Source organism: Neolamprologus brichardi, chromosome 22, assembly GCF_056152115.1.
Source record: "Neolamprologus brichardi isolate AB-2024 chromosome 22, ASM5615211v1, whole genome shotgun sequence".
Classification (NCBI taxonomy): domain Eukaryota; kingdom Metazoa; phylum Chordata; class Actinopteri; order Cichliformes; family Cichlidae; genus Neolamprologus; species Neolamprologus brichardi.
In genome coordinates, this window is record NC_142124.1 from 9,261,653 (window position 1) to 9,365,128 (window position 103,476).

General features: G+C 39.2%; 8 protein-coding genes and 1 pseudogene across 9 annotated transcripts in view; 5 read left to right on the plus strand and 4 right to left on the minus strand.

Moving 5' to 3' along the window:
* LOC148096684 (XK-related protein 8-like) overlaps positions 1-1,791 on the plus strand; it is a 3,459-nt gene extending 1,668 nt beyond the window's left edge. Inside the window, exon 3 of the mRNA XM_087835079.1 lies at positions 1,059-1,791. Within this exon, the coding sequence (XP_087691205.1) occupies positions 1,059-1,747 (689 nt within the window). The 3' untranslated portion in view covers positions 1,748-1,791. The remainder of the gene's footprint in view (positions 1-1,058) is intronic.
* A 2,980-nt stretch (positions 1,792-4,771) lies between these two features.
* LOC102789873 (interferon-induced very large GTPase 1-like) lies at positions 4,772-19,979 on the minus strand. Its single transcript, XM_087834802.1, has 7 exons — positions 19,949-19,979; positions 17,595-17,701; positions 11,028-11,103; positions 10,861-10,895; positions 9,616-10,749; positions 8,405-8,487; positions 4,772-8,338 (listed from the first exon to the last, which is right to left on the minus strand). The coding sequence occupies exons 1-7, from the start codon at positions 19,977-19,979 to the stop codon at positions 4,900-4,902; spliced, it is 4,905 nt and encodes a 1,634-aa protein (XP_087690928.1). The 3' UTR covers positions 4,772-4,899.
* A 14,659-nt stretch (positions 19,980-34,638) lies between these two features.
* LOC148096685 (XK-related protein 8-like) lies at positions 34,639-58,376 on the plus strand. Its single transcript, XM_087834658.1, has 2 exons — positions 34,639-34,825; positions 57,518-58,376. The coding sequence occupies exons 1-2, from the start codon at positions 34,651-34,653 to the stop codon at positions 58,207-58,209; spliced, it is 867 nt and encodes a 288-aa protein (XP_087690784.1). The 5' UTR covers positions 34,639-34,650; the 3' UTR covers positions 58,210-58,376.
* On the plus strand, positions 38,459-56,681 carry LOC148096686 (sterile alpha motif domain-containing protein 3-like). Of its 2 annotated transcripts, XM_087834659.1 has the most exons (10): positions 38,459-38,738; positions 39,684-39,879; positions 42,315-42,473; positions 42,632-42,719; positions 42,915-43,070; positions 43,543-43,738; positions 53,077-53,090; positions 53,355-53,526; positions 53,655-53,734; positions 53,839-56,681. In XM_087834659.1, the coding sequence occupies exons 1-10, from the start codon at positions 38,459-38,461 to the stop codon at positions 54,133-54,135; spliced, it is 1,638 nt and encodes a 545-aa protein (XP_087690785.1). In that variant the 3' UTR covers positions 54,136-56,681. The 2 variants fall into 2 exon arrangements, with proteins under 2 accessions (XP_087690785.1, XP_087690786.1); XM_087834660.1 differs by lacking the exon at positions 42,915-43,070 and having other exon boundaries at positions 53,839-56,679.
* On the plus strand, positions 43,793-47,727 carry LOC148096687 (uncharacterized). Its single transcript, XM_087834657.1, has 3 exons — positions 43,793-45,957; positions 46,534-46,623; positions 46,794-47,727. The coding sequence occupies exons 1-3, from the start codon at positions 45,879-45,881 to the stop codon at positions 46,970-46,972; spliced, it is 348 nt and encodes a 115-aa protein (XP_087690783.1). The 5' UTR covers positions 43,793-45,878; the 3' UTR covers positions 46,973-47,727.
* A 2,455-nt stretch (positions 58,377-60,831) lies between the features above and the next one.
* On the minus strand, positions 60,832-71,117 carry LOC102790452 (interferon-induced very large GTPase 1-like). The gene is made up of 3 exons (XM_087834912.1): positions 70,982-71,117; positions 65,983-66,020; positions 60,832-65,867 (listed from the first exon to the last, which is right to left on the minus strand). Exons 2-3 carry the CDS (start codon positions 66,001-66,003, stop codon positions 61,161-61,163), a joined length of 4,728 nt encoding a protein of 1,575 aa, XP_087691038.1. The 5' UTR covers positions 66,004-66,020; positions 70,982-71,117; the 3' UTR covers positions 60,832-61,160.
* Positions 71,118-72,124: 1,007 nt separating this feature from the next.
* Positions 72,125-73,750, plus strand: LOC148096688 (phytanoyl-CoA dioxygenase, peroxisomal pseudogene; annotated as a pseudogene).
* An 828-nt stretch (positions 73,751-74,578) lies between these two features.
* On the minus strand, positions 74,579-79,699 carry LOC148096689 (protein phosphatase EYA3-like). Its single transcript, XM_087835223.1, has 4 exons — positions 79,590-79,699; positions 79,217-79,338; positions 79,005-79,105; positions 74,579-78,251 (listed from the first exon to the last, which is right to left on the minus strand). The coding sequence occupies exons 1-4, from the start codon at positions 79,688-79,690 to the stop codon at positions 78,171-78,173; spliced, it is 405 nt and encodes a 134-aa protein (XP_087691349.1). The 5' UTR covers positions 79,691-79,699; the 3' UTR covers positions 74,579-78,170.
* A 2,957-nt stretch (positions 79,700-82,656) lies between these two features.
* On the minus strand, positions 82,657-100,973 carry LOC102789111 (interferon-induced very large GTPase 1-like). Its single transcript, XM_087835342.1, has 5 exons — positions 100,946-100,973; positions 98,410-98,516; positions 88,092-88,179; positions 87,929-87,963; positions 82,657-87,795 (listed from the first exon to the last, which is right to left on the minus strand). Exons 1-5 carry the CDS (start codon positions 100,971-100,973, stop codon positions 83,119-83,121), a joined length of 4,935 nt encoding a protein of 1,644 aa, XP_087691468.1. The 3' UTR covers positions 82,657-83,118.
* Between the last annotated feature and the right edge of the window lie 2,503 nt (positions 100,974-103,476).

Here is a 103,476-nt window from a genome sequence, read left to right on the forward strand (position 1 = left end):
TGATGAGATGCCCACAACCGAGATGACAGACCTTGCCCACCGTACATACAATACACAAATATCACCTTGGGGAGACAGGTCAGGCTAGGTAGCAAAAGGAAAAACAGCGAACTGTGTAACACAAAAGGGTAATCCAGGAGAAAAAGAACGCCTTAAAAAAATTAGTATGTTGCATGTACTTAATTCAATAGTGCACATTGGTTGCACACAATTGTTTTGCTTTGGCAGAAACTTAAACAACTTAATTAAATCAACACAACTTATTCATATTTAATAAGCCTCCTTTCTTCAAATTACAAGTTAGACTTTTTTAATGTAACAACCACCCAATTTACTTTTTTCGGTATACCAAAAACAGTAGATGCGGCTGCTCGACTTGACTGAGATGATGCTTCCTGAAACCACGATCCAAAGCGTGAACTGAAATCCTGTGCAGTGTTGCAGGATTTAACATATTAGCTATATTATTGACTTACTTCACTCGAACATGATATGAACAATTTAATCATGTAGTTTCTACACTATATAGTTACACTTAACTTTAAAGCATGAGGCACTTGTGTTAAATACATGCAAGCTGCTTATGTAAATTCAAGAGCTGGCCAATCCCTTTTTTTCAGTGTAGATGATGAGGAACACTGAGGAACATTTTTCTGAAATTGTTCACTTACTCGTCCAGCCTTCTTTTGCCTCCATGAGACGTGTTGCTGCCATCAAGTTCAAAATTGCTTCAATTTTTGTGTGAAATCTGGTCATCAAAGTTTGGAAAGTGAAATTGCAGCAGAGAATTAAAATCATCTTTGCTGGAGCTCACATGAGATGTGAATAGAAGAGAAATAAATATACTAACCTGCTATAATTGGTTGATGTGAAAATGTTAAATGCCAAATGATCGCTGTTTCTGTGAAAACAAACATCATGCAGTCTAAATAATAAAATACTGAATGACAAAAAATGTTTGAAAATATTTGGGGTTGCTTTTTGAACTCATAAATTACTTGGATCTTCTAACAAAGAATCAACGTTTGTTCTAACTCTGCCCCTCGCTCTCTCCTCAGTGTTGAAGGCCATCGGCTCGACTTTGTCCATCGCCTCCTTTTTGACCACCTACGATCACTCAATGCGCACCTTCCTGCCACAGAAGGAAAAACACCACATGATCTCGTTAGTTTTCTACTTCATCTGGAACCTGGTTCTCATCTCTTCTCGCATCGCTGCTCTCGCTCTTTTCGCCTCCGTGCTGCCCTGCTTCATCTTCGCCCACTTCATCTGCTCTTGGCTGGTTTTATTCTTCTTTGCTTGGCGATCCAAGACCAACTTCATGGATAGTCCTTGTGGAGAATGGCTTTACAGAACCACTGTTGGCCTCATTTGGTATTTCAACTGGTTTAGTGTGGCCAAGGGGATGAGGATCAGGTCCGTGCTCTATCACGCGTATATCCTCATTGATATTTGCATCCTCTGTGGTTTGTGGTGCTGGAAGATGAGCACAGATCCTCCTGATTTTGTGACACACCCTTTAACCACGGCTGCCTGTGTTGTTGCAGTTTACGTCCTTGGTCTGTTATTTAAAGTTATTTATTATACGTTCTTCCATCCAAACCTTGATAACGATAAGCTGAAAGGGGCCACCATCACAGAGGAGCAACCTGAAGATGAAGAGCGATCTCATTCAGTTCCTACACGTCCCCTTAAGGCCACTGACAATAAAAGAATGAGGAAGCTGGCCGAGAACTTCTTCTGCTGACCTGCATCATTTGACATCCACAGGACGTGGAGATTAGAAAGAGACTGAGTCACGTAGGTCACAAGGCTGTGTGGGAGTGAGGAGTCTGACCTGCTGCTTGATTAACCACAGATACAATATCTTATGATGTTACTCAGGTTTATCTGGGGATAAATTTACAGAAAACACTTTTCTCTGTATTAACTTGTGCTTTCCTCTAATGAAGCATTTAAAATGCCTCACTTGTTACATGCTTGTATGAAATAGTGATGGGTTGACAAAGAGATGAGTTTGCTAATGCTAATGAATGGGTCTGCCTCCCTAAAATATATGACAGTATTAAACCAGTATGAAAATCATGTTTACAAAAGATTTTAAATGGTCATTTCAAAGCTAGAACGTTGAATGGCCTTTCAACATTTGTGTGTGTGCTTTTTAAATTCCCATTTCTATACCATTTTGTGAGCATCTTTTTCTTACGTAATAGTGGTGATGCAAGAGGTGTGAAATAGGTATAAAGGTATTAACAAGGTATCGACAACGAAGCAGCAAAAATACAGAAAGTGAAAGAAATCAAACATATAAACATTGATAAAACATTTCTGGTTGTAGGTGTTAACATGCAATTTAACACATCTTAACTATGTAACCTTATACTGTATTTGAGGGTTGAAGTTGTCCGTGTGTGAACGTGCACACGTGCATGTGTCTTTGGAGGAGTGTGCAAATGCATAAATATACAAAGAACTCAGAAAATGTTGGCCAGCATTCTTAGTTTCACGTATTTTTGTATTTTGTTCCTTATTTGACTTCCCCTTGTGACTTTTACCCCCTATGTGCCCCTCTGTGTGTATCTGTGAGCCCTCGTTTCCCCTCGTGTTTTATTCCACGTTTTCCCCAGCCCGTTGTGTCTGTGCTCTCCCCATGCTCCCTCTCTCCTCCTGTCTGCGCCTCTGTGTACTTCCTGTTTTACTTTGACAGTCTCCCGTCAGTATGCGTCATGTTGTGTTGCTCCTGCCCTGTCTCGTTATGATTATCTGTGTCAGCTGTGTTCCCCGTGTGCTCCCACCTCCCTCGTTAAACCTCTGTGTATTTATGTCCGTGTCTCCCTCTGTTCAGTGTCGCGTTCTCTGTCGCGTCTCCCTCATTCATGGCCGTGTGTTTCTCTGTGTGCTAGTGTATTGCTTCCCAGTGTAGTGTCTTATCAGTTTGTTTTGCCGTTTCCCTCCATCAATAAAGCTGTATTTTGAGTTCATTCCTGCCTCTGTGAGCTTGTGTTTGACTCCACTTCCTGCCTGCCACACAGCCAAATCATGACAGCTTAGTGTGGAAAAGAAAAAAAATTTCCTCCTTTTTTGTGGTCACTGTGTTTACATTATATATTAATGTGTCAGTACTGTGTTCCTGTAAAAGAAGCAAAATGTGCACAGGTTTTAGTTTGTGGATGTTTGGGATCAGGGCAGAAGTTTCAGAGGGTCAGGATGAGAAGGTCACAGAGGAATCACCGACCTTCCAGTGAGCTGCCTGAAGCATATTAAAGGGTCCAGCCTGTGCTGTGCAGGCTGCTCCTGGGATTTGTACACAGTTTAACTGCTTATTCACATTTCACAATGTGATGTAACAAAGCAAGTACTTTGACATTTTTACTGCAACCATATTTCAATATTTTCCAGCCGGCCATTTGTGCTGTTGCAGCTGTATGATGAGCCCGAGCTGTGCAAGCTCAAAGGGATTTTGAACACATTGTGTTAAGGTTAAACAGTGAGTTTCAAGCACATCTCTCTGGCTTCTAGTTAGAGATCAGATCCTGTGAGACACTCACAGAGGGAGTTTTTTTAGTTAACTGTTTCAGTTAATGCAGCTCCAATATGAATTACCGGTGACAGCCACTAAAAAACCCATTAACACAAACTTACAGCAAGCACATGATAATCCATTGTAGTCTGTAAACGCTGAGCCGGCCTTGTATCAGCACAACCACTGCTACCAATTTCACACTTAAATTGCTGAGTACTACGCCATCTAGTGGTAAGTACTCTGTAATTTATGGTACAGGTACAGCCTGAGAGAATGCCTGAGTTTGTGAGCCTGAGCTCAGGCCTAATGCACTGACTTAACTTATTTACAAACAACTCTCCTCACACATTTGCTGATCCACCATGACAGAAGTGTAGCAAAGTTACACATGAAAACAAAGTAACTGAAACTTATTTTCCAAATTTACAAATCTGATCACACAAACAGCCAGTTGACTTAGTTTAGCAGAGAGCTGTCAGGTTTGTTTCATCTATTTTTTATCAGTTGTTGATTAATTTGTTGCTGCTCCATATCAGTGCAATTTATGAAATATAAGGTTAGCAGATTTTGACAATTAGATGGACTATTCTGCATTCAATGTCGTACACAATGGAAAAAAAATCAAGCAATTCGAAGAAATGTAGCATAAACTATTTTATTATTTAAGACATAGAAAGCAAAAAGGTGTTCAAACTGTTGACAGTTGTAATTTTTCACTTGACTAAACACGCTAAACATTTGCAAATGCTAACAAAGAATAAAAAAAATCATTCCAGTGCTGAGACAAAAAAAGAGCTGAGATGAAATAAAAGTTGAGTTAAACAAAATTCAGTGTGGATATAACAGGTTTAGATGAAATTAGCATAAGACAGTCAAACAGATCTCAAATCATATATCTGTGAGAATAAACTTTAACTTAACATTGAATCTAAAACTAAATTGCAAAAGACGATGTTTTTGTTGTGGTTTCAGATGTAATGTTTGAAATTAATGATCAAAGAGTGTTAACACTTGTTTGACAGCAGTTTTTAGATTTAGTTTCCTTACATTTTTTGACTATTTGATAAACAAAAAATCTTTGTTATAAACAGGTAAATGATATGCTAATTGATAAAATTAGGTTAAAAATGTATTTATCTGGAAAACGCTCTGAAAGCCTAGATGGACGAAACATTGAGAATATGACTTTTGTTTTTCACTTGCTATTTTTTGTGAATTAACTTACAGTCACTCATATCATTTTCTTCATGTTAATAATTTATAGAATTTCCTTTTTCTCACTCAGACAAAAGTCAGACCGTCACAGCTGGATTCACGAGTTATTGGGTGAAAACAAGTATCGTCATTTTCAGCAGATTTGCAGTTTCTTTGGCTCATTAGAACATTTCATCTAGACTTTTAATGGCTTCTTCTTTAGATATATCTTTCCATAGACTTGGAATAGCTCCACTGCCCTCAAACTTTTTCCCATAGTGATTTTCCAGTTGTGTTTTAAATTGACAAACAAACCATTTCCAATATGCCAGGTTAGACCCATCAGGGATGATTCTCCAGGTATTAAACGGTGGACCAGCAGTTTTGTACTGTTTGTAGGGAATGGCTTTCTCTGAGTCAGAGCTAGGGTAAAAACCTCCTTCACTTGCAACATTTGTTGTGCAGAAACCGACGATGAGGATTTCAGTTTGTCTATAGTGATATCCATGTATCGCACCAGGTCGATGAAAAGGAGTGCTGTGGTCATGAGGACTGTGATCTTTCATGGTGTTGGTACAAACAGCTGCACAGAATGGACACTTTACCCAGCAGCAGTTACACAGCTGATCAATGAGGATTTCTTCAGGCTTCTGCCTGGATTCCTTCAGCTTATCCAGGGAGAGGCTGCTCATCTTCTCAGTGATGGATGTAAATCCTTTTTCTATCTCTTCTTTGAGAAAGTGAAAATCTTTTATGTCGCTGAAGTTTTCAGAACAAATGTTGTCAAATGTCAGCTCATCCTTTAGAACATTAGAAAATTCATTCAGCCACATATTTATGTCTCCTCTCTGATTTTGGACCTTTTGTGTTGCAGTAAATAAAGCCTGACTCACAGTCTTTTTGATGTCATCAACAATTTTCTCGAGTATATTCACAGCTTCATCTTTGTGACTCATGTAGATGTATTTCTGCACTTCTGCTTTAATGAAAGCTTCTGTTTGTTTCCTTGGATTAGTGATGTAGGTGATGAAATCATCAAAGTTTTCTTCTTCTTCTTTCTTTCCTTCTTCTTTTTCAGCGAGTGCCTTCAACACATGTTTCTCCAAGTTCAGTCTGTTCCCACTGAATGCTGGGAAATTACACCTCATCCTTCCAGCGAGATCAATGGCAGTCTTGTTACAAACAGCCTCAAAAGTGGAAATTTTCAGCTTCTCACAGATTAGCTCTCCAAGCACAACAGCAGATGAGTTTTCTTTACAAAAGCTTCTAAAAACTGTGTAATATTGTGTTTTCTTGCTTTCTAAATAGGCCTTTGCATCATTGTTCTTTACAAATTTCTTCTGAGACTCAAAAAGCCAACTTTCTGCTCTGTAGAACACAGACAGCAAGAGATCAACACTAAACTCCTTCCTCAAGGTGTATTTCTTCTCTGACAGAAATTTCTGCAATTCTGTTGTTACATGATTGGCCACTTCATACAAATAAGTTGTTGAGTAGCCTCTTGTAACTACAGGTTTGCTTCTGATTGCATCAATTGAGTCTTTTTCAGCTTTGTCAATGAGCGATCTGATCTGTTGTTGTTCTTCATGGGAGAAAGGGCGTCTTGAAATGTGTTTCTGTATAAAACTAATCAACTGATTACTACTTGTCATCATATAAACTGAATAATCACCAACGTCTGATATTTTCTTGTATCTCTCACTTTTTTTACATTCATCTATGAGAGTCCATTCAAAACGAAGTTCTTGAAGGATAGTTAACTGATCTTTTTCCAAGTTAATTTCTTCAACAGGTTTTGTATCTGCTGTTAAGTCAGTAACCCAGCCACTCCAAACGGAGCTGAACTGTCGTTGAAGCTCTTCTTCATCTTTGGCCTTATCCTTCAGCTGCTGAGCGAGCTCTTTGCTCTTCTGTAGCAGTTTGTTCTCAAACTCTGATTTCTTGTCATCCATCATTTTACAACCTTTCTTCTGCTGGATAATGCCATCCAGTTTTATTTTTACTCTGTTCACTTGTTCATCATAAAATTCTTTCATTTTGATTTCAAATCGTCCTTTCCACTGAGCCAAGATCTCTCTGTCTTTGTCATCCTCAAAGTACTTTATCATTTCTTTTCTGACTCCATCATATGTTTTACTTGTTTCTTTAAAAAGATAAGACTGATCAACCTCATCAAGTTTTCCATTTTCAATTCTGTAATGAAGTTGGTTTTCAATGGTCAACATGTTGCTCCTCAGGGTCCAGGTCCAGTTCCCATACTGGACTTCCAGTTGTCTGTACACTGCAATTTCAAGTGTGTTTTTGAAGCTGAAAACAAAACTTTCATTCAGCAGTGCAGTCCACAGGCCCTGGATGTTTGTTTTGAACTGTGAGAGAGTGATCCCAGCAGACTTTGAAGCTTTAGAGAGGATGGTGTTCTTCACTTCCTGGATGCTCTCACTGTAACCTGGATTTGGAGGAGCCATGGGTGGACTGCCCTCCCACAGCTGGGCACAGTATTTCACATCTTTCTGAACATCAAATTCAATGACATCACTGAAGCGCTCTGCATTACAAACTTCCTCTTTGGCTGCTAGTTTGGCCATCTGGTCTAGTTTTTCCTGCAGGCGTCTCTTTCCATCCATGTTTCTCTCTGCTGCTGCAACATCTGTGACATTCTGGTGAACAAACACACAACTGGGAGAAAGTTGAACTTCCTTCATCCTCATGAAAGCCTGAACAACAATCTGCAGGATGTCCTGCATATCAGACGGATTCTCTCCAAAGATGTTGATCAGTGTCAGGTTTCCCAGACCAACAACAAGTGTTGCCAGTTCATTGTCATGATGAAGAGTGTTGTTACCTTCTAACTCAAGAGCACGCAGTCCTTCAGTGTCCACCACTACAACATAGTCAAACTTCAAGTCTTTCTTCATCTCCTCTGATACTTTGAGCAGCTGCATGAAGGCACCTTTGGTGCACCTGCCAGCACTCACTGCAAACTGCAGCCCAAACATGGTGTTCAGCATTGTTGATTTTCCACTGCTTTGTAGGCCCAAAACTGACAACACAAAAACTCTCTGGTCCCCCAGTTTCTTGATGACTTCTTCTAAAAGACTGGAGATCCATGTTAAAGGCACCTGACCTGCATCACCATCCATCAGCTCCATCGGGTGTCCTGATATCATCAGCTGTGCAGCCAGCTCAGGGTATTTAGACCAGTCAGTGTGTCTGCTCTGTCTTTGTGTTGTTTTATGGGCTTCATAGATCTGTCCCATTTCTCTGCAGATGTGCTCCAAACCAAAAGTTACAGACTGAAGTTTCTTTGCTATGTCATCAAGTTCAGTTTGTTTTCTTAATAACAGATCTGATTTGTCCTGTTTGTTCTTCAAAGCCAAGACCTCAGACCACTTTTCATCATAACTTTGTAGAATTGAAGAAAGACCACCGGTGGAGAGGGCATCTATGAAGATCTGAGTCCATTTCAGGAAATACTCTCTGTCTGTTGGTGGCAATGATGAGAGACTTCCAGTGAACAGCTCCACCAGTTTACTGCAGGAAGCAGCACATTGTTCCTGACGTATGTTCATCAGTTTATTTTCCCTTTCACTTTTCTCCTTTTCAATGTCTCCTCTGAGATGAAACAGTTCTCTGTGTATTTTGCTCCACTGATGCCACAGTTGGCCTTGACATGGGAGAAATTCATCTTTGATCTTTGAGACATCGATGTTGTACTTTTTAAGCAGATTGGTTATTTCTATAGCAGCAAATTTCCCTCTTTGACAGGCTGGGTCAGTTTCATCCACTCTGATTCCTGGGTCAGTTTCATCCACTTTGATTCCTGGGTCAGTTTCATCCACTTTGATTCCTGGGTCAGTTTCATCCACTTTGATTTCTGGGTCAGTTTCATCCACTTTGATTCCTGGGTCAGTTTCATCCACTTTGATTCCTGGGTCAATTTCATCCACTTTGATTCCTGGGTCAGTTTCATCCACTTTGATTCCTGGGTCAGTTTCATCCACTTTGATTTCTGGGTCAGTTTCATCCACTTTGATTCCTGGGTCAGTTTCATCCACTTTGATTCCTGGGTCAGTTTCATCCACTTTGATTCCTGGGTCAGTTTCATCCACTTTGATTCCTGGGTCAGTTTCATCCACTTTGATTCCTGGGTCAGTTTCATCCACTTTGATTCCTGGGTCAGTTTCATCCACTTTGATTTCTGGGTCAGTTTCATCCACTTTGATTCCTGGGTCAGTTTCATCCACTTTGATTCCTGGGTCAATTTCATCCACTTTGATTCCTGGGTCAGTTTCATCCACTTTGATTCCTGGGTCAGTTTCATCCACTTTGATTCCTGGGTCAGTTTCATCCACTTTGATTCCTGGGTCAGTTTCATCCACTTTGATTCCTGGGTCAGTTTCATCCACTTTGATTCCTGGGTCAGTTTCATCCACTTTGATTCCTGGGTCAGTTCCATCCACTTTGATTCCTGGGTCAGTTTCATCCACTTTGATTCCTGGGTCAGTTTCATCCACTTTGATTCCTGGGTCAGTTTTATCCACTTTGATTTCTGGGTCAGTTTCATCCACTTTGATTCCTTGGTCAGTTTCATCCACTTTGATTTCTGGGTCAGTTTCATCCACTTTGATTTCTGGGTCAGTTTCATCCACTTTGATTCCTGGGTCAGTTTCATCCACTTTGATTCCTGGGTCAGTTTCATCCACTTTGATTCCTGGGTCAGTTTTATCCACTTTGATTCCTGGGTCAGTTTTATCCACTTTGATTCCTGGGTCAGTTTCATCCACTTTGATTCCTGGGTCAGTTTCATCCACTTTGATTCCTGGGTCAGTTTTATCCACTTTGATTCCTGGGTCAGTTTCATCCACTTTGATTCCTGGGTCAGTTTTATCCACTTTGATTCCTGGGTCAATTTCATCCACTTTTATTCCAGAGATCTCAGCCATGGTTTCAAGCTGGAAGGATGGTTTCAAGCTGGACAAAATGTCTCTAATTATCTTTTTAAGTTGTTCAGATACATCTGAGTGGTTTTTTTCGCTGAGTCCCATTATGTACTTTCCCTTTTTTGTCTCCACAGCATCACGACTGTCATCAACAATCAAACAAATGAGAGGCTTCTTGGCATTCAAATGAGATAACATTAAAGATTGAATTTCTTTATTTCTTGTCAGAGATGCCACAAGAAAAACATTGACTGAAGATTCTTCAATCAGTATGTCATGTTGTTTTTTATTCAACAGAGCATCACCATGGAGATTACTCAAGGCAATGCAGTCATTGAAGTCATCAGTTGGTTTTCCAGCAGGGCAGTACCAGGCAATCTCTGCCACACCATCCATCAAATGACGAGACTTGGTGCTTCCTGGGCAGTTTCTGTGGAAGAAGGTGTCGTGACGGTTGTTGATCAAAGTGTTGATCAGCTGAGATTTAGACACTGACAAAGAACCCAGACGGAAAAATGACACCAAGGGTGTTTCAGCTTTGTAGACTGGAACATTCTTCATGGTGACAATGTTGGGGTTATCTTTGATTTGAGTTACCTTCCAGGTTTTTGTTATTTCTCTGAAAGTCCACAGAGGAAACTGAATCTCGTTTGTGACTAGGTCAGGAACAAGCAATGGTAAGGCATACTGACACTGAGAGAGCTTTGTAACCATCATCTGTTTCAGGAAGCTGTCTGCGCAGTGAAATACTGCCATCTGAACGTCCATTGGATGCACACGATCCTTCTCTTTCTTATTTGTGTCTACAGTGGTGTTCAACAAATCCTCTAGATCACTCTCATCTATCTCAGTGTCGTCAGCTACTGACATAGATGACTTCGTGTCGTCAGATGACTTAGGACTGTATGGTCTTACAGGAATATATCTGGCCCTGTAGTCCAACATTATCAGCCTATGGAGAAAAGTGTGAGCTAGATCTTTCTCAGATGTTACATGGTCCATCTGTTTCCCAGGTGGAAGTATTTGAAGAAAATCTGCTGGTGACAACTTCTGTTTAACTTTGTCTTGAAGATGAAGTCTGTCAAGCAGTGTCTGTATTAACAAATAACAAAGAGGTACTACAAGTAATCAAATTACATTGTAATATGGCAGAACTGAGTAAATACTCATTTTGATCTTTTGAATAAAAGTTTATTCTCCTACCTTCTTGTTTCCACTTATGTAATCATCTGTGGTTTCTGCAGGATTGCATGAACCAGATTCAAATGCATTATACACAGTGCATGTTGCTGCAAATCCTTTCAAAGTTATGAAGTCAGCAGTTTATATATTTTTTGCTGTTTGTGTTATTGTATAATGAAAAATGTTACCGTTGTCATTGGTTTTGGATGAGTCATAAGATTTATCTCCTGGTTTTCTCTTCTGGTGTTCACCTACTGGACCACTCTGAGAAGTAAAAACATTACCCTGAAATTTAGCTTATCAGGTTAATACCATTGACATATATAACAACAGAATGAAAAGGTCTTGCTTTGTAGTCAAAGGAGCTTGCAAAGAAAAGCGTCTGGACTTCTTTAAGTTGCTTGAAGACGTTTCACCTCTCACCCGAGAAACTTCTTCAGTTCTAAGGTCAAATGGTGGGGAGTCCCAGATTTAAACCTAGCAGGAGTGTCCCCCCACAGAGGGACAAAAGGACCCCCTGATGATCCTCTAATCGCCTGAGCCAAGGTGTGAAACTGGGTGTGGGTCCCAATCAGCCAGGGTTTCGGGTGAGCTCATTGTGAAACCTGGCCCCACCTTATCATGTGATTTCCTGAGGTCAGATGGCCCAGGATGTGAGTGGGCGTTAAGGCGTCTGGGGAGGGAACTCAAAACTGGATTATAGATGGCAGACAGTTGGTGTCGTAAACCACCGCCTCTGTTCAAAGATGGTTCGCTCACAGTGGACATAGATGGCTTCTTTCACTCCTCTTTCAAACCATCTGTCCTCTCTGTCCAAAATGTGAACATTGGCATCCTCGAAAGAGTGTCCTTTATCCTTTAGATAAAGTCACCAGCAGTCCATCTGCATCTTAAGTTTAAGCTGTTATTATAATCAAGTGATCTGAGGGACTGCTAAACTTCTGCTTCCCTGCTCCTTATTTTCAGACTTCATAAATGCAAGAGTGTGTGAAGGAAATCTTATAAACCCTTACATGCTGTTCATATTTGAACCATAACTGACCTGAACCATCACATGGTGGTTTTTGTCAATTTTGACCCAGGCCAATATTCCCCCATCCTACATGTCTATACAGAATTTTGAACTACAGACTTATTTACAGTGTATAAATAGACAATGGATGATTAACCTTGATAACATTTCAAGAAGCAATGCTTGAGTAATGTTTGTTTTTAGAGAAACAAACAAGTTATTAAACGTGACATGTTTTACCTCAGACAAACAGCCATAATAATTTTTTTAATATTTTCATGAGGAATATCATGGAACTGAATGCAAACTCCTTCCTCACTGCTTTTTTATTTAAAAAAAATCCTTATAATTGACATTTATAGTTATCAATATTAGGTCAACATAAATTAACGCTTAGAACATAAAACACAAAAAAAAAATCCTTAAGGCAAAAAAAAAAAAAAACCCTTTAGCTGTCAGTTAGTTTTAGCTCATTAACCTCAGAGTAAACCGATTTGTTTATTATTTGTTTATTTTAGATTAATTTGTAACATTGCAGGTGCAAATGTAATTATATTTATGTAGTGCTGCAAGTTCATTATTCATGCACAATTTAGAATAATCAATTAACCTACTGTCATGGGAGGAGCACACAGCTTTAGTAATGCAATGCAAAATAATATTTTACTATTCTCATGAGAAAAAAATGCTTGTATTAGAAACAGAACAAAAGTAAACAAATCATTAGGAGCTGTCTATGCTGCCTCACCACAAGAACAGAAAATAAACAACCTGAGAAATCTTAAAGTGTAATTAAAATAAATAATTAACAAGAGAAAATAATTTCTGATGCAAGGGCTGCGTTTGAGGAACTTCGAACATGTTGATAAATCTGGAAAATTCCTTGCTGACCAGTTAAAGCTAAATAAAGAAAAAACAACTCTTCTATATCAAGGATTTGACTGGAAACATTACACATGATCCACAACAAATAAACAAATCTTTTAAAGACTTTTATGAAGCTTTATACTCAACATAGATTAATCGACCTAATGCTGCCACTGAAGAATTTCTTATATAAATCTACCAAAACTACATGATGAACACATTGTGGCTCTGGATTCACCTATTTCAGTGTCTGAATTCCATGAAGCCCAACAGCATCTCCCAAATAATAAAGCGCTAGGTCCAGATGGTTTTCCTGCAGAGTTTTATAATCAATTTTGGCCCACTTTTTTTAGAATAGTAACTCAAATTCAGAAGGATGAAACTTGATCTCTACTCATGTAACATGTGTCCTTCAATGTGCATATTAAACAAATATGTGGGACTGCTTTCTGTGATTTTCACAATATCTCTAAAATTAGAAACATCCTGTCTCAGCGTTATCCTAAAAAAAAGAAGTTCATGCATTTATTACTTCTAAGCTGAACTAATGTGATTTATTATTAGATTATTATCAGGCTGTCCTAAAAACTCCCCGAAAGCCTGCAATTTATACAAAATGCTCCAGCAAGAGTACTGACAGGGACTAGAAAAAGAGAGAATACTTCTCCTATATTGTTTTTTCTTTGTTGGGTCCCTGTTAAATCAAGAATCAAATTGTAATTGATTGACTCTACAATTGTAATCAAATTGTAGAGTCTACCTTACAATATAAAAAGCCATGAGGCAACTGTTGTTGTGATTTGGGGCTTTATACATTTAAAACCCAACAGTTAACCTGACTTACAAAGATTGTGGATACATCAATTAAAATCTGTCTATAGTGTTTAAACAACTTAAAACTTTTCTGTTCTCTGATTGATATATGTAGTTATAATTGTACACGACTCAGGGATTGAGAGTAAACACTGCTTCCTTAATTATTATTTTTGAGTAAATGTTTTTTCTGAGCTCCCTTTTAAATGATTATGTACAAAAATGTGTTAACGACACACTTGAAAAAGTGTGCCAGCTTTGGATGGAAAACTGATGTTTTTTCAACAGCAGCCTCACAGTCAAGTGTGTTTTTTTATCTTAATATTTTAGTTCTCATTAGCAACTTTTCTGTTCCTAAATGACTTCTATCAACAATGATTAAAAATAATACGCAGATTCAAAGTTAGCTAGATATTGCATATTGAGTGTAGGCTACTGATGAAATGCTGAATTTTTACTAAAACATTTTCCTTCCGAGGCTGAAGTTTAAATTCACAGACTGCAAATAATTTCCAGATGGGTGGACTGAAAGATGTATTTTAGAGTTTCTGTGAGCCCAATTAAATATTTGTAGGTTAGATGAAAGGTGTTTTTTTGATCACACCACTTCTGTGTTTTCTCGATTTACAAAAGAGGAAGTCTAATGTCCTCTATTCATTTGCTCACAAGGCTGAAAAATATATTTCAGCTTTGTGATACAGATAGTGCTGCAAAGGTTCAGTGCTCAGTCTTAAAAATTTTGATAGGACAACATTTAAACATAGATTGCACACAAATTGGGAAATTCCTCTTTAAAGATAAGATTTGTCCGTTAAATCACTTATTTGTATTCATGTTTGATGTTCTGTGTTCTTTGTAGGTTTGTGTGGAGTTCCACCAAGTCACAGACATCAACCTACAGAGCCAGTTGTATGCTGAACTTGACAGAAACACACCGTGACCTATGACCCTATACCGACAGAAGGCTGCACGCACTGTGAAGATATTGGAGTTACTGTGGAATATCCTGAATGCTTATGATCTTCAGGTGAATGATGATATAAAAAAAATTTGTTACCACAAAGTTAAAAACTTTCAATGATAATCACTCAAGTTTGCTTGCTTTAAGACTTGTGTCCATAGGCAACTGTTTTTTATACAGATAGCTCAGAAAACTAATTCAGAAATGTAACTTTGTCCAAAAAATCTTCATGAGGCTTGATGATGGCAAACCACTGAAACCCTGGACTGTTAGTAAGCACTTTGTTTAAAGCACTTTGAGTTAACTTCTGTATTTGGGTCGATACAGCTGAATCAGTTCACCTCAATTTCTTATACTTGCATTGTTTGCTTATTTAAAAGCGAATAAATAACTTACTATGCTCACTTTCTGGTGCTCTTGTCCATGTTAGTGATTTTATAAAGATATTTATGTGATGCTTCTTACATGTCCATAAATATTTTAATAAAAAAGGTTGAAGTACCGTATAAGTTCTAGTTCTGAGTAGTCTAAACGTAAATACTTATCTTTTAATTGATCAATAGTCACATTATTTGAGTTACGATTGTAATATATTTACATTCTGTTGCATCAAAATATAAAATTGTAAAGAACATCTGAACATTAAAATAAAATTATGTCACTTTTAAGTAAAGTTGAATTATTAAAACATAAAAATACGTTTTAAACTTTTAAATTAACAGTGAATAAAATTGTATAGAACCTGCATACTTAAAAGAGATGATTTGGTTGACTTAAATTTTCTGAGGTAATCAGTTTCCAAATAAGTTTTAAGTTTAGTCAGCTTAGTCAGGTTTACAGGGAAATGAGACTGAATTGAAATCATGAACTCTACCATTTTTAGTCTTAAACCAGACAAACATCCTACACTCTCATTCAGATACCAGCCAGTCTGACTTATAAATTTAGACCTAAAATAATTTGCAATGCCCTTGTTAGAAGATTAGAAAAATCACTTCATTCATAATACATCCTGACCAAACAGGTCGGTGTATGTATTAAATATCAGCTTAAATATTGTCATACTACACAAATAATATAATACTGTAAAAAGAAAAATATGTTTGGCACAACAGTGCATTCAGATCATAATTGTGATTGCAAAAGCTGTTACACAGCAGAAGATTAAAAAAAAAAAAAAAAAAAGAACACAAATTTAATAAATGCAATACAAATGAAAGAAATACTATATACTTATATGGTCCTCGGTTTTCCAAATACAAGAAAGCATGTTTTTGGGAGAAAAATTGGAGCAATGGTAAGCTAATTTGTTGTAGAGAAAAACAATTGTTGAAACCTACTACTAGAAAAAAAATGTATTCTGAGCATTTATGAATAGAGTGAAAAATCACTCCATTCATAATACATGTTGACCAAAAAGATTTTATTAAGGGTATTAATACACGCAGACCAATAAATATAATAGATTATTGCTCCATCAACAAATTACAAACTACAGTGTTGTCTTTAGATGCAGAGAACGTATTTGACTGGGTAAACTGGAAATAGGTATTAGCAGTTCTACACAAACTTGGATTTCGTTAATTCTTCATAAATTGGATGAAAACACTGTACAGCTCTCCAAATTCGTGCGTTAGGACAAATTATCTGACGTCCCAAAGCCTCAACCTACAGAAGGGTAAGACAGGGCTGCCCACTTTTCAACTTGTTTTTGTTATTTTCATTGAACCACTAGCAGCAGCAATCCGACAAAATATAAATATTAAAGGAATTCAAACTGAAAATACAGATAATACGATAAGCCTGTGATGTATTACTCTTCCTTAGGAACTCACAAACCTCACTAACAAAGATGATAAGACTTACAGATAAGTTGTCATGCATGTCAAACTACTCCATCAACTCGAGTAAAACACCAGTTCTGCCCCTGATTTGTAATTTTCAGAAAACCTCCACCACTCTGCTAAAGTCAGGGAACATCAGATATCTAGGTATGTTTTTCCGCCAGGCTCTCAGACCTGGTACAGTTGAATCATATTCAAAGACTAAAACTTAATTAAGAATTAAGCATCATAACTGCGTGAAAAACCTTAACATAAACACCTCTCTGACAGCGTGATGGGAATTTAAAAAAAGAATGAAATCTTTAGTTATTCAATGTAATCTAACACCCATTTGGAATAATCCAGATATTTGTCACAAAAAGAAAATAGTAAATTTTCAATCATGGCATGAGAGAAGGATAAATAACGTGTTATACAAGATGGAAACTTTATTTAATTTTTATGAACTAGAATCAGCAACACTAAATTTCTTGAATATCAATAACTGAAATCCATCCAACAGGAAACATTTAATCCCAATCAGCTGAATCTATAAATACCTACTTTGTAACAGAACGTGAGTCTTGTTTCCCTTTTCTGCTCCCATGTTCCTCTCCTTGTGTTTCATTACATGTTTACCTTGTCTTTCATACCCCCTTTTCCCCCAGCCCCTCGTGTATGTCTCTCTCTCTCTCTCGTCTTCTCTCGCTCTCTGGGTTCCTCCCTCGCTCTCCCTTGCCCCCTTAGTCGTGTCTGTGTTTTGTCCTCCTTGCGTGTTCCCATGTTCCTCTATTTGTGATCCATCCTGTCTCCCCAGTCTATCATGTGTTTCATGTCTGCGTGTTCCATGTCCTATTGTTACAGTATACATCTCACTATGTTTCTGTTTTATTTTGATAATCTGGCGTTCTATGTTCAGTGTGTTTAAGTTTGCTTCCTCTGTCTCGTCATGCCTAATTTGTCTCAGCTGTGTCCCCCATGTGTTTCCTGTTGCCTCGTCATTCCTTGTATATTTAAACCCTCTGTTTCCCTTTGTCCACTGTTGCGTTCTCCCTTATTCCCCCGCCATGTGTTCTGCCTGTCTACCTGTTTAGTTTCATGTGTATGTCCAGTTTAGCTAATTTTTGTATTTTACAGTGTTCAGCAATAAAGCTACCTTCTGATTTTATTCTTGCCTCCGTGAGTCTGCATTTAGGTCCTATCCTGCCTGCTTCAGGGGAAGCAGCCCCAAAATTGTTATAAAAAAATGTATAAGTTATTATTTAAAATTAATCCCTACCCGCTGGACACTCCTGCCACTCTCTGGGATGCCCATACTTGTTGGTTCTGACGCCCGTGGTTGGATGTTCTGGTGTTTTCTTTGACCCGGGGGGGCACTGTCAGGTGCTAAAAACAGAAAATAATTATTTTACAATACAATCAAAGCCTTTGTTTATTTCATCTCCAATTTTCTCCTGGTAAACAAGCTTATATAGGCATTGTAATTGGCCGTTGCCTGCCTGGTTATTGCACTAGAATGATGCCAGCTGTGACTGGGTGGTATTGTAAATGCTCAATCGTACACAGCTGTGCACCATGTTTTCCTGGTGTTTGAGCTGTCAGATGTGGTAACCAGCGTGCAGTGGAAGTTGTTTAATTGATACCAGTGAGGGATTCTGTCACTTTAAATAGCCATTTATTATGTATATGGTTATAGCTGTGTGTGTGAAAATGTGCTGCTAGGCTGGTGGTGAGGATGCTGTGTTCGGCAATCTGCTTGAGACACACCAGATAAGCATGTATGGAATACATTTTTTGTTAATTAATTTTCTTTTCATGTGATTGATTGTAGTGATGATTCCTTTTGCATGCATTGCATTGTGTAAAAAGTGGTGGACTAATTGTTTCCTCCAGTCACAGGTGCACATGTCTGGGCCTTACCACTGATTTTAAAGCTTTTAGTATTCATATGAATTTATGGATGGTATATAAAAAACATTATACTAAAAGTATTTTGAAAGTTAAATAAATTATAGATAATTTGGGGGGTAAAGCTTTGTCTCAGCTACTTTTCTTTGACCAAGCATGTTCCTTAGAATTTGGAGAAGAGAACTGATAATTGAATGTGAGGGCGGGGCTACACCATGGTCACACATGGTCAGTGCATTTTGGACCCTTGGTTTAAAGTTTCTTTTAATTCATTATTGTTTTTGGTTGCGGACATTTTTTGCACAAGTTTTATTACTCTTTAATTTTAGTTTCCTATTTTTCTATCAGGCCCCATCTTATCATAATGACCTCATACCCACATAGCAAAATTTGTATGGCCTGGATCTGGCCCATGTGTGGGCCAGCACAAGGCCAGTTGCAGACACACTGATGGCCCTGTGCTGGCCCAGAACAGTTTCAGTTCTGGCCCCAGATGTCAGCCTAATGTGTACCTTAATCAAGCCATGTAATAACAACATGTGCCGGAACATAATAGTGCAAAAGTAACATGACGAATCTCTGTTCAGACAGTAAATGGACTGATTCTTATATAGCCCTTTTCTACTCCCAGATTACTCAAAGTGCTCTATGCAACATGTCACATTCACCCAGTCACACACTGTCTCTAAACGTAGTGCCAGATGTGGCATGCCATAACATAAACAGTGCCACCTACGCCAGGCCTGGGCTATATCTGGATGACATACTATGCCAGAAGTCAGCTAGCAGTGCCAGCTTGACACCAGATCCGGGCCAGACCTGGCTATGTGGGATGGTACATTATTTTATTTGGGTTTCCTAGAGTATTTAAAAGTAAAATCAGAGGGAGAGCCTTCAGCTTTCAGGCCCCTCTTCTGTGGAACCAGCCTCCCGTTTGAATTTGGGAGACTGACACTATCCATATTTTTAAAATTAGGCTTTTAAAAGTTTTCTTCCTGTAAAAATTGAGTTCTTCCTTCTCACTGTCGCCAAAGCACTTGCTCATATGGGATCATATGATTGTTCGGTTTTTCTCTGCATGTATTATTGTACAGTTTAGCTTACAATAAAAAGCGCCTTGAGGCGACTGTGATTTGGCGCTTTATAAATAAATTGCATTGAAAATTGAAATGTAGACAAAAGAAAACTGTTTTAAATTCTCTTTTGCTGCATGTGCCCTACATAACAGATTCCAACTGAGTACATTCTTTAGAATTAGAATGTTATTTTTATTTTAAAATTTGTGTGAAAAATATATTACTAATTCGGTGTCCAGCTTAGCAGCCTGAGGTGAGTGGCTTTTACTTTTATATTTTTACATGTTATTAAAATTGAATTAAAAGAATAGTTTATATTATTTCACTTTAAATCTAAAAAATATTCTTATTAAAGCCTTAAAAGAAATATGGTCTATTACACCTTATAGCCCCCTTTAGACTCACCCCGACTTCTGTAGGTAACACACCCGCCTAACTAATTCGCTTTTATTATTAGTATTAACTGAAAGAGATTGAAATGAAATGAGATTGAGATGAAAACTAATCAAGCTGTTTACAGCTGACTTTTAAAAACCTCCTGTTGTGCATTGCAGCAGAGAGAAAATGGGAACAGAAAATGTTTACATCACAGCAACAGCAACACCAACCCCAACAGGAAATGACAGAGCTCTCGTTTCCTTCGCCTCACCTTGCAATGAAGTCTCATCACGGACATCCATCTCAGTGACTTCTTATCTTTTCAGGAAATCTGTGAATCATACATCCAAGTAGTCAATCAAAGATGAAAATAAAATAAATGAAATAGATTTATGTTTCTGTCTGCACCAGATGGAGAAAAATAACTGCACATCTTGTCACTGGTGCTGAAATTTGCTGAGATCTGAAGACAGTAAAAACCTTACAATTCACATAATTTTCATCCTCTTCAGGCTAAAGTGTTTCATCTCAAAGATTCTGACTATGAAAAATGTTACACTGATTTACAGTGACCCTTCTCCCACCCAGTTCATCTTTACATACTGATATGTAAAATGGACAGATTTTACAAGGTATTCTCTCTCTTTTGCATAAACTCACCTTCTGAGCTCTGGTTTCTGTAGATGCAGCTGCCTACTTATAAATCCTACCAGACACTGTTCTTTATATACAGTGAGATCAGAAACATTGGACGCTAATTTTGCCCCTCACAAACTCCTCCCACTTGCTTTCAACCAATGGGAGATGTTATGAGAGATATAAGGAGTTTAGGGTCCATAAACGTGCCTTAATGATTAAAAGGAATAATCGTGAGCTTCACCTTATGATTGTAAGGTGAAGCTCACCTTACAATCATAAGGTGATTATGATTGTAAGGTAATGTGGTAATTACACATTACCATGTAATGGTAATGTGACACCATTACATGGTGTCACATGACACCATGTCATGTGACAAAGTCACATGGTGTCATGTGACTTTGTCACATGAAACCATGTGACTTTGTGGTGAAGAAATGACTAAGCAGGTCACGGCAGATGTAAATAAAAGTGAATTATTCTTTCACTTTTTCTTTCGATGTCACACATATAAAAGTCATGCAGCAATCCAAGGTCATTATACTTCTCATGTCATATTCTGTTTGTTGAGAGTAGTTAGGAGAGATTTATGAGTCAGATACCCAGGGCACAGAGATGAAGCAGGTTTAATCAGAAACAGTTTATTACTAGGCCAGGGAGCACAAATAAAAACACCCTTAAAATGTACGTAATAAAATGTTGTCAATCTACTAAAACTAAATAAAAAAAAATTTCTAAAACCCGTAAAACTACCATTTTCTACATTTACTAAAAAACCCTGCTATAATTATGCCACATGTTCATTATGGGTCCATCAGCAGGCCAGGAATTCCTTCTTTAGAGCAAAGTCCAGGCCAGCCTCGTCTTCGGCAGACAAGGAAGAGCCTCCCACCTTCTTGTCCTTCCACTGGCACATCACATCCCAGCCCAGCTTGCGTTCTGAACCCGAACCCATCATGCGAGCACCGCCACAGCTCCCCTTGCATCGGTGTCCTGTAAAATAACAAATAGGGGCCAGAAAAATGGTCCCAGAAGCGGCCCTGGCTCATGGCCATGGCGACCCTCCCCCAACCCAGCTACACCCCGTAAACAACAGTAGAGACAGCGACAGTAAACCTCTGCCCTGCTGCCAATCACACGCGTTGTCTCCTACTGTTGCTGTTCCATGAGGTCAGGACTGGGTCGCCGTATCACGCTGGCCATCTAGCATTAACTTTCCAGTCTGGGGCTTCTCTCCTTCAGTGCGCAGCTAGCCTGCTTTTAAAAGGTCTTTACACAGCTGATAGGCCACCTCTGGACACACCCATGCCTTAGCAGGTGGTCCCTATCAGCTAATTTGTCCCAGCCAGCAGCCAGTCCACAGTGGATTAAAAACTATGTCACATAAAACACTAAAAACCATGCAATAGAAACAGAAAAAAAAACATGCAAATAAAACAACACTCATAAATAAACACTAAAATTCAGAATAAAAACAATATACAAGATAAATACAAATTTCCACTGTGTGACACATGTAAGTGTCTAATAGTGTCATGGTCCTGAGCCTGACGACTCGGTGTTTTGTGTTTCTTTATGTTATTCTATGTTCTTGTTTATTCTGTTATCTCATTTGTTAAGGTTTGCCATTTGTTAGGGATTTGTTGCTGGTTCGTCTGCGTTATCTCCCTCCGTCATCTGTGTTCATTCCCTGCTTCAGTCTGTGTCATCTACCCACGTCTCCCTGCTTCGCCATTTCAGGTCTGTGTTTTGTTAGCTTTCTCCAGTTTAGGTTTTGCTTGGTTCCTTTCCACATCTTTGCCTTTTCTGTTTGGATTTGTCCTCAATAAAAGCCCACTCACATCACTAATGCCTGCATCTTGGGTCCCTTTAATAAATTCCACACGGCTCGCCCCGCCGGCCTTGACAGTATGAACCAGCCACAATGGACCCAGCAGCATTTGAATTTCCCGAGGAGCTCCAGGAGGATATTATTTACTCTGTGGACAGATTAATTAACTTATGGCTGGAGCACGAGGGGAAAGAATTTCACCAAGCCATAGCTAATCGGCTACAGCGCTTAGTTTCTGGTCTCCCCTGGTTGTTCAGCTCACTTCACCCGCTTGCACAGAATTTTGTTCTGAACGAACTTCGTCTTCACCCCCGGGCTGCTGCTACCCACCCAGGCACTATTACATCGCTGCCTGGCCCAACGGAGGATGTTCTGCCTGGCCCGTCAGCCCAAACTTCGAAAGGGAAACGGCGCTCATGCCGTTGACACCCCTCGCCACAGTCGGACCTCGGGATTTCAGAGCGGCTGGCTGTGGTGATTAGAAAGGACAATATTATTGGTTTGAACTGTGGGACTGTTTACGTTGTGTTCTGTACGGCAAAGGACAATAACTGCTTATCACTTGTTCAGTCTCCTGCCCAGCAGCCTTCAGCTTAGTTAGCTGCCCAGCAGTCTTTAGCTTAGTCTCCAGTGTCACCTGCTCAGCTGCCACTAGCTCAATCTTCAGTGTCCCAGCTACCTGTAGCTCAGTCTACAGTTCCGTCAGCCACTCAGCCATCCATCATCTATATGCAGGGTTAAAATCTCATTCCCACCCAGGGTGTTTCTCGCAACGTAGCTGTTTTAGGGGCAGTTATTCACTGCAGGGCCTCCCCAGAGGCTAGGTCTCATTGCCCAGCTGATTCTGGATCCTTGAAGGTTAAGCAGCCCCCTAAGAACTGCACCGTGTCAGCGGTGCCTGGGCAGAGCCAGTGCCCTGCACAGCTTCAGTTACCTTTGTCCCTGCCAGAGGCCTGCTGGTTCTGATCTGTCCCTGCCAGAGGTCCCTGCACCTGCTGGTTCTGTTCTGTACCTACCTACCTCAGCTGGAGGGTCCAAGGGGCAGCTTCAGCCTTCTGTCTCCGCTGGAGGGTCTGAGGGGCCACTTCAGCAGCCTGCCTCTGTTGGAGGGCCCCGTTCAGCAGCCTGCTTCCGGTGGAGGGTCCCGGTGGAGGAACCCGTCCGGCCATCACTGTTGCCTGCAGCACCATCACTTACGGTTTCCTCACCGTCCCCTGCAGTGCTTCCAGCAACTGCTACAACTCCGCTGCCAGCAGTGCCACCACCTGCTCCATTGCCTGTGGCTTCCACACCCTCACCTGCAGCATCACCACCCGCCTCTGCCTCGCCGGGTCCAGCCTCTACCTCTCCGTGTCCAGTCTCTGCCTCGCCTCAGCCTGGACTACCTCGCCTTTGCCGGCCAATTTCCAGGCCTCTAGCTGCACTTCATCACCATTGAGGGTGGCACCCTGAACGAGGTCTCATCTGACACCACGGTCTTCCACGTGGCTGGCCTCCGGACCAGCTCTGTCGCCACTGCCTTCTGCGTGGTTGGCCCATCAGGACCGGGGCCCAGTACAGCAGCGCCGCCTGGCTCCACAGAGCCCGGGACAGCCCACCCAACCCCACCACAGAGAAAATTGCACCCACCCCGTCAAGAATTGGGCAAGAATTTCAGGTAGAGACAGACCCTAAAAGACTGGCAGCTGTAATTGCAGCAAAAGGTGGTTCTACAAAGTATTGACTCAGGGGGCTGAATAATTACGCACACCCCACTTTGCAGTTATTTATTTGTAAAAAATGTTTGGAATCATGTATGATTTTCGTTCCACTTCTCACGTGTACACCACTTTGTATTGGTCTTTCACGTGGAATTCCAATAAAATTGATTCATGTTTGTGGCTGTAATGTGACAAAATGTGGGAAAGTTCAAGGGGACCGAATACTTTTGCAAGCCACTGTAAATGAGAGCTCATCTAATCTAAGAAGAATCATGTAAGCATGAACACATTAAAATGGTGGAAGACCTAAATGTTCCTTCCCTACATGTTTAAGATGAAACGGTGTTTGATATCTAGGTAACATATTTCTGTCTCACAAGTAAGATGTAATTACTCAGTTAAAAGTACAAAGTATTTTGTAAAGTTGATTAATGTGAAATTTTGGAGTTATTACAGCTTGGTAGGCAAAAACTGGCCAGCAACAGCCTACTTTGGTAAATGGCCTGTATTTGTGTAGCGCTTTACTTGTCCCTAAAGACCCCAAAGCGCTTTAGACATTCAGTCATCCACCCATTCACACACACTTTCACACACTGGTGATGGCAAGCTACATTGTAGCCACAGCCGCCCTGGGGCGCACTGACAAAGGCGAGGCTGCCGGACACAGGCGCCACCAGGTCCTCTGACCACCACCAGTAGGCAATGGGTGAAGTGTCTTGCCCAAGGACACAACGACCGAAACTGTCGGTCTGATTACAAGACGAACTGCCAACTGTTGAACCACGAGCGCCCCTACTTTGTAGTGGGCAGTGTGTGAGTGATGTTATCAGTAAGCCAACAACTTTCTCCGAAGTTACATGTTTCCTTCAATGAAACAACACACATTTTTTTCTACATTTCAGTTATACATTAGTACTGCACTCCATTAAATTTGATCCCCTTTCCCATACTGTCTTTCCCCACCACCACCCCTAACAACTTGTCTCCCCTCCCTTAGCCTGGGCCACCTGGTCCTTTCTTGTTTAAAGGGATTTTCTCCTTCCCGCTGTCACCAAGTGTTGCTCACAGAGGATCATCTGAATTTTGTGGTACTCACTCTAACATTGTAGAGTTAACTAGGGTTACCTTCCAATATAGAGTGATCCAAGGTCATTCTTATTGTGAAATAGCACATGTAAATTAAACTGAATCATTCTTTCACTTTTGCTTTCAATATCACACATTTGAAAGTCGTATGCATGCAGCGATCCAAAGGTAGTTTTACCTCTTATCACATGTCCTATTTGTTTAGAGCAGTTGGGAGACGTTTGTGAGGAGCAGACGTGGCATCTGCTGTAGATATCTGATGGTTATAAAGTTTTGCAATACTTTTGCAATAATATTGTTAGTGTTAAACAACTTCTCCGTCTTTTAAGCATTTGATATCAACATAAAACAGGGCTGGACTGGGACAAGAAATCGGCCCGGGTATTTTGACTAGAGACCGGCCCACCAGGCATTATAGGAAAAGCCATAAAGCCTTTGAATGAAAACAACAACAACAACTTAAACCTACACCATTCTCCCTATTGTGGATTCTAAACAGTACATAGCGGAAACAAAAACTGCTTGGTTGAGTTAACCTCCTGAACTATCTACAACAAATGGTAGAAACCTGAAATTAAGACCAAGAACACTATAGGTGAGACATGATCATTAATTAATATTAAAATTAATAAATGACAGATTTAGGGATATTTTCATAAACTCTTTATTTACCAAAACAATACAAAACAGCATGGTAGCACAATATTTTTTTTTTTAACACAGCAACCTTTAAAAATGAAAGGAGACAGAGAAAGAAAGGTGAGAAAGAAGAATAAGAATAACACTTAATTGAGTTTTTGATTGGCATTTTACACACAGTACTGGTACAGTATCTAGAAAATATGGGAAAATACTGGCATCATATAGAGTACTTACTTCTGAAGAAATTATATGGGACCCTGAAAAACAGGAAACAAGTGAAAGGACTAGAGATGGACCGATCTGATATTAGTATCGGTATCAGTCCGATACTGACCTAAATTACTGGATGATATCGGAGAGAAATAAAAAATGTAATCCGATCCATTAAATATCAAAAAAGCACCTCACAAAACTTGTGACATGGCATAACTCGGCTCATAACCGTAGCACGTTGGAGCAGTGTGCATCACGTGATAGAGCGGCAGCAGCATGCCAGACCTGTGGAGGTCTGGTTGAGTATATGGAGCTACCAAACCGGCATTTCATCTCAGAGAAAGTTATTCCACAGAGAAGTAAAGCAAGTGTGTAAGTTCATCTCTGAATGTTTGTAAAGCATTCCAGCATTAAGCTTAACAACCGATATATGGAGCGTCTGGCTCTTCTCTTTCTCCCTCCCTCTCCTGCTGCTACTTCAATCGTGAAACTGCTTAATGATCAGCTGATCGGCTTTTCTGTCCGAGTCCGTCTCTCTTGTTTGTTTTTGGCCCACTTCGCGCCAGAAAGAGGAAACCAGCGGCTGAACAACAGCAGCACGTTTAAGCTTGATAAGCTGTTGTTAGAATTTATTTAATATTACTTTCAACACCAGGATCCTTTTCTACGTAGCTCACGGCTGGTAACTGTGCAGGGGCGGATCTAGCAAAGTTTAGCCAGGGGGGCCTGAACAGGGAAAAGGGGGGCACAAAGACATACTTTTCTTTCTTATTCTCATTTAAAATGTCTAGCTTTTAATAAATAATTATCTGAATCTTACACCCAAAGTTTTAATCTGATGTAAGATGTATAGAAGTCCATGACTGTATATAGTAACTGTTAAGTCTAATATACCCTAGTAAGCTATAGTACTTTTTCCTTTGGGAAGATACCATCTGTGCAGTCTGTAGTTCTGTTGAAGAAAGATGTTGAATCTATTTAATTATTCTTGAAAAATAACTGATTTCTGTGCATTTTTTTCACCCTGCATCAAATTAAAGTTGATTACGTTGATTACGCATCATGAGGTGGGGGGTGGTTCCCTATTTTTTGCTGGGAGTTTGCAACCCTATTAGTTAGATTGCTTACTCTTTAACCCTTTAAAGCAGGTCGGAGCGGGCATGCTCCGTTTTGTGCAACTATTTTTAAATCCCGGTAGCACTGCAACCACGTAAGCTAGCGCAATAATTTTTTTTGCATATGAAACCGGAGGAGTTGTACTTACATCGTATACCATCAGCTTGTTCTAAGTCACAGTTTCCTTTCACATATAGCTTTGCAAAAACTGCATAAAAAGCACTTGCAGCAACAAAAACATAATATTCCAGAAACACGGTTCGCCGATCCGATCAGCTGTTTGTAACACTTCCCACGTCCATCAGCGCGAACTATCGCATGTCCGCCATGTCCTGCCCGAAACCGGAAGTGGCGTCATTTTGCGGAAATGTAGTTTTTTTTAGTTTTTTACCATCAGGGCCTTATGAGCCTATTTTTTAAAAGTTATGTTTGACTTTATGACTTTCTGTGTCGTTTCTGGGATGCTTAGGACTCATATTGCACTGCTGGAAATAGTTTATTTTGATGCATATGCTGCTTTTTTGCAAATTTGCATTATAATATTTATTTTCCTTTTTTCCTGCAGTATATAAAAATTGGTGTATTTCAAAAATAAAACTATGAAGACACTTAAAATAAATTTCCTGTGGTGGGAAACTATGTTGTGCAACTTTTTTGTATTTACAGTTTTGAGGGATAAGCCTCTTAAATTTCTCTAACTAGAAATATATGTTAAAAAAAACAAAAACGATTTTACATTTTTATTATTTAATTTTATTGCACTTTTTTGCAATTTATGTAATTACTATGCACTTAATGCAGACATATTATTAAAATTTGGGCTATAATGGTTGTATTGATGTATATCAACTTGAAATGCTCCCAAAAATGGCACTACAACATGCAAAAATATAATATAAGCTCTGGCGGACTTGGTTCTATGGTAGGTCTTAAAGGGTTAAAATACCAGAATAGGGAGGATGGAGTAGGTTTAAGTTTATTAGATTGATCAGTATTGCTGACCTATGAAATATTTTTGGTGCAGTGTATTTTTTGCATACAGGTATAACAGAATAGCTTTAACCTGTGACCACAATGACCATGTCAGAGTCCAATGACATGAGAATGTCCTTTTCAGTGGCCATCAGCATAAATATCTCCAGCTTGTTTGCACACAGGCTGCTTCGGAGTCTGCTTTTAATGAACTTGAGTGTAGAGAATGTTCTTTCACAGGCAACCTGAGTGAGGGAGAGGGTCAGCAGGACTTGTATGCCAGCCCAAGGAGACAATAGGCATCAGACAGCATGTTGAACCACCTGAGTATTTGATAGCAGCACAGTGGGCAATTTTTGCAAGGACCACAGCTTTTGGTCACAATTTCACTTTCTTCGTCCCATTCTTCAGATCTGTCCTTTGCTGTTTTCGTCCTGTAGTCATCTACATGTGATGTCTTAAGCCTTTTCCACTGTTCAGAAATAATTTCAGTTCTGACTGAAGGTTATTAACTGTAGCCCTGCTGTCAAATTTAAGTAGACGGGTGCTGAGGTTTTGAAAGGCATTACTTGGAAGAGAAACTGTTCTGACCTGGCTAAACTTCCTGGGGTCCAACCATGCCAAATCAAGAAGAGGGCCATGTATGACAAATCGTCTGTGGATTGCTTCCATAACTGTGTCCAGGATGATGTTGTGCACTTTCACCTCATATGATTTCTCAGCATTGATTTGTAACTCATCCTCAGGCATCTCTCCAGCCACGCCTTTTCTCTTCTTGGCTCTCTTTTCAGGTGTGTTCACACCGAACGCGATAGACGCGAACAGAGCGTCAGGTTTACATGTAAAGTCAATGGAAAAGTATGGCAAGCCATTAGTGCCAAAAATTGCCACTTTTCTAACCCGTTTGGTTAAGAAATGTCGTAAAAAAACGCAGTCAATTATTCAAAACGCCAAAAAAAAGGGCGTTCTGTTCCGACAAACGCCACTTTTTATGTCACTCGGATGGTGCGTTCAGGGCGCCATCCGAGTGACGTAAAAAGTCGCAATTTTTAGCACTAATGGCTTGCCATATTAACACAGTTTCAAGCTTCAAGAGACACTCTTTAAAGCCTCGTGCATTGGCACGAACAGCTGGCTTTTCTTTTTCCCTCTTTTCAGTGGCTTCCAGCGTCAGCACTACATCAACAGCAGTAAGTTCAAAATAACGAGGAGCTAAGGTGCAGACTTTTTTGCAGCTATAGGGCAGACATGTAGTATTGAAATAGATCAAGTGACGGTTTAGTAGAGGAGAAGCAAGCGGATTATAAGATAGGTGATATGCTTGTAATGCTTTAGATCTGCAGATGCTTAGCCCTGCATATGTCCTTTTCCGGAAATGAATAAATAAAAGAATGATTGAAAAGCTTTGACCACACTGAGTCGCGTTTTCTCTATCCAGTAAAAGAATAAAAAGAACATGATTCAATGCCAGCTTATTATCCCAGCAGGCTACCTGATCATAGGCAGGGCGTAGGTGTTGATAGCCCAGATATTGTTCTTACCATTCAGCTGACTCCTCGGGACTTGCCTGACCCTCTGCAGGTACTTGGTGGTTGCTGCTTTCCTAGCGGCCACTTCGTGGTTCCCATTTGTCTGTGGGATTCCCAGGTACCTGTAGCTGTCCTTCATGTCTGCAATGTTGCCTTCTGGTAGTTTGATCCCCTCAGTTCTGACTACCTTCCCTCTCTTTGTTACCATCCATTTCTCCAGTCCAAATGTCCTTGCTGTATATCCTGGTGGTGTGGATCAGTGAATCGATGTTTCGTTCACTCTTGGCATACAGCTTGATGTCATCCATGTACAGGAGGTGGCTCACAACTGCTCCATTCCGTAGTCGGTATCCGTAGCCAGTCTTGTTAATGATCTCACTGAGGGGGTTCAGGCCTATGCAGAACAGTAGTGGGGACAGAGCATCTGCTTGGTAGATCCCTCAATTGATGGCGACCTGTGTTATTGGCTTGAAGTTGGCCTCTTGTGTTGTACGCCACATCTCCATTGAGGTCCTGGCCTCACAGGCCTTCTTGTAATCAATCCAGGCAGTGCACAGGTTGGTCATTCTTGCTTTGCAGTCTCGGGCAACTGCTCTGTCTACCAGTAGCTGGTGTTTCACTCCTCTGGTATTCCTGCCAATTCCTTTCTGTGCTCTGCTCATGTATTGAGCCATGAGCCTGTTCATCTTACACACTATGATGCCTAACAGGAGCGTCCTTGTAGTACTGAGGCAGGTTATTGGCCAGTAGTTGGATGGGAACTAATAAATATGAACCCACACCAAATCTATGCCATCCTGGAAATAACTGTCAAACAATACTTGAGAGTATTTATATAGTATTGCATTTAAGCCAATGTTTTGTTTAAAAAGTGTATTTTAATATGGCATAATCAACAGATTACTCAATTACTAAAATAACCGAGAGCTGCAGCCCTAGTTGTTAGTCTGACTGGTCTCCTTGACCCTTGCTCAGGCTGGGATAAAAATAATGTCTGGCTTCAAATTAACGAACTACACTGCTTCTGATGGATCTGTGACCAGAGCTTCAGAGGGGTTGTGTAGGTTTTGGAAAGACTTGGCAATAAAGTCTGAAATAGTAATAGACACTTTGCAGTAAGCTGAGGGAATCTGTCTCTCTGTCTGTCTCCTTGTACAGCTAATCAGTCTTTCTCCAAAGCCTTGTTGTGGCTGCTCTGCCATCTGTTATCCAAGCACTATTAGCATTATTAATCCCTCTCTGTGAGAGGACTGCTGCTTGCTGAATCAGTGTGGTTGTTTACACCTGAGTTTACTGAGTGTCTCGGTAAGCTGCTGCCTGATTGTTATAATGGATTTTCATTTTTTACTGATTGTTGTACTGTAGAGGCTGGTGAGAAACAATATTTCAGTTCAGTCATGACAATAAACCTTTTTGAATCTTGAATTATGTACTAGCACACCATGTAGATGAATTATTTCTCTGTAAGAGCGTCACACACATATCTGTTTCCAAGATAATGATGGAAGAAGTGTATAAATGAAACTCATGGGCACTTGCACAGACGTTCACTGTGTATACTATTGCTTCCTGTGTGTCTCACTTCATAAGGGAAACTTTCTAACAAATAGATACTGGCATATAGCAGCATGTCTTTTATCCTGTCTTCCTTCTCTCACCCCAACCGGTCGCAGCAGATGGCCCCGCCCCTCCCTGAGCCTGGTTCTGTCGGAGGTTTCTTCCTGTTAAAGGGAGTTTTTCCTTCCCACTGTCGCCAAAGTGCTTGCTCATAGGGGGTCATATGATTGTTGGGCTTTTCTCTGTATCTATGAAGCGCCTTGAGGTGACATTTGTTGTGATTTGGCGCTATATAAATAAAATTGAATTGAATATAGGATTGTTTGGAATCCATGTTTGGAAGAGGGAAAACTATTATTTCATCTCTTGCTTTAGCCTTGATCATTGCAATTGCAGATTTTAGATTGTGTGGTTTCTGTATTATTTATTCATATGCAACAGAAACTCTAAAAAGATGGAAACTGTGACACCTGATAATCAGGTTCATTGGCATTTTTTTTCCATTTCTGCAGGAACAAGAAACAAAAACAACAGTCAATTTACTTAAGTCCTGAAACCTTTTAAATAAATGTTGTCACTCAGCCTGGGTATTTGTAATCCACCACATTAACATCCTGTCCCAGGATAGACGCGTCCTCTTCTTTCTTAAGTAATAAGTAGTAAGTTTAGACCTCCATTGAACCCGAGTAACAAAAAGATTCAAGTAACTATTTGAAAGAGTGTTTTACATTCATGCCACAGTTGTTAAGTTTTATTTTATTTAGTTTTATTTTGTGAAATTGAAGTCTGTTGATGGTGGCAGCAGCGTAAGCAACATATTCCAGATATTTTAATTTTCCTCAGGAGCATTTTGCAGTTTCACCCAGAGGATCCTAAGTTATTTCAGGACCAGGTTACATATATCCAGTTGTACCTTGGGGTCTTTTCCCAACTGGGTGTCCCCTGAAAACCTCAAAGAGGAGGGGCTTTGGATATAGAATGAAGAGAAGGGCAAGGAGGGTGGGAGAAATGAAGCAAAAGAATGATGGGTAACCAAAGTAAGTGAAGAGAAGGATGGAGGAAAGATAAAAGGGAGGTGGGGAGAGTAGAGCGGTGAAGGGAAGATGAATGAAATAAGTAATGTGTAGAGAGAAGAGGGGTGGAGGTGATATTTATTTATCATGGAATTAAAAGGGAACCTGGCCGCGAAACTGATCTTCAGTCAATGATTCAACTTGTAAAACTGAATCTGAAGTTCTGAAAATCTGCACTTCAATCAGTAGATGTTGCTGGAATGAAAATCCACTGTGTTGGTGTAAAGAAGCAAAACTAGAAAAACTGCATCTTTGTCCGAAGAATTATGGGCCAAACTGTAGTATTTATTTTAAACTTCAGGTAAGCATTTCTTGGGCCTGTGTGGACACAAGTGAGCAATGGCTGGTACAGTTATATTAATCTTGTAATAGAGAAACCAAAAAGACTACTTCCCATTCTCATTAGAAAGCCGACTACACCGGAATCTAACTTTAAGGTTATATTTAATCTAAATATTTCTACTACTATAATCTACTGTCTTCTGGTCTATATTTGCAGATACATTTCTTTTTAATTTTCCCCCATTTTGAATGAAATAAAACACACAAACTTGAGTCTGAAACCTTTAAAATGTATTTACATTATATTGTCTTACACAGGAAAACCTCACAGGGCTGTTGGGAGCAAATAGTGATTACTGTCATTAAATAATTAGCATTGATTATTATGATAGTGTTGAGTTTCAGGCTCTCTATGTGACCGCAAACAGCCTCACATGTCAGAAAATGAGATGAAATATATATAAAATAAACAGCTTTTGAATAACAGCAATATTTGGCATAAAAAAAAGAAAATCTAAGATTATAGTCCCTTAAACATTTCATGGTCATTATGTACGGCCATGATAATATACTTCAAAACAGACGTGACATGCAGACAAAGTAAAGAAATAAACATTCAATAAGCTGAACAGATGCAAAGGTCTCAGTTTTCTGTTTGAGGACTGCTCGCTCTCCCTTGGATTCACTAAGGTAGTAACTGAACGACAGAACGAGCACGCTTTGTTCCAGCTGCTTTCACCTTCTGACCTGCCATAAAAAATAAAAATACCAAACATCGGGGATTGTGATTGTCTAAGCGATGCTAAATGTTTCACAGCAAAAGAAAAAAAAATTCTCCTCGTCTAAAGGAGGAAAACATCTGAACGCCAAACTTTAAATTTCTTTAAACACTGAGCCGCAGTGCATGTGGAGTTTTCTACCAGACCTTTCAGTTGCAGTGCAGACAGAACAATCAAGTCAAAAAAGTCAAACTCAGTAACAAAAGAAAATCTCGACAGTACTTAAAAAGTATTGAGATAAAAATAAAGTAAAATAACACTTTGGATAATAACAATGCAGAGATGCATGTATCAAACATAAAAAGATATTTCCCTTTGAGATTAAGCAGACAGATGATGGTTAAAGGCACAATATAAATATGCACACGGGACACAAACAAAACGACACACAAATACACATTCTTAACGGTCAAGCTGCATGTGTGTGAAAATCTTCTTCAGGCTCAGTTATTGTTCAGTCTTAATCTCATTCAGACTGGGGAAGGTCCATCCCTCTGCGCTCCTCGCCGTCTACATAACAAAACAAACCCCTCGAAATACAGTTAATGAGCAAAGTAGAAGTTTATTGCACTGTCATTCTTTATTTTTGATTCCCTCCTATATGATTTAGAAAGACTTTGGGTTGTTGTGAGGCTGAGTGACGATAACTCAAAGTAACTGAGGAGGTGTGTAAAGCCATTTCTCGTTTACTTCTTTTTTTCCCCTTTATTATAATAATATCTGGGTCTTAGACTGCCTTCTGTACCACTTTCTGACATTCACAGAGAAAATTAAGACTGCATCTAATTATTAATCATCTTCCTAATTAGTAATTTGATGCACATCATATCTACAACTCCAATAAGACCAACAGAGCCTCAAAAAGCCAAAAATATTCAGCTGCAAGTTTTCTGGTACTTTGAAAAACAATGAAAAAATACTTTTATGAAAAAAAGAAAAAAAAAAAGAAGAAAGAAAATCAACAAACAACAACAACGACAATGAAAGAAAAACTACACTCCAGAATATTTTATGCTTTCATCTGAAAGTCAGCAAGTTTCCCAGATTATAAGAATAACTCACTGTGATGATCTCTGAAGAACAAAGTCTCATGATTGAGGACTTTGATTAATCCATGTGTGAGAAACTCAGCCATCAAGTTTACACATGAACCCTGGACTATGTCCTCCCTGCACACCAGGAAGTAATCTGCTTCAGATGTGTTCTCATTTGTGGGAATATGTTCGGTTGAAGTTTGCGTGCAGAAGTACACACCTGTAGTAACATTAAATCATCTACAAATTATTCTGTTTAATTTCCTCTTGATTTTAGGTTTCTGTTTATAGACCCATGAATCATACATTCAATTTCTTTTCAGTATATAAGTCACATCAATTGCTGACTTACTTTTTTACTACTTAAGTTCTGTAGATTTTTCTTTAATATAATTGGGTAAAGCTTGTTTTGTTTGGACGTTTGTTGCTCCTTTTCTGCTTCGAGATCTTTTCAGTTCAGCGTGTCTGGCGGGGGGATTTGTTGTAACTAGTTCTTCTGGTTCTCAGGTATGCAGGAGTCATGGAGAAGTCTGTGCAAAGCTTATACAGAAAGCGCGCTGACGCTGAGAGTGTGGCCAAGTTTCTGAGACAGGATCTCCGAATTTTGCGCTTCATAGAGACGTTTTCAGAGAGCGCCCCGCAGCTCGCTCTCATGCTCACCATCATTCTGGACAGATGTCGGCTGGATCCTGTTACTCAGCTTTTGATCACGTATACTTGGATCACTTAGGTGTAGCTTTTCATTGAAAGTAGAATTACGAATAAAACCACATTCAAAGTTTTCTCATCTGTTTATAACCTGAATTCCAGAAGGGTTGGGACGCTGTATAAATTGTAAATAAAAACAAATTCCAGTGATCTGCAAATTAATAAACACTTATTTTATTTACAACAGAACATAGAAAATATATCAGTCTATCATCAAGCTAATTTTGAGCCTGATAGCAGCACCATGTGTCAATAAAGTTGGAACAGGGTCAAATTTCCCACTGTGTATTTTCCCCTTTTCTTCTAACAACAGACTGTAAATGTCTGGGAACTGAGGAGACCAGCTGCTGGACATTTGGGAGAGGAACACTGTCTCATTCTTGCCTGATGTAGGATTTTAGCTGATCAACAGTTCTGAGTCATATTTTTTGTTTCATGATGCTTTCATGATCCAAATGTTTTCAGTTGGTGAGAGATTGTGACTGAACAGTTATCAGACTGTACAGTTATCAGTTATCTTATTTTCAACTTTAATTTATATATTTTATCTTATTCTTTCCCAGTTAAATTACCCTTCATTCTAATTTGTGTTGTACAGTTATCTCATTCTTAACTTAATTTTTTATATTTTATTTTATTTTATTCCTTCCTGGTTAAATTTACCCCTTTTTTATTTTCATATTTATTTATTTATTTCCTATCTTATTCATAGCCTTTTTTTTTTTTTTTTTTTTTTTTTTTAAGGTCACGAGCAGTTGTCCAAGCATTTCACTGCATATCGTACTGTGTATGACTGTGTATGTGACAAATAAAAAAATTTGATTTGATTTGAAGGCAGACCAGGTCACCCAGACTCTATCGTGAAGTCTTTATGATACACGGAGTATGCAGTTCAGCCTTGTCTTGCTGTGTTGTTCAGTTTGTTTCTAAGGCTCTCTCTACATAAAGGTCTGTATGTGTTGTTCTAAAAACTTTCAGCATTGATGGTGCCTTTCCAGATGTGCAAACTGCCAATTCAACAGGTGGTTCAATAGGCAGCCACCATTTGGTGAGAGATGAGATGATGAGATAGCCTTTATTTGTCAGTTGCAGTTGCTCACAACCGAGATAACAGACCTTGCCGACCGTACATACAATACACAAATATCACCTTGAGGAGACAGGTCAGGCTCAGTGAACTGTGTAACACAAAAGGGTAATCCAGGAGAAAAAGAATGCCTTGAAAAAAATGAGTATGTTGCATGTACTTAATTAGGGATGGGTATTGATAAGATTTTCACGATTCCGATTCCATTTTCGATTCTGTTTAATGATTCTCTTATCGATTCTTTTTTTTTAAAAAAAAGGAGAACACTAAGGTCGATTAGCTTAGAACTTTGTTTTATATCTTCTCTTTGAACAAGATAGAAATTTAGGAGTAGCATGGCCTTACAAACCCAACAGTGAGATCTTAAGAGATCCAGCCTATGGCTCTTCAATGGGGTGTCACAGGGTCCCCGGGGAAAAAAATTGTAAATGTAAAATAATCAAATAAATATTCTTCTGTAGCAATAACAAAGTATAAAATAAATTATTCTGTAGCAATTACACAAGAATATCCAGTAATGTCCCTGCCTACAATTAAACACATTCACTTACCAAAAATCGGGGGCCTTTTACCACAAACTTAGTCACTGCTCGGTGACATTTGTCTATCCAGGCCTGAAAGGAGACGCTACCGGTAGACTGCAGCGACAACTGCCAGCGAGCGCCAGCCAGACTCTGTCTGTCTCTCTCATCATGGTCACCTAAATGCACAGTAATGGCAGGTTTTGTAATAAGGCAGATCGCGCCAACATTAATATGCACTGTTAGTTGATTATTTACCTGCCGTATTAACGGGAGAGGACGTGCAAACGTTACCGCTGCTGCTGGGTTGAGATTCACGAGTCCGGAGCGGAATTAAAAACACGACATTCATTTAAGGTTATCGCGTGTTTTGTGAGCAAATTCTTTTGCATATTCGTAGTGTTTCCTCCCTTAAATGAAATATCTACTGTGCAAGTATTGCAAGTTGCCCTGTTGTCATCCGTTCTCGTAAAGTATAACCAAACATTTTAGCGTTTGAGCCGCCATGTTTCCTGCCAGGTAAATGACGCTCCGCAACGTGGTGACGTCATTCGGGGCGACTGGAATCGATAAGGGAATCGTTTGCAAAAATGGCAAACAATTCCAAGGAATTGAAACAGTGGGAACCGGTTCTCAACAAGAACCGGTTTTCGATACCCATCCCTATACTTAATTCAATAGTGCACATTGGTTGCACACAATTGTTTTGCTTTGGCAGAAACTTAAACAACTTAGTTAAATCAACACAACTTATTCATATTCAATAAGCCTGCTCATTTTGTGTTGATAAAACATGATGAAACATGTTTAGATGAAGTAAGTTGAGCCTTGTAATCTGGAACTGCTCAATGACTTTTACCCCAATACTACTTGATCACTTCATATCACATAACAACAAAGTCTAGAGTCCGGTTTACATAAAAATTAAATGGACTTACAACAACTATCCAATCCTGTTCCGGGTTCTGGGGGGGCTGGGGCATAACCCCAAAGTGATAGGTTAAGAGGCAGGGTACACCCTGGACAGCTGACCAGTCTATCACATAGAGACCAACAACCATTTACACTCACATTCAGGAGCAATTTGGAATCACCAATTAACCTAACTCTAATTGTGTTACTGTTAACTGTGGGTGGATTTGAACCACATACACGTGGTGTGTGTGTAGCTGTCTGCCTCTTATAACTCCAGTGGTTTTCCTGCAGTTTTTGACAACTCATGTGATCTTGTTAATTTCATGAGTCCAGAAACTAACCACTCTTACTAGATTGTAACAGGTCATCTCACCAGGAACAAATTAAGTTGCTGAATTTCATACAGATCCTACATGATTTAATTACTTTCACCAGAGAAACATGAAATTATTTTCTTCAAATTACAAGTTAGACTTTTTTAATGTAACAACCACCCAATTTACTTTTTTTGGTATACCAAAAAAAGTAGAGGCGGCTGCTCGACTTGACTGAGATGATGCCTTCCTGAAACCACGATCCAAAGCGTGAACTGAAATCCTGTGCAGTGTCGCAGGATTTAACATATTACACAGTCAGAAATAGGGGTACGGAAGGGGTACATTACTGTGCCCCAAGGTACAAAAATGACATTAATACAGTCTAAGGACAAATATTGGACCTCGGGGTAACTATCTGTACCTTTTTTAGCATCTGAAAGGTACATACATGTTCCTTAATTGTGAAAAGTACTTATTTGTACCCATTCTTTCAAAAGATAAAGTACAGGTTGATTAAGCTCTTTTTGATTAGAGGTTTTTTTTTTTAAAATTCTTTTTGACAGTAATTTATTTGCAACTGTATTGATTTAAGCATATATTTTAGTGTTTTTATTTTATTTTTTATTATTTTCATTGCTGTTGTTGTTTTTGTATTCCCTGAACCCCCTTATTTTTAAGCTGCTTTAAGAACAATGAATTTATTTGAAAGAAAAAAAAAGTAAAAATGCATTTAAACATTTTTTTAAGAGAGTGTTTTTTTTTTAAAGTATAACTATTTGGATGAATTGCAAAAAAGCACCCTTATTGAACTCGGAGTGCGAGTTGAGCCCATCCTCACAACATCAAACAAAAAGTAGAAGAAGAAACTCAACGAATAGCTGGTGGATTCTAGAACTTTCTGTAAATGCAGCAGGTGCCATTTTGTTTTATCAACGGACGGAGATGGATTACGAACTTGCAAGTCCTGGTGTGCTATGTTCACTTTCAACCGAGGAACTCTTAACAAAAATACAAGAGTGGGGCTTAGATGTCACCGAAGCTGAAGCTCAGCGTTTCAGAGGTAAGTTTTATTTAAAGAAAAATGTAGCGTAATTACTAATTATTGGTTTAGTCTAGCTTAACGTATATTAGCAATTTAGCTAGTTTCGGCACTCTCTTAGCTCAAATTATGTCTTTTTACAAACGTTTTTACAAACGTTTCATGTGTAAAGTTGAGGTCACAGTTCTGAAAAATGAAAAATGTGTACACATAGTATTTGTATAAGTTTGAACTTATATATGTGGTTCGGCCACAGTCTATGGGTTCGGTAACCCCTGCGCAGCGGAACGGCGCGAAATTTGATTCCCTGGTAGCTGAATGCAGTTTACCGTTAGTGTATTAATGCTTTAATAAAATCACGTTTTTACATCCATTCCAAGGCCATCAACACACATGGGCGGCTGAATATAACGTTTAAAGGAAATATCTTGACGCCGCACTTGTTTAAAATATAACAAGGGTGTCGCAGCTGGGGTTTGATAGTCGCGTTTTAAGCAATGTGGGAACTTTTTCAGCATGTAATCTGAGTTTGTAATACGGTCCTGCGGGTGTTATCGCTATAAGTAATCGGTCTGAAAGAACAGACGGCAGAAACTGTCGGAAATCTGGAGAAAGGAGTCACCTTAGTAGTGAATATTAACAAATTACAGCATTCTAGTCTTTTTTTTTTCTTCCAAACTTGAAAGGGCACAAAAGCATGCTCAGACTCTGCTCTCCTGTGTTCAGTAGTCCCAAACAAACATCTAAATTTAAAAATGAAAACTTTTATATATTGAGAGGATTCACTCTAAAAATTTGGTTTATTTTATTTAATTTACTGATTTTTTTAATGAATATTTCTTTGAACTGAAAGAAGTTGTACAAAAGGTTTTAATGTGTGTGATATACGGTTTTTACCCATGTAAAAATGTGGTGATAAATATCCTTACATGGAATTTAGAGTTTGTACTACCATTTATCTTGCAGACAATGAGGTTGATGGTGACACAGTTGACTGTGGTCTTACTGAGACTATGGTTGCATACCTTTTCCAAGGATCCTTCAAAAAGCAGGTTAAATTCAACCAATTTGTGTCAAGGATGAAGGAATCTTCAGTGACGCTGACTCTACAGACTGTCTCTCCAGAAGACTGGCAACCATCTACTTCGTCAACTTCAATAAGGTATTTTCTTATTTATAATGAAGTTAGTATGTCTGAAGTAGGGCTGGGCGATATGACCCAAAATTCATATCTCGATATTTTTTACCTGGACGCCGATATAAGATATATATCTCGATTTTTTTTTAAAGCCATAAAGTAAGAACAAAAAGAGAGTTCTTAGTCAAAGCTGCGTCCCAGATGTCACACAGGCACTTTTATTAACATAGAGCATAGATGTACATAAAATTTACTCAGAAATAAATTATGAGCATTTATTAAATAATCACGCTCCATAAATAAAAGAAAACAATGTTGTTTTTGTGCATAACAAAAAGCTCACAATTGTGCAGTCAAAATGTAAACTAAAAGACGCAGAGCATAGTAACAAAGACAGATTTCACAGCTGCTCTGTTCCCAACTTCTACTGTGTGACTGACAGCATTGAGTTTTAAATCCTCTTCGTAACCACGTCTCTTAACAGGTGCCATTTATGGTCCTTATACACAGTAGGGTAATATTACGTTGAAGCACAGTACGTATCACTCCGCGAGGCTCCTCGGTAGCCGTAATGCTCTGACAATCCATCAACCGGTGCAGCACCGTAGCTTAGCAAAGTCGTACTAAAACATTTTTTGACAGATTGCTGAGCGCTAGTGATGGGTCGTTCGCGAACGAAATGGCTCTTAGAGCCGGGTCTTTGAAGTGAACGACGCGAGCCGGCTCCTTATTGGGAGCCGTGAGGTTTTTTTTTTCCTTTCTCTCACCCTCTCTCTCGCCCTTTTTTCCGCTAAACTCCGCACGCGGCCTGTACTTTGCGCTGGGCAGAGGGGGGAGGGGCATTAGTAACACTTGCAGTAGCACAGGAACAGAGCCAGAGAGAAAGAGAGCCAGGGACAACAATGTCACATTAGAAAGGTATAGTAATCATCCACTAGTTTCAGTTGCAGATGATAAAGGATTCAGAAATCATGCAGGCCCATATGACAGAGAATGTGCATCTTCTTTTTGTTTTAATATTTTAATTTATATTTAATTGTGTTGTGGTTTGCAGTGTTTTGTGTTGTTTCACGTTAAATTTGTTTAAAAGGAAAAAGATGAAAATTTAAATAGTTAAAAGTTTAAAATGTAAATAGTTGTTTTTTGTATTATATGATTTATTTATTACATTTTATGTGGAGTGAATAAATAAAGTATATTTACGGTGGACCTTAGAGACAAAGCACGTACAAACTCCAAAACACGTACAAACTCCAAAACGCATAAAAACTCCAAAACACGTAAAAACTCAGAAGCACGTACAAACTCCAAAACACGTACAAATGACAACAGAAGTGCTCCAGGTTTCTAGGGCGCAGTGTTGAGCTTTTGTTACCTAGTGGCTACACAAGCCAGGAAGTATCAACAACCGGATTTGGTGTGTGGTAGTAACAGGTAAATGAACTTTTTTTTTTAATTATTTGAATAAATATGAGTGCTTGTCTGTAAATACACAAATGTTTTCAATTGTGTAATTTAAGTGATCTGGGTAGCTCTGTTTTGGAAGTTCAGTAAACGCTAGAAATGTGTTTTGGAGTTTGTACGTGCTTTTTGGAGTTTGTATATGCTTTAGAGTTTGTACGTGCTTTGTCTCTAGGGGCCATATATAAACATATATAAATAAAACCACTTTTTTTACATTAGTAATTCCTTTTCTGCATAATTTTATATTATTGTTAATGATTAAATAATTAAAGCAACAAAACAACCTGAAGAGCCGGTTCGGAGCCAAAAGAGCCGGCTCTTTTTAGTGAGCCGAGCCGAAAGAGCCGGATCTCTAAAAAGAGCCGGAAATCCCATCACTACTGAGCGCTGTGTACCACATAAAATCTGTTCGCGGCCATCAAGCACAACCAGAAGTCATACACAAGGCGCGCTGTCAACTTTTGAGAAAATGAAAGGATTTTAGGCTGTGCAGCGCCTCTGGGCTGCATGGCGTTAGCGTGGTTAGCTCGTTAGCGTGGTTAGCTAGCTAACACGTTGACGGCGTCCAGCCCCACGCACGGGGCGATGCGCAGTAACTCGTTAACGGAGATTTGCCATGTCCATCTTGTCGCTTCCTGCAGGTGAAGCGATGGGGGAGGAGGGGGAGTTGTGTTCAGTGAAGGAGAGGCGAGGCCGAGTAATGTTGCGTAAAGACAAAAGTGGACGAAAGAGAGGCAAACTTGCGGCTCCACAAGTAACATAGACTATATCGATATAAAGGATATTGCCACATCTTATATCTCGTATAAAAAATATATCGATATTTTTTAAAAACTCGATATATCGCCCAGCTCTAGTCTGAAGCATACATGTTGGCCGTTATGCACTTTTAGGATTTAGTTAATATGATCATTGTTTCTACCATATGTATTGTTACTGTAGTGGTTTATACTTCAATTCATGCAATAAAAAGAAACACTTAACTGTTTTCACAGCAATGAAAATACTTTGAGACTGCCAGCCTCTTTTGAAATTCCAAGATTTCCCAAAAATCTGCAACTAAAACTGGACAACAAAGAACCGTGCCATAAAAATCCAAGGGACAGACACACAATAATCAGAGTTCTATATGAAGCTGTGGCACAGTATACTATGTAAGTTAATCAGGGCAATATTAGCTTGTTGCTTTAGAAAAAGCTGAATCTGTCATATTGAAAATAAACGCTACATTACTAAGAAACAATAACTGACACTTGATAAAGTTTGTTTGTCAGCAGTTGCTCTAACACTTATGTTTCTTCTGATATTACAGGTATCCCACAAACTCTGAATATGTGCAAGCTGTGAAGACGCTGGTAATGAAGTATCCTTTCCTCAAGGATCGTGAGGGAAATGGTTATGTAAGTTAAATTTAAAATTTGCATAAGGTTCCTTCAAGATTACAAAGTAAAAGTGAAGCTTTTTTCGATCTTGTTTTGTTAGTAAGACAATCTGTAGCCTCTCAGTAGGTTTGTATGAAGTATGTTTACTGATTCTTTGTTGGGTGTATTTTGTGTAGATTGTTTTTACAGTAACTTATGTTTCTGTTCAACAAGCACACATGGCATATGTCTTTGAGACGTAAATTCAAATCAGAGCGGGCACCACTAGTCGACAGTGAGGCAGTGAGGCGTTGTAAGGAGAAGTTTGGTTCTGCGAGGAGAGGGCAGCCTAATAAATGTCAACGAACAAGTCAGAGAAATGTTTGTCAGGTTGGTGTGAGGGACATCTTGAGCTATAAAATGTTCTTGCATCTGTTATTACATCTAAAACTAAGGATTAGGGATGCAACTGTACCCCTTTTTTCAAACCGAAACAATACCAATACTTGGATTAGAGCACTTGCTAATACAAAGTACCAGTGCTAATACTTCTACCTCACAAAAAATTATTAATTGGAAGGCGCTAAAAGAGGGTGAACTAGATTTAAAAAAAAAAACAAAAAAAAAAAAAACATTTTAAATATGACTCCAAAACTAAAATTTCAAGTTAACAATTAAGATTTTATGTGAAATTATTTCAGAGTTTCCATATTTTAAATATTGGTTCATGGTATCGGTTAACTTTAACCGATACGAGTTCTTTGTGATGCACAGATCGTGTCAGCTCTAATTGTATATTTAGTCTTATGTTGGGTTTCTAATCTGTTTTGACTTTCTCTTCTCACTCTTGCTTTCTTTCAAGGGACCATGCGTCCAAGGAGAGGATTTATTATCCATAGACGCCCACTTAAAGGTCTTACAGTGCCAATATCAGAAGATGCAACCAGATACCATGGTGGTTCATAACCGTATGCAGCAAACGTTTGCTTGGCGGCAAAAAGAAATTGCAGATGGTATGCCTGTGGAGGATGTGTTGAAGAAGTACCCCTTCTTACGGTGTGTTGATACCGAACGCGATGGACGCGAATAGAGCGTCAGGTTTACATGTAAAGTCAATGGAAAAGCACGATGACGCGCGATTGTGGGTCCCGCGAAAATTCGGAAGCAGATTTGCGTCGCGAAAACACCAAAACGCGTGAAACGCGCGTCAGTGTAGCGCGTCTGGCGCGTTTGACTCGCGAATAAAACCACGCGCGTGAGTTTTTGTGTTGCATTTTGTGCATACGCGCGTTTCGCGTCTACCGCTCGAGTTGGAAAAAGCTGAACTCCAGCGTCAAATCGCGCCGCGACAACCAATCAGGAGCCTGGTGACGTGGCTCTGACCTAGGTCAAAGGGGCAGATCCAGCCAAAGCCCTTCATTCTTCATTCAGTATTAGTGATGGGATTTCCGGCTCTTTTTAGAGATCCGGCTCTTTCGGCTCGGCTCACTAAAAAGAGCCGGCTCTTTCGGCTCCGAACCGGCTCTTCAGGTTGTTTTGTTGCTTTAATTATTTAATCATTAACAATAATATAAAATTATGCAGAAAAGGAATTACTAATGTAAAAAAAAGTGGTTTTATTTATATATGTTTATATATGGCCCCTAGAGACAAAGCACGTACAAACTCTAAAGCATATACAAACTCCAAAACACATTTCTAGTGTTAACTGAACTTCCAAAACAGAGCTACCCAGATCATTTAAATTACACAATTGAAAGCATGTGCGTATTGTTTGTGTATTTATAGACAAGCACTCATATTTATTCAAATAATTTAAAAAAAAATTCATTTACCTGTTACTACCACACACCAAATCCGGTTGTTGATACTTCCTGGCTTGTGTAGCCACTAGGTAACAAATGCTCAACACTGCGCCCTAGCATCCTGGAGCACTTCTGTTGTCTTTTGTACGTGCTTCTGGGTTTTTACGTGTTTTGGAGTTTGTACGTGCTTCTGGGTTTTTACGTGTTTTGGAGTTTGTACGTGCTTCTGGGTTTTTACGTGTTTTGGAGTTTGTACGTACTTCTGAGTTTTTACGTGTTTTGGAGTTTGTACATGCTTCGGGGTTTGTAAGTGCGTCTGAGTTTTTACGAGTTTTGGAGTTTTTACGTGTTTTGGAGTTTGTACATGTTTTGGAGTATGTACTCCTTTGTCTCTAAGGGCCACCATAAATATACTTTATTTATTCACTCCACATAAAATGTAATAAATAAATCATATAATACAAAGAACAACTATTTACATTTTAAACTTTTAACTATTTAAATTTTCAGCTTTTTCCTTTTAAACAAATTTAACGTGAAACAACACAAAACACTGCAAACCACAACACAATTAAATATAAATTAAAATATTAAAACAAAAAGAAGATGCACATTCTCTGTCATATGGGCCTGCATGATTTCTGAATCCTTTATCATCTGCAACTAAAAATAGTGGATGATTACTATACCTTTCTAATGTGACGTTGTTGTCCCTCACTCTCTTTCTCTCTGGCTCTGTTCCTGTGCTACTGCGAGTGTAACTAACGCCCCTCCCCCCTCTGCCCAGCGCAAAGTACAGGCCGCGCATGCGGAGTTTAGCCGAAAAAAGGGCGAGAGAGAGGGTGAGAGAAAGAAAAAAAAAACCTCACGGCTCCCAATAAGGAGCCGGCTCGCGTCGTTCACTTCAAAGAGCCGGCTCTAAGAGCCATTTCGTTCGCGAACGACCCATCACTATTCAGTATGGAGGAAAAGCTTATCAGTGCCGTGGCTAATCATCCGGAGCTATATGATGCTAGCTACTACTTTTACCGAGACAGGAATAAAAAGGACCTAGCTTGGAGACACATAAGTGAGGAGATCGGGCAACCTGGTAAGTTCATTCCTTCTTTTTAATTTTCAGACTGACCCGATGAACCCGCGCAAAAGCTAGCAAGCCCGCCTACTGTCCCGCTATTTTCCCACTGATGTACAAATACCTTTCCGCTAACAAGATAATGCGTTTATTCAGAGGACATCTGCAGGAGAAAGTGGAAGAGCCTCAGGGACACTTATAATAAGGAGAAGAAGGCAGAGAAGGAGAAGAGGAGTGGGTCTGCAGCAGGATCGGGGAGAAAATGGAAGTTCTTCGCGGTCATGGGGTTTCTTCCTCACCCCGCGGGAGACTAGCGGAAATATGGTGCGGACCGTGGAGAACTTCTCCCCCGAGGACCAGGGACAGCCCGGAGAGGCAGCAGGGGAGTGTCAGTCAGAAGGTATGTTTACATTGAGTTAATGTAGGCAGTTAATTTATGCGTGTTGTCATACAGGAATATATTTTGTTTATTAATAAACAGTATACAGTAGTCCCGCTGTTCATCCGTCACTGCCTCGCCTTTTCGTTGATTTTTTTTATTGCACCGTACAGCTTTCAACGATGCACATTGCATTCTGCAGCCCAAATGACAAATCTCCTCCATGTCGTGTCTCCTGCGCTTGCTAAACTTATCATGTTTGGTTTTGATAACCATCACGTCCAATAGAAAAAAACAGCACAAAAACACTCATAACTATGACCCTCATTCGGAAATACACACCTGCACCGGGAGCAAAAAAGGCGCACAAAAGTGGCGCCTCAGACGGAGAAAAAGCGCGGCATAATACTTTTACGTTTTAAAATCGACAAAGGTTTTCACTTTGAGAATCAACTTGTGAGAACTGTGACTACTGTTCATGTGCTGCAATAAATGAGAGACCACTGTATATAATAATAAGTATATAAGTATATAATAATATAATATTCTCTATGACTATTGTCTTCAACCTGTTAACATTTAATATTGTCTTCATAGAGTCAAGTAATCATGCAGCAGAGTCCTCAACTGTCTCTTCTCCTGGCTCTCCAGTCCCTGGTCCCTCAGCTCCTGCTGCTGCACCCACAGGTATGAACATCAAGCACTGACAGCTTTTTACTTGCTTGAATTCCCTTGTGATCACCTTTACTAAATATCTACAACCAATCTGTTTATATCATGTTTTTTTCAATTTTGAAAATGAAAATCTAGTAGCAGCCTTCTCATTACTTTGTGTTGTTTTGTGCTGTGTTTTACAGGCCCACAGAGGAGGACAGTTCGAAGGCGGGCGAGGGACGGGTCCCAGGACGGTCCATCGGCGGTGGAGCTGGCCATCCTGGAGTCCCTAAAGAGGCCACGCCCGTCTCCAACTGAACATTTCCTCCTCGGCCTTGTTCCTGTTCTGGAGAGCATGAGGCTCAGACACGAGAATTCGTGAAATTTCAAATTTATAAATTAGTTTTTGAAAACAGCACAGCTGTGTTAAATTTGGAAACATTGGACCCTAATGATCAGTAGTTTTCTGATGAGGCAGCAGCTCTCCAGGGCAGAAACAATGTTCTTATTTTTCTCCTCCTTCTCCCTGAGGCTCTTCCACTCCAAGCTGGGTCCTTTTTATTCCTGTCTCTCTGTAAATAGTTAAATTTCATATATTTATGATAAATGTTTTTGTTAATGAATTTATATTTTTTCAAATAAACATTTATAATGAGAAAATGTCTCTGTTCTACTACACAGCAAATATTGGCACCCGACTTGACACAAGTAGAATTTATTTCATATTATACTAATGACAAAATATACTAATACAGTGGGATGCAAAAGTTTGGGCAACATTGTGAAAAGTAATTATTTTCTTGTACAAATCATTGGTTGTCACAATAAAAATAGTCAAATATATCATATAGGAGACACACACAGTGATATTTGAGAAGTGAAATGCAGTTTACAGAAAGTGTGCAATAAGTGTTTAAATCAAGCAGGTGCATAAATTGGCGACACAAAAAAAGAGAAATGAAATAAATATTTAGTGTATATCAATGTGTGTGTCTCCTATATGATATATTTAACTGACATTTTTCATTGTAACAGCGATTCATACAGGAAAATAATGACTATTAATAAGGTTGCCCAAACTTTTGCACCACACTGTATATAGGAACATAGTGAAGACAAGTTACTTAAGAGAGTAAAAAGAGGTTAGTTTATTTTGGAGTAGACCTCCATTTATTAAGAAAAATTTAAAAAGACAGGAACACTCTTTAGAGGTTTGTGGGTGGCTCTTAAAAGAGCCGTTGTGGGGAAGTCACTCGGACTTCAAACAGGCTACTCCTTTGGTTGCCAAGACACAGCTCCCTCCGCCGAGAAGTGGGCCATGAATTTCTCCCTCACCAGGACAGCGTCTCTGGAGGAGTTGTTTGCTGGCAAGGAACCTGGACAAAATTGTTTAAAATGAGTATTATGTGTACTGCAGTTACAAAATACATTATTGAAATTCCAAAATTACAAATTGCAAAACATAAATCTTACATAAAACATTTTGTAATTATAAGGATAATTACATGATATATATTAGATATAATCTAAAACAGTCTGCGGGGATTATATACAAATATTCAACTATCCCAGAATTAAACCAGGTCTAAATAAAAAGGAGTGAGTATCACTACAAAGGTTAACTCAGTGGTCCTAATGCTACAGTTTGATATCAGCAAACACCGAGCCCATACATTGATATGACACCACAGACATGCTATCATTCAAACACTGATAACAGCATAAATCGAATTAAATCGGGACTTGATGAGACCTTCTGAGTATCACTAGAAATACTATAAACAGTCGTCTCCGTACCACAGTTTGATATCAGTAAACACCGAGAGCATTCACTGTTAGCATAGCACATCCATGTTAGCAGTGTATAAATGGATGGTTTAGCATGTATTAGCACAGGTATCAATAAAGGACTACCGTATTAAATACTTTTACTAACCTCAGGCAGATGGACAGGCGCTCTGCAGGTGGGATTGAGCGCCTGTAATTGGTGTCTAGGCGGGCGATTCTGGGACCGACCCGGGGAAGCAGGTCCTCAAACTGGCCGAGTGAAAGACGGTGATGTCGCTGGAATCGGCCGTCATCCAGGCGCAGCTCCTGGAGCAAATGGTGAAACTCACCAAACTGCTCATGCCTCTGGAGGACCTGATGGACCCAGGTACGGCGAGGGCGTCTTTTACACCGCTGCTCTGCTCTCCACAGTACATAGAGAAGGGAGACTCTCTCTTCAGGCGCTATCTCGACAGCTGCCATCTTGCAAAGATACCGGTCTGGCACAACTTCCTCCCACATCCCTCCCACATTTCCGGTTCACGCGCGTCAAAATATGATATTTTGACACGCGATGGATTTTTCTTGGACACGCGTTGAGGCGCGAATGTGCACGCGTCAAATTAGGGGCGTTTGGGGCGTTTTTGTTCGCGTCCATCGCGTTCGGTGTGAACACACCGTAAGTCCTCACAGAGTCTGTAAGACAGCTTTCTTCTGATTGGTTGCCCCTCAAAAACAGATGATTTGAGCAGCAGGTGGGAGGATTGCTGTGGATACTGCAAATTCTGGTATTGATACTATACGGAGTAAATACGAGGCCAGTATTGCCAATACTAATGATATTTAGTATTACTTTTCTCAAGTAATCGGATTACTGTAATCCGATTACTTTTTCTCAAGTAATCGGATTACAGTAATCCGATTACTTTTTCTCAAGTAATCGGATTACTTTTCTCAAGTAATCGGATTACAGTAATCTGATTACTTTTTCTCAAGTAATCGGATTACAGTAATCTGATTACTTTTTCTCAAGTAATCGGATTACAGTAATCCGATTACTTTTTCTCAAGTAATCGGATTACAGTAATCCAAGTATAAGGATTACAGTAATCTGATTACTTTTTCTCAAGTAATCGGATTACAGTAATCTGATTACTTTTTCTCAAGTAATCGGATTACAGTAATCCGATTACTTTTTCTCAAGTAATCGGATTACAGTAATCCGATTACTTTTTCTCAAGTAATCAGATTACAGTAATCCGATTACTTTTTCTCAAGTAATCGGATTACAGTAATCCAAGTAATAGGATTACAGTAATCCGATTACTTTTTCTCAAGTAATCGGATTACAGTAATCCGATTACTTTTTCAAGTAACGAGTAAAGTAAGGGATTACTATTGCAAAAACGGTAATTAGATTACTGTTACTTTCCCGTAGGAACGCTGCGTTACTGCGTTACTAAAACCGTGATTTTTTTTGCGAGAATGTCTCATGACAGTGACGTAAGCGAGTGTGACGTTCGTGACAACAGCTGTGTGCAGATCAACAATGGATCATGCAGAGAGAGTATGAGCGTGCAGCGTTTAAAGCGTGGAAGTACTGACCTTACTTTGAGTTTGATTCCATAAAAAGTGACAAAAACATTAGTGTCCGTTGTGCGTGGGTAGAAAACTTCTTTTTACAGCGAAAAAAACCCCTAAACTTCCGAGCAAACACCGAGTAGCTACGACGTAATGGGAAATTCACAGAGAAACTAGCGGATTCTTCCACCGACGGCTGCACACCTGCACCAGGGTAAACCTCCGCCTACCCCACTCCTGCTTTACAGGTGAAAATAGAGCAACAGGACCGCTAGTCTTTGACTTTATTTATTTTCTGCTGTGTTTTACTTGCATCTATTTGAAAGACTGAGTGTAAACACACAAAATATTTTATTTTATGTGCTGGAATGTGCAGAAAATAGGTTTAAATGTTAAACTAATTTCTTCCAGTCAGAGAATGTTGCAGATAATTAAATTTTTGCTTGATGCATAAAGTTAAAAGATTAAAACTAATAAAACAAGTTTTAAAAAGATACTTTTCCATTTGATTACATTTTGTATGATGATTATGTAGAAAAAGTAGAATTGGGCTGAAAGATCTATCACTTTATCACCTATTCAGGTTGTAAATCCTGTTTTTAAAAAGTAACTAAGTAATTAATTACCTTTGAAAATAAGTAATCAGTAAAGTAACGGGATTACTTTTTTGGGGAAGTAATCAGTAATTAGTTACTGATTACTTTTTTCAAGTAACTTGACCAACACTGGTCATGCACTGACAGCTTTTTACTTGCTTGAATTCCCTTGTGATCACCTTTACTAAATATCTACAACCAATCTGTTTATATCATGTTTTTTTCAATTTTGAAAATGAAAATCTAGTAGCAGCCTTCTCATTACTTTGTGTTGTTTTGTGCTGTGTTTTACAGGCCCACAGAGGAGGACAGTTCGAAGGCGGGCGAGGGACGGGTCCCAGGACGGTCCATCGGCGGTGGAGCTGGCCATCCTGGAGTCCCTAAAGAGGCCACGCCCGTCTCCAACTGAACATTTCCTCCTCGGCCTTGTTCCTGTTCTGGAGAGCATGAGGCTCAGACACGAGAATTCGTGAAATTTCAAATTTATAAATTAGTTTTTGAAAACAGCACAGCTGTGTTAAATTTGGAAACATTGGACCCTAATGATCAGTAGTTTTCTGATGAGGCAGCAGCTCTCCAGGGCAGAAACAATGTTCTTATTTTTCTCCTCCTTCTCCCTGAGGCTCTTCCACTCCAAGCTGGGTCCTTTTTATTCCTGTCTCTCTGTAAATAGTTAAATTTCATATATTTATGATAAATGTTTTTGTTAATGAATTTATATTTTTTCAAATAAACATTTATAATGAGAAAATGTCTCTGTTCTACTACACAGCAAATATTGGCACCCGACTTGACACAAGTAGAATTTATTTCATATTATACTAATGACAAAACATACTAATACAGTGGGATGCAAAAGTTTGGGCAACATTGTGAAAAGTAATTATTTTCTTGTACAAATCATTGGTTGTCACAATAAAAATAGTCAAATATATCATATAGGAGACACACACAGTGATATTTGAGAAGTGAAATGCAGTTTACAGAAAGTGTGCAATAAGTGTTTAAATCAAGCAGGTGCATAAATTGGCGACACAAAAAAAGAGAAATGAAATAAATATTTAGTGTATATCAATGTGTGTGTCTCCTATATGATATATTTAACTGACATTTTTCATTGTAACAGCGATTCATACAGGAAAATAATGACTATTAATAAGGTTGCCCAAACTTTTGCACCACACTGTATATAGGAACATAGTGAAGACAAGTTACTTAAGAGAGTAAAAAGAGGTTAGTTTATTTTGGAGTAGACCTCCATTTATTAAGAAAAATTTAAAAAGACAGGAACACTCTTTAGAGGTTTGTGGGTGGCTCTTAAAAGAGCCGTTGTGGGGAAGTCACTCGGACTTCAAACAGGCTACTCCTTTGGTTGCCAAGACACAGCTCCCTCCGCCGAGAAGTGGGCCATGAATTTCTCCCTCACCAGGACAGCGTCTCTGGAGGAGTTGTTTGCTGGCAAGGAACCTGGACAAAATTGTTTAAAATGAGTATTATGTGTACTGCAGTTACAAAATACATTATTGAAATTCCAAAATTACAAATTGCAAAACATAAATCTTACATAAAATCTTTTGTAATTATAAGGATAATTACATGATATATATTAGATATAATCTAAAACAGTCTGCGGGGATTATATACAAATATTCAACTATCCCAGAATTAAACCAGGTCTAAATAAAAAGGAGTGAGTATCACTACAAAGGTTAACTCAGTGGTCCTAATGCTACAGTTTGATATCAGCAAACACCGAGCCCATACATTGATATGACACCACAGACATGCTATCATTCAAACACTGATAACAGCATAAATCGAATTAAATCGGGACTTGATGAGACCTTCTGAGTATCACTAGAAATATTATAAACAGTCGTCTCCGTACCACAGTTTGCTATCAGTAAACACCGAGAGCATTCGCTGTTAGCATAGCACATCCATGTTAGCAGTGTATAAATGGATGGTTTAGCATGTATTAGCACAGGTATCAATAAAGGACTACCGTATTAAATACTTTTACTAACCTCAGGCAGATGGACAGGCGCTCTGCAGGTGGGATTGAGCGCCTGTAATTGGTGTCTAGGCGGGCGATTCTGGGACCGACCCGGGGAAGCAGGTCCTCAAACTGGCCGAGTGAAAGACGGTGATGTCGCTGGAATCGGCCGTCATCCAGGCGCAGCTCCTGGAGCAAATGGTGAAACTCACCAAACTGCTCATGCCTCTGGAGGACCTGATGGACCCAGGTACGGCGAGGGCGTCTTTTACGCCGCTGCTCTGCTCTCCACAGTACATAGAGAAGGGAGACTCTCTCTTCAGGCGCTAACTCGACAGCTGCCATCTTGCAAAGATACCGGTCTGGCACAACTTCCTCCCACATCCCTCCCACATTTCCGGTTCACGCGCGTCAAAATATGATATTTTGACGCGCGATGGATTTTTCTTGGACACGCGTTGAGGCGCGAATGTGCACGCGTCAAATTAGGGGCGTTTGGGGCGTTTTTGTTCGCGTCCATCGCGTTCGGTGTGAACACACCGTTAGGGATGCCTACTGGTGTAAGTCAGAAAGCTGAATTGAACTTGGAAATAGCTGTCACATTTAACATGTTTATAGTAGTAAATTTTATTTGCCCTTGACCTTGCTTTCTTCATCTGTCCCTCTGTCCTTTTTTTGTATGTTCATGTAACTTCTTACAGTATTGTTGTTAAATTCTATAAAAAAAATAATTATGCAGCACCATACATAATTAATATCAACTTTAGATTATTTCATTTTCATACACTGTTATTTTGTACTGAAAATGAATTTTTTATTTGTAGCTGTGCAACGAACTCGGGTGGATCCAACCAACAACGGGTAATGTAAGCCAGCGATTTCGTGAAGGGCTATCATGTGTTGCAGCAAAGGTGATTGACCTTACACGAGGGAAAACCCCACTCTACCAGCTCTACCTTGACGCAAGAGAGGAGGCTCTCACTGATGACCTACCAGGTATTTGCTTTTTTTTTTTTTTAACTTCAAGGCTTCCATTTTATATAATTTTTATAGGTAACTGGAAATGCCAGATAAAATGCATGGGTGATCTTGTGGGTTTTTTTTTTTGTTTTTGTTTTTGGCAGATCTTGACACAAGGGCTGCACTTTTATTCCTGCCATACGTCTTCAAGGAGAAACTGGATCTCTTTGTCATACTTGGAGAGGTGTGTGTATTAAAATATTTAGTCTATATAAAAGGAAAACAAATGTATCTTTTGTTAAGAGACTAAGATATTGCGTTCCTCTACCTTCTCTTTTGACTTCAAAGGTTCATCCTAAAACCCCCTATCCAACTGTTCAGCTACTTCATGAAGACTGGAAACCAGTGTTCTCCAGAAGCGCTCCAAACATTGTGAAGTTGGATGGCAGTGAAGTGTGCAGAAGCTCGTGTATTTTTGAAGGAATCATCTCTTCTTTCTGCTTGTATTTTGTCTTCAACCTTGCTTATCCAAAACATCTGAAGAACACCCTGATTTTTCTCCAAAAGTACATTGTGAAAATAGATGAGGGTGAGGACCGGCCTCTGCCAATCACAGTCACCAGACAAATAAATCTTCTGTATTGACCACCATGCCTCAGCCATATCAGTGCTCCAAATGTGGCAGAAGAACCTTTAGTTTGACAAAGCTTATTCAGCACATAGGACTTATTCATTCCCATGATGCCAATTTTTATATAACTTGTGGACTCAGTGACTGCTGTTCTTCCTTCAAAAAATATGAATCTTTCAGACGACATGTGTATAGGAAACACAGAGAACAGATGTTGTGTCCCCATAAAGACTTAGATGAAAATGAGCAGGAGGTAGTCAGTCCACACCCAAATGAATTTGCAAATGACATAACTGAAAATATTGAAACCCCTCCATCCTGGGATGAATTTTTGATAAATTTCAGAGACAATCTTTTCAAGTTCATTCTTAAGTGCAGAGAGAAAAATTCTTTACCAGTCTCTGTTCAGGAAGAAATTGTGGAAGACGTAAATTTTCTGATGTGTTTTTTCAAGGAGAACTACGATGCTTTTATAGCATATCATTTAGAGAAAATGGGTCTTGACGTGTCTTTGTGTCCAGAGCTTAAAAATGTCCTGCATTCAAATGAATTCTTTGAGAAGGCTTCAACAGCTATTCGATCTCCTTATTTGGTCAAAGAACATTGCAAATCAAAGCTCAACATGACAGAGCCTGTTCATTGCAAATTAAGAGACTCTGTGGGTCATACAGTTGGCTCGTATTCATATGTGTCTGTTGATAAGGTGCTAAAAAATTATCTTTCTCATGAAGACATACAAGATCACATTTTTTCAAGTGGCAATTCGGAAACTGATGAATTTCTAACAGATTACTCTGATGGAGAAATCTTCAGACATCATCAATTCTTCAAGGATAACCCAAATGCACTGCGACTCCATTTTTATGAGGATGAATTTGAAGTGCTTAATCCCCTAGGATCTAAACGATCCAAACACAAACTTAGTGCATTTTATTACACTGTAGGCAATTTGGACAAAAGGTACACTTCTCAGCAGAGACACATTCATCTAGCATTATTGGTACGCTATTCTTTCGTTAAGCGGTGTGGTTGGCATGTTATCCTTAAACCATTGCTTGATGATTTGGAAAAACTTTCCTCTGATGGCTTTACTTTTACCATTGATAAAACTGAACACACTATTCATGCTGCTCTTGCAACTTTATCTTGTGATAATTTGTCAGCTCACATGATTGGTGGTTTTTCTATGTCATTTAACACTGGTAGAATTTGTCGGTATTGCATGGCTTCTTATGAAGATATGAAACAATCCTTTGAGGAAGAAAGCTTTGTTTTAAGAACATCAGAGGTTCACCAGTATCATCTTGCACGAATCCAAGAATTTCCAGATGATAAAACAATATATGGTGTAAATAGTTCATGTCCTTTTGACAGACTGAGTTATTTCAGTGTTACGCAAGCTTTACCACCTGATGTAATGCATGATCTGTTGGAAGGTGTAGTTCCTCTAGTTATGAAACTAGTGATTTGTAAAGCCCACACTGAGAAGCATATTACAATTAGAGAGATCAATGAAGAATTGCAAAAAATGCCCATTGGTCAGAATGACAAAACAAACAAACCAGTACAGTTATCAGAGAGACTTCAGAGTGTTGGTATTGTTGGATCAGCATCTCAAAAGTGGTGCCTGTTCAGATTGCTGCCATTTCTGATGGCAGACCGTGTGCCACCTAATTGTAAATATTGGCATGTTTTTCTTCTATGTCGTGAAATAACAGAGATTGTAATGGCTAAAAAAGTGCGAAAAGAGAATATTTTATTGTTGAAGTTGCTTGTCCATGAGTTTCTCACAAAACTGAAAAGTGTATTTGGGGATGTAATTACACCAAAGTGTCATTATTTAATCCACTATGCAAGACTGATTGAAATGTTCGGCCCTCTACGTTTGTTATGGTGTATGAGATTTGAAAGTAAGCACCAGTATTTCAAAACGTTGTCCCGCAATTGTAGAAATTTTATGAACATTGCTACAACTTTGAGCAACAGACATCAGTTCAGACAGTGCTGGGAGTTTTCTAACAAAAGTTTACTTGGTGAATTTGAAAATGTTTTTGGAAAAAGTGTGACTACACCATTTTTGTCATTACCACTGGAACTGCAACAAGCACTGACAGTCTATTGTGGCTTTTCTGAAGTTGATAGTGCTAAGAAAGCTTTCCAGCGTGTGTCAGAAGTAATTGTGAACAGTGTCAAATACTGTGTAAGAGATGTGTTTGTCATTGATGTACTGCATTCAGAGAAGATTCCTCTGTTCTGGCAAATTAAGTACATATTTAATATTGACACAATGTGGGTCTTTTGTGGAAAAATTCTCATTCCTCTGTTATATGACAACCATTTTCATTCATACAGTGTTAGAGTTGATAGTGAATGGACGTTGCTAAAACCTGGACAGGAAATTGATGTTGCAGCTTATGACACATACTCTGTTGATAACAGTTTGTATGTAACAGTTAAGCAATGTATTTAAGAAGGTAATAAATGTGACAAGTATTTTTGACTTTGTATCTTCAATTTTTCAAATCTTGAGAGGAAAAATATAGGAAATCTGTGTGTAGATACTGAACCTTTAGAAAGACATTTTTGTACTCCTTTTAAGGGTTCTTTTTTGTACTTTATACTAAGGGTACAACTTTGCCCTTTAAAGTACAGGCTTGACGTGTAAAAGGTACAAATTACAAGGGTACAAATCAGTACCCACAGTTTAGGGTACAGAATGGTACCTTAGAGGGTACCACCCCAGTGACAAGCCATTGTACCCCTATAGGTACATTTCTGTACTTTAATTTCTGAGTGTGTAGCTATATCATTGACTTACTTCCCTCGAACATGATATGAACAATTTAATCATGTAGTTTCTACACTATATAGTTACACTTAACTTTAAAGCATGAGACACTTGTGTTAAATACATGCAAGCTGCTTATGTAAATCCAAAGCTGGCCAATTCCTTTTTTTCAGTGTAGATGATGAGGAACACTGAGGAACATGTTTCTGAAATTGTTCACTTACTCGTCCAGCCTTCTTTGCCTCCATGAGACGTGTTGCTGCCATCAAATTCAAAATTGCTTCAATTTTTGTGTGAAATCTGGTCATCAAAGTTTGGAAAGTGAAATTGCAGCAGACAATTAAAAGCATCTTTGCTGGAGCTCACACTGAGATGTGAATAGAAGAGAAATAAATATACTAACCTATTATAATTGGTTGATGTGAAAATGTTAAATGCCAAATGATCGCTGTTTCTGTGAAAACAAACATCATACAGTCTAAATAATAAAATACTGAATGACAAAAAATGTTTGAAAATATTTGGGGTTGCTTTTTGAACTCATAAATTACTTGGATCTTCTAACAAAGAATCAACGTTTGTTCTAACTCTGCCCCTCGCTCTCTCCTCAGTGTTGAAGGCCATCGGCTCGACTTTGTCCATCGCCTCCTTTTTGACCACCTACGATCACTCAATGCGCACCTTCCTGCCACAGAAGGAAAAACACCACATGATTTCATTAGTTTTCTACTTCATCTGGAACCTGGTTCTCATCTCTTCTCGCATCGCTGCTCTCGCTCTTTTCGCCTCCGTGCTGCCCTGCTTCATCTTCACCCACTTCATCTGCTCTTGGCTGGTTTTATTCTTCTTCGCTTGGCGATCCAAGACTAACTTCATGGATGATCCTCGTGGAGAATGGCTTTACAGAACCACTGTTGGCCTCATTTGGTATTTTAACTGGTTTAGTGTGGCCAAGGGGATGAGGATCAGGTCCGTGCTCTATCACGCGTATATCCTTATTGATATTTGCATCCTCTGTGGTTTGTGGTGCTGGAAGATGAGCACAGATCCTCCTGATTTTGTGACACACCCTTTAACCACGGCTGCCTGTGTTGTTGCAGTTTACGTCCTTGGTCTGTTATTTAAAGTTATTTATTATACCTTCTTCCATCCAAACCTTGATAAAGATAAGCTGAAAGGGGCCACCATCACAGAGGAGCAACCTGAAGATGAAGAGCGATCTCATTCAGTCCCTACACGTCCCCTTAAGGCCACTGACAATAAAAGAATGAGGAAGCTGGCCGAGAACTTCTTCTGCTGACCTGCATCATTTGACATCCACAGGACGTGGAGATTAGAAAGAGACTGAGTCATGTAGGTCACAAGGCTGTGTGGGACTGAGGACTCTGACCTGCTGCTTGATTAACCACAGATACAATATCTTATGATGTTACTCAGGTTTATCTGGGGATAAATTTACAGAAAACACTTTTCTCTGTATTAACTTGTGCTTTCCTCTAATGAAGCATTTAAAAATGCCTCATTTGTTACATGCTTGTATGAAATAGTGATGGGTTGACAAAGAGATGAGTTTGCTAATGCTAATGAATGGGTCTGCCTCCCTAAAATATATGACAGTATTAAACCAGCATAAAAATCATGTTTACAAAAGATTTTAAAAGGTCATTTCAAAGCTAGAACGTTGAATGGCCTTTCAACATTTGTGTGTGTGCTTTTTAAATTCCCATTTCTACCATTTTGTGAGCATCTTTTTCTTAGTGGTGATGTAGGAGGTGTGAAATAGGTATAAAGGTATTAACGAGGTATCGACAACGAAGCAGCAAAAATACAGAAAATGAAAGAAATCAAACATATAAACATTGATAAAACATTTCTGGTTGTAGGTGTTAATATGTAATTGGCTACATAACCTTATACTGTATTTGAGGGTTGAAGTTGTCCGTGTGTGAATGTGCACACGTGCATGTGTCTTTGGAGGAGTGTGCAAATGCATAAATATACAGAGAACTCAGAAAATCTCAGATCTTTCTGCTGCTTAGTGTGGAAAAAGTAAGGAAACAACTAATTAAGTAAACATAATCAGCTCATACTATAACATCCATATGCTGGTCTCATGTGTTTGTTTTCCCTTTTAATTCTCTCATTTCCCTTTTCTCATTTTCCTCCTTTTTGTGGTCACTGTGTTTACATTATATATTAATGTGTCAGTACTGTGTTCCTGTAAAAGAAGCAAAATGTGCACAGGTTTTAGTCTGTGGATGTTTGGGATCAGGGCAGAAGTTTCAAAGGGTCAAGATGAGAAGGTCACAGAGGAATCACCGACCTTCCAGTGAGCTGCCTGAAGCATATTAAAGGGTCCAGCCTGTGCTGTGATGTAACAAAGCAAGTACTTTGACATTTTTACTGCAACCATATTTCAATATTTTCCAGCCGGCCATTTGTGCTGTTGCAGCTGTATGGTGAGCCAGAGTTGTGCAAGCTCAAAGTGATTTTGAATACATTGTGTTAAGGTTAAACAGTGAGTTTCAAGCGCATCTCTCTGGCTTCTAGTTGGAGATCAGATCCTGTGAGACACTCACAGAGGGAGTTTTTTAGTTAACTGTTTCAGTTAATGCAGCTCCAATATGAATTACCGGTGACAGCCACTAAAAAAAACCCCATTAACACAAACTTACAGCAAGCACATGATAATCCATTGTAGTCTGTAAAAACTGAGCCGGCCTTTTATCAGCACAACCACTGCTACCAAGTTCACACTTAAATTGCTGAGTACTACGCCATCTAGTGGTAAGTACTCTGTATTTTATGGTACAGGTACAGCGAGAGAGAATGCCTGAGTCTGTGAGCCTGAGCTCAGGCCTAATGCACTGACTTAACTTATTTACAAACAACTCTCCTCACACATTTGCTGATCCGCTGCGGCAGAAGTGTAGCAAAGTTACACATGAAAACAAAGTAACTGAAACTTATTTTCCAAATTTACAAATCTGATCACACAAACAGTTAGTTGACTTAGTTTAGCAGAGAGCTGTCAGGTTTGTTTCATCTATTTTTTATCAGTTGTTGATGAATTTGTTGCTGCTCCATATCAGTGCAATTTATGAAATATAAGGTTAGCAGATTTTGACAATTAGATGGACTATTCTGCATTCAATGTTGTACACAATGAAAAAAAAAAAGCAATTCAAATGAGATGAAGCATAAACTATTTTATTATTTAAGACATAGAAAACAAAAAGTTGTTCAAACTGTTGACAGTTGTCTTTTTTCACTTGACTAAACACGCTAAACATTTCCAAACGCAAACAAAGAATTAAACAAATCATTCCAGTGCTGAGACAAAAAAAGAGCTGAGATGAAATAAAAGTCGAGTTAAACAAAATTCCGTGTGGATATAACAGGTTGAGATTAAATTAGTCAAACAGATTTCAAATCATATATCTGTGAGAATAAACTTTAACCTAAACATCGAATCTAAAATCAAATTGAAAATTATACAACTAAATTAGAAAAGACGATGTTTTTGTTGTGGTTTCAGATGCAAAGTTTGAAATTAATGATCTAAGAGTGTTAAACTGTGTTTGACGGCAGTTTTTAGATTTAATTTCCTTACATAAACAAACAAATCTTTGTTATAAACAGGTAAATGATATCCCAATTAACAAAATTAGATTAAAAGTGTATTTATCTGGAAAACACTCTGAAAGTCTAGATCAGCGGTCCCCAATCCCTGGGCCTCGGACCGGTACCGGTCCATGAGTTGTTTGGTACCGGACCGCGAGAGTTGAGGCTCGGGTGTGAAATGTATGGTTTTCAGTGTTTTTAGCGTTTGTTTGTTATCGTTTTTATCGTTAACTCGGTTTTCCTGGGTCTTTTCCCATTGAATGAATAATGAATAACTCTTCTTTTTTTTGGTACCGGTACTAGTTTTATTTTGTTGTATTTATCCGCGACACCTTAAAGGCCGGTCCGTGAAAATATTGTTAGGCATAAACCGGTCCGTGGCGCAAAAAAGGTTGGAGACCGCTGGCCTAGATAGATGCAACACTGAGAATGTGACTTTTGTTTTTCACTTTGTATTTTTTGCGAATTCACTTATAGTCACTCATAACATCTTCATGTTAATAATTTATAGAATTTCATTTTTCCCTCTCACTCAGATAAAAATCAGACCATCACAGCTGGATTCACGGGTTATTAGGAGAAAACAAGTATCGTCATTTTCAGCAGATTTGCAGTTTCTTTGGCTCATTAAAACATTTCCTCCAGACTTCTAATGGCTTCTTCTTTAGATATATATTTCCATAGATCTGGAATAGCTCCGCTGCCCTGGAACTTTTTCCCATAGTGATTTTCCAGTTGTGTTTTAAATTGACAAACAAACCATTTCCAATATGCCAGATCAGACCTATCAGGAGTGATGCTCCAGGTATCATACGGTGGACCAGCAATTCTGTACTGTTTGTAGGGAATGGCTTTCTCTGAGCTAGGGTAAAAACCTCCTTCACTTCTAACAAGTGTTGTGCAGAAAATGACGCTGAGGTCTTTAGTTTTTCTATAGGGATATCCATTTATCCCATCAGGTCGGTGAAAAGGAGTGCTGTGGTCATCAGGACTGTGAGCTTTCATGGTGTTGGTACAAACAGCTGCACAGAATGGACACTTTACCCAGCAGCAGTTACAAAGCTGATCTATGAGGATTTCTTCAGGCTTCAGCCTGGATTCCTTCAGCTTATCCAGGGAGAGGCTGCTCATCTTCTCAGTGATGGATTTAAATCCTTTCTGTATCTCTTCTATGAGAAAGTGAAAATCTTTTATGTCACTGAAGTTTTCAGAAAAAATGTTGTAAATTGTCAGCTCATCCTTTAGAACATTAGAAAAATCATTCAGCCACATTTCTGTGTTTCCTCGCTGATTTTGGACTTTTTGTGTTGCAGTAAATAAAGCCTGACTCACAGTTGTTTTGATGTCATCAACATTTTTCTTGAGTATATTCACAGCTTCATCTTTTTGATCTCTGAAGATGTACTTCTCAACCTCTGCTTTGATGAAAGCTTCTGTTTGTCTCCTTGGATTTGTGATGTAAGTGATGAAATCATCAAAGTCTTCTTTCTCAGCGAGTGACTTCAACACATGTTGTTCCAAGTTCAGTCTGTTCCCACTGAATGCTGGGAAATTACACCTCATCCTGTCGGCGAGATCAATGGCAGTCTTTTTATAAACAGCCTCACTGGAAGCTTTCAACTTTTCACAGATCAGCTCTCCAAGCACAACAGAAGATGAGTTTTCTTTACAAAAGCTTCTAAAAACTGTGTAATACTGTGTTTTCTTGCTTTCTAAATAAGTGATTGGACCATTGCTCATTTTAAATTTCTTGTGTGACTCTAGAAGCCAACTCTCTGCCCTGTAGAACACATACAGCAAGAGATCAACTCTAAACTCCTTCCTCAAGGTGTATTCCTTCTCTGACATAAATTTCTGCAATTCTAATGTTACATGATTGGCCATTTCATGCAAATATGTTGGTGTGTAGCCTGTTGCAGCTACAGGTTTGCTTTTGATTGCATCAAGTGAGTCTTTTTCAGCTTGGTCAATGAGCAATCTGATCTGTTGTTGTTCTTCATGGGAGAAACCACTTGAAATATGTTTTTGTATAAAACTAATCAACTGATTACTACTTGTCATCCCATAAACTGAATAATCACCAACCTCTGACATTTTATTGTATTTGCCACTTCTTTTACATTCATCTATGAGAGTTGGCTCAAAACCAAGTTCTTGAAGGATCGCTAACTGATCTTTTTCCAAGTTAATTTCTTCAATAGGTTTTGTATCTGCTGTTAATTCAGTAACCCAGCTGCTCCAAACAGAGCTGAACTGTCGTTGAAGCTCTTCTTCATCTTTGGCCTTATCCTTCAGCTGCTGAGCGAGCTCTTTGCTCTTCTGTAGCAGTTTGTTCTCAAACTCTGATTTCTTCTCATCCAGTTTTTTACAAGCTTTCTTCTGCTGGATAACTCCATCCAGTTTTCTTTTCACTCTGCTCACCTGTTCATAATGAAAGTCTTCCATTTTGATTTCAAATCGTCGTCTCCACTGAGCCAAGATCTCTCTGTCTTTGTCATCCTCAAAGTACTTTGTCATTTCTTTTCTGACTTCTTCATATGTTTTACTTGTTTCTTGAAAAAGATGAGATTTTTCAACCTCATCAAGTTTTCCATTTTCCATTCTGTTATGAAGTTGGTTTTCAATGGTCAACATGTCGCTCTTCAGGGTCCAGATCCAGCTCCCATACTGGACTTCCAGTTTTCTGTACACTGAAATTTCAAGTGTGTTTTTAAAACTGAAAACAAAATTCTCATTCAGCAGTGCAGTCCACAGGTCCTGGATGTTTGTTTTGAACTGTGAGAGAGTGATCCCAGCAGACTTTGAAGCTTTAGAGAGGATGGTGTTCTTCACTTCCTGGATGCTCTCACTGTAACCTGGATTTGGAGGAGCCATGGGTGGACTGCCCTCCCAAAACTGGGCACAGTATTTCACATCTGTTTGAACATCAAATTCAATGACATCACTGAAGCACTCGGCACCACAAATTTCCTCTTCAGCTGCTAGTTTGGCCATCTGGTCCAGATTTTCCTGCAGGCGTCTCTTTCCATCCATGTTTTTCTCTGCTGCTGCAACATCTGTGATATTCTGGTGAACAAACACACAACTGGGAGAAAGTTGAACTTCGTTCATCCTCATGAAAGCCTGAACAACAATCTGCAGAATGTCCTGCATACCATAAGGATTCTCCCCAAAGATGTTGATCAGTGTCAGGTTTCCCAGACCAACAACAAATGTTGCCAGTTCATTGTCATGATGAAGAGTGTTGCTACCTTCTAACTCAAGAGCACGCAGTCCTTCAGTGTCCACCACTAGAACATAGTCAAACTTCAAGTCTTTCTTCATCTCCTCTGATACTTTGAGCAGCTGCATGAAGGCACCTTTGGTGCACCTGCCAGCACTCACTGCAAACTGCAGCCCAAACATGGTGTTCAGCATTGTTGATTTTCCACTGCTTTGTAGGCCCAAAACTGACAACACAAAAACTCTCTGGTCCCCCAGTTTCTTGATGACTTCTTCTAAAAGACTGGAGATCCATGTTAAAGGCACATGACCTGCATCACCATCCATCAGCTCCATCGGGTGTCCTGATATCATCAGCTGTGCAGCCAGCTCAGGGTATTTAGACCAGTCAGTGTGTCTGCTCTCTCTTTGTGTTGTTTTATGGGCTTCATAGATCTGTCCCATTTCTCTGAAGATGTGCTCCAAACCAAAACTTGCAGACTGAAATTTCTTTGATATGTCTTCAAGTTCAGCTTGTTTTCTTAATAACAGATCTGATTTGTCCTGTTTGTTCTTCAAAGCCAAGACCTCAGACCACTTTTCATCATAACTTTGGAAAATTGAAAAAAGATCATCTTTGGAGAGGGCATCTATGAAGATCTGAGTCAATTTTAGGAAATACTCTCTGTCTTTTGGTGGCAATGATGAGAGACTTCCAGTGAACAACTGCATCAGTTTACTGCAGGAAGCAGCACATTGTTCCTGACGTATGTTCATCAGTTCTTGTTGCTTTTGACTTTTCTCCATTTCAATGTCTCCTCTGAGATGAAACAGTTTTCTGTGTATTTTGCTCCACTGATGCCACAGTTGGCTTTGGCAAGGGAGAAATTCATCTTTGATCTTTGAGACATCCATGTTATCCTTTGTAAGCAGATTGATTATTTTCATAGCAGCAGATTTCCCTCTTTGACAGGCTGGGTCAGTTTCATCAACTCTGATTCCAGAGAGTTCAGCCATGGATTCAAGCTGGAAGGATGGTTTCAAGATGGGACCATCAAGAGAAGACAAAACTTCTCTGATGATCCTTTTCAAGTGTTCAGATACATCTGAGTGGCTTCTGTCTTTGAGGCCCATTATGTACTTTCCATTTTTTGTCTTAACAGCATCACAGCTGCCATCAACAGTGAGACAAATGAGAGGCTTATGAGACTTAAAAACACAAGATATGAGTGCTCGACTTTCTTCATTGTTTTGCAGAGATGCCAAAAGAAAAACATTAATGGAGGATTTTTCAATAAGTATGTCACGCTGGTTTTCAGTCAATAGAGCGTCACCATGGAGATTACAAAAGGCAATGCAGTCACTGAAGGCATCATTGGGTTTTCCAGCAGGGCAGTACCAGGCAATCTCTGCCACACCATCCATTAAATAGCGAGACTTGGTGCTTCCTGGGCAGTTTCTGTTGAAGAAGGTGTCGTGGCGGTCGTTGATCAAAGTGTTCATCAGCTGAGATTTAGACACTGACAAAGAACCCAGGCGGAAAAATGACACCAAGGTTGTTTCAGCTTTGTAGACTGGAACACTCTTCATGGTGACAATGTCTGAATCAGACTGAGTTACCTTCCAGGTTTTTGTTATTTCTCTGAATGTCCGCAGAGGACACTCAATCCCCATTGTAACTGGGTCTGGAACAAGCAAAGGTAAGGCATACTGACACTGAGAGAGCTTTGTAATCATCATCTGTTTCAGGAAGCTGTCTGCGCAGTGAAATACTGCCATCTGAACGTCCATTGGATGCACAGAAGTCTGCTCTTTCTTATGTGTGTCCACACTGCTGCTCACAAAAACATCCCAGTCACTGGACGAGGCTTTGAACGACTCCTTGGTCTTACAGCTTGATCTTACAGAAATATATCTGGCCCTGTAGTCCAACATTATCAGCCTATGGAGAAAAGTGTGAGCTAGATCTTTCTCAGATTCTACATGGTCGATCTGTTTCACAGGTGGACGTATTTGAAGAAAATCTGCTGGTGACAACTTTTGTTGAATTTTGCCTTGAAGATGAAGTCTGTTAAGCAATGTCTCAGTTTCTATTTGACATGACTTGTTCTGGCTGTCTTCTTCCATCACTGGCTGTAATAAATAAGCAAATAACACACATCATGCATTCAGAAATTACAGTGTCAAAGAATGAGACTATTCTTAAATATTCTCTAAGCTCTTGTGACAAATATTTGGGCTTTCCTACCTTCTCTGTGTTTCCACTCATGTTCTCATCTGAGATGCCTGCAAAATAAAAATGAATCAGACAGTGACATATACATGGCCTGATTAAATCAACAGTATGATAAAATTAAAATCATCAATGCAACATTGAAACTGAACTATTGTTTAAGTAGTAACTGCTGCTGTTCCATAGGTGTAAATGCCCACATCTTTCTGAAATTATATTTAGTGCTTATTACTTTTGCTGCCGTGTGACACTACAGGCATGTATAAAAGTCAAAGATTGAATGTAACAGCCTGCTCTGTGGAAGAAACTGGGCATCAATAGGCTATGTAGGTTTCTGTAAAACATCTGGTTGCTTTCTACAATGCCTGAACTTACACTGTGAAATTCAGATGTTGATCTATGACCACTTTTGTTTGTTGTTAATATCACTATTTTTTACAAATATGCCAATATTTTTTGTGATATAATACAGGAGGGGCTTAAGAGGTGAAAACAGACGTGAACGTTAATTTTTTGATGCTGGAGAGCTGTATGTGCACACAGCTAACTACAGATAATGGTCAAGCCAACCTGTCCAAGTTCAAACTAAGCTTCAGGATTTACTGGGATTTTCCATCCAACACAGCCATCTCTAGGGTTTACACAGAATGGTTACCGGGCAGAAAATGTTGAGTGAATAGCAGTTCTATCTGAGAAAATGCTTTGTTAATGCTAGAAGATAAATGAGAATGACTAGACTGCATCGAGCAGAAGGCAACAGTAAACAAACTACTTGTTCCAATAAAAGTATGCAAAAAGAGCATCTGTGCGTGCACAACATAGGCTTACTACAAATGGCCAATAGAAGAAAATTATTGATTGGTCTGATGAGTCTCAATTTGTGCTGTGACATTTTTGGAGGAGGAGGATGATGATCCAGCCATACACACATCACACAAACATCACATTGGGGAGACAGGTCAGAACAATGCCTCGGTTTCTATTTGACATGACTTGTTCTGGCTGTCTTCTTCCATCACTGGCTGTAATAAATAAGCAAATAACACACATCATGCATTCAGAAATTACAGTGTCAAAGAATAAGACTATTCTTAAATATTCTCTAAGCTCTTGTGACAAATATTTGGGCTTTCCTACATTCAGAACAGGTAGCGTAAAGAAAAACAATTAAATGTACAACACAATAGGGTAGAGGAGGAGAAAAAAAGAGAACTCTACTCAGACTGAGCTTCTGATAGGAGATCAGTATGAGACCAGAAAACAAAAACTCAAAAGCACATGAATCTTCACACCGTAACACCATGAAAACACATGACAAGCAACAGGGGTGAGTAGGGTTAGAGTAAACCAATGTAGACAGACAGGACTCAAATCTCCAAATGGTAAATGGCCTGTATTTGTATAGTGCTTTACTAGTCCCTAAGGACCCCAAAGCGCTTTAAACATCCAGTCATCCACCCATTCACACACTGGTGATGGCAAGCTACATTGTAGCCACAGCCACCCTGGGGCGCACTGACAGAGGCAAGGCTGCCGGACACTGGCACCACCGGGCTCTCTGACCACCAGTAGGCAATGGGTGAAGTGTCTTGCCCAAGGACACAACAACTGAGACTGTCCAAGCCGGGGCTCAAACCAGCAACCTTCTGATTACAAGGTGAACTCCCAACTCTTGAGCCACATTCGCCCCATCTCCATCTCCAAGAAATGTTTCCAGCACTATGTTGAATTCATGTCATAAATGATTAAGGCAGTTCTAAAGGCAAAGGCAGTCCAACCCAAGACTAGCAAGGTGTACCTAATTAAGTGGTTAGTGAGTGTATATGAAAAAAGACTTCTCACTACACAGCTTGTCCACTCAAAGCAAGTAGGCTCCTGGCTTGAACGTCTTGGTTGGCTGGGAGCTTTCTGTGTCAAAACAGATTTTGAACATACTTTTCAAGCTGTTCTGGGATTCCTTCCTGTGCCAGCCAGCCTGCCTAGTGATGCCCAGTTTCTTCCACAGAGCAGATACTGATTAAATTAAACCAGGTAATTTATTATGCTTGTCAACACTGGCTGTCTACAATTGTTTACACTCACTAGTTGGCGGCAAACGATGTGTTGCATGTTGTAGCTTCAATGGTACTACATGCCAGGTAGTAGGCATCCCAATTCCAATAACCAACCAACCAACCATTCTGTTTTCTGCCATGCAATATTTCTGAAGCCACAAAAAAAAAAAAAAAAAGCCCAAGACTTCCTTGGCGATCTCATAGAACACATAAAATGTGGCTTGGGCTGTCTGTATGCCAAAACATACTTGTAAAGCATGCTGAACTCCAAATCGGTCCTGATGTAGAAATCAGTAAGTGACGATAATGCATGGAATGAAATGAAGTGCTGTTTAAATGGGTTACCACTCCATGAAGTGTAAAGCGCTTTGAGTGCTCAAAAAAACAATAAGAGCTTTATAAATACTAGTACTCCAGGTTTGTTCCCATGTTTAAAGAATGGATTAATATTTATTAGTAAAACAGTGCAGAGTAGTGGAAAACTGAATATTAATATAAGTTTTTAAAAAAGCTACTTAAATTAAACTAACAAAAATAAAGTTTAAAAAAGTGTGTGTGGACAGTGGGATGGCGTTGTCATGCATGGCTGCCAGTAGCACTGGGACACTAGTGTTTATTGATAATGTGACACATGACAGAAGCAGCCAAATAAATTGTGGATGAGGTGTTCAGAGACAAACTGTCTGCTCAAATCCAACTAAATGCAGTCAAATTGATTGGGCAGTGTTTCATAATACAGATGGACAATGACCCAAAACAACCCAGGAGTTTATTAAAGCAAATAAGTGGAATATTCTTGAATGACCAAGTCAGTCACCTGATCTTAACCAAACTGAGCATTCATTTCACTTGTTGAAGAATAAACGTCAACAAGTGAAATGCATGCTGTTTGCTACAAACAAACAACAACTGAAAGCTGCAGCAATAAAGGCCTGGTAGAGCATTAAAAAGGAAGAAAGTTAGCATTTAGTCATGTCCATGAATTCAAGACTTCAGGCTGTCATTGTCAGCAAACAGTTTTCAACCAAGTATTAGACATGAAAATTTTATTTTCAGTTATTTAATTTGTCCAATTACTTTTGAGACCTCCAAATGAAGGGATTGTGTTAAAACACTTTAGTTTCTCCCATTTTTATGTAATCTTTATGTTGAACCCACTAAATTAAAGCAAGAAGTCTGCACATCAACTGAGTTGTTTCTTTTAAAATTCATTGTGTTAATGTGGAAACGGTTGTCTCTGTCCAAATATTTATGGACCTAACTGTATTTTCTTTCATCTTTAGAATCATATTTATTCTTAATGTTTTCATCTGTAAGTTAGAGTTAGGGTTTAGAAACCAAAAGCAGATCCCATGTCTCTCCTTTGAATTGTTTTATTGTGTTTCTCCACCTTGTGGGAAAATGGTAAGATTTATTTTATTTTTTTAAAGGCATGCATTCATTAACTTCTCCCACTGTCTCAAACTAAGGAGGAAATAAAAGACCAAGAAATCATGAGAAGTTCCTTAGAGATGACTTTTTGTTAAATTAAGCTACATTAACAGAGATGAATGGAAATCTGGCTTAAATCAGGTGGCACCATAAGAAGAGGGTAGTGAAACAAAACTGTAAGAGTGGAGCAAAAAGAGTATGATCATGTTATCACTGAGACCAAGCAGCTGGGAAATTTGGCTCAAAGGGTGACTGTAAAAAGGAATTGTAGCCCGAAATAGAAGTCTTGGTGCACCACCAACAAAAATAATTTTCTCTATTCTGCAACACAAAAAGCAAGGGGGAAAAAATACTTACTCAAGACTCTATTCTTAGAAATGTGGATTCAGAGACATCAGGGACCAAAAATGTTGTATTCCAGGGGCCGGAGCAGGCGACACTGAAAGAAATTTGAAACTGTTGGCTAAAGGTAAACAAAATTCATATTGAATTAGTATGTGACTTTGCTAAAACAAAAAACAAAAACAAAATAAAAATAAATAAATAATAATAATAATAAATGTAGGACTCTGGAGTTTTCTCTGGTCCCCTCCACAATTGGGCCTTGACAGACATGTGTATGTGTATGTACTGAAAACACAGTGAGGAATCTTGGAGTCATTTTCAACTCATTCATCATAATGAGAGGAGAGTTTTCTCTCAATCTACTGCATGATTAAAGGACATTTCTGCTTAAATTCAACAAGCTCAATGCAACATGATAACAGCATATCAAAAATCCATTAAAAATCATCCTTGATAGTTGACATCAAAATCTCAATGGATTGATTGTTTTGTTCACCTACTCTGCATGCCTGTATAATTTCATCTAAAGCCGCTCAGATAAATAAAATTAAACAATTATAATATTAATTATATTTAAAGAGTTAGATAACAGTTATCCTCAAATTCAGCAAAGTTAATGGAACATGATGACGCCAAAAGTCAATTGAATGTTATTAAGTCATATTAAAATGTATTAAAAATCATCCTTGATAGTTGATGTGGAATTCTCAACAAACTTCTCGGCAGAAAGTTAAGTGGAGAGAAAGTGCAGAGAGAGAGGGGGGGGGGGGGGGGGGGGAGCATGCAACAAATGGACACAGATCAGACTCGAAACCAGGCCAGTGCTTTTTAACAAAACTGAAGTAAATACAACATTAAAAAAATCAATAGATATCGGAAAATAGAATAGAATAGTTTGAGATGAAATTCGGCACAGATTTAGAGTAGGCGAGTCGAAGGAGGAATCTGAAGGAGAAGCACTATCAGAAAACTTGTGTTGGAGTGCAAAATAATTTAAGCGTCGGCTGGCTTCACCGCAGTAAATAGATCACTCGAACGCAATTCGGGGGGGGGGGGAGTAAATTACTTCAGGAAGACAATATATATATATATATATATATATATATATATATATATATATATATATATATATATATATGCGTGTGTGTGTGTGTGTGTGTAGAAATATCACCCCAAAAACTCACCTTCTAATCTCTGTTTGGTTTAGATGCAAGTGTCTTATAAATCCTACCAGACCCTACTCTTTATATTTAGTAAGATCAGTAACATCAGATGCTACCTTTACCTCTCACAAACTTTTTCCACCTGCGAGAGGCATTTTAGGATTTAGAGTCTCTGTATATCCATGGCTTCCTCATGAGTGACATCAAAAGCAATAATCAGGGAGTATTGGCCGCACTTTGTGATTTCCCAGAAACCATGTGACTTCGAAGAAAGAGGTGTGGTTTGGACATTGACCAGCACAAAGTGGATATTTGTTTCTGACAAGGGGACATTCACTGTAAGATTCTGTATTGATCAAGCACTGAAATGATCTAATACAGGAACATATAGTTTGACTATTTAAATTTCATTTTGTGAGAAATAAATCTTTTGCAGAGTGGTCAGACACTGTTTCATTGTAGAAACATTTAAAGTCTTAAATCTTTTTCATGTGATTGTGCTTGTTTAATTTTGCATTAGATGAGTTGGATAAGAGACAATGTTTAACATGAATTGTACTAAGGAAGACAATAGAGCACAGACACGAGTATATCACATCTACAGAAGTTTGTGTAGCAACCAGTCAAAACCCATCAGTGCCTTTCCCCCAGTCAGATGAGGTCTGTGAAGTACACCAACCCACTTCCACTACTTGTATTTTTTTTTTATTACTTTTCCCTGGAACACTCTCTCACAGTCTGTTCTCTAAAACCTAAAAGAGGAATTATGGATTTGATCAACTGGTTCCTAAATGCAATTGACACCCCTTTCTCAACGAGAAGTTTGGGCTCGGGTGAGCCTGAGTGCTGAAGATATCTACCTATTCGGAACCATGATAACAGGGTTCTTGCTGATCGGAGCTGGCTTGGCCCTGGCTTATCGAAGAATTAAGGAAGCAGAACCGGCTGTTCAAACCCCCACAAGGCTGCCCGCTGGGACTGAAACGATGGGAAGAGGCGTGAGTTTCTCAAAATGGGCTCATTGAGTGCAGCACGGATAAGATCTTGGAAAGGCTACGGCTGCCGTGAATACTCAGAATAACATCTCTGAGCGCAAATTGGATCACATCTTGGGGAGACTCACTGTGGTAGTGAGTTCTCAGAATCGGCTCTTTGAGCACAAGAATGACAACATCACAGAGCGCAAGTTAGAAAACATCATGGAGAAGCTCACGGCTCTCCAACGGGAGATTGAGAGACCAGTGTTGGACTGTTAGAACTGCTTTGAAATTCATATGAACTGTTCGCACTAAAGTAAAAAGCACCATCACTTCATGCGGATACCCTTTCGGCGCCAGCTGCGTTCGCAAGGTTGGAGCCGAACAACAACACCCTGATAACGACTGTGTTTAATCTGTTCCTTCCCATTCCATGCAAGGCCACCTGGGTTGGCTGGAAGACTGTTTACTTAGCTTAGCAGGGCGAAGGACACTGTCTCAGCTGAACTATGGACTATGGACACGCACACACATACACTTACACTGATAAGCACACACTCATCCCCCCTCCCTTTCCAAATGCCTTCGATGCCTGTTCCCTCCTGGGAACACGGCGGGTCTGAGCCCGCGCTGGAATGGTAGTGCTGGGCAGGATGGCTGCTGTGTTTGCTTCGGATTACTCCTTACCCCCCACCTGACCCTGTGGCTTGTCACGTGTTCCATAATGTTGTGCTGTGGACATTTATGTGCTTTTCTGTGCAGAGGAGTTTTTTTTGTTTCCTGTTCTCATGCTGTCCTCCCAGGAGCTCAGCATGAGTAGAGGTCTCTTTTTTTCCTCTTGTACTTTCCCATTGTAGTGTATATTTCAGTGTTTTTTTTTTCTGTAACGCTACCGATCTCCGACCTGTATCCCCATGTGATGTCTGTGTTGTGTGTGTAAGGTCGGGGGGGGGGGGGGGGGGGGGGGAATAAGGCCTTGATTGATTGATTGTCCAAGTTTACAGAGGACACAAAGCACTGATACTTGACACCCTGTGGAGAGATTCCAAGTCATTATCAACCATCTTGACAGACCTGCAGGAATCAGAGCTCCACCCATGTCTGCTCAAACCATACAGTCACGCACATCAGAAAGCTGTCTCTAAACTGCAGGACTTCCAGGAGGATCATGACTTCTACCGGTATGGCTCTTTACCAGCGATCCTTAAGTACATTGAGTGTTTCACTGGACAGAATATCATGGCTATGCACATGACGCTGATCAACAAACCTCCTGATGCAAGTAAGAAGACGTCCTGTCATCCATTGAATCAGGATCTGAATTACTTCCTCTTTTGACCATGTGATGGGATTGTCTGTGCATGGACAGCTATGGAGACAGTAAACAGGCAGAATGGCTGCCTGGTCGTCCTGCCAGGATCACACAATGCCATGCTGCAGGAACATGACTATCCTGAGTTGGAGGGCTGAGTGAACAAGATGTACCATGGAGTCGGAGACTATGACCCACAGTATCCCAGGGTACACCTAGAAATAGAATAGGGTGACACAGTCTTCTTCCACCCTGCTCATCCACAGCTCTGACATGAACCAGACACCGGGCTTCTCCTGGCCATGGTCATCTCCTGTTAGTATGCCAGCAGTAATTGCTATTATATTGATGTGAAAGGAAACACACAGGAAAACAGAGAAAGAGGTGAAGGAGATTGTAGCGAGGAAGTATGCTGTTGGTGATGAAGTCACTTTCAAAGACACCCGGGCCATTCTGGTTTGTCTGGTGCAGGGATATGAAGATACTCCTGCAGGGGGATGAATCTGAGCTGAAACTTCACCACATCAATGCAGCGGCTAAATGAGAAGCAACAGGCTTGCAACACTGCAACAAAGTGTTGGGGGGTGCAAGGTTGAAAAACACTGTTATCTAATTTTTTGCTAACACTGTCACTAATTTCCTTTTACCAAAATGCACTGGATTAGTCTGTGTATAATTCTGACATTTAACAGTGTTTTACAGCACAGAGATCCACTTAAAATCCATCTGTAAATTTGTTTAGCCAAGCGGAGAAAAAAGAAGACACTAATTACACAAATGGGCAAATTTAAGTAATGGATTTTTACAAGTTGATACATCCTCTATCTGCTGGTGGTACATACCGTGCATCATGGAATTACAAGGGAACCTGGCCATGAAACTGATCTTCAGTCAATGATTCAACTTGTAAAACTGAATCTGAAGTTCTGAAAATCTGCACTTCAATCAGTAGATGTTGCTGGAATAAAAATCCACTGTGTTGGTGTAAAGAAGCAAAACTAGAAAAACTGCATCTTTGTCTGAAGAGTTATGGGCCAAACTGTAGTATTTATTTTAAACTTCAGGTAAGCATTTCTTGGGCCTGTGTGGACACAAGTGAGCAATGGCTGGTATAGAAGGTATATTAATCTTATAATAGAGAAACCAAAAAGACTACTTCCCATTCTCATTAGAAAGCCGACTACACCGGAATCTAACTTTAAGGTTATATTTAATCTAAATATGTTATTTCTACTACTATAATCTACCGTCTTCCAGTCTATATTTGCAGATACATTTCTTTTTAATTTCCCCCCATTTTGAATAAAATCAAACACACAAACTTGAGTCTGAAACCTTTAAAATGTATTTACATTATATTGTCTTACACAGGAAAACCTTACAGGGCTGTTGGGAGGAAATAGTGATTACTGTCATTAAATAATTAGCATTGATTATTATGATAGTGTTGAGTTTCAGGCTCTCTATGTGACCGCAAACAGCCTCACATGTCAGAAAATGAGATGAAATATATATAAAATAAACAGCTTTTGAATAACAGCAATATTTGGCATAAAAAAAAGAAAATCTAAGATTATAGTCCCTTAAACATTTCATGGTCATTATGTACGGCCATGATAATATACTTCAAAACAGACGTGACATGCAGACAAAGTAAAGAAATAAACATTCAATAAGCTGAACAGATGCAAAGGTCTCAGTTTTCTGTTTGAGGACTGCTCGTTCTCCCTTGGATTCACTAAGGTAGTAACTGAATGACAGAACGAGCACGCTTTGTTCCAGCTGCTTTCACCTTCTGACCTGCCATAAAAATAAAAAAAAAACTCAAACATCGGGGATTGTGATTGTCTAAGCGATGCTAAATGTTTCACAGCAAAAGAAAAAAAATTCTCCTCGTCTAAAGGAGGAAAACATCTGAACGCCAAACTTTAAATTTCTTTAAACACTGAGCCGCAGTGCATGTGGAGTTTCCTACGAGACCTTTCAGTTGCAGTGCAGACAGAACAATCAAGTCAAAAAAGTCAAACTCAGTAACAAAAGAAAATCTCGACAGTACTTAAAAAGTATTGAGATAAAAATAAAGTAAAATAACACTTTGGATAATAACAATGCAGAGATACGTGTATCAAACATAAAAAGATATTTCCCTTTGAGATTAAGCAGACAGATGATGGTTAAAGGCACAATATAAATATGCACACGGGACACAAACAAAACGACACACAAATACACATTCTTAACGGTCAAGCTGCATGTGTGTGAAAATCTTCTTCAGGCTCAGTTATTGTTCAGTCTTAATCTCATTCAGACTGGGGAAGGTCCATCCCTCTGCGCTCCTCGCCGTCTACATAACAAAACAAACCCCTCAAAATACAGTTAATGAGCAAAGTAGAAGTTTATTGCACTGTCATCCTTTATTTTTGATTCCCTCCTATATGATTTAGAAAGACTTTGGGTTGTTGTGAGGCTGAGTGACGATAACTCAAAGTAACTGAGGAGGTGTGTAAAGCCATTTCTCCTTTACTTCTTTTTTTCCCCCTTTATTATAATAATATCTGGGTCTTAGACTGCCTTCTGTACCACTTTCTGACATTCACAGACAAAATTAAGACTGCATCTAATTATTAATCATCTTCCTAATTAGTAATTTGATGCACATCATATCTACGACTCCAATAAGACCAACAGAGCCTCAAAAAGCCAGAAATATTCAGCTGCAAGTTTTCTGGTACTTTGAAAAACAATGAAAAAATACTTTTATGAAAAAAAAAAGAAAGAAAATCAACAAACAACAACAACAACGATGAAAGAAAAACAACACTCCAGAATATTTTATGCTTTCATCTGAAAGTCAGCAAGTTTCCCAGATTATAAGAATAACTCACTGTGATGATCTCTGAAGAACAAAGTCTCATGATTGAGGACTTTGATTAATCCATGTGTGAGAAACTCAGCCATCAAGTTTACACATGAACCCTGGACTATGTCCTCCCTGCACACCAGGAAGTAATCTGCTTCAGACGTGTTCTCATTTGTGGGAATATGTTCGGTTTAAGTTTGCGTGCAGAAAGCAGAGCAAACAAAGCTTCTCTGTTCTCTTGCATTTGTTTTAGGGAGGCGCAGGTTATTGAGCCCAATGGACCGAATCAGACAAGGTAGTCAAAAACATTTCAGGGCTACGGCACACGAGTGAAAGCGTCTGGTTTAGTCTCATGTGTCCCTGCTGGGTCGTCTCAGTAATCCAGCCATGGATGCTCATATTTTCCTACTCAAACACTCTGAAAACATGGATCAGGCTGTGACTTGGTTACTTGGGTCATCAAAGAAATAAAAACGCTACATGATCTTCAGATGTGTAACATTTCTCTAAAACCACAGATGGGCTCAGTTTTTCTTTAAATAGGAGGAAAGTGAAAAGAAGACTTCTACTTTGTGATTAGCTTATGAGCAAAAAATAAACTCCCATTAATCGGGTGTTCACTTGTACTAGAATAATTTTGGAAAGACCAAACCAGCACACTTTAACCAGGCATCAACAGATCCATATCACAGTGAAATGAATATGATAGTGCGGACCTTTGAATCACGGTTTCGTTCTGGTTACAGATTTGTCAATCCACCTCTCTTCTGGGAATTCAAGGACACTTGGGACTGTGCTCTGAGGAGCCCAAAGGACACAAAGAGTGTTGATTATCATTGGCATAGGGTGGAAAAAATGTTTTCAAGTCCAAATATATTCAAAACATCACCAGTCATGACAAAACTTCAGCTTTCAGCTTCAGTTAAAGAAGCTCTTTACAGCCACAAGAGGAAAAAGGATAACTACACTAACGTCAGATATTTAGTGGATGTAGTTCTACGTATGTAGTCCAGCCCTGGAGTGTAATTGGAGGCTATTATAATATTTATTCTTTATCATTTATTAAACTTTTATTACTTATTTTTGCAGTATTCTGTTAAGTCACATATTTGTTTTCTTGCCTTATAAAACATCAAATGAAGCCACGAGTCTGAAAACCACACAATGGGGGAAAAATAATAATAATAAAATTGCGATCCTTCTGCCCAGTCATCCATGAAACTGATGATGCTCTGTGCATTTTTTCCCACACTTATTACCACTTCCTGCAGTTTGCATCTCTTATCCTTAGCACATGCTCGGTGACCACGGATCACACACAGTGGAGAGGTCAGAACTGATGGTGCTGACTGATGGTGTGGTTTGGTCTTGTCGTGACAGTCAGAGATTAATGGCCCCTGCTGCCCTCCATCACTGAGTACCTTTTGTTTAATAACGGTCTGGCTACATGAGAGGTAATACATAAAAGTGGGATTAATTGATACTTGATGACTGTCAGGAACATAATGAAAAACATAAAGGCAAAATGATGCTTTCAAGTCACCTCGGAAAGAGATTTTTCAAAATAAAAAGCTATGACAACCTCCACAGACAAAGCCACCTACAAACAACGTCTCCTTAGCCGTTTAAACTCAGTGAGAGTTGAGGGATGATGTTCGCTGCAGGACATTTGGATGTTTATGTGAAAACGAAAGCCAAAAACCGTGAAGAAGCTGGATAATAGAAGTCATCCCTTCCATGTCCAAATCAGTGCCAGTTTCAGCTGCAGTGAGCTTAGCTGCCGTAGAGGAGGGGGTGCTGGGCGAGAGGAACCTTACTTCTGATGACTGACGCGTCCAGTTTGTTTCTCGCAGGCGTCTCCGACCCAAAGTCCGCCTCAAAACGTTCACCAACACACAGCGAGTTGCAAGTCGTCGGACAGCGAGAGCAGATTTCTAACAGGTGAGTGTGGATTGTTGGGCTTGTGGAGAATTTTTCCACACACACAGTTTCACTCCACAAGTCACCAGTACGACGACAACATTTTTCCCTTTGAGTGCACAACATTCAACAGCATCCTCGTTACAAGAAGTCCAGTTCCAGCGCTTGGTGAAGGGACACGAGGTCGCCGTGACTGGAGATCCGCCAGAAAGGCATGTTGTGCTGCAGAGGGAGGGAGACAAAAAATTAGGCACAAGAAAGCAGAGTGTGTAATTGTAAAGAGCACAGCCTGACAAAGTGTTTTGTCCACGTGAGACATTATGTTTGTGGGTCTCCCGTCTACATATGGCAACATACATATGGTTCGTGTTTTAGTGTTTTCATGCAAGAAAATCCCTGCATTTATAATCACTTCTTAAAAATACATAGAAAAAAAACACAACTTCCTGGCTCTTATTTTGAAAGTTCACTCGTTGTCAACCAGCTTCCCCTGTCCTTTTCATCTTATATGTTTTTTCCTGACAGGTTAACTTTGTACCATTCAGGTACTTTCTCAGAGAGGATCTAGGATGAACCTGCTCTGAAGATTCAAGTCAGTCTAAACAGTAACTTCAGCAGGTGGAAAAATAGCTCATGTATCTTTTTTGTTTATTGGTTATAAACCATCTTCTTTCATGCCACACTGTAAATATCTGTTCAAGTCAATGTCATCCAGGATCATATTCTCCTAGTAAACCATGCCTTGTTTCTCTTTCCTGGTACATGATCTCGTGATCAGGAAGAAAAATGATAACAAATACCATGTGGAACGTGTACCTGCATCTTTTTTCCTAAAAATCTGAAATTCTGCCTGTCCACACAAAAACACAATCGAATTGTTCCATTAAAATGGGTCAAAAAATCATAAAATGCTGCAGATCATCCAATTTGAAATGAAATAGTTTAAGAAAAAAAAAGGCAAAAATTGAGTTTTACCTGTTTTGCTGCAAATTCCTCATCTCGGCCGTCACCGATCACCACATAAGTCACTTTTTTCCCAAAGCGAGAGACGATCCTCTCAAAGCAGCTCTCTTTTCCTACATGACAGGAAACCGCAGGGAAAAGGAAAATAAAGAATCACATAAAGATATAAACAGATCTTTTTTTTTTTTTAAATTTGACACAGAGTAATCAGGTTGCATACGTACCTATTTTTGTGGCACTGTAGATGTTTTCGATGGGGAAGACGTCTCCCAGGCCGTAGAGCAGCACTTTGGCCAGAGCTGGAACCAGCTGAGTCGTGGTGACCAACACGTTCATACACTTCCCCCTGTTGGTGGGTGTCACACACACACAGATTTATAACATCATCATCCAATTCAACTGTACTTGATTTGATTTATACAGCACCAAATCACAACAACAATTGCCTCAAGGCGGTTTAAATTGTAAGATAAAGACCCTACAATAACTCAGGGTTAAGGGTGAATCTTAAAGATGCAAACAAAATATTTTAACAAGGAGTGACTAATCTACGACATACTACCTACGAGCTAAAACGATAACCTGAGGTGCTCAAACCTGGACTGGATGAGCAGCAGAGACTTGAGCGCAGTGCTGAGCCAGGAGTCTGTAACATTCTCGATCTCGGACTGAAGCCTCAACAGCAGCTCCCTCTTCATGGGATTCAACAGGCCTGGAAGACCAAAAAAAAAAACCCAAAGCAGACGTCTATGCTTAGCCTTTGAGCCTCTTCACTACAAGCTCTAAACTCCGTCAGGAGCAACACAGAAATGCACGCCGTTTACAAAATGTTTACAATGATCCACCTACTGTGGCTCAAACTGCAAAGTCTGAGTGCAGCTCACCTCCTTAACAGTTTGCTGTTTGTTTTTGGCTGCTGTACTAAAACATTTATTTGGGCACAGAGTCAATGGTGGGAGCACAGTCTTATATAGTACCCCATATGTTACTCCCCCCTCCCCTTGAAAAAACGAATCCTTCTCCTATTTGCTTCCTGTGGAATTACAGTTGTCTCTTTAGATGCAGATAAAGTACTCGACTGGGTAAACTGGATATTTTTATTAGCAGTTCTTTCTTCATAAATTTAATGACAATACAGCTTGATGTTACTTTTCAAAGCTTCAACCTACAGAAGGGCACCAGACAGGGCTGACTACTTTTCCCCACACTTTTTGTCATTTTCATTGAATCACTAACAGCAGTAATCTGAGAAAATGTAGATATTAAAGAAATTCAAACTAAAAATACAGACCATAAGAAGTTCCAGTTAAGCATCATAACCGCTTTAAAAGCCTTAGCATAAACATCTCTCTGACAGCCTGATGGAAATTTTTTAAAAATAACTAAGTCTTCACTGATCCAGCGTAAACTAACATCTACTTGAATATTTGTCGGAAAAAGAAAATACAAAATTTGTAATCATGGCATGAGAAAGGGTTAAAGAACATCTTATACAAGACAGAAACTTTATTTTGTTTCAAGGACTAGAATCAGCCACAGTAAATTTCTTGAATATCAGCAACTGAAATCCATCATGCAGGATCCAATCATCTGAATCTACAAATACCTACTTGGTAAAATTATTTTAAAATAGCTAAGTTATTATTTAAAATTGATTCCTACCGCTGCCTGCTGGACACTGCTGCCCCTCCCTGGGATGTGGGTACTTTTTGCCTCTGAGGTGCATGGCTGGATGTTCTGGTGTGGTCGTTGACCTGCTCTTATGTGGGTGTTAGTCCAGGATGGCTTGGACCTGTTCAGGAGGGCCTCTGCCTGGTGCTGGGTGGTTTTTAGGGACCTGGGGCCTGGGTGCCCAGTTCTCAGCTCGTGATAGGCTAACTGGCCTCTGGTGGAGATGAGTGCCCGTTGCCTCTGGTTCTCGGCAACTCTCACACTTGCTAATGGATTGGAGGTTTAGTTTCAACAACTTTTTGTGCTCAACAAAATATAGTCAACTGACTATGTGAATACATCAAATGGTTTTTCCATCAATTGAATTTTTTCTTCCCTAATGGCACAAGCATGTATTAAGATGACAGGGCCAAGATTTTGACACAGTTTTTGTGTTTGTTGTTGACCAGTGATTGGTTCTCTTCTTTGGAAGTTTAGAATGAGTTATGTTTTAGTTTTATATTTCTTGTTGTTCATGTGTTTTGTTATTCTCTCACTCTCCCCAGTAATGTCACCCGCCTTGTAGGAGCACAACCACTACTACAAGTGTCACACTTGCATTGTTGAGTACTCAACAAGTACTCAACAATGTGGTAAGTATTTATGGTACAGGTACAGCCTGAGAGAATGCCTGAACGTGTTAGTCCTGAGTTCAGGGACAGTGCATTGAATTAACTTGTTTACAGACAACTCTCCACACACATTTGCTGATCTGCCATGGCAGAAGTGTAGCAAAAGTGAAAAGAAGGTAACTGAAACTTATTTACAAATCTGACCACACAAACAGCCAGTTGGCTTAGTTTGGCAGAGAGCTGTCAAATCTGTTTCACCCGTCATTCATCAGTTGTTGCTGAATTTGTGGCCGCTCCATATCAGTGCAATTTATGAAATATAAGATTATGCATTCAGTGTTGTACACAATGAAAACATTCACAATGCGAAGCACAAACTATTTTAATATTAAAGACACAGACAACAAAAAGTTTTTCAAACTGCTGACAATTGTCTTTTTTCACTTGACCAAACATGCTTAAACATTTGCAAATGCTATAGAATAGAATAAAAAATTGCAACAGTGCTGAGAAAAAGCAACAGTGGAGCTGAAATAAAAGTTGAATTAAACAAAATTCAGTGTGGATATAACTGGTTACAAATCTGATCTCAAATCATATGATCTGTGAGAATAATATTTAACTGAAACAATGAATCTAAAATTAAATTGAACATTACACCAATAAAATAGAAAAGATGACATGTTTGTTGTGGTTTCAAATGCAATGTTTGAAATTAATGATCAAGAGTGTTGTTTATTGAATAAATGTTGCATAATTAAAAATATATGCATTTAAAAACAGGACATAAGACAGATTCAAATTATTGTAAGATAATTTTTGGTAAAGAGCTTTAAGAAATGCAATGTAATGTACATATTTTATTTTAGAAGATGAGGAGAAAGATTTAACACAATTCTGAGATTTTTACCTCAAACCTCAAACATTAGAAACATAAAGAAAATGCCAAATTATGAAATTAACTTTTCCTGGCTCGAAATTGGCCTTTGATGGTTAACTATGCATGTTTTCTATGCAAGATTTGTCTATATATATTGAGAACATTCAGTTGGTTAACTTGTTCAACAGCAGTTTTTATATTCCATTTTTGACTTTTTGATAAACAAAAACTGTTTGTTATGAATAGGAAAATGATATGTTCTCAAAGTCTAGATCCTCTGGAAAAAAGATTGCAATTATAAACTTGAAAAAAACTAAACAGAGATGATAAAGTGGATATTTTCTTTATCAACTCTTTATTGAAAGACCTTTAACACATTGGAATATAATGAACATATTTTAGAAGAAAGGAAGATAAAAATTCTGAGCATTTTAGCTCAAACATTAGAAACAAAAAGAAATTGTCAAAGTAAAAAATGATGTGTTATCATCATATAATTTGCACATTACAGTTTTCACTCAGATTTTTCCTGGATCAAAATGGGCCTTTGGTGGTTAACTATGCATGCATAGGCAAGATTGCTCATGTGCATTTAGAACATTGAGATGGTTAACTTGTTCTACAGCAGTTTTTTTCATTTAGTTTCCTTCCATTATTGACTATTTGATAAACAAAAAATGTTTGTTATGAACAGGCAAACGATATCCCAAATAACAAAATCAGGTTAAAAATGTGTTTATCTGGACAAACTTTGAAAGCCTAGATGGAAGCAACATTGAGAATGTGACTTGTGTTTTTCCTCTTTGTATTATCTTGTGAGTTAACTTAAAGTCACTCATATCATCTTCTTTGTGTTAATAGTTTTCTCACTCATACAAAATCAGACTGTCACAGCGGTATTAACGAGTTATTGGGTGAAAGCAGGTATCAAGATTTTCAGCAGATTTGCAGTTTCTTTGACTCATTAATACATTTCATCCAGACTTTTAATGGCTTCTTCTTTAGATATTTTTTTCCATTGATCTGGAATTGCTCCTCTGTCCTGGAAGTTTTTCCCATGGTGCTTTTCCAGCTGCATTTTAAATTGACATACAAACCATTTCCAGAATGCCAGTTTAGACCCATCAGGGGTGATTTTCCAGGTATCATACGGCGGACCAGCATTTTTGTACTGTTTGTAGGGAATTGTTTCCTCTGAATCATATTCAGGGTAAAAACTGCCATCACTTGCAACATTTGTTGTGCAGAAGTTGACAATGAGCTCTACTGTACCTCTATAGTGCCATCCTTCTATCCCAGAGGGTCGATGAAAAGGAGTGCTGTGGTCATCAGGACTGTGATCTTTCATGGTGTTGGTACAAACAGCTGCACAGAATGGACACTTTACCCAGCAACAGTTACAAAGCTGATCAATGAGGATTTCTTCAGGCTTCTTCCTGGATTCATTCAGCGTAACCAGGGAGAGGCTATACATGTCCTTAATGATGGGTTTAAGTCCTTTTTCTATCTCTTCCTTGAGGAAATCAAATTTTTTTATGTCAGTGAAATTTTCAGAAGGAATGTTGTCAAATGTCAGTTTATCCTTTAGGACATTACAAAATTCCTTCAGCCACATGTCTGTGTTTCCTCTCTGATTTTGGACCTTTTGTGTTGCAGTAAATAAAGCTTGACTCACAGTTGTTTCGATGTCATCAACATTTTTCTTGAGTATTTCCACAGCTTCATCTTTGTGACCCATGTAGATGTATTTTTGTACTTCTCCTTTAATGAAATCTTCTATTTGTTTCCTTGGATTTGTGATGTATGTGATGAAATCTTCAAAGTTTTCTTCCTCAGCGAGTGACCTCAACATATGTTGTTCCAAGTCCAGTCTGTTCCCTCTGAATGCTGGGAAATTGCACCTCATCCTTCCAGCGAGATCAATGGAAGTCTTGTTACAGACAGCCTCAACAGTAGAGACTTTCAGTTTCTCACAGATCAGTTCTCCGAGCACAACAGCAGATGAGTTTCCTATAAAAAAGCTTCCAAAAGCTGTGTAATACTGTGTTTTCTTGCTTTCCAAATAAGTGATTGGATCATTATTCATTTTAAATTTCTTGTGTGACTCTAGAAGCCAACTCTCTGCCCTGTAGAACACATAAAGCAAGAGATCAACTTTAAACTCCTTGTTTAAAGTGCATTTCCTCAGTGACAGAAACTTCTGAACTTTTTCTGTGACATGATTGGCCATTTCATGCAAATATGCTGATGTGTAGCCTGTTGCAGCTACATGTTTGTTTTTGATTGCACCAAGTGACTCTTCTTCAGCTTGGACAATGAGCGATCTGATCTGTTGTTGTTCTTCATGGGAGAAACCACTTGAAATATGTTTTTGTATAAAACCAATCAACTGATTACTACTTGTCATCATATAAACTGAATAATCACCAAGGTCTGATATTTTCTTGTATCTGCCTCTTTTTTTGCATTCATTTATAAGAGCTCGCTCAAAACCAAGTTCTTTAAGGATAGTTAACTGATCTTTTTTCAAGTTAATTTCTGCAACAGGTTTTGGATCTGCTGTTAACTCAGTAACCCAGCAACTCCAAACAGAGTTGAACTGTCTTTCAAGCTCTTTTTTATCTTTGGCCTTATCCTTCAGCTGCTGAGCGAGCTCTTTGCTCTTCTGTAGCAGTTTGTTCTCAAATTCTGATTTCTTCTCATCCAGCTTTTTACAAGCTTTCTTCTGCTGGATAACTCCATCCAGTTTTCTTTTCACCATTTTCACTTGATTATTAAGAAATTCCTCAATGTCTATTTCAAATCGTCCTTTCCACTGAGCCAAGATCTCTTTCTCTTTGTCATCCTCAAAGTACTTTGTCATTTCTTTTCTGACTCCATCATATGTTTTACTTGTTTCTTGAAAAAGATAAGATTGTTCAACCTCATCAAGTTTTCCATTTTCAATTCTGTTATGAAGTTGGTTTTCAATGGTCAACATGTTTTCCCTCAGGGTCCAGGTCCAGTCGCCATACTGGACTTCCAGTTTTCTGTACACTGAAATTTCAAGTGTGTTTTTAAAACTGAAAAGAAAACTTTCATTCAGCAGTGCAGTCCACATGTCGTCAATTTTGCTTTTGAACTGTGAGAGAGTGATCCCAGCAGACTTTGAAGCTTTAGAGAGGATGGTGTTCTTCACTTCCTGGATGCTCTCACTGTAACCTGGATTTGGAGGAGCCATGGGTGGATTTCCCTCCCACAGCTGGGCACAGTATTTCACATCTTTTTGAACATCAAATTCAATGACATCACTGAAGCAGTCTGCATTACAAACTTCCTCTTTGGCTGCTAGTTTGGCCATCTGGTCCAGTTTTTCCTGCAGGCGTCTCCTTCCATCCATGTTTTTCTCTGCTGCTGCAACATCTGTGACATTCTGGTGAACAAACACACAACTGGGAGAAAGTTTAACTTTCTTCATCCTCATGAAAGCCTGAACAACAATCTGCAGGATGTCCTGCATCTCAGATGGATTCTCTCCAAAGATGTTGATCAGTGTCAAGTTTCCCAGACCAACAACAAGTGTTGCCAGTTCATTGTCATGATGAAGAGTGTTGTTACCTTCTAACTCAAGAGCACGCAGTCCTTCAGTGTCCACCACTAGAACATAGTCAAACTTCAAGTCTTTCTTCATCTCCTCTGATACTTTGAGCAGCTGCATGAAGGCACCTTTGGTGCACCTGCCAGCACTCACTGCAAACTGCAGCCCAAACATGGTGTTCAGCATTGTTGATTTTCCACTGCTTTGTAGGCCCAAAACTGACAACACAAAAACTCTCTGGTCCCCCAGTTTCTTGATGACTTCTTCTAAAAGACTGGAGATCCACGTTAAAGGCACATGACCTGCATCGCCATCCATCAGCTCCATCGGGTGTCCTGATATCATCAGCTGTGCAGCCAGCTCAGGGTATTTAGACCAGTCAGTGTGTCTGCTCTCTCTTTGTGTTGTTTTATGGGCTTCATAGATCTGTCCCATTTCTCTGAAGATGTGCTCCAAACCAAAAGTTGCAGACTGAAGTTTCTTTGATATGTCATCAAGTTCAGTTTGTTTTTTTAATAACAGATCTGATTTGTCTCGCTTGTTCTTCAAAGCCAAGACCTCAGACCACTTTTCACCATAACTTTGGAGAATTGAAGAAACATCATCTGTGGAGAGGGCATCTATGAAGATCTGAGTCCATTTCAGGAAATACTTTTTCTCTGTTGGTGGCAATGATGAGAGACTTCTAGTGAACAACTGCATCAGTTTACTGCAGGAAGCAGCACATTGTTCCTGACGTATTTTCATCAGTTTTTGTTCCTGTCTGCTTTTCTCCATTTCAATGTTTCCGCTGAGATGAAACAGTTCTCTGTGTATTTTGCTCCACTGATGCCACAGTTTGCCTTGACAAGGGAGAAATTCATCTTTGATCTTTGAGACATCCATGTTATCCTTTTTAAGTATATTGATTATTTTAATAGCAGCAGATTTCCCTCTTTGACAGGCTGGGTCAGTTTCATCCACTTTGATTCCAGAGAGCTCAGCCATGGATTCAAGCTGGAAGGATGGTTTCAAGCTGGAAAATTCTAGAGAAGACAAAACTTCTCTGATGATCTTTTTTAGCTGTTCCGATACACCTGAGTGGTTTTTGTCTTTGAGGCCCAATATGTAATTTCCACTTTTTGTCTTAACAGCATCACGACTGTCATCAATAGTTAAATAAATGAGAGGCTTATGAGACTTAAAAAGAGATGATATGAGTGATCGACTTTCTTCATTGCTTTGAGATGCCGCAAGAAAAACACTGACAGAGGATTTTTCAATCAGTATGTCACGCTGTTTTTCAGTCAATAGAGCATCACCATGGAGATTACAAAAAGCAATGCAGTCATTGAAGGCATCATTGGGTTTTCCAGCAGGGCAGTACCAGGCAATCTCTGCCACACCATCCATCAGATAGCGAGACTTGGTGTTTCCTGGGCAGTTTCTGTGGAAGAAGGTGTCGTGACGGTTGTTGATCAAAGTGTTCATCAGCTGAGATTTAGACACTGACAAAGAACCCAGACGGAAAAAAGACACCAAGGGTGTTTCAGCTTTGTAGACTGGAACACTCTTCATGGTGACAATGTCTGAATCACACTGAATGACCTTCCAGGTTTTTGTTATTTCTCTAAAAGTCCACAGAGGACACACGATCTCCATTGTGACTGGGTCAGGACCAAGCAAAGGTAAGGCATACTGACACTGAGAGAGCTTTGTAACCATTATCTGTTTCAGGAAGCTGTCTGAGCAGTGAAATACTGCCATCTGAACGTCCATTGGATGCACATGAGCCTTCTCATTCTTATTTGTGCCTGCAGTGGTTTTAAACAATTCCTCTAAATCATCGTCATCTATCTCAGTGTCTGATGACACTGAGAGAGATGATTTAGGACTATCTTGTCTTACAGTAATATATCTGGCCCTGTAGTCCAACATTATCAGCCTGTGGAGAAAAGTGTGAGCTAGATCTTTCTCAGATTCTACATGGTCAATCTGTTTCCCAGGTGGACGTATTTGAAGAAAATCTGCTGGTGACAACTTCTGCTGAAATTTGTCTTGAAGGTGAAGTCTGTCAAGCAGTGTCTCAGTTTCTGTTTGACTTGGCTTCTACAAATAGCAAATAAAGAGTTACTATATGTAATCAAATTACATTGTCATATGGCAGAACAGAGTAAATACTCATTTTGATCTTTTGAATAAAAGTTTATTCTCCTACCTTCTTGTTTCCACTCGTGTAACCATCTGTGGTTTCTGCAGGATTGCATGAACCAGATATGCATTATACACAGTGCATGTTGCTGCAAATCCTTTCAAAGTTATGAACTCAGCTTTTTATATGTTTTTTGCTTTTTGTGTTATTGTATAATGAAAAATGTTACCATTGTCATTGGTTTTGGATGATTCATAAGATTTATCTCCTGGTTTTCTCTTTTTCTGGTCATCAATGTGTTCACCCACTGGACCACTCTGGGAAGTAAATACATTACCCTGAAATTTAGCTTATCAGGTTGATACCATTGACATATATGACAACAGAATAAAAAGGTCTTGCTTTGTACTTCATTGAGAAGACAGTAAACCATTTTAGAATGGATTTCACTGACATCTATATATATATATATATATATATATATATATATATATATATATATATATATATATATATAGATGCTTGGCTACAAGTTGAACAGCCACAAGGGGCAGTACCCTCCATGGAGAAGGAGGCTAGAGGGCAAGATCAAAGTAGCACGGAGGGAGGTGAGCCAACTAACGGAGTTGCAGAAAGGTGCGACAAAGAAGGTGCATAAGAAATACAGCAAGCTGTCCATACCTGAGGCCTTGGAAACTGCCAAGCAAAGACTCACAGCCTTGGCCAGCCGCTTGAGGAGGTACACCAGAGAGATAGAAGGCAGGAGAATAAACCAGCTGTTCTCCACAGAACCAGCAAAGGTGTACTCTCAGTGGCAAGGGAACAATAATAAGAGAACAGCACCACCAAGGCTGGAGACGGAGCAATACTGGAAGAGCATATGGGAGAAGGACGCAACCCATAACGGCAATGCTCAGTGGCTAGTGGATCTGAGGGCAGACCATAGCGACCTCCCTGCACAGGGTCCAGTAACCATCACGGTGGCAGATATCCAAGAAAGGGTCTCCAGTATGAAGAGTTGGACAGCACCAGGGCCCGACATGGTTCACGCCTACTGGCTGAAGAAGCTGACTGCACTCCACGAGCGTCTGGCAGCACAAATAAACCAGCTGCTAGTTGATGAGAGACACCCGGAATGGCTAACCGAAGGTCGGACGGTCCTGATCCCCAAGGACCCCAAGAAGGGACCAGTCCCCTCCAACTACCGACCAATAACCTGCCTCAGTACTACATGGAAGCTCCTGTCAGGCATCATATCGGCTAAGATGAACAGGCACATGGGTCAATACATGAGCGGGACACAGAAAGGAATTGGCAAGAATACCAGAGGCGCAAAACACCAGCTACTGGTAGACAGAACAGTCAGCCGAGACTGCAAGACCAGACTAACCAACCTGTGCACTGCCTGGATTGATTACAAGAAGGCCTATGACTCAATGCCCCACAGCTGGATACTGGAATGCCTAGAATTGTACAAGATCAATGGGACCCTAAGAGCCTTCATCAGGAACTCAATGGGGATGTGGCGTACAACACTAGAGGCCAACTCCAAGCCCATAGCACAAGTCACCATCAAGTGCGGGATCTACCAGGGAGATGCTCTGTCCCCACTGCTGTTCTGCATAGGCCTGAACCCCCTCAGTGAGATCATTAACAAGACTGGCTACGGATACCGACTACGGAACGGAGCAGTTGTCAGCCACCTCCTGTACATGGATGACATCAAGTTGTATGCCAAGAGTGAACGAGACATCGATTCACTGATCCACACTACCAGGCTATACAGCAATGACATTGGAATGTCGTTCGGGCTGGAGAAGTGTAGTCGGATGGTAACAAAGAGAGGGAAGGTAGTCAGAACTGAGGGGATTGAACTACCAGAAGGCAACATTGCAGACATAGAGGACAGTTACAAGTACCTGGGGATCCCGCAGGCGAATGGGAACCATGAAGAGGCCGCTAGGAAAGCTGCAACCACCAAGTACCTGCAGAGGGTCAGGCAAGTCCTGAGGAGTCAGTTGAACGGTAAGAACAAGATCCGGGCCATCAACATGTACGCCCTGCCCGTGATCAGGTACCCTGCTGGGGTAATAGGCTGGCCAAAGGAGGAGATAGAAGCCACTGACATAAAGACAAGAAAGCTCCTTACCATGCATGGAGGGTTTCACCCCAAGTCCAGCACCCTGAGGCTGTACGCTAAGCGGAAGGAAGGGGGTCGGGGACTGGTGAGTGTCAGCACCACAATCCAGGATGAGACAACGAACATCCAAGAATACATCTCGAAGATGGCCCCAACTGACAGCGTGCTCAGTGAATACCTCAGGCAGCAGAAACCCAAGAAAGAGGAGGGAGACGAGGAACCATCATGGAAGGACAGGCCCCTGCACGGTATGTACCACCGGCAGATAGAGGAGGTGGCTGATATCCAGAAATCCTACCAGTGGCTGGACAAAGCTGGACTGAAAGATAGCACAGAGGCACTAATCATGGCAGCACAAGAACAAGCTCTGAGTACAAGATCCATAGAGGCTGGGGTCTATCACACCAGGCAAGACCCCAGGTGCAGGCTGTGTAAAGATGCCCCAGAGACAATCCAGCACATAACAGCAGGGTGCAAGATGCTAGCAGGCAAGGCATACATGGAACGCCATAACCAAGTGGCCGGCATAGTGTACAGGAACATCTGTGCCGAGTATAACCTGGAAGTCCCGAGGTCAAAATGGGAAATGCCCCCAAGGGTGGTGGAGAATGACCGAGCTAAGATCCTGTGGGACTTCCAGATACAGACGGACAAAATGGTGGTGGCTAACCAACCGGACATAGTGGTGGTAGACAAACAGAAGAAGACGGCCGTAGTGATCGATGTAGCGGTTCCGAATGACAGCAATATCAGGAAGAAGGAACACGAGAAGCTGGAGAAATACCAAGGGCTCAGAGAAGAGCTCGAGAGGATGTGGAGGGTGAAGGTATCGGTGGTCCCCGTGGTAATCGGAGCACTAGGTGCGGTGACTCCCAAGCTAGGCGAGTGGCTCCAGCAGATCCCGGGAATAACATTGGAGATCTCTGTCCAGAAGAGCGCAGTCCTGGGAACAGCTAAGATACTGCGCAGGACCCTCAAGCTCCCAGGCCTCTGGTAGAGGACCCGAGCTTGAAGGATAAACCGCCCGCAGGGGCGTGCTGGGTGTTTTTATATATATATATATATATATATATATATAAATATATATATATATATATATATATATATATATATATATATATATAACACATTTCTAGTCTGATTGATTACTCAAAGTAGCTCATCAACTCCATAAATACATATCCTGATTTTAATAATGACTTGATATAACATATGTGATTGCACACCTAAAATACTTTTTGCTGTCAAGGGACAGAGGAAACCACTTGATTAAGCTGTTATTATAATCAAGTGATCTGAGGGATTGCTAAACTTCTGCATTCCTGCTCCTTATTTTCAGACTTTATAAATGCAAGAGTGTGTGAAGGAAATCTTTTAAACCCCTACATGCTGTTCATATTTGAACCACAACTTACCTGAAACATCACAGTGTGGTTTTTGTCCATTTTGAACCAGGCCAAGAATTCTATACCGAATTTTGAACTACAGACTTATTTAGAGGGTATAAATAGACAGTCTAACATTCACAAATGGATGATTAATCCTTGATAACATTTCAAGAAGCAACACTTTAGTAATGCTTGTTTTTAGAGAAACAAACATGTTATTAAAAAATAACATGTTTTACCTCAGACAAATAGCCATAATAATTTGTATATATTTTCTTGAGGAACATCCTGGAACTGAATGCAAACTGTTAAACTCCCTATAATGTACATTTATAGTTATCAAATAAACATAAAACAAAGAATATATCCCTAAGGCAAAAAACTAAAAATAAAAATCTTTAGCTGTCAGTTAGTTTAAGCTAACTAAACTCAGAGTAAACAGATTTGTTTATTATTTGTTTATTTTTAGATTACTTTGTAACATTGCAGGTGCAAATGTAATTACATTTATGTAGCACTGCAAGCTCGCTATTCATGCACAATTTAGAATAACCAATTAACCTACTGTTTTGGGAGGAACACACAGCTTTAGTAATGCAATGCAAAATAATATTTTACTGTTCTCATAAGAAAGAAAATGCTTGTATTAGAAACAGAACAAGATTAAATAAATCATTTGGAGCTGTCTATGCTGCCTCACCACAAGAACAGAAAATAAACAACCTGAAAAATCTAAAAGTAGAATTAAACGAAAGAATTAACAAGAGAAAATTATTTCTGGTGCAAGGGCTGCGTTTGAGGAACTTCGAACATGTTGATAATCTGGAAAATTCCTTTCTGACCAGTTAAAGCCAAATAAAGAAAAAACAACTATTCTATATCAAGGATTTGACTGGAAACATTACTCATGATCCACAACAAATAAATAAATCTTTTAAAGACTCTTATGAAGCTTTATACTCAACATAGATTAATCAACCTAATGGTGCCACTGAAGAATTTCTTATATAAATTTACCAAAACTAAATGATGAACATATTGTGGCTCTGGATTCACCTATTTCAGTTTCTGAATTCCATGAAGCCCAACAGCATCTCCCAAATAATAAAGCTCTAGGTCCAGATGCTTTTCCAGCAGAGTTTTATAAACAATTTTGGTTCACTTTTTTCAGAATAGTAACTCAAATTCAAAAGGATCAAACTTTATCTCCACTCATGTAACATGTGTCCTTCAATGTGGATATTAAACAAATATGCAGGACTGCTTTCTGTGATTTGCACAATATCTCTAAAATTAGAAACATCCTGTCTCAGTGTTATCCTAAAAAAAAAGAAGTTCATGCATTTATTACTTCTAAGCTGGACTACTGTGATTTATTATTAGATTATTATCAGGTTGTCCTAAAAACTCCCCGAAAGCCTTCAATTGACACAAAATGCTCCAGCAAGAGTACTGACAGGGACTAGAAAAAGAGAGAATACTTCTCCTATATTGGTTTTTCTTTGTTGGCTCCCTGTTAAATCAAGAATTAAACTTAAAATCCTGATCCAGGTCCCTCTTCTGTTGAACCATCTTCCAATTTGGATTCAGGAGACAGACATTTTAAGATCAGGCTTAAAACTTTACTTTTTCATAAAGCATATAGTTAGGGTTGGATCAGGTGTGCCTGAATCCTTCCGTAGTTATGATGCAATAGGTGTAGGCTGCTGGGGGATTCCCATGATGCACTGAGTATTTCTTCTTCAGTCACCTTCCTCACTATGTGCTAATAGACCTCTCTGCACTGAATCGGGCTTGTTAATATTCTCTGGCATGTCTTTTACCCTGTCTTCCTTCTCTCATCCCAACCATTCATAGCAGATGGCCGCCCCTCCCTCAGCCTTGTTCTGCTGAAAGTTTCTTCCTGTTAGGGAAGAAAAAGGGAGTTTTTCTTTCCCACATAGCAGGTCATATAATTGTTGGGGTTTTCTCTGCTTTCTTTGTATTATTGTAGAGTCTACCTTACAATATAAAAAGCCATGAGGCAACAACTGTTGTGATTTGGGGCTATATACATTTAAAACCCAACAGTTAACCTGACTTACAAAGATTGTGGATACATAAATTAAAATCTGTTATAGTGTTTAAAAAACTTAAAACTTTTCTGTTCTCTGAATGATATATGTAGTTATAATTGTACATGACTCAGGGATTGAGAGTAAACACTGCTTCCTTAATTATTATCTTTGAGTAAATGTTTTTTCTGAGCTCCCTTTTAAATGATTATGTTCAAAAATGTGTTAACGACACACTTGAGAAAAGTGTGTCAGCTTTGGACGGAAAACTGGTGTTTTTTCAACAGCAGCCTCATAGTCAAGTGTGTTTTTTTTATCTTAATATTTTGGTTCTCATTAGCAACTTTTCTGTTCCTAAATGACTTAGCTAGCAGTAGCAGTAGCTTCTATCAACAACGATTAAAAATAATACGCAGATTCAAAGTTAGCTAGATATTGCATATTGAGTGTACTGATGAAATATTGAATCTTTACTAAAACATTATCCTTCCGAGGCTGAAGTTTAAATTCACAGACTGCTCCAGTGGAGTTCGTAAAGATGGGTGAACTGAAAGATGTATTTTAGAGTCCTCTTTTCTGTGAGCCCAATTAAATATTTGTAGTTTAGAAGAAATATGAGCTGTTCGCACTAAAGTAAAAACACCATCACTTATGCAGATACCTCTTTGGTGCCAGCTGCGGTCTCAAGGCTGGAGCTGAACAACAACACCCTGATAACGACTGTGTTTAGTCTGTTCCTTCCCATTCCATGCAAGGCCACCTGGGTTGGCTGGAAGACTGTTTACTTAGCCTGACAGGGCGAAGGACACTGTCTCAGCTGAACTATGGATACACACACACATACATATACACTGATATGCACGCACTCATCCCCCCTCCCTTTCCAAACGCCTTCGAAGCTTATTCCCTTCCGATGTTGTCGGTGGATCAAGGAGACCAGCGCACAAGCTGCAGGCCCGGATGTACTGTCTCTCACCCTTTACCCACCCCTGTTGCTTGTCATGTGTTTCTTTGGTGTATTAAGAGTTTTTTCATGTGCAGAGGTGTTTTTTTTTCTGTTCTCAAACTGATCATCACTGTTGGAGCTCAGTCTGGGGGGAGTTATTTTTTTTCTCCTTATCTTTCCTCATGTGGTGCATTTTCCATTGTTATACCTCTCTGACCTGTCTTCCCCATGTGATGTTTTGTGTAATGTATGTATGGTCGGAGGGTAAGATGGTGCCGCCATTGCGTGCAATAGGTCGGCAGCCTTATGAAATTTCCCCTTGTCGGACTAATAAAGGTATATCAAAAAAAGAAAGGTGTTTTTTTGATCACACCACTTCTGTGTTTTCTCAATTTACAAAAGAGGCAGTCTAATGTCCTCTATTCATTTGCTCACAAGGCTGAAAAATATATTTCAGCTTTGTGATACAGATAGTGCTGCAAAGGTTCAGTGCTCATTCTTAAAAAATTTGATAGGACAACATTTAAACATAGATTGCACACAAATCGGGAAATTCCTCTTTAAAGATAAGATTTGTCCGTTAAATCACTTATTTGTCTTCATGTTTGATGTTCTGTGTTCTTTGAAGGTTTGTGTGGAGTTCCACCAAGTCACAGACATCAACCTACAGAGCCAGTTGTATGCTGAACTTGACAGAAACACACCGTGACTTATGACCCTATAACGTCAGAAGGCTGCACGCACTGTGAAGATATTGGAGTTACTGTGGAATATCCTGAATGCTTATGATCTTCAGGTGAATAATGATAAAAATAAATTTGTTACCACAAAGTTAAAAAGTTTCAATGATAATCACTCAAGTTTGCTTGCTTTAAGACTTGTGTCCTGTTTTTTATACAGATAGTTCAGAAAACTAATTCAGAAATGTAACTTTGTCCAAAAAATCTTCATAAGGCTTTATGATGGCAAACCACTGAAACCCTGGACTGTTAGTAAGCACTTTGTTTAAAGCACTTTGAGTTAACTTCTGTATTTGGGTCGATACAGCTGAATCAGTTTACCTCAATTTCTTATACTTGCATTGTTTGCTTATTTAAAAGCTAATAAATAACCTTTATTTGTACCTGTGTATTTGTTTTTTATATCCTTTAAATTATCTTTTTAAAACAACCATTGTTTATTACTACTTTGTGTTTGTTTGTTTTTTCAATTTTTTTGTATATTTTGAGCTTCATTTGTATTTTGAGGATGATGATGTCCTCGTTTGTTTTATCTGTATTTAAAGATATAAGGTGGATGTTCTTCACTTTGCATTTATTATGCTCACTTTCTGGTGCTCTTGTCCATGTTAGTGATTGTATAAAGATATGTATGTGATGCTTCTTACATGTCCATAAATATTTTAATAAAAAAGGTTGAAGTACCGTATAAGTTCTAGTTCTGAGTAGTCTAAACGTAAATACTTATCTTTTAATTGATCAATAGTCACATTATTTGAGTTACGATTGTAATATATTTACATTCTGTTGCATCAAAATATAAAATTGTAAAGAACATCTGAACATTAAAATAAAATTATGTAATTTTTAAGTAAAGCTGAATTATTAAAACATAAAAATACGTTTTAAACTTTTAAATTAACAGTGAATAAAATTGTATAGAACCTGCATACTTAAAAGAGATGATTTGGTTGACTTAAATTTTCTGAGGTAATCAGTTTCCAAATAAGTTTTAAGTTTAGTCAGCTTAGTCAGGTTTACAGGGAAATGAGACTGAATTGAAATCATGAACTCTGCCATTTTTAGCCTTAAACCAGACAAACATCCTACACTCTCATTCAGATACCAGCCAGTGTGACTTATAAATTTAGACCTAAAGTACTTTGCAATGCCCTTGTCAGAAGATTAGAAAAATCACTTAATTCATAATACATCCTGACCAAACAGGTCGCTGTATGTATTAAATATCAGCTTAATTATTGTCATACTACACAAATAATGTAATACTGTATGAAGAAAATATGTTTGGCACAATAGTGCATTCAGATCATAATTGTGATTGCAAAAGCTGCTACACAGCAGAGGATTTTTAAAAAAAAGAACACAAATATAATAAATGCAATACAAATGAAAGAAATACTATATACTTATATGATCCTCAGTTTTCCAAATACAAGAAAGCATGTTTTTGGGAGAAAAATCGGAGCAATGGTAAGCTAATTTGTTGTAGAGTAAAACAATTGTTGAAACCTCCTACTAGAAAAAAAAAAAGTATTCTGAGCATTTATGAATAAAGTGAGAAATCACTCCATTCATAATACATGTTGACCAAAAAGATTTTATTAAGGGTATTAATACACGCAGACCAATAAATATAATAGATTATTGCTCCATCAACAAATTACAAACTACAGTGTTGTCTTTAGATGCAGAGAAAGTATTTGACTGGGTAAACTGGAAATTGGTATTACCAGTTCTACACAAACTTGGATTTCGTTCATTCTTCATAAATTTGATGAAAACACTGTACAGCTCTCCAAATTTGTGCGTTAGGATAAATTATTTGACTTCCCAAAGCCTCAACCTACAGAAGGGCAACAGACAGGGCTGCCCACTTTTCAACTTGTTTTTTGTCATTTTCATTGAACGACTAGCAGCAGCAATCCGACAAAATATAGATATTAAAGAAATTCAAACTGGAAATACAGATAATACGATAAGCCTGTGATGTATTACTCTTCCTTAGGAACTCACAAACCTCACTAACAAAGATGATAAGACTTATAGATAAGTTCTCATGCATGTCAAACTACTCCATCAACTCGAGTAAAACACCAGTTCTGCCCCTGATTTGTAATTTTCAGAAAACCTCCACCACTCTGCTAAAGTCAGGTAACATCAGATATCTAGGTATGTTTTTCCGCCAGGCTCTCAGACCTGGTACAGTTGAATCATATTCAAAGACTAAAACTTAATTAAGAATTAAGCACCATAACTGCGTGAAAAACCTTAACATAAACACCTCTCTGACAGCGTGATGGAAATTTAAAAAAATAATGAAATCTTTAGTTATTCAATGTAATCTAACACCCATTTGGAATAATCCAGATATTTGTCACAAAAAGAAAATAGTAAATTTTCAATCATGGCATGAGAAAAGGATAAATAACGTGTTATAGAAGATGGAAACTTTATTTAATTTTTATGAACTAGAATCAGCAACACTAAATTTCTTGAATATCAACAACTGAAATCCATCCAACAGGAAACATTTAATCCCAATCAACTGAATCTATAAATACCTACTTTGTAACAGAACGCGAGTCTTGTTTCCCTTTTCTGCTCCCATGTTCCTCTCCTTGTGTTTCATTACATGTTTACCTTGTCTTTCATACCCCCTTTCCCCCCAGCCCCTCGTGTATGTCTCTCTCTCTCTCTCGTCTTCTCTCTCTCTCTGGGTTCCTCCCTCGCTCTCCCTTGCCCCCTTAGTCGTGTCTGTGTTTTGTCCTCCTTGCCTGTTCCCATGTTCCTCTATTTGTGATCCATCCTGTCTCCCCAGTCTATCATGTGTTTCATGTCTGCGTGTTCCACGTCCTATTGTTACAGTATACATCTCACTATGTTTCTGTTTTATTTTGATAATCTGGCGTTCCATGTTCAGTGTGTTTAAGTTTGCTTCCTCTGTCTCGTCACGTCTAATTTGTCTCAGTTGTGGTCCCCATGTGTTTCCTGTTGCCTCGTCATTCCTTGTATATTTAAACCCTCTGTTTCCCTTTGTCCACTGTTGTGTTCTCCCTTATTCCCCCGCCATGTGTTCTGCCTGTCTACCTGTTTAGTTTCATGTGTATGTCCAGTTTAGCTCATTTTTGTATTTTCCAGTGTTCAGCAATAAAGCTACCTTCTGAGTTTATTCTTGCCTCCGTGAGTCTGCATTTAGGTCCTATCCTGCCTGCTTCAGGGGAAGCAGCCCCAAAATTGTTATAAAATATGTATAAGTTATTATTTAAAATTAATCCCTACCTGCTGGACACTCCTGCCACTCTCTGGGATGCCCATACTTGTTGGTTCTGACGCCCATGGTTGGATGTTCTGGTGTTTTCTTTGATCCGGGGGGGCTCTGTCAGGTGCTAAAAACAGAAAATAATTATTTTACAATACAATCAAAGCCTTTGTTTATTTCATCTCCAATTTTCTCCTGGTAAACAAGCTTATACAGGCCTTGTAACTGGCCGTTGTCTGCCTGGTTATTGCACTAGAATGATGCCAGCTGTGACTGGGTGGTATTGTAAATGCTCAATCGTACACAGCTGTGTTTTCCTGGTGTTTGAGCTGTCAGATGTGGTAACCAGTGTGCAGAGGAAGTTGTTTAATTGATACCAGTGAGGGATTCTGTCACTTTAAATAGCCGTTTATTATGTATATGGTTATAGCTGTGTGTGTGAAAATGTGCTGCTAGGCTGGTGGTGAGGATGCTGTGTTCGGGCAATCTGCTTGAGACACACCAGATAAGCATGTATGGAATACATTTTCTGTTAATTAATTTTCTTTTCGTGCGATTGATTGTAGTGATGATTCCTTTTGCATGCATTGCATTGTGTAAAAAGTGGTGGACTAATTGTTTCCTCCAGTCACAGGTGCACATGTCTGGGCCTTACCGCTGATTTTAAAGCTTTTAGTATTCATATGAATTTATGGATGGTATATAAAAAAAATTATATTAAAAGTATTTTGAAAGTTAAATAAATTATAGATAATTTGGGGGGTAAAGCTTTGTCTCAGCTAATTTTCTTTGACCAAGCATGTTCCTTAGAATTTGGAGAAGAGAACTGATAATTGAATGTGAGTGTGGGGCTACACCACACACATGGTCAGTGCATTTTGGACCCCTGGTTTAAAGTTTCTTTTAATTCATTATTGTTTTTGGTTGTGAACATTTTTTGCACAAGTTTTATTACTCTTTAATTTTAGTTTTCTATTTTTCTATCAGGCCCCATCTTATCATAAAGACCTCATACTCACATAGCAAAATTGGTATGGCCTGGATCTGGCCCATGTGTGGGCCAGCACAAGGCCAGTTGCAGACACACTGATGGCCCTGTGCTGGCCCAGAACAGTTTCAGTTCTGGCCCCAGATGTCAGCCTAATGTGTACCTTAATCAAGCCATGTAATAACAACATGTGCCGGAACATAATAGTGCAAAAGTAACATGACGAATCTCTGTTCAGACAGTAAATGGACTGATTCTTATATAACCCTTTTCTACTCTCCCAGATTACTCAAACTGCTCTATGCAACATGTCACATTCACCCAGTCACACACTGTCTCTAAACGTAGTGCCAGATGTGGCATGCCATAACATAAACAGTGCCACCTACGCCAGGCCTGGGCTATATCTGGATGACATATGTTAGAGGATTTTTATTATCTAAGATTTTATTATTCATATATTAATACTAGAAGTGTTTATATTTCTGTTCATGTTAAACCAGTTGCACAACTAACCGCTTGCTCTTTGCAATAACAGAGGAAATTGTTTGCTGTCACATTATCTGACAATAACAGGAAACCGTCGCCCAAGATAACAGGAAACCGTCGCCCAAGAATAAGAAGCGACTATTTGAGGACATAATGTTCCGAGAAGTCACAACAGCCTGCTTGACTAGATAAGCATGTTACTTCCTCATTTGTATGCTTCATGCTATGTATAAATAAAGGCAGAGAACTGCCGCAGGGTGTGAGCCTCCGTTGAGCTCTCACCCGTGCACGTCAAACTGCTAAAAGTGTCTGAGTGTTATTTCCTCACATCTGATTGCAGAATAAGACGAATAAACTCTTAACAACATACTAGCCAGAAGTCAGCTAGCAGTGCCAGCTTGACACCAGATCCGGGCCAGACCTGGCTATGTGGGATGGTACATTATTTTATTTGGGTTTGTTCCTTTTTTTCTTTGTTCCTAGAGTATTTAAAAGTAAAATCAGAGGGAGAGCCTTCAGCTTTCAGGCCCCTCTTCTGTGGAACCAGCCTCCAGTTTGAATTTGGGAGACTGACACTATCCATATTTTTAAAATTAGGCTTTTAAAAGTTTTCTTCCCGTAAAATTGAGTTCTTCCTTCTCACTGTCACCAAAGCACTTGCTCATATGGGATCATATGATTGTTCGGTTTTTCTCTGCATGTATTATTGTACAGTTTAGCTTACAATAAAAAGCGCCTTGAGGGGACTGTGATTTGGCGCTTTATAAATAAATTGAATTGAAAATTGAAATGTAGACAAAAGAAAACTGTTTTAAATTCTTTGATTCTTTTCATCTGGACAGAGCGTTTTAGAGGACACCCGCCTAACTAATTCGCTTTTATTATTATTATTAACTGAAAGAGATGAAATGAAATGAGATTGAGATGAAAACTAATCAAGCTGTTTACAGCTGACTTTTGAAAAACTCCTGTTGTGCATTGCAGCAGAGAGAAAATGGGAACAGAAAATGTTTACATCCCAGCAACAGCAACACCAACCCAAACAGAAAATGACAGAGCTCTTGTTTCCTTCTCCTCACCTTCCAAAGTTTCATCACAGTCCTCCATCTCAGTGACTTCTTTTCTTTTCAGGAAATCTGTGAGTCATACATCCAAGTAGTCAATCAAAGATGAAAATAAAATAAATAAAATAGATTTATGTTTCTGTCTGCACCAGATGGAGAAAAATAACTGCACATCTTGTCACTGGCGCTGAAATTTGCTGAGATCTGAAGACAGTAAAAACCTTACAATTCACATAATTTTCATCCTCTTCAGGCTAAAGTGTTTCATCTCAAAGATTCTGACTATGAAAAATGTTACACTGATTTACAGTGACCCTTCTCCCACCCAGTTAATCTTTACATACTGATATGTAAAATGGACAGATTTTACAAGGTATTCTCTCTCTTTTGCATAAACTCACCTTCTGACCTCTGGTTTCTGTAGATGCAGCTGCCTACTTATAAATCCTACCAGACACTGTTCTTTATATACAGTGAGATCAGAAACATTTGACGCTAATTTTGCCCCTCACAAACTCCTCCCACTTGCTTTCAACCAATGGGAGATGTTATGAGAGATATAAGGAGTTTAGGGTCCATAAACGTGCCTTAATGATTAAAAGGAATAATCGTGAGCTTCACCTTATGATTTCTCAGAAACCATGTGACTTTGTGGTGAAGAAATGACTAAGCAGGTCACGGCCGATGTAAATAAAAGTGAATTATTCTTTCACTTTTTCTTTCAATGTCACACATATGAAAGTCATGCAGCAATCCAAGGTCATTATACTTCTCATGTCATATTCTGTTTGTTGAGAGTAGTTAGGAGAGATTTATGAGGGGCAGACCTATATCATCTAATGTTACTGATCTCTTTCTGTTAAAACCTGGCTCATGGATTATAACACAAAAGAACTATTTACAAATATTTATTTTAAAAAATAACAAAAAACTAATAACAAGCAGCATAAGGAGTTCGGTGTCCACATAAATATGTCTTTCCAACTCTGTTGCAGTTCCCATATTGGAAATGTGTAGCACTTGTAGGTTGCTTTGCTTTCACTCTTCTGCCAAGTTCATCCCAAAGCAGCTTGATGGGGTTTAAGTCTTGAGACTTTGCTGGCCACTCCATGTTTTCAAGCTTACCATCTTGTTCTTTCTTTTACGATACCACACATAGCTTGAACTTATTCTTTGGGGCATTATCTTCTTGTAGGATGAACTCCTGACCAACTAAGTGCATAGCAGAAAGCTGCAGAATGCAGCCCCAGTTTCTGAGGGCCTTTTGATGGTCAAGGAAACTGTACTCATGGACACCTAAACCATGTTTGCAATTTCCCTGCGGGAGATACCAACACTTTTATACACGTTATAATGGTCTATATTAGTTTTGTATTCACTTAGGACTGTAAGTATGGACATAGATGGTGTGTTTTGTATTCAAAAGGTTTCTCCATGTGTAACACATAGGGGGGCTAAAGCAGTCGTGCCAGAATGTCCTGCTATCACCACCTTCATTACTTCAGCACATCACTGCTTCACCTGTCTCCCTTTCATTCACACCTTCTACTGATTTTAATTTCTCCACCTCTCCAGGCTCTCTTCCACCTGCTGCCTACCCTGACCACAGATCATTGTTGTCTGCAAATATCATAGTCCATAGAGATTCCTGCCTGACCTCATCTGTCACCCTGTCCAGCACTCCAAACAAGAGGGGCTCAACATAAAAAAAGAAAGAAAGAAATCATCCTTGATGAATAGACCTGCATAATTTCATCTGAATCCACTCCTAGGTTACAGATAAATTAAATTAAACAGTTATATTTAATTATAGTCAAAGAATTAGATAACATAATGACATCATGTTAAAAAACCATTGAAATTATTAAACTAGAAATGGGGGGAAAAAAGTCAAAGGAATGTGACAGTCATTATTAAAAATGTATTAATAATCATCCTTAATGTGGAATTCTCAATAAACTCCTCTTCTCTTTTTCATGAGTTTATTTAATGGATTTTTCCCCCCACCAATAACGCTGTCGTTTTAAGTTTCTGTGTTTGAGTCCTCCATTTATGTCCTTCCTCCTGCCTGCCACACAGCGGACGGTGACACTGTCTGGTTTTTGTAGATGCTGCTGTCTTATAAATCCTACCAGACCCTGTTCTTTATATAGAGAGAGAAATCAGTGACATCCAATGCTATGACTCCTCCTCACTGCCTGCTTTCAACAAATCAGGGATGATATGAGAGATGTATGGAGCTTTGAATGCATGAAAAACATTTTCTTTCACTCCAACTGAGCTGACTGTTTCGGTAACATAGTGGGGTGTGTAAAAAGACTCCCAGCTTCATTTTAAACTTTGACAGCTTCATTGTCACTAATGCTGTCGTGTGCTATACATACAGACACACACACACACACACACACACATTATAGAAACATCACCCAATAAAATAAACTCACCTTCTAAACTCTGTCTGGTTTGTGCAGTAGTGGTGTGCAATACTGCATATTTTGGTTTCGATCCAATACCAAATAAATACGCGCCAGTATCACCGTTACCGA

Bases quoted from the DNA above. Each gene is read 5' to 3' on its own strand.
- LOC102789873 (XM_087834802.1), bottom strand. From the start codon at position 19,979: ATGGATGTCCGTGATGAGACTTCATTGCAAG. The intron at 17,702-19,948 runs GTGAGGCGAAGG...TTCTGTTTTTAG, and splicing joins TGATGAGACTTCATTGCAAG to CACCTGACAGTGCCCCCCCG. The intron at 8,339-8,404 runs AGATGAATTTCT...CAGAGAACTGTT, and splicing joins ATCGATGTCTCAAAGATCAA to TCATCTCAGAGGAGACATTG.
- LOC148096685 (XM_087834658.1), top strand. From the start codon at position 34,651: ATGGAGAAGTCTGTGCAAAGCTTATACAGAAAGCGCGCTGACGCTGAG. The intron at 34,826-57,517 runs CTCAGCTTTTGA...TCGCTCTCTCCT, and splicing joins ATGTCGGCTGGATCCTGTTA to CAGTGTTGAAGGCCATCGGC.
- LOC148096686 (XM_087834659.1), top strand. From the start codon at position 38,459: ATGAATTGCAAAAAAGCACCCTTATTGAACTCGGAGTGCGAGTTGAGC. The intron at 38,739-39,683 runs GTAAGTTTTATT...TTTATCTTGCAG, and splicing joins TGAAGCTCAGCGTTTCAGAG to ACAATGAGGTTGATGGTGAC. The intron at 53,527-53,654 runs GTATTTGCTTTT...TGTTTTTGGCAG, and splicing joins TCTCACTGATGACCTACCAG to ATCTTGACACAAGGGCTGCA.
- LOC148096687 (XM_087834657.1), top strand. From the start codon at position 45,879: ATGGTGCGGACCGTGGAGAACTTCTCCCCCGAGGACCAGGGACAGCCC. The intron at 45,958-46,533 runs GTATGTTTACAT...TTGTCTTCATAG, and splicing joins AGGGGAGTGTCAGTCAGAAG to AGTCAAGTAATCATGCAGCA. The intron at 46,624-46,793 runs GTATGAACATCA...TGTGTTTTACAG, and splicing joins TCCTGCTGCTGCACCCACAG to GCCCACAGAGGAGGACAGTT.
- LOC102790452 (XM_087834912.1), bottom strand. From the start codon at position 66,003: ATGAGTGGAAACACAGAGAAG. The intron at 65,868-65,982 runs GTAGGAAAGCCC...TATTTATTACAG, and splicing joins TGAGTGGAAACACAGAGAAG to CCAGTGATGGAAGAAGACAG.
- LOC148096689 (XM_087835223.1), bottom strand. From the start codon at position 79,690: ATGAAGAGGGAGCTGCTGTTGAGGCTTCAGTCCGAGATCGAGAATGTT. The intron at 79,339-79,589 runs GTTTGAGCACCT...ACCCACCAACAG, and splicing joins CTGCTGCTCATCCAGTCCAG to GGGGAAGTGTATGAACGTGT. The intron at 78,252-79,004 runs GTAAAACTCAAT...CTCCCTCTGCAG, and splicing joins AGGAATTTGCAGCAAAACAG to CACAACATGCCTTTCTGGCG.
- LOC102789111 (XM_087835342.1), bottom strand. From the start codon at position 100,973: ATGGAGGACTGTGATGAAACTTTGGAAG. The intron at 87,964-88,091 runs GTAACATTTTTC...GCAATCCTGCAG, and splicing joins ATCCAAAACCAATGACAATG to AAACCACAGATGGTTACACG. The intron at 87,796-87,928 runs GTAGGAGAATAA...ACAGAAACTGAG, and splicing joins ACACGAGTGGAAACAAGAAG to ACACTGCTTGACAGACTTCA.